This window comes from Heterodontus francisci, chromosome 1, assembly GCF_036365525.1.
Source record: "Heterodontus francisci isolate sHetFra1 chromosome 1, sHetFra1.hap1, whole genome shotgun sequence".
NCBI classification, from domain to species: domain Eukaryota; kingdom Metazoa; phylum Chordata; class Chondrichthyes; order Heterodontiformes; family Heterodontidae; genus Heterodontus; species Heterodontus francisci.
The window spans coordinates 260,699,122-260,843,300 of record NC_090371.1 but is presented as its reverse complement, the minus strand read 5'-3'; the positions used below and the strand labels follow the sequence as shown (position 1 = coordinate 260,843,300).

Genomic DNA, 144,179 nt, shown 5'->3' with positions numbered 1-144,179 from the left:
GCCAACATCCCCAGCATATACACACTACTGAGTCAGCGGCGCTTGAGATGGCTTGGCCATATGAGCCACATGGAAGATGGCAGGATCCCCAAGGACGCATTGTACAGTGAGCTCGTCACTGGTATCAGACCCACCGGCCGTCCATGTCTCCGCTTTAAAGATGTCTGCAAATGCGACATGAAGTTCCGTGACATTGATCACAAGTCGTGGGAGTCAGTTGCCAGTGATCGCCAGAGCTGGCGGGCAACCATAAAGGTGGGGCTAAAGTGTGGCGAGTCAAAGAAACTTAGCAGTTGGCAGGAAAAAAGACAGAAGCGCAAGGGGAGAGCCAACTGTGTAACAGCCCCGACAAACAATTTTATCTGTAGCACCTGTGGAAGAGTCTGCCACTCTGGAGTTGGCCTTTATAACCACTCCAGGCGCTGCTTCACAATCCACTGACCACCTCCAGGCACTTATCCATTGTTTCTTGAGACAAGGAAGCCAAAGAAGAAGAAGATGCTACCATGCCCTGCGACACAAATGGTCAAGGTAAGGTTTCATCTATTATCACCAGCACCACAACCATAACACATTTCAACCCCCATCTAACCATACACTGACATTCACACACCCTAACACTATTGCATCATTCACAGGCACTACTCACACCTCAGACACATCTCACAGCTCTTCAACAATGTGAGGCATCACGCACACAAACACACCTATTCACGTTTTCTCTTCTAGGGAAAGATAGCACATGACAGCGGCAGCAGGATCTGATAATGTGGCGGTTATGGAGGGTGGGTGGTAGGGGGGAGTGGGAGACACTTTGGCTGCAGGAAGGGCAGGAGACCTATTGACTCGAGTTATGGGGCCATTCCAGCTTCCTTACAATGAAGCTACAGCCATAGATGGCCAGCACTGTCTGTTCCATGGGTTAAAACATGGAGGCACATTTGTCCTCCAGTTCTTTGCTGCTGCCTCCTTTTATGTGCCACCTTCTCCTGCAAGAAAGAGGGAAGTGAGTTGGTGAGTGTTTGGGTGTTTGAGTGATGTGGCTGTCATGGTTGAACAGCCTCAAGTGTGTGCAAGTTGTTGAGTTGTGGGTGCAAGGTTTGCAAAAGTGCTACAAGTGAGAGGATGAATTAAAGCTCATGAATTGAATGGTTGATTACTGATTGATTGAGATGTTTGGTAGGTGGGTAATGAGGGTGTATTGAATTGACCAGTGGATGAGGATCTGCCATTTGAAGATGAACTTGGATATCTTGACAACTCCTGACTGATTGCTAAACTTCTTCCTGCATTGTATCCATGTTCTTGGAGCTACAGTCTTGGCATTGACCTCCACCAGCTCTTTAGCATGCACATGGAGGGCCTCCTGCCCCCAATTCCCATGCCACACAGTTACCAGAGTATTTCATCCATGTTTTGCAACAAGACCTCCAGTGCATTGTCAGAAAACCTTGGTGCTCGCGCTCTCACAAATCTAACCATTCCTCAAGCTATCACAGCACAAATTCAATTTACAAAAAACTTTTGCAACTGCTTGCAACCATAATGCACCACCCCTTTAAGAGGTGCAGGCTGCCTTTAAGCAGTGCTAGCCACTCATGATATTAGGTCCCCTGCTGATGCGTGCAGCCAATAATCACAGGTAACTCTGACTGAAGACAACAATCATTTAAAACAACAAGCAGCACCAATTTAACTCGTTATCTGCATCGTAATGAACGGTCACGGGTTAATTCCCATGCCCATTTTTACGGGTTATCTAATAAAATCCCCCCCCATGCATTTTACTACAATAATTATCAAGAATATTAAACTATCACTATAACAGAAAAGGACACAACTAATATAAATTGTTCCTCTACCCTCACTGGCACCACTTAATTGTCAGAAATAATTATACATTAAATGATGGGAATCAATCATTCTATTGTTTTCTCCCCACCAAACCACACATATTGATAAATCAATTGTGGAATGACGAATTGAGGAAAAGATGTAAAAATCAATGTGCTTTATTTATATTGGTACCCCTTTGTGCAGAAGTGGAGAAATCAAGACAACAGGCATAACATATTCTATTTGCTCTGCTAAAATGCTGAATCTCCCATATGTGTCAGCTTGTCAGAAAGGTTACCTTTAAAGATAGCAACTGTTTTCCTAAATATTATTCAAGACACTCTGAAACAAAAGCTCTGTCTTTCTATCAGCTTGGATGTCCCATGAGGTGGTTGATCAGAAGGACAGGGGTAGTGGCCACTCTGACAGGTATTCAGACAAATACTTCAGGCTGTCTCAATAATACAGCAAGCTTCCTTAACATTTCAGGTCAGTTTATCCTTCCTCCCATGGGGTCATTAATATCACTGTCTCCTAAGGCTGCAGGTTAGCTATCACCGCTTTACTGACAAATGTATATGAAAGTCACTAGCCTATTTTACCAATGGGAGAATGAACATGTAGATTTAATCGCCATGCCTTCAGGACAGCATTAACCTATATTTCGTTCACAGTGACATCTTTCATTGTAGCCATCACAGACCTGCAGGTTTCCAGCAATTCAATGAAGGCACATCTGAAAGTAACTTGAGTCAATTTTCTTTTGTTTTTTTTTCAATTTTCTTCTTTTACGTCCCCTTTCTCCTGAAAGTGGTAACTCATGCTAGTGTCAGGTTCCAAGCATATTGGCGGCCTTCTGGTGCCTCTTCATGTGACCATTCTTTACATATAGGTCCACAGTGAATGTTGTCAAGCTATTTGACTGAGAGAGATGAGTGGGTGCATCAGTCCAATTTTGTCCTTGCCTGATGTCACACAAATGCATTCTCATTTAGACTTCATTAGATAGCAAACATGAGTGAGAACCACCTATGATAGTCTCTCCTTGCTCCAAAGGCACGGAGACCAATTGTAACCCCTTAACTTTCTATGATAGCTGTAATCAGCTATTTTAGTACAAATTAGGATAGGAATTTCAGGCCTTCTTGGTTTGTGTTGCATCATATCACACTCTATATAAATGTGATAGAGCACACACTGTAACATGTGATATTGACCCAGATTTCATGGTCAGCACCAAAGCGACGGTGCTCATTGCTGACCTCGAAGAAAGCTGTCCACAAACATCTCTGTGGTGCGGATTTTCCCTTTCCTGATATCAGTTTGAATTTATTGCCAAGTCAAGGGATCTCCAGGTGTCCAGGAACAATGATGACATCAAGCCAAGTAAGCAGCCAAATACATTCATGTATTCTCACAAACAGCCAATTGAAAGTAAAATGCACTGGATTTTTCACTTTTAATTGAAATTAAAGAGACTGAAATAAATGATTAGGACAGACATATGGGATGAAGGTCTGAGCTAAAATATCATAAATAAACATTAAAAAAATTAAAAATGTGAATGTTTTTATCATAATGGAGAAATTTGACATTCCACAAATGTAAAATTATTTTTCAGGGCTGGTGAGGCCGTTCAGTAGTAATTATGTATATAGTACGATGTTAAAAACCCAGATACACCTCATTTAACAAGATATATTTTGTCAAGGGTTTTTACAGCAGGAGTAATAGCATAAAAGGACAAGTTCTTGTCAGTTCAGTGATTGCTACTTGATTGCAAACTGGGGGCTTTTGACAGTGTACCCAACAGAGAAGCATAGAATCACTGTCAGCAACTTCTGGATTCCTGTGTTTAATTGTGCATGTGCAGACTCCAGAGTTGCTGTCAGTTTCAGAGAAGTGATGATGGCAAACACCGGCGGTTTCACCATCATTACTACTGCCAAATCTAGGCCACTATGTTACACTGGCCAAGAAGATTAATCATATTGCCCTTTAAGCTATTAGCCTCTAAGTCAGAAGGTTCTGAGTTCAAGCCTCACTCTGGGACTTAAACCCAAAACTTTGACTGCCACTCCAGTGCAGTACTGAGGGATTGTTCTGCTATTAGAGGTTCTGTCATTCATGTAAAATGTTAATCTGAGGTTCTGCCTGCCCACTCATGTGAATGTAATGAATGCCATGGCCCTATTCAAAGAAAAGCAGGGGAGTTCTCCTGATGTTGTGGCCAACATTTATCCCTCGACCAACACCACTAAAAACGTTTTTTGGTCACTTACCTCATTGTTTTATGGTCCTTGCTATGTGCAAGTTACCTTCTGAATTTCTCTACACTACAACAGTGACTACTCTTCAAAGTGTAATTAATTGGTTTTGAATTGATTTGGGACATTCTGAGGTCATGAATGGTACTATACAAGTGCAGGTTCTTTAACTCCATGATGCATTTACCCACTAAGCCACCAAGGATCCCCCCAATACTCTTGTTCTTTTTCCTCTTTATTCCAGAGTCGAGAGATGCTCCATTTAACATCATCCTGCCAACCATTCAAAATGCAATTCCTGACTGTCCAGTCAGTACTTTATGCTCTCAGCTTAATATTTCTGCTCTGTAGCATTTCTGTGCTTACTTCAACATGTATTGTGTAAAATAGAGTTTCGCCTCTTGTGCTATGCAAGACTGAGTGGGTGGGCAGCATAATGGCAGTTAGTGATTGAGTGACAAGACATTGATCAGAGTGACTGTTCTGGAAATGAGTGATAGTTGGCACCGAGCTATTCAACAAACTGTCACCACAATCCAGTGTCCTTGAATGAAGCAAATGAAGTTCAATACGAAGCGCAAATGAATGGGAGCAGGGGGAGGGGAGGTAACATCGACCTTTGAATAGCTATATTTTGAATGATTACAGGAAAAGTTCAAGCTCAGCTATGATAATTTGTAGCTGGCTGTTTGGTGCATTAACCCAGTTTGTGGAGAAACAACCTGCATTCCCCTCTATAGTTACACTGTCCTTGTCATGTTTCCCTAGCCTTATCCATAAAAATCTTCCTACTGCCAGTATTCTAATCCTGGATACCTTTACACATGTGAGGTAATGTCCATATTCAGGAATAGTGGCATTGTGTTTTGATATTTATGACCTCTGGTTGTCTTTTTAATGGTCAGCCGTGAGACTGTTTCAGTTATGGGGGTGGGTCTGCACGATGTGGCCGATGCCTCATGTTGCATTCCTAGCTCCGGGTGAATCCTTGGTATCACTTGTTCAGATTGAAATGCTGTTCTCCCTTCATCAGCTACAGGAGAAATGCAGTGAACAACAGATGCCCCTCTACATTGCTTTCATTGATCTCACCAAAGCCTTTGACCTCGTCAGCAGACATGGTCTCTTCAGACTCCTAGAAAAGATCGGATGTCCACCAAAGCTACTAAGTATCATCACCTCATCCCATGACAATATGAAAGGCACAATTCAGCATAGTGGCACCTCATCAGACCCCTTTCCTATCCTGAGTGGCGCAGTGGTTAGCACCGCAGCCTCACAGCTCCAGCGACCTGGGTTCAATTCTGGGTACTGCCTGTGTGGAGTTTGCAAGTTCTCCCTGTGTCTGCGTGGGTTTCCTCCGGGTGCTCCGGTTTCCTCCCACATGCCAAAGACTTTCAGGTTGATAGGTTAATTGGCCATTATAAATTGCCACGAGTATAGGTAGGTGGTAGGGGAATATAGGGACAGGTGGGGATGTGGTAGGAATATGGAATTAGTGTAGGATTAGTATAAATGGGTGGTTGATGGTCGGCACAGACTCGGTGGGCCGAAGGGCCTGTTTCAGTGCTGTATCTCTAAACTAAACTAAAACAGGGCTGTGTTCTCACACCCACACTGTTTGGGATTTTCTTCTCCCTGCTGCTCTCACATGCGTTCAAATCTTCAGAAGAAGGAATTTTCCTCCACACAAGATCAGGGGGCAGGTTGTTCAACCTTGCCCGTCTAAGAGCAAAGACCAAAGTACGGAAAGTCCGCATCAGGGAACTCCTCTTTGCTGACGATGCTGCTTTAACATCTCACACGGAAGAGTGTCTGCAGAGTCTCATCGACAGGTTTGCGGCTGCCTGCAACAAATTTGGCCTCACCATCAGCCTCAAGAAAACGAACATCATGGGACATGATGTCAGAAATGCTCCATACATCAATATCGGCCACCACGCTCTGGAAGTGGTTCAAGAGTTCACCTACCTAGGCTCAACTATCACCAGTAACCTGTCTCTCGATGCAGAAATCAACAAGCGCATGGGAAAGGCTTCCACTGCTATGTCCAGACTGGCCAAGAGAGTGTGGGAAAATGGCGCACTGACACGGAACACAAAATCCCAAGTGTATCAAACCTGTGCCATCAGTACCTTGCTCTATGGCAGTGAGGCCTGGACAACGTATGTCAGCCAAGAGTGACGTCTCAATTCATTCCATCTTCGCTGCCTCCGGAGAATCTTTGGCATCAGGTAGCAGGACCGTATCCCCAACACAGAAGTCCTCGAGGCGGCCAACATCCCCAGCTTATACACACTACTGAGTCAGCGGCGCTTGAGATGGCTTGGCCATATGAGCCGCATGGAAGATGGCAGGATCCCCAAAGACACATTGTACAGCGAGCTCGCCACTAGTATCAGACCCACCGGCCGTCCACGTCTCTGTTTTAAAGATGTCTGCAAACACGACATGAAGTCCTGTGACATTGATCACAAGTCGTGTGAGTCAGTTGTCAGCGATCGCCAGAGCTGGCGGGCAGCCATAAAGGCGGGGCTAAAGTGTGGCGAGTCGAAGAGACTTAGCAGTTGGCAGGAAAAAAGACAGAAGCGCAAGGGGAGAGCCAACTGTGTAACAGCCCCGACAAACAATTTTTTCTGCAGCACCTGTGGAAGAGTCTGTCACTCTAATATTGTCCTTTATAGCCACTCCAGGCACTGCTCCACAAACCACTGACCACCTCCAGGCGCTTACCCATTGTCTCTTGAGACAAGGAGGCCAAAGAAGGTGGATCCTTGGTATCACTTGTTCAGATTGGCAAATATCCTAGAACTATCTGTCTAAACATTTGTTGCAGGATGGTTTGGGTTGCCCCAAATTTAAGAAATCAGTTTTCTTGTTTGTAAAGTTGAGAAATGGGCAAAGAGTTTCCTGCTTCTCTGCAATTGGGATAAGTAGATCTGGGTCATCTGGAGATGACGAGGCCTATTGTAGCTTAGGTGACCTCCAAACCTCCATCCAAAAGATCTGGATGCGAAGGAAAGGTACCACCACTTTTCCATCAATGTTCATCTGGCAGGATTAGGTGGTGTGTTAAAAATATTTAGCTGTTTTCTTTCAATCTGTTGCTAAAGAATGCCCTTGAGGATCAGTCTTAATGTATCCCTCTATAATTCACCTAAGGACGGTATCCAAAGTCACAATCCTAGGATTTACATAAGTTTGAAATGTTGTCCGAAGATAGCCTGCAGGTGAGTTCCATCTTGTGGGAAATAATTTGAATGGGGTTGATAGTTTCTGATCTAGAAGTGGCAGAAGCTATCCTATTGTGAAATACATAACTTGTCAATGTCACCTTCCCAACCGTAGGATCTGAGAACTGAACTCATTAGATAAAGTCAGGGATTCTTGTTTCTGTGCTTAGCAGACCACAGCCTGCTATCTATTAAAGTGATTGGCTCGGGAATCATGTGCACAGAAAGGGAAAACCCCTTCCCAGGCCTATAAATTCAGTAACGTGGTGAATTGTGTGATGTGAACACATCCTCATTGAAAGCTGTGCAGCTTACTCATTTCAATGGTTTGTGTGTTCATTGTCTGCAAACCTCATGGAGGAGAGCCCAATATTAGGAGGAGCTCATGCTACTTAAAGGCAGTCAGCACCTCTTAAAGGGGCAGTAGGTGGTGGCTGCAAGAATGACTGTGTAGAACTCCTATGTAACATTCAAATGGCTGAAGCTGGAAGAGCGCAGGTACCAAGGTCCTCTGATGTTGCAATGGAGACCATGGTGCAGAAGTGGACAGGAGGAAGGAATCCTTTATCCTGCACTAGGCAGGAAACCCTTGAGGACGATGAGGACGAAGTGGAAGGAGAGTGCCTATTAGGCCAATGTCTGGAGCATTGTCCCAGGTCATGAATGCAGTGCCGCAAGAAATTTAATGATTTGACTAGAATTATCAACGTAAGAGCATTGTTTAAATGCCTTCTCATCAACAGCTGCACCACTCACATCCATATCCATTGCAGCAATCATAGCAATCAAATGAGTGATTAGTTTCATCAGCATAGCAGTGCAACCCACCATAATGGAGAACTGCATGATGAATGTGACAGCTGCTATAACCGCACAAACTGCCGGCATGGAAGTTCAGACAGTTGCCATCTTGGCTTTGGGGGGTGGGGGCGCTAACGTGTTGAAATGGGTTTCCTGGGCGTTTCTATACTCCAGCTGAGCATTAGAAGTCCTGAGGTGCCTTGGCTCCATGGGAAAGGAACCTGCTGTCCTTTCTCAGGATGACAGCATGCCTGCTCTCACCCCAGCCACTCTGCCAGTGCTCTTGCTGGTGCCCTTTAGCCTGTTCGTCCAGACTGCTGCAGCCCATGTCGAGAAGGTGCATTCTTCAGCTGGACCCTCTGAGCTGCTTGAGGTTGTCCTCCAAGGCCATCTGGAGAGTCCTCAGTAGAATCTGAACTGCCTTCCCAAGCCGTAGCCATTGGGGAAGTACAAGTGTAGACAAAAGAACAGGAAAGACAGGCACAAAGTGAATGCAAAAGGGTGAACAGCCATATTTTCTGTAAAGGTGGGGATTACTTATTTGATAAATTTAGATTTGATGTTAGAATTATGTTTGCACTGAAGTGATGGCATAGGCAATAAGTGTGGAGTGAAGGAAGGCAATATGATGATGGTTGTAAAAAGAGATAATGACTGGTAAATGGGGAATTGAAGGAGTAACTTATTTGGCCTCCTTGATAAGCTGGTCTAAGAATTCGGACAAATAGAGGTTCTCTTGGTTGCTGCCTCTTCTCACAGGATCACAGAATTGTTACAGCCCAGAAAGAGGCCATTCAGCCTGTCGTGTCTGCGCTGGCTCTCCAGAGGAGAAATTTACCTAGTTCTCACCCCTGCCTTCTCCCCGTAGTCCTGCACAATCTTCCTTTTCAGATAACAATCCAATTCCCTCTTGAATGCCTTGATTGAACCTGCCTCCACCACACTCTCAGGCAGTGCATTCCAGATCCTAACTGCTCACTGCATGAAAACTTTTTCCTCTCTCTTGCTCTTCCTCTTTCTCCTCCTGAACTTGTTGGTTTGCATGTGGTGGGAAGAGATGCTCCTTCATGATGATTAAGTGTGGAGCATGTAGCAAAGGACCACAAATCTGGTCACCCACTCAGGGATGTGCTGCAAAGTTCCTCTGAAATAGTTGAGACAGCAGAAGTGTTGTTTGATTATCCCGATCGTTGATGATGTGCCTTGTGGCTACTGTGCAGCTGTGCATGAGTTCCTAACTGGAGTCATGAGCCATGTCCAGAGGGATTAACCCTTGTTGTACATTAGCCAGCCTTTAACTCGGAAGTCTGGTTTGAATAAAGGCAACATAGAGGATTGGTGCAAAATGAAATAGTTGTGACAGCTGTCGGGGGGAGTGGGCATAAGCCTGCATGATGTACTACCTGTGGTTGTAATTTCAGTTGTATGTTGAGGGAGTGGAATCCCTTGCAATTGATAAATATTGCAGGGTGCCGAAATGCAGCAGAGCAATGTGTGTGCAGTGAGTAACACCGTGCACCATGGGAAAGCCTGCCATGAGGGAGAAAACTAGTATGCTGTCATCCTGCTTCTCATTCTCAACAGGAAAATGGATATAACTATTTTTCCTGATGTAAAGCACTTCAGTGACCTTCTTGTTATGTTGGTGAACTATGAACTGTGAAATGTTGTTGATGTCACATGTTACCACCTGAAAGGAGCCTGTGGCATAAGCGTTGAGGATGCCAGTGACCCTGACAACCACAAGCAGTGCTGTCAATGCCCTGGTTTCAGGCTGCAGTTGTGGCTCCAACAACTGACATAATTCAGTAACAACCTCCTTAGTAAAGTGATGGAGCCTCATATATTGCGCATCAGTCAAGTTGAGATAGGAGAATTGCTGCCTGACGTTCCTCTGTGGATATGGCCTCCTGTTGACTGTCCTCCTCCTCCTCCTCCTCTCATTTGGCAGCTTTCCCTGCTCTGTGGCATCTTCCTTGGTGCTCCCATTCATGCTCTATTCACAGAGGCTGCCCAACCAGACTACCCATGATTGCAGCCAGCTAATCAGTGAGGCAAACATAAACAGCAGTGCAAAAGCAACCAAACCTTTCACTCTCTGTAGAGAAAATGAAATCTGGAGAGTAGCAGAACTTTTTTTTTTGGGAACATAACATAAAATGCCTAGACGTCAAACAGTAGGCAAAAGTAGTGAACCAACAACTAACCTGTGAGTGCTGCATGATCCCTTTATAGTGCTGGTGAGGATGCCTTCAGGCTATCAAGCATCCCATTATGCTAAGTGAGGTCAGACATGCTGTTGAACTAACTGATTGTGACATGCGAACCTAATATCTGCACTACCTCCTACATGTAAATGTTGGGTAAGCACAGCAATTCTGGCCAGAAGTGTGTGTTTGCACATTGAGATAACCATTTTGTATCTTAGGTGGGCACATAGCACCTGGATAAAGGGTGCTATCTGGCCCAATTTCTAGGCTCGTCACTCTTAAACTCAATCAGGTCATCATGCAGTTCTGTGACTTCCCAATATTCTGTGTACCATTGTCTGAGTTGGAGTAAATCAAGGCTTCTTGATTTTCTCCCACTCTCCCTCTCCAAATCATGCACAAATCTCTGATGAGGGAAAAAAAAGCCTGCTTCAGTCTCTCCACCTATCTCTGCCAGGTGTTTGAGAGCATACAGATTTCTCTTTCTTCTGTCCATGCCTTCCGTTATTCCCTCCTGCACATATTGGTGATGATATAGATGACTATATGATGTGTTCCATGGGCAAACATATTATTCTTTTCTCATCACACAAACATATATCTTACAGACCGTACATCATTCTGCCTACAGGTCTTATTATGCATTTCTCCATTTCCATGTGCCTTGCATAACTTTATGAAGTACTTGACTTCTGACTGCTGTCACTAAAAAAATAATAAAACAGTTTCAGATCAGGATAGTAAAACATCCCCTAGAAAAATCCATTAAAACATCAGTTCAATAAAAAAAAATCAAATTGAAATCTGTTTGTGAAACTCAGCAAAAAAAAAGCACAAGTACTGCGGCTGCTAGAAACCTGAAAGAAAAACTAAAAAGGTCATTGACATGAAACATTAACTCACTTCCTCTCTCCACAGATGCTGCCAGGCCTGCTGAGTATTTCCAGCATTTTCTGTCTTTAATTTTAAAAAATATCTCTGGCATGAATTATTTTTACAATTACTGTTCTTACTGGCCCACACCCTGCTCTCTCACTGCTTGCATCTTCATGCCTTGCAATGTTCAGAGTGGCAGTTGTGAAATAGTATTACTTAGCTGCATACAAATGGAAAATACTGGAAATACTCAGCAGGTCAAACAGCATCTGTGGAGAGAGGAGCAAGAGTTAATGTTTGAGCTCAATGGCCTTTCATCAGAACAAACGCTTACCAGAGAAAGTAGGATCTAATCATTTTATGCATGTTCAGGACTCTGTCTTTTAAATGTTCCACTTTTCAGATCATTTGCTTCATTGTTTTGTCAGTATTGGGATTAGTTTGACCACATTACTTGTATTATAGGTCAATTTGACTCTGATCCTGACGTAGGTAATGGGGAAAATTCTAGAGTCCATTATCAAAGATTTTATGGCAGAGCACTTAGAGAACAGTGGTAGAATCGGGCAAAGTCAGCATGGATTTACGAAAGGGAAATCATGCTTGACAAATCTACTAGAATTCTTTGAGGATGTAACTAGTAGAGTTGATGAGGGACAGCCAGTGGATGTGGTTTATTTGGACTTTCAGAAGGCTTTCGACAAAATCCCACATAAGAGATTAGCGTGTAAAATTAAAGCGCATGGGATTGGGGATAGTGTATTGCGATGGATAGAAAATTGGTTGGCAGACAGGAAACAAAGAGTAAGGATAAATGGGTCTTTTTCCGAATGGCAGGCAGTGACTAGTGGGGTACCACAGGGATCGGTGCTAGGACCCCAACTATTCACAATATACATTAATGATTTGGATGAGGGAACTAAATGTAATATCTCCAAATTTGCAGATGACACAAAACTGGGTGGGAGGGTGAGTTGTGAGTAGGATGCAGAGAGGCTTCAGGGTGATTTGGACAAGTTGAATGAGTGGGCTAATGCATGGTAGATGCAGTATAATGTGGATAAATGTGAGGTTATCCGCTTTGGTAGCAAAAACAGGAAGGCAGATTATTATCTGAATGGCTATAAACTAAGAGAGGGGAATATGCAGCGAGACCTGGGTGTTCTCATACACCAGTTGCTGAAGGTAAGCATGCAGGTGCAACAGGTGGTAAAAAAAGGCAAATGGTATGTTGGCCTTCACAGCGAGAGGATTTGAATACAGGAGCAGGGATGTTTTGCTGCAATTATACAGGGCCTTGGTGAGGCCACACCTGGAATATTGCAGTTTTGGTCTCCTTATCTGAGGAAGGATGTTCTTGCTCTAGAGGGAGTGTAGCGAAGGTTTAGTAGACTGATTCCTGGGATAGCGGGACTGACGTATGAGGATAGATTGAGTTGGTTAGGATTATATTCGCTGGAGTTCAAAAGAGTGAGGGGGGATCTCATAGAAACCTACAAAATTCTAACAGGACTTGACAGGTAGATGCAGGAAGGATGTTCCCATTGGTGGGGGAGTCCAGAACCAGGGGTCATAGTCTAAGGATACGGGATAAACCTTTCAGGACTGAGTTGAGGAGAAATTTCTTCACCCAGAGAGTGGTGAGCCTGTGGAATTCGCTACCACGGAAAGCAGTTGATGCCAAAACATTGTATGTTTTCAAGAAGGAGTTAGATATACCTCTTGGGTCTAAAGGGATCAAAGGGTATGGGGCGAAAGCAGGAACAGACTTTTGAGTTGGATGATCAGCCATGATCATAATGAATGGCAGAGCAGGCTTGAATGGCCGAATGGCCTACTCCTGCTCCTATTTTCTATGTTTCTATATGCGAGAGACTATTTATGGACTTTGAACCATTGGAGCCGAATGGATACGTTCATGCACAGAATAATAGCCACTGAACTCTAAAATGTAATTCATTGTGTGAAATGTTTTACAATATTTTGGTATAAAAGGCACTATAAAATAAAATGATTATTTTGTATACATGGAGAGGATGGTCATATATAGAGAAAACAAAATACCATGGATACAGGGAAAGGTGTATGCATAAATACAATTCACATATGCTGTACAGAGGATATACTACTGAACAAAATGGGAGGCATGCATATGCATAGACTTATCTATATAGTGGATGCAATATATGACATTGTAGAATATATATGTGATATATATATATATATCTAAACACACATATATATGTATAAAAATACTGCACAAAGATTACACTGTGGGACTCAGCAGGATATAAAATTGATTTCCACTCTTGAGCCAAACTGTAACTCATGAATTATCAAGCTTCACTCACACAAGGAAATCAATTTATATTGTACTACCTCCTTCAGTGTTTCTGAATATGTATGCATATATGGTTGCACAGTATATGATATTTCTTTATCTGTATCAATTCATCTGCAATGTATGGCTACATCTCTTTATTCCATTCAGTATACCTTCAGCATATAGTTTATTAGTCAATAAATCTTGTTCCAATAGTCACTTACTTTTTCTTTCACATATAACAGAGAGGTTAAGTTGGATAGCAGGACTGAGAAATGACTGCTGTCACTGAGCTGGAGGATGGAATGAATTGCAAAGGAAAGGATTACAGTGTAAATTACCATCTCAGAAAAAACTCATGCTGCTGGCTTTCTTTACCATTGTCTCATACAGCCATCTCAAATTACAAACATCGGTTTTCTTTCACGTTTTGCCATTACCAACAGATTTCTACATGTCCTGCTGAAGCTGGCTAGCATAAGTTGAAAATTGTATTAAAAAAAAATCCTTGCCAAAACTGCATGGGTGACATTTCTTACAAAGAAGCAGCTGTTTTAAATTTTATTGCTAGTCTCTCAACTGAATTAAGATACTTAACATTTTTTTAAACTTGCTGATAATGGGTCATGTTGATTCCTTTTCTCACTCAAGTTTTATCCCCGGCAAGAAATTATGCAAGTGTTGCACCATTCACATTTTAAATTATTTATTTTTCTGTTATGGAGCTGATTCAGATTTAGTTAGAATTCATTTTTCCCCTTATGTTTCTAAGATTATTGATGCAACCCTTTTACTGCAGTTATGTGTAAAGTCATGGTTTAGAATTTTAAAAATGTGAAAATTGTAACTTGCATATTAAAACGTCACTCTTATAATTTGACTTTTGTGAAACTATAGACCATGTAATAGATTTTGTGCAGACCAAAGTGCTGACACACTTCAGTAGCCTGCAGCTACCAGTAAAAACAGATTTGTCTCAATGATGTATAATCGGTCACAAATTAAAACAGAATATGCTGGAAATACTCAGCAGGTCAGGCAGCATCTGTGCAGAGAGAAATAGAGTTGACAGGTAGAATTTTCCCAGGCTGTTGGAAATGGGTTCGGAGGGGGAGTGGGGTGATGTTCTGAAAAATGATTTTGGGTTGGGATCCCAATGTGAAACTGTCCTCTTCCAGCTTTCCTAGGGGCGGGTTGCAAGTGCAGAGGGGAACCCTTGCGGATCTGGCAGGAAGCCAACTGAAGTACATAAAGAGACAATTGGAAGCCATTTTACACATTGTTATGACCGAGGCTGGAGGCGTGCACTGTCTTTCTCTAGTTCCACTTCTCCACAGGTCACAACATATATTTAAGCGTTTATCCAGTTACCGATAAGGCCCAAATTATATACTCTATTTCTATTTCAGAATAAAATCCACCAACCAGGTTTCTTTAATAAACAACAAAATTACTAATTTGTTATTAAACAAGACTTATTCAGTTGAGATGCAAAGCATTAACAAACAGATTAAAATATGACAGTTCCCTTTTAAAATTAGACACACTTCTACGACCAGGTGAGAAAGGTGTCCAGGGGTCCTGTTCAGCCTTCACCTGGTCTTAACGTAACAGGGTTTAATTTTTAATACACTGTGTTTTTAGCTCCCCCTTGGTGAATCCTTGTTCACCGCTTTCCAATTATAAAGCAAAGAAACCAGCACACACAGTTCTTAGGTTTAAAAAAGAAAGGTTGAAATTTATTAACCTTAAACTCTAATTCGGTTAATGCCTATGTATACATGATGCGCCCACACTAGCATGCATACGCGATACACACATGCAGATAGAGACAGAATAGAGCAGAAGAAATGAAATGGAAAAGTTTGAGGCAATCTCTGAAGAGGGGTTTTGTTATGGATCTTCCAGCTCACTGTAAAGTCCTTGATTGTAGGTAGATCTTGCTTTTTGTTGGGACCCAGTATTCTTCTTAAGCCTTGTTCGCTGTAGGAGACTTTTCTCTCTCGGGGTTCCTGTGTCTTCAGTGGATTTGGAGGCTTGTGAGAAACAGCAGACAGGAGAGATCTTCTCAGTCCAGGAGCAAACAGTCTGAGTTCAAACTGTTTGTACAATTCAGAAAAACCCGGGTTGTCAAGCAGATTAGTCATGTGACTAACTGGTCTGACCACATCTTGGATTGTATCACCTTAGCAGTCTCTGGAATGCTCCTCTTACACACAATAACTGGTATTCAAGGTCCATTGTGGGTTGAATATATCAGGGAATGGTCCTTTGTCCTTCCAAGCACCATCTGTTAATATGCAAATGTCTTTTCCAGCCACGGCTGATCTGTTTAACAAGTCCTTTCTTCACTCCAGTAACAGTTTAAAATGAATATTCATGACAAAATTAATGTGTGTCAGACTTGGCAGGTGGGGGCCTGCAGAGATCTTTTTACAAAAAATAATACTTTGGCCAAATACTTTTTAATTCTTGAAGGAAAAGGAGAAGATATGGAATGATATCAGTTGTCCCTTTATCCTGGCATCCCAGATATGCATAGAGACTGTCACTGGCATCATTTTGGAGCAGATCTCTTCAGGCGATGTTGAGGATTAGTCTGGCAAGCTTTCCAGGAGAAATGCGGTATCAGGGGTTTCAGCTATCACACACTGGATTCACAGCATTTCTCAGACAGGTGGAGTAAAGATGAGCTGGGTGTTTCTCTCGGCAGGCTACAATTCCAACTGCCTCAAAACAATACTCAAACCGAAACCAACTCTTGACCACCATAAATTTGACATGTCACTAATCTGTAAACAACTCCACATACTCACCAAGGCTTTCACTGTTTACTTAGCTGAAGACATGTAACTTCCAATAAGTGTTGTTTTTAAACAGAAAGTTGAAGTCCCAAAGTCCTTCCGGTGATCTTTAGAAAAAAACAAAGTCCAGCATCTATAGAATCACTTCAGTCCTCCAATGAATCCAACTCCACAATTCTAAAACATGAGTCCTCAAAAAATATAAAAAAATGAAAGCACTTTCATAAGAACATGAATTCCCTCTTTTCCAACAGCGCACAAGTTATAAGCTGTCACTGCAACCTGGCAGGTTGGAGAAGGCAGGTGCACAGTGAGACATCATTGAAGACTGAAACTGACTGGAGAGGAACAGTATAAAGAGTGAAAATGGCAAGCCTGAGGTCATAGAATCATAGAAAGTTTAAGGGACAGAAAGATGCCACTTGGCTCATCATGTTTGTGCCGGCCGACAAACGATCCACCTATTTCTAATCCCACCTTCCAGCATTTGGTCCGTAACCCTGCAGATTACGGCACTTGAGGTATATATCCAGACTCCTTTTGAATGAGTTGAGGGTCTCTTCCTCAACTACCCTTTCAGGCAATGAGTTCCAGACCCCCACCACCCTCTGGGTGAAAAAAACGTTTCCTCATCTCCCCTCTAATTTTTCTACCAATCACTTTAAATCTATGCCCCCTCATCACTGACCTCTCTGCTAAGTTGAATAGACCCTTCACCTCCACTATATCCAGGCCCCTTAAAATGTTGTACATTTCAATCAGATCTCCCCTCAGCCTTCTCTGTTCCAAGGAGAACAACCCCGGGCTATCCAATCTTTCCTCATAGCTGCATTTTTCCAGTCCTGGCAACATCCTCGTCAATCTCCTCTGTACGCTCTCTAGTGCAATTATATCCTTTCTGTAATGAAGTGACCAGAACTGCACACAGTACTCAAGTCGTTGCCGAACCAATGAGTTATGCCGTTCCAGCATAACCTGCCTGCTCTTATATTCTATACCTCGGCTAATAAATGAAAGGATTCCATATGCCTTCTTAACCACCTTATCGAACTATCCTGCTACCTTCAGGGATCTGTGGACATTCACTCCAAGGTCCCTCACTTCCTCTACAATTCTCAGTATTTTCCCATTTATTATGCATTCCCTTTGCCTTATTTGACCTCCCCAAATGCATCACCTCACACTTCTCCAGGTTGAATTCCATTTGCCACTTTTCTGCCCACCTGACCAGACCATCAATATCTTCCTGCAGCCTACATTTATACTCTTCGCTATCTACCACACGGCCAATTTTGTGTCGTCTGCAGACTTCTTGATCATATCCCCTACATTTATGTCCAAATCGTTAATATATACCATCAAAAGCAGGGGACCCAGTATTGAACCCTGCGGAATGCCACTGGAAACAGCCCTCCAGTTGCTAAAACACCCGTCAACAATTACCCTTTGTTTCCCGCAGTTGAGACAATTTTGTATCCACCTTGTTGCATTTCCCTGGATCCCATGGGATTTTATTTTTTTAATCAGTCTGCCATGTGGGACCTTGTCAAAAGCTTTGCTAAAATCCATGTAGACAACATCAACTGCACCACCCTCATCTATCTTCCTTGTTACTTCTTCAAAAAATTTGATTAAGTTGGTCAAACAAGATCTTCCCTTAACAAATCCATGCTGACAATCCTTGATTAACCTGTGCCTTTCTAAGTAACAGTTTATCCTGTCTCTCAGAATAGATTCCAATAATTTTCCCACTATTGAGGTTAGATTGACTGGCCTGTAATTATTCGGTCTACTCTTTGCTCCCTTTTTAAACAGAAGTACAACGTTAACAGTTCTCCAATCCTCTGGCACCACACCTGTATGCAGTGAGAACTGGAAAATGATGGTCAGACCTTCTGCTATTTCCTCTCTTGCTTCTTTTAACAGCTTAGGGTACATTTCATCTGGCCCTGGTGATTTATCAACTTTCAAGGATGCTAATCCTATTAATACTTCCTCTCTCCCTATGTTTATCACATCCAATACTTCACACTCCTCCTCCTTAACTGCAATATCTGCATTGTCCCCCTCTTTTGTGAAGACAGATGCAAAGTATTCATTAAGAACCATACCAGCATCTTCCACCCCTACATATAGGTTACCTTTTTAGTCTTTTATGGACCCTACTCTCTCCTCTGATTCCTAATGTATTGATAAAACATCTTTGGGTTCACCTTGATTTTGCTTGCCAATATTCTTACATGCCTTGTCTTTGCTTTCCTAATTTCCTTTTCGATTTCACCCCTCCACTTTCTATACTCCTCTTGGCTTTCTGTAGTATTGCGTTCTTTGTGTCGGACATAAGCTTTCCTTTTCCACCTTATCTTACCCTGTAGGCTCCTTGACATCTATGGAGCTCTAGATTTGGCCATCATCCTTTTTCTTTGTGGGAACATGTTTACCCTGAACCCCTTGACTCTCCCCTTTGAATGCCTCCCACTGCTCTGACACTGATTTACCTTCAAGTTGCTGTTTCCAATCCACTTTCATTAAATCACTCCTCAGTTTAGTAAAATTGTCCTTGCCCCAATTGAGAACTCTAACTTCTGTCCTATCTATCTAGGTCAGCCACAGTGAAAGCCTTGCACTGACAGGAGCACTTCCTTCAGCCTAAACACGCTGAATTTGCGTAGGGACAGCAACTTGGTGCCAATTACTTCAAGTGCCTTGGACACCTCTGAGAGGCAAGTCAGCTTATTGCCTGTGAGATTTCCCTGTTAAATGGGTCTACATAACCTGCAACTGGATGGACCTCTGAGGAGAATGTGCAGTGTCCTCAGCTCAGCAGCCACAGCAACAGCAGTACCCTTCTCCACAGCCACCTGCAGCTGAATGGAACAAAGAGGATGGACACCTGACTGCACATCGAAGGAGGCGATACCCTCAGCAAAGGGTCTACAGACCCAAGGGTCAGGTTCTCAACTTCTCAGAGCGGCAGTGCCTCCTAAGGCTCTGAAATTGATGGCAGGTAGTTGTAGATCTCTGCACCACCTTGTAAGAAGACCCAACCCCAATTTGATAGGGTTTGTGATGCTCCATTTTGGGCAGCCCTGCCCTCGAAGTGTAGCTTCTCATCTTCACAGAATCACAGAATCATACAGTTCAGAAGAGGCCCTTCGGCCCATCGAGTCTGCACCGATGCATTAAAGACACCTGACCTGTCTACCTAATCCCATTTGCCAGCACTTGGCCCATAGCCTTGAATGTTATGACGTGCCAAGTGCTCATCCAGGTACTTTTTAAAGGATGTGAGGCAACCCGCCTCTACCACCCTCCCAGGCAGCGCATTCCAGACTGTCACCACCCTCCGGGTAAAAAAGTTCTTCCTCAAATCCCCCTTAAACCTCCTGCCCCTCACCTTAAACTTGTGTCCCCTCGTAACTGACCCTTCAACTAAGGGGAACAGCTGCTCCCTATCCACCCTGTCCGTGCCCCTCATAATCTTGTACACCTCGTTCAGGTCACCCCTCAGTCTTCTCTGCTCCAGCGAAAACAACCCAAGCCTATCCAACCTCTCTTCATAGCTTAAATGTTCCATCCCAGGCAACATGCTGGTGAATCGCCTCTGCACCCCTTCCAGTGCAATCACATCCTTCCTATAATGTGATGACCAGAATTGCACACAGTATTCCAGCTGTGGCCTTACCAAAGTTCTATACAACTCCAACATGACCTCCCTGCTTTTGTAATCTATGCCTCGATTGATAAAGGTAAGTGTCCCATATGCCTTTTTCACCACCCTATTAACCTGCCCTTCTGCCTTCAGAGATCTATGGACAAACACACCAAGGTCCCTTTGTTCCTCGGAACTTCCCAGTGTCAGGCCATTCATTGAATACTTCTGTGTCACATTACTCCTTCCAAAGTGTATCACCTCACACTTTTCAGGGTTAAATTCCATCTGCCACTTTTCTGCCCATTTGACCATCCCGTCTATATCTTCCTGTAACCCAAGACACTCAACCTCACTGTTAACCACTCAGCCAATCTTTGTGTCATTCGCGAACTTATTGATCCTACCCCCTACATCATCATCTATGTAGTTTATATAAATGACAAACAATAGGGGACCCAGCACAGATCCCTGTGGTACGCCACTGGACACTGGCTTCCAGTCACTAAAACAGCCGTCTGTCATTACTCTCTGTCTCCTACAGCTAAGCCAATTTTGAATCCACCCTATCAATTTACCCAGTATCCCATGTGCATTTGCTTTCTTGAAAAGTCTCCCATGTGGGACCTTGTCAAAGGCTTTGCTGAAATCCATGTAAACTACATCAACTGCACTACCCTCATCTACACACCTGGTCACATGCTCAAAAAATTCTATCAAATTTGTTAGGCATGACCTCCCTCTGACAAAGCCATGCTGACTATTCCTAATCAAATTTTGCCTCTCTAAGTGGAGATAGATTCTCTCCTTCAGAATTTTCTCCAATAGTTTCTCTACCACTGACGTGAGACTCACTGGTCTGTAGTTCCCTGGCTTATCTCTACAACCTTTCTTAAATAGTGGGACCACATTAACTATTCTCCAGTCCTCTGGCACCTCCCCCGTGGCCAGAGAGGAATTAAAAATTTGGGTCAGAGCCCCTGCAATCTCCACCCTCACCTCCCACAGCATCCTGGGACACAAATCGTCCGGACCTGGAGATTTGTCCACTTTTGAAGATGATGCCGTTTTCTTAAAAACAATTTAAATAAGAAAGCTTATTTTCAGGTTTCCATATTGACTCTGTAGGCATGAATAGTTTTCATTAGCAAGCGAGTGCCAGTGGTGACAAAGCAAGCTGGTACATTGGTTAATGGGGTCAGGGTAGGGGGCGGGCAAACAAGAGGGAGCAGGGGTTAGTCTGTTACAGTAGTAGGAATTATTGGTTCTGTGGCAGCACTGACATATCTAATATTGCCGATGCTCTGCAGTACACCAACTTTGGTATCAGTAATAATATTCCTTTTCTCAAAAGAAAATAATGGAGTGCATGGTCTGGAATGTGGCTTTTGCTCCCTAGAAATGTTATTGCATCAGTTTCATAGATTTTTGTTAGGTAAGGCTGCTAAAAGAAATGAGAACATGGAGTTAAGATACAGATCAGCCATGATCTAATTGAATAGTGTTATAGGTTTGACGAGCTAGATGGCTTACTCCTGTTATTATACATCTAAATTTATGGAACTTCTTTCCTATTCATTTCAGTTGGAAACCGCCTCCAAAATTATACTGTTGAATGTGTTGCTTTTATTGTAATTTTAAAAATGTCTTCTTCCTTTCCTTTATTTGAATCTGTCCATTACATACCCTGTACTCAAACCAAGGAACTTGATCTGCTCCCAGGCTTCTTCAAAGCTGCTAAGAGAGACCATGGGATACCCTTGTCTTTTTCTCTCCCAACTGTGGTGACTTCTTCAACTTCTGTGCTACTCTCCTCAAAGAGACAGGGAATGCAACATGGAAAACAGCAGGTGAAAACATGTATTCTTCTACTCCATAATACAGAAAGTTGGAACTCCAAACACTGCATACCACCTGACTGTGGTATCAGTGACTGCTTTCTGCTTTGTTCTTTGGCATTCACCAATACAGGAATAATGTGAAAATTGTATTGCTTCATTTATCAGATTGTCCTTATTAAACAAAAGCTATTAGTATTGATAGAAATACAGCAGGAATCAACTTATGTCTGAGAGAATAACCTTTGTGTAATGTAGTTAGGCTTCACTGCACTCCATATTTTGTGATTGACATGATTAGTCAGGCATTTGAAACAGGAAAGAATTCACAGTAGAAGTTGAATTGGGATCACATGGATGAAGAAAATGATGTTTCAACAGCATACATTCTGAACTTTTCTAATCAAAAAGTGTTCTGTTCATTGATTGTCCACACTGTTCCCATGCATTAGGATCGACTAAGGACTCTAAGAGGTCCCTAATCAAAGCCTATATACTTAATGACATCATTCATGGCAGCCAGTACCTAACAATCATGTTAGAAATATGACTCAAATGAAATGAATAGAAAATAAAGTCTTGTGCATTGTAGTATGTGGATGGCTTGTTGGAAGCACCATGTCTACAACAAGGCCATAGTTTAGGGTTTCACATTCAGTGGAAGCTGGCATACTAGTCATTTCTCCACTGTTTCAGATAACATTATTGTCAATGCATTGCTGGCACAGTGGTGAAGGAGTGCTAACAGACTGGTAACACAGTGGTAAAAGCAGACTTGTTTTCATCTCACAAACTCAATATCATTTGTATGAGTTTTCATCTGTTCTTTTTGTAGATTCAGCCTGTAGCCACTTGTGATATCAGGGAAATAATGATTTGGTAAACTTTGGATTTGTGTTCTTTCTTCTGAAATTTCACTTTTCAAATTTTTACAACTTCCATCCGGATTCTTCCCTCTTCCCATTGAAAACAATCAGAGTGCGGTTGGCTTTCCAAATGTCATTCTGTACATGGAAAAATATATTTTCAGTGCTTGCCATAATCTAATAATTGGATGTACGGGAGTGGTCACAAAGTGCTAATCAACTCAAGGAATTCAGCTGGTTTTTCAGATGATTTACAATTGAATTCCAAGATAAGATTCCATCTTTGAGATCAGGCCATTTTTTTAGAATGTGCACTGTGTATTATTAAACTTCATTTTTGTTTGCATATAATTGTGAACAATGGTAGCACTTGCCCGACATGTTGATATGTTGATGGCATCCAAACTAAAGGCTTAATCATCATGATGTTATCACTGAACTTTATAAAGAAATAACCAACAGTTAATCAATGGGAATCATAGAGTGAGTAAACATGACAATATTAAAATCTCTGCTGATGATTTTGAAGGGTCACAGGGTAATTTTGGACTTTGGATGATAAAGCAAAGCAGGCAATATTGATCCAGCTGCCCAAATCTGGAGAGATGTATAATGTGCAGCTAAATCAATGTCACACATTTTATACGATCACCCAAAGTCAAAATTATACACCCCCCCCCCCACCAACCCCCTCCAATGTTCATTATAAAGGGATGGATTTTATCAAGCCCACGACGTCGGGCTCCGTGGTGCTCCGGGGAAGCTGCACTGAGGTCCCCCCGCCGTCGGTAATAAGCGGCGCGCCCTTCTCAATGTCGCGATCTGAGGCGGGCCTCTTCCTATAGGATTTTACCTGCCCCCGCGCTACAACCCACAGCGTCAAGGGGCTGGTAAAATTCAGCCCAATGAGTGTAGGGGATGGTGGGAAGGGGTGAACTTTAAACTTTGTGCAGTCTGAGGTGTGGGGGGAAGGTCAGATTTAAAAGGTAAGTGTATTGGGGGAGGGCAAATAGTTAATGTAATTGTTATGGGAGGGTGAGAAAGGGGCTTTAGAATTTTACTTGATAAATTTTGGGGGGGCGGGTTGTTTCTTTAAAAATTTAAATATGTTGGCAGGGCTGGCTGCCCTTTAAAAATGGCACCAGCGCCTGAGCACAAGCAGCTGACACCATTGCTGGCATCAGACAGCCCGCCCCCTCCACATGATTGGGGGGTGCGGCCACCCCGGCTATTTAAATGAGCTGCCGTACGGGAGATCATGGCGGCTCTTCGGCATGTGGCCCACGCGTGCGGGTTGCCATTTTTTGAGCTCGTCGCCGGGAGTGACAGCGGGCTCTTAAAATCCAGCCCAAAGTGTTTCATAAAACTTATTTTTTTTATTTTCTTTAAAAATATAACAAACCAAATCTTGCTTCAGTGGGGCATCATTAGTTAAACTTTTCTTGTACCCTTCATCTTGAAACATTTTTGCACCGTAACTTGCTGGAGGTGCGAGCTGATAACAGCATTGGGAGGGCAACGGGACATCCAGGAACTTAATGAACAGCAGGACCAATCGCGTATCTCCTTAACCGATTAAAATTAAGGATTGAGAAAGATGCAGAGAAATGGCAGTGAAGGAGGGCAAATTAGAAATAAATCAGGTACAGAAAGAGAAATAAAGCGAGGGAAAGAAAGAGGAGAGAAGAAATGAGACAGAAAGGAAAAGTAAGAGAAAAACTTTCATTTTTTTTAAATCTCTCTAACAAGAATTTACAACATGTAGGAATGAAATTGAACAGGTCGAATTGTTCCCTGAGGTTGATTGGCAGTGCATTAACAATTATTATGCTGTTAAAGGGACACTAATGCTCTTAATCACCAGCCCTAACTTTCTACTGCAATTTTACTAGACAACTGATGTGTAAATCCAGCAAGTTCTTAAAAATAATAGGGAGCCTAACGGTGAGATGTCATTTGTGCGAAGCAAATGCTGGAATGGTATAAATCAAGCAGCAACTTCTGGAGATTCATAACTCACAAAGTATTATATCTTTCCCTGAACTTGCTCGCTGATTTTTGCATTGACAACAGCGTGTATCATGAACGCGCCATTATTTTTCCAGCAAAATTCAGCCCATTGGCACAATGAAATTAATAATTTTGATAAATACAGCATTGTGTTACTTGTATGTGAGGTCTTCATCATGGAAAGGATGTATGGCTTTTGTCCCTCCCTAAAAAAGGCTTTCCAAACCTTTGTTTCTATGAGGCTGGTACAACTTTAAGAGCTAACGCTGTTTCTGCACTTCGCACAATTCAATTTTCAAGGGATACTGCCTTATCTTTGGGAGAGCATGTTGCAATTGTTATGAATTTTAAACAAACTGAATACATACTGCATTAAAACAATCTGTCAAATCATAAAACCTCTGAGGAAATTATCTTAAGCACATATGATATGATGGAGAATTCTGGCCAGTTGTATGCCTACAAATGCAGTCCTTAGCTTTCATTAGTTTTCCTTTAATGCCTCAAAAACAGTTAAGGATAATGCAGTCTGGAAACTCAGAAATAAAAATAAATTCCAGCAGCACAAATGTTTGAAATATTGTAATGTCATTGCTTTATTCACTCTAAAAGGATTTGTACCTGCAATCCTATGCCACTGAAAAATCACTGATGAAATTTGTAATAGGTATGCTCTATTTTGTAGTTCCTCTGTGGATCTAAATAGGATTGTAAGTTGATCTGGCCACTTCTGATTGCATCATGCAGAGGTTGGTGGTTTGAAAATGACAGAGTGCGAATTGGTTTTAATAGTCAGGGAATTGATGGTGTGATGATTTATAAAACTCCACAAATCTCCATCACTGTTATTTGAAATTTAGCAACACTGGATAATACCACCAAAATCTCAGAGATCAGATTACATCTCAATTTTCAAAGCAGAAGATAAATTACGAAAGGGGGCTGGGGGGTGGGGAGAAGATAAGGGATGCTCTATCGGAAATTTCTGGAACCATTTTCTTCATGTACAGAAAGATGGAAGGTCGGGAACGGCTTGTTTATGTGTTCATGTTGATGCTGCTCCAGCTCTTCGTCAAAACATTCCCCATTTTGTTTACTCCAGTGATGAGGCTGACATTCAGTTCAGACATGTTATTAAAGCAATTATGTGACATAGGCAGCTTGATTCCTCAGGAAGGTGATGGGAGTTAGTTGCTAATTGGATTGATGGTTACTTTGAAAACCTCAGTATTGACTGAATCCATAAAACTACAGCATTCTTTACGAACATTCTGCATGGGCTGCATTTCAAGGTTGCGGGACACATATATTTCAGTTTATGAATTCTGATGGTTTCAAAAGTCCTGGTACTGGTCAACCAGGAATATCTTGGAAAACTCTCATCTTTAAAAGATAAGAACTTAGTTCTTAGAAAGTGATGACCACCTCCTCCCTCCTGTGACAGTCGCAAAGTGATCCTTATTAAGGAATCTAAATTTGACAAATCCATCAAAGCACTACTAAAACCATCTTTTTGGTTCATTGCCCAATTGAATTTAAGAGGAACAGACGTGACTCTGCAATTTTCCCTTGTTTTCTGCTGCTATCTCACCCAATTTTAGTCAGAATCCAACCCATGGAGACATTCAAGATGTAGTTGGCTGCCATAATTCGGGGGGTGGCGGCTCTAGGTTTTTCTATCTGGTTGGATGAGATAACATAATCCAAATCAGTTTTTTTGTGATGTAGGGTTGTAAATTGGGCACCGAGACCAAAATTTGGGCAGTGAATGAAATCACAGTCATCCAAGTTGTAGCGCTTTGACCCCATTCAAATTTCTAGGGTCAGTCTAATTTTAATATTACAGGTGAACAGCAGGCATAGAAAACACCTCTCATTTGGAGCTTGCCTGTTGCTGAGTCAGGAAATGCATAGATTTAAAAAGATTTAAAGTACTGCAGCAGCTTAAAGGGACAAGCACGTGATTATTAAAATTTTAGAAACAGCAAAATTCTGGGGAAATTGATCAGTTATAGAGCAGACCAAAGCCTGAGAGTCAATGGGGTCACCAAGAATTCTCAATTAGAAGTGGGGAAGATGAGGATCTCTCCACAGCACTGAGCAATGCAAGCCTTAAGAAGATCATTCTTGGGGAAATAAGAGGAAGTAGCCCAATGTGAATTACACAGAACCTACAGGACAGAAACAGGCCCAATTAGTCTATGCTGGTGTTTCTTCTCCATACAAGTCTCTGCTCACCCTACTTCATCTAACCATATCAGCATATCCCTCTATTCCTATCCTGTCCAGGTGCTTATCTAGCTTCCTCTTAAATACATCAACTTCCCCTTGAATGTCCCTGGGCAAGACTGGAAGAAGTTCAACAACATCATCAGGTTAGTCGAGGTAGAAGAAGCCACCTTGACTACCTTGCAGTGCTTTAAGCATGTCCAGAATTCTCAATTACTTCCTACTCACACTGTCTTCAAAGTACTTTCAAACATTACCATGAACACCCACGAGTCAGTGAGGTTCCCTTTACATTCTCTTCTTTCTTCTGAAAATTATGTGCCACTCACATTCTTAAGGGGTAGCAGGGTCATTTGAGACCTCTGGAGTTGTCATCCCTGCTCTTTGAAAGTCACCCCAGACCCAGGTAAGGGTTACGAGCCATGGCCAACAGCAGAACCAGCGAATTTTCAGAGGTGTTGATGGAAGAGCTAGAACCTTGATGGATAATGGCTGCTTACTGGCAGAGGATCCTTCGGGAAGTGGACATGTGTTTCCTTTCAAGCACACATGAAGAAGGCAAAGGGAAAATGCTCATTTCTCATGGAAGTTAAAAAAATGGGAAGCTCTTATGAGCAACTGAAGAGAAAAGCGCAAGATCATGAGACATGGAGAAATGAGAAGAGGATTTGCCCTTGGGCAAATCACCCCTACTGCATTCGTATAAGTAATCAATTCAAAAGAATCGTCCCATCCAAAGTAGCTGAGTGTTGTATCCAGATGCCATCACATTGCCTACTGGCTGCATGCTGACTCGTGTGTATTATTTCATGTCATCTTAACATGTAGTAGGGCTTCTCACAACATTTATTCTAGAACAGTCTTGAGACCCCTAAAATGCCAACACTACAGTATTACTGCAAGTAAACGTAACAATTTGGATTTCTCACTTCTTTTCAACTTCCTACAGGAGATAGGCCATATCAACTGTGGCAATCTTTAGGGGAGGAGGACTCCTTGATGTTAGACATCTAGCCCCAATTGGGAACAAAAGCCAGTATTTTACGAGAAGGCAGTGGCCCTGACCACTGGCTGGAAAGGCGGGGTTGAGCCCATATCTGCTGGCCCTGGAAGCCAAGGCCATATTTCACAGTCCTCAGGCAATTAATTGCCTGATGTTGTGAGTTCCACCCTTCTGAGGCAGGATGCTCCACCTCCAAGAGCTGCCAGCCAATGAGGGGGCCGACAGCTCTTCAGCCCCAGCAGTTCCACCAAGAGTGGTAGCCACTGCTGGGACAACACCCTGCAAGAAAAGGCACCTTGGAAGCTGGCCCTGTAAACAGGTAAGTGGGGTCGGGGCTCACCGGGGCTAATCAGCTAAGACCCAGGGAGAGGGATGAGGGTTGATGGTGAGAGCAGGAGGGGGTCTACCAGCTTGGGCAGCCTGTGCCGCTGGGAGTTCCTCCATGAGGCACAGGGTGCACAATCAGGAAGGACCCCTCCCACCAGCGCGCAAGGAGGCTGCTGGGTTTGACTGGGCAGCCTTCCCAAGTGGCGAAGTGCCCGTCTGCCGCTGGTAAAATACCAGCGGTGGAGGGAAGAGGCCCTTAGGTGGCTATTAATTGGCCACTCAAGGGCCTCACTTGGCCTAAAGGCAGACGGACTACCTGACACTTCCTCCACTGTTAGTAAAATACCATTGGGGGGCAGGTAGGAGATAGGCATGGCACCCACTGCCATCCCACCCGATTTTATGCCCCTCCACCACCTCCGAGCCTGCTACCGGGGGGCATAAAATTTCAGCCAAAGTCTTCAAAATCTTGGGAAAAGAGGTAATAGAAGGTGCTGGAGATAGGAGCTGCTCTTACTTTTCATTTTACTACTCCAGCAAAATATATACTGAACCCCTTTACAATTATGTTTTTTTTATTATGGAAAGCTATGTGTCTCTAGATGTTCCAGAGGAAAGTGAGCCAGGCTCCAGGACACCCAGACATGCCAGCATTTCAAAGCACTCTCTCTCTCCCTCTCAACCACTGGCTCAGATATGTCCACCTTGAGCTATTTAGAGAATGCACTAGAGGGGAATGTACTGGGTGAGACACATAGCATGAGTGAGCAAGGGCAGACAGTAGTGTGGCAGCGAAGGAGGAGAAACTAGTTGTCCCAAGGTGCAGGTTGCACCCTATCTTGACTGCTAAGTGTGAGGGCCAGGACCTCAAAAGACATGTTTTTTTAAAAGAAGGATGCTTTATGAACATCAACTTCTATGCTATCATTGAAGATCATGCTAAAGAATGTGTAGCTCCTGTGAAGGAATCTATCTGTACCATTTTCACAGCTTTGCAAACTTACAGTACTAATGCGTGCATGCACGCGAATACGTCATCGCACAAAGGGACGTTAGTCTCTAGCACGAGTTTTGGAAAGCGACCTGAATTGCTGCTTGTCTTCCCTATTGCGTCCTGCAATTGGCGCCTCAATAGCCACTTCTCTTCTCCGCTCTGTCCTGCCATTCTCTCCCGCGCTCGCCTTGCTTGCTGCTCCATTTCGCCACTCCTGACTGGTTGCTGCTCCATTCTGCCGCTCGCTTCCGGCCTTGCCGCTAGCACCCTGCTCGCTCTTCTTATCCCTCCAACCTGCTGCTTATCCAGGTGGTGTGGCAGGGAGCAAGCGGCAAGAGGGAACAGCGACCAGTTGAGCACAGGAGATAACAGTGGGATGGAGCAGCAAGCAGTCGGGAGCAACAGGTTGGAGAGGCAAGAAGGCGAGTGCAGGAGCAAGCGGGAAACTGAATGCGGCGATTGAGGTTGCGATCGCAGGAGGCAGTGGGGAACAGAGCGGCAATCACGAGAGGGTACTGTTGGGGGGACAGTGTAGGCAATGATTGCAGCCATTGAGGGGTGAAGGGGTTTGGGTTCAATTTTTTATTTGTTAAATTGAGCAGTGCTATCTTTAATACTGGCAGCTACCTGAGAAGTCGCAGACAGTGACGTTTCTGTCAATGAGGCTGCATTTGCGCATGTGCCAGTACTGCATCACTTAGTGGTTGCATTGTTAGCAAACACAGCCTTGTGAAAATTACCTGGGAAGTGATTTGTATAATTCAGTGTAAACAAGTTGAACATTTAAAGAGTGCAATCCTTCCAATTCGTGTAGATTGTAGCATTGTAAGATGGGACATAGGAACAATTAGGAGCAGGACTAGGTCATTTGGTCCTTTGAGCCTGTTCTGTCATTCAATACGATCATGGCTGATCTGGTTGTGGTCTCACCTCCACTTTCTTGTCTGCCCTCCCCATAACACTTGACTTGCTTTCCACTGATTATTAGCTTGTATTGCTTAGCACTGAGTAACTATGTACCCCAATTCACAGGCAAAAAAATGAAACAGTGCTAAACTTGCAGAAATGATGGAAAATTACATTTTTTATGATAACATTTTGATGTCATTTGTATGCATCCATGCACAAATGAGTGGGTGCTTCCTAGAACATTATAATTACATTTTCAAAATTTCCATCTAATTTCCCAATCAGTAGTGCACGCTCTATGCCTGAAAAGCAAATCAGGAAAACTATGCTATGATGTCCTAATTGATAAAGTATTCTATTTGCCCAGTAGTTACCTTGATGTGCATAAAAGTTCAGCATTACACTATCCCTTCATTTAGTATTAATTGAAAATTATGCCCTTCAGAAACCATAACGTGTGCTGAAGACAACCCCTGTTCTCAGAGCTTTGACAATGTCACTTGGGAATTAGCTCTATGGGGGAGTTAGAGTTGTGAACCAGTGATCCACCAACATCATGGCACTGTGCATTGCATCACCTTGCTGACCAGAATTAGATTTTTAACATAGGAATCACAAACCCCAAACTTGACATTAATAATCAGCGATTCTTAAATCTCAATGTTTAAACATGCATCACAAATTGAACAAAACAGGCTAGTAAGACAAATTTAGCCTCAAGCTGTTTATAGGGATGATTTTACAAATGCATCCTCTTGGCAGGAAACCTCGCTTGCTGGCTGAACCTATCAGAGAATGATGGGCGCACTGCCACTACTTTCCATCCATTGATATTTCATAAGCATACACCTCCAGTCATTTTGAGTTCCAACTTCATTCGAGCAGATAGCTATAAGAACATTGCCATTCTAAAAATAGATAAATGTTGTGCCATCTGGAAAGAAGACAATTCTGATGTAAAGGTGATATTATTTAAGGGTTTTTCTTTCTTGAAAGTTTTGAATTTGCAGCTTCCAATCACCAGTAACCAAAAAAAACAGTTATTGCAGATTTAGATTAAACAACCACTATCCTGACTTATGTACAATCCTTCCAAAGATATGGATGCTCAAGAGATTTCATTAGACTGTCTTGTTTTATCGAGGGACATCTGACATACTTACCCTAGCTGCTGCTCAAATAGAATGACATTTCCTTGTCCTCTTTTACTTGACTAGTCAAAGTTGTGATAGGGGAACGCAGTTGCCAGTGCATATTAGATGGTCCCAAGCTATTGCTCGAAAACCTTGTAATGCTTTGAGAAGGAGCTTCCCTTGGTAGAAATGGCTATAAACATGTAAATAAGTGACTCTAATGGAAGGGCTTTGCCATCCTGGGAATCATTTTCTACTTGATGGTGGCTGCTCTGCTTGGGAAAAATTCCCTTGGAACGGTTTTCTTAGTTCAAGGGATGGGTCAGTATGGTGTGGATCAATTGTAATTATCAGGCTAATGCACTTTCCATTAGCATGCACACTTGCACATCCATGATGGTCCAAGCTACATGTGGCATTAGTTGAAAAAACACAACATTGCTTCAGTGGTGCAAATCTCCAGGTACATTTTGTATTTTAAATAACATTGAACTCTCTGCAAAGTTGCAAAGAGCTACAAGGATATGGGCAACAACAGAGTAAATGTGACATTTGTGTATAATTCATGTTCAGCAGCTCACTGTAGAACTATCGAGAGAATGTTTCATTATCAGAACATCAGGATTTCATATTATGCACAATATGTTTTTTAATTTAAACTGTAGTATTGAGCAATGACAGGATTCTAATGACTGCAGCATAATACATTAATCTATTAACGAACTAGAAGTCTTCAGTAAATTACAGGTCTAATTTTCTAACCAGTCATGGCCACATTTTATGAGGTTTTAATAATAAACAGATCAGACTGAAATAAAATCATTTTTATATACAAACTGTATTAATTTAGGGACATGTTGGATGTAATATGTATTTCTTGAGATGCCATGAGTATTTCTCATCAATAATTCCTATAGTTATGGCCAGGTGAGGAGGGGGTCTCAGGCTCCCCTTTTGCCTCTTCTCTGGTTTGACTGCAACAGGGTTTATCTATTTTTAACAAAGTGATTGAACTTACCACCTCAGTGAGCGCTTGCTCCTGTTCCTCTAATGTAATTGCAAAAGAACTAATCAGACAGGTTTTCTTGAGTTTAAACAAGAAAGATGTAAGTTTATTACCCTTAACACTTGAACCAGGCTAAAATTACTAAAAATACGCTACACATTCACACACACATTCACGCAAGAGTCACAGAAACACACAAATAGATTGCAGAAAGAAAACAGATTTGGTAGTTGGATTAAAGTCCGGAATAAATGAAATTTAAATTTGGTATATTAGTTCCATAATCCTCAGTTGAAATTGTAGTCCTAAAGTCCTCACTGGGCCACGTGCACAGTTCTGGGCTTGCTTCTCTCAGGGCTCCTGAAGGCAGAAGAGGAGTTTGATTCTTGTCCCCTGGTTGCTGGCTGTGGCAGTCTGTAGGCTTGAGGGGCTTTCCCAATTGCAGCCGGGTCTTCTCTTGATCTTTACTGAGGAGTGAGGGAGATAGAGAGAGAGGGACCTGCTTCGTTGATAGCTTTTCAGTTAGTCCTGTCTGCTTTCTGTGTGACAAACTCACTGTCTCTCCAGAGCCACACAGGGAGTCACATGACACTATCAAGCCCCTTTGTTCTTTTAATGATGTTTTTCAGGAATCTTCTCTGAGATTCAAGGTGCTACACCTCAAGATGTCCAGTCACATTTGGAGGGGGTTGGCTCTTCCAAAGTCAATGGGTATAGATGACCCTGATGACTGTGCTGATAAGGCCATTCCAGGTAATTTAATCTCTGAGAACACCCCATTGTTCTGGCTAGGTTGAATCAGACTTGTTGTCTCCAGTCTGATCTTTTGGTGTTTCAAATGTAAATTGCAGTGGCCATCTTGACTGCCAGTTTACTCTAAAAATGTTACTTGTAAGAATTTCAAGTAAAAGTCTAATGCAAGGTTCCAACCGATGCAACTAATATTTCCCATTTAGCATATAGGGTTTTCATGACACGATAGAAATAAATCTAAAAATTCTAATTCATTCCATTCTCTATTGTCCAGAATTTCATCCCCATATTGAAGATATTTTCTCCGGCACAAGAATTAGTTTATAGTGCTCCTGAATTTCCCTGGAGGTTCGCCCAATCTCCTGCCATAACAATCATTTCCACATTTCTCCAGGGATTCCACCAAATTGTGGCAGATAAGAACACCCCCTGCGAAAATTCAGGACCTATGTCCTTTCCTGCAAATTTTCTCCACTTCACTCCTTTCACAAAGGCAGTGACGTAATTTTAACTTTGGGCGATGGGGGAAAATGTACTATATCAAATTGGCCACCCATTATGCACCATACCTAATTCTCTTTTCCTGTTGAAGTCAATGAAATGTAGAATCACGCAGAGCGTATAATGGATGATTTATTCAATATCAACCATTTTCCACCATTATCCAAAATTAAAATTATCCCCAGGGACTCCTACTGAGGTATAATTCTACTGGCACCATGTTCCCTTCTGGCATCTCACACAAATCCCCATTGTTTATGTGGAAGGCTTAGGCCAGCAGCGAGTATTGGCTGGCTATTTAAGCATAAGGAGAGTGGGGGAAGGCATCACAACTGAACCCTATCTTGTCTATGCCTGATGTCTATACGAATGTACTTCCAACAGGGATCACTGGATAACAAATCAGAAGCAGCAATACAGACCAGTTTCCCCTTCCTTAAGCAAGGAATGATAAGGATAACTGTAAGCACCCCAATTAAGCTAACGCAACACAGACTAGAAATCAAACCTGGGACTTCCCTAATTAATATAGCTTACCAACTCACTGGATAAATTCATCAAGACATCAGGAGATGTCATTCCATATATCATTTACATAACTTTGCGCTCAAAACAGCATGCTTCTTTCTTTGTGAACTTGACATCTAGTCCATGTAAATGGGATAAGAATCTGACCAGAACTCCTTTCCCATGAGCCAGCAGCAGTTATAGAACAAAAGGTAAATAGCTCTGACAGCTATCGCTGACAGACAGTATTTGCTGTAACTATGGCAACTCCCACATATTGGATTCTCAACCATCACTCTGGCAAAAATAAGGCTTGTTCACTCCACACAATTGAAGTAAGGAAACTCCAAAACACACTGCTATATATTGTATCATATCACGCAACAGTGCCATGCATCATATCAATGTTCCAGCTTTAATAAGACAACATCTTTCAAATTTTAAACTATGACCACATTTATACCTAATTTGCAAATATCTCAACCTGCTGATATGAAAGTCTTTGTAGTCTAATGCGAGATTTATCCATTGATAAGATGACAGCACCAAAAACAACCCTTTCCGGATCTAAAGACCATGAAATTTAAACCAGATAAACTAATAATAAGCATAAGTAGAAACTAAGTTAACTGGTCTTTGTGGTCTACAGTGCTGCAGCTTATGAGCAACATATGATTTGCAAGCTGTTGTTTGAATACCTTATTATAGTAAATTAAATTGTCGATTGTCATTATTACACTACTCCTGGAGGAGATAATTTTGTCTTGATCCTGGCGTTCCTGACTTATACAAGTTGCTTTTTAACTCCTGGAATAAATATCATATTCAATAATGTCATATGCAGTATTCTTTGTGTACTGCACATGTGGGATAGAAACCTGTATTTATTTGACAACCCAAACTAGGTTTCTGCAATACCATTCTTGTTGCTTGGTGAAAAGTGGAGGAATCAAGAGTTTATTGCAAATATTTCCATTCTCAAAACATGCCAAGATGGTGGGCATGAAATGAACAAGTTTACAACATCCATTTACTTCAACTCAACATCAGAAACTAAATGTTTTGATTCTACACATTTTTTTCTATATTTCACAGCCTTTTGTCTTCTATCACAAATCCAGCACTTTTACCTCATTGCTCATTTATCCCAATAGAAATTAATTTCCTTCTTTGTGAATTTGTACCAGACTGATGTTTTCAGTGCCACAGTTGTAAACGTGCTTCTCATTTGTTAGTGAGTAGTAATGTAAATGGAGGATACTTGCAACATTGACTACACTACCAACAAGTGGCTGATAAATGAGGTATAAATGGCTTATATCTCAGGAATCAAGTTGTGATTAGCTAACATAATTGAATTTAACAAAGAAATTACAGATGTCAACAGCTTCTGTGAAGATCTTTCTGACCTTTTGTGTAACTTCAGTGAGAGACTGGTGAAATTCACGAACAAACTGAGGAAGTGCGAGGAGCTCATGGACCTCTTTGTCACTAAGATTGAGGTCATCCAATCAGATGTCTTTGTCACTTCCTTACTCACCCTAGCCCACTGGGCCAAACATCCTCTAAAGTTCCTCTCTATCCTAGCCCTGAATTTGCATTGTTCTCTAGCTTTCTCCTACCTCCCCTCATGCCCTCTCCAAGCTCATGTTATTCCCGAGACCCACCTCCTGCTCCCTTGACCCTATTCTCACTAAACTTCTGACCACTCAATTTCTCTTTCTGGTCCCCATGTTAGCAGATGTTGGGTTCCCTCACTCCAAATTTGCCGTCATCACCCCTCCTCAAAAAAACCTTGACCCCATCATCCTTGAAAAGTACTGCCCCATCTCCAAACTCCCTTTCCTCTCCAAAGTTCTTGAATATATTGTTGCCTCCCAAATCAGTGGTCATCTTTTCTGGAACTCAGCATTTGAATCCGTCCAATCAGGTTTCCGCCCCTGCCACAGTATCAAAATGGCTCTTATCAAAGTCACAAAAGTCATCTTATGTGACTGTGGAAAAGGTAAGCTATCCCTCTTCATCCTTCTTGATCTGTCTGCAGTCTTTGACATGGTTAAGTACACTATCCTCCTCCAACACCTCTCCAGTCACATGGTTCCATTCTTACCTATCTAATTGTAGGCAGAGAATCAATGTTTTCTCTTCACACTTCCACACTGTTCACCAAGGATCTATCCTTGGCTCCTTCCTATTTCTCAGCCGAAAAGCCAGTATTAGTTTTCAAATGTACACTGATGACACCCAGATGTACCTCAACACCACCTCTCTTGACTCCTCCATTGTTCCTAAATTATCCTCCTGCTTATACGACATCCAGTAATGTATGAGCAGAAATCATCCCCAATTAAATATTAGGAAATCCAAAGCCATTGCCTTTACTTCCCACTGCAAACTCCGCTCCCTAGCCACTGAATCCATGGGCAGAGTTTACTCGCCTTAGTCTAAGCTGAAAGAGTGGGACCATCTGTGGATCGGATCCCAGAAAACACTTCAGTGGGCTTTGCCAAGGATCTTTAACTGAACCACGGCATTCGCATGCTGCCTCCAGGTTTCCCATCTAACCAGGGAGGGTGGACAGAGTGACGCGTCCATTCTACTAAAAGAAGGACTTCTAATTAAAGGGACCCCAGCATGGGTTAGAATGGCTGAATAGCAGGTGGATGTTTGAGGCTACAGCAATCACAGGAATGGAGAGGAGACCTGAGAAGGCTGCTCTCTGGGTTTCTCACTCTTACCTCAAGGTCCTGCTGCAGGATCTGAGGTACTGCAGTGAGATGAGCTCTCTCAAAGACTGGAAGATGAGGACCACCTATACAACAAAGCAGGTGTGGTTGGAAGTGGCCAAGGAAGTCAGCAGCAGGAATGTAGTCCCTCCAAGCTAGAGACAACACAGCAAGAGGATCCAGGACCCCAGGAAGGTGGGAAAGGTGAGTAGCATAGCAATTGCAGGTACCAAGCCTCACATTCTGACTTTCCCAGTATTCCCCTGCACAGCACTCCTCAGAACAACACACCTTGCAATTCCACTCATTCCTCTCTTCAGGCATCTCCCCATTTGAGCAGCCAACACTCACACTCACCCTCATCCTATTGCCCTTTTACACCCATACCTCAGTCACCTTCCACAAATGTTGGCCTTCCCTGCTACCCACACAAGCCTTTGCTAATAATAACTCTCTGCTTTCTGTCCTTGCAGAAGAGAGCTCGCAACTTCAGGAAGAGGCAAAGATCTGGGTGATGGCCCTCCCCTTTACGGCCATTGGCAATGTGAGCCTACTTGGCCCATTGTTCCAGGAGGCTGCAAATGTTATCAATGGCCTGCTGCGAAAACCTAATCCACTGGTGCTCACATGTTAAGACAGCTGATCCTCTGCATGTAGACCCTGTGTTGGGGGTCTCTCCTCCTCTGAGCTGGATCTCCATGTCCATCCTCTCTACTCTGTGGAGCAGGATATGGCTGAGGAGAAGGCAGCTGGTGCTGCTGCTATTGGTGGTGGTGTCATTGCTCCTCTTGCTCTTCATCAGAGGTGCAACTTAGAGCTCCATAAACTGCTCCCAGGCCATGGTGAAGGCTTGCAGCAGGGAAGTGCAAATGAAAGTGAGTAATGTGCAAGACAGATGAAGTGACTTCCAAGAAGTTGGCAATCACCTGTTTAGCAGTGAAAGCACTCTCTTGGAAGGAATGCTCTGAGCAGCAGCCTCTAACCTGGCCATGGCTGCAGCTCTTCAATTTCACTGATCAAAAAAAGTTTCACTATAGTAACAACCCCCACTGTGCAATCACGTTGGTAACCTGGTAAGTTCCACACAGCTTCAGAAATAGATCTGCTGCCTGTTAAATGCAGAATCCTTGGTTAAAACAGCAGTTAACTGCTTATTGTAATATTTAAATGTCAGCGACAAAGGGGTTTCCCGCTCACCTTTAAACCCACCCAAGGAAACCCGGAAGAGGGCAGGATAATATTGGGATTCCAACCTAATGTCACTGTTAGGGGATTTAACTTCCCGCATGCATCCAAACCTGCCCCCCCTCTTGCCTGGGAAAATTTCCCTCATCCCTCTCCTTGACAACAGTCTTGAGGCTGAATCAGACGGTTTGTAACCTTGGCGTCATATTTTGACACTAAGATGGACATCCAACCACACATCTGCACCATCACTAAGACCACCTATTTCACCTCCATAACATTACCTCATTACAGAAAGGATGTAATTACACAGAGAAGATTTATGAGGATGTTGCCAGGACTGGAAAAATGCAGCTATGAGGAAAGATTGGGGTTGTTCTCCTTGGAACAGAGAAGGCTGAGGGGAGATTTGATTGAAATGTACAAAATTGTAAAGGGCCTGGATAGAGTGCATGTGAAGGGCCCATTTACCTTAGCAGTGAGGTCAGTGACTAGGGGGCATAGATTTAAAGTGATTGGTAGAAAGATTAGAGGGGAGATGAGGAAAACATTTTTCACCCAGAGGGTAGTGGGGGTCTGGCACTCACTGCCTGAAAGAATAGTGGAGGCAGAAACCCTCAATTCCTTTAAAAGGTGTCTGGATATGCACCTCAATTCTGGAAGGTGGGTTTAGGCTGGGTGGCTCGTTTTTCAACCGGTGCAGACACAATGGGCCAAGTGGCCTCTTTCTGTGCTGTAAACCTTCGATGATTCTATGTTTCCATTACCCAACTCTACCTCAGATCATCTGCTGCTGAAATCCTCATCATACCTTTATTACTGCTAAACTTGACTATTCCAGCACACTCCTTGCTGGCCTCCCACGTTCTGCCCTCTACAAACTAGGTGATTCAAAACTCTGCTGCCCATGTCCTTACTCACAGTAAGTCCCATTCAGCCATCACCCCTGTGCTCACTGATTAAACAACACCTCAATTTGAAAGTTCTCATACTTGTTTTTAAATCCCTCCATGGCCTTGCCCCTTCCTATCTCTGTACTCTCCTTCCACCTTACAAAACCTCTAGATCTCTGCACTCTGCCAATCCTGGTCTCTTGAGCATTCTCAGTTTTAATTGTTCCACCCCGTGCTGGGACCAATGTTCTGGTAAGTCGTATAACTAGGGCAGTAGAAAGGGCTTTAAGCTAAATAGTGGGACGAGGGATCAAGTGAGGGAAGACGTGATAATTTAAAGAGAGAGAAGGCAAGAGAGCAAGATAGCAGTAAGGATAATAATAATCAGAGTGTGACAGGACAGGACAGTGTGTACAAACTCAAGAGTGAGCCAGCAGATAAGACTAGAGGTTGTGAACTAACAGAGTGTTGGGACGGTTCGGGAAAGGTGAGATTTAGAAATCCAAAGAGAAAGGCCAAGGCATTGGAACAGTATAGCATTGTTGATAAAGACAGGTAGAATGGGACAAGAAGGGACAGAGAGTTATACAGAAATTGTACATCAGCAAATAAGGATATTGAAGAGAATAGAAGCAAAAAAATTAAATTAAAGGTTCTATATCTGAATGCACGAAACATCTGCAATAAGATAGATGAACTAGTGGCACAATAGAGGTACGTGATTTAGATCTAATCACCATCACAGAGACATGGTTACATGGTGATCAAAGTTGGGAAATAAATATTCCAGGGTACACCATATTTCAGAAAGACAGAATAGCAAAGGAGGAGGGGTAGCACTGGTGGTAAAGGATGACATAAGGGCATTAGTGAGGAAGGATCTGGCCTCAGAAGTTCATGAAGTAGAATCAGTATGGGTGGAAATAAGGAATGGCCATCAGAAAACTCTGATGGAAGCAGTTTATAGGACCCCTAACAGTAATTATACTGTTGGACAGAACATTAAACAAGAAATTATTGGAGCTTGTAACAAAGGCAATGTAATAATTGTGGGGGACTTTAATCTTCATATAGACTGGAACAATGAAATTGGCAGGAGTGGTCTAGAAGCTGGGTTTGTAGAATGTTTTCGGGACAGTTTCTTGGAGAAATACGTTGTGGAGCCAAATCGGGATAAAGCTATCTTAGATCTAGTATTGTGTAATGAAGCAGGGTTAATAAGCAATATCATAGTAAAAGATCCACTGGGAAACAGTGATCTTAATACCATTGAATTCCATGTTAAGTTTAAAAGTGACATGCTCCAATACAAGAAAGCTTCCAGAATTAGATATCCAAGGGATGAGGGAGAATGAGGAATGAAAGGAAATTAGTATTAGTAAGAAGGTTGTACTGGACAAATTAATGGGCTGAAGATTGATAAGTCCCCAGAACCTGATACTCTACATCCCAGAGTGTTGAAAGAGGTAGCTATGGACTTAATAGATGCATTGGTGATCATCTTCCAAAATTCTATAGATTCTGGAACGGCTTCGCAGATGACACAAAACTAGGTGGGAATGTGTGTTGTGAGGAAGATGCAAAGTGGCTTCAAGGGAATTTGGACAGATTTAGTGAGTGGACAAGAACATGGCAGATGGAATATAATGTGGAAAAATGAGAGGTCATCCATTTTGGTAGGAGGAATAGATGTGCAGAGTATTTCTGGAATTCCTGCAGATTGGAAGATAGCAAATGTCATCCCACTATTTAAGAAGGGAAGGAGAGAGAAAACAGGGAACTACAGACCTGTTAGCCTTACATCAGTAGTAGGGAAAATGCTAGAATCTATTCTCAAGGATGTGATTAATGAACACTTGAATAATAATGAACTGATTGGGCATAGTCAATATGGATTTATGAATGGGCAATCATGTTTGACAAACCTGTTGGAGTTTTTTGAGGATGTTACTAACAGAATTGATAAAGGGGAGTTGGTGGAAGTAGTATACTTGGATTTTCAGAAGGAGGTTGGTTAGCAAAATTAAAGCACATAGGATAGGAGGTAATGTGCTGGCATGGGTTAAGGGTTGGTTAACAGGCAGAAAACAGAGAGTAGGAATAAACAGGTCATTCTTGTGTTGGCAGGCTGTGATGAGTGGGGTACCACAAGGATCAGTGCTTGGGCCCCAGCTGTTCACAATATATATCAATGATTTGAATGTGGAGACTAAATGTAATATTTCCAAGTTCGCAGATGACACAAAACTAGGTGGGAATGTGTGTTGTGAGGAAGATGCAAAGTGGCTTCAAGGGAATTTGGACAGACTTAGTGAGTGGACAAGAACATGGCAGATGGAATATAATGTGGAAAAATGAGAGGTCATCCACTTGGTAGGAGGAATAGATGGTAAGAGATTAGAAAGTGTAGATGTACAAGGGGACCTGGGTGTCCTCTTCAATAAGTCACTGAAAGCTAACATGCAGGTGCAGCAAGCAATTAGGAAGGCTAATGGTGTGTTAGCCTTTATCGCAAGAGGATTTGAGTACAGCAGTAGCAAAGTCTTGCTTGAATTGTATAGAACCTTGGTTATACTGCACCTGGAGTACTGTGTGCAGTTTTGGTCCCCTTACCTTGGGAAGGATATTATTGCCAAAGAGGGGAGTGCAACGAAGTTTCACCAGATTTGTTCCCAGGATGGCGAGACTGTCCTATGAAGGGAGATTGGGGAAACTGGGTCTGTATTCTCTAGAGTTTCGAAGAATGAGAGGTGATCTCATTGAAACCTACAAAATACTTAAAGGGATAGACAGGGTAGATGCAGGTAAGATGTTTCCCCTGGTTGGGAGTCTAGAACCAGGGGACATAATTTCAAAATAAGGGGGAAGCCACTTAGGACCAAGATGAGGAGAAATTTCTTTACTCAGAGGGTTGTGAGTCTTTGGAATTTTCTGCCCCAGAGGGCTGTGGAAGCTCAGTCATTGAGTATGTTTAAAGCAGAGATTGACAGATTTCTAAATACCAATGTCATAAAGGGATATGGGGATAGTGTGAGAAAAAGACATTGAAGTGGATGATCAGCCGTGATCGTATTGAATGATGGAGCAGGCTCGATGGGCTGAATGGCCTATTACTGTTCCTATGTTCCTATCACAAACAAGAATCTTAAAGTTAAATAAAGCCTATTATGCAGTCATGAGGGGAGAACTGGCTGAGGTAAATTGGGTAAATAGACTAAAAGGTATGGCAGTAAATGAGCAGTGGGAAACCTTTAAAGAAACAATTCAAAATGTTAACAAAAATACGTTTCTTTGAGAAACAAAAATTCGGCCAGAAAGACCAATCCGTAGCTCACTCAGCAAGTTAAGGTTAGTATTAGATTCAAAGAAAAGGCTTACAATGCTGCAAAAGAAGAGTAGCAAGTCTGAGGATTGGGAGTGTTTTAGAAACCAGCAAAGGGCCACCAAAAATTTGATAAAAAAGGAAAAAAAAGAATGAGAGTAAACTAGCCAGTAACATATAAACAGATTGTAAGAGATTTTATAAGTATATCAAAAGGAAGAGAGTAGCTAAAGCAAACATTGGTCCCTTGGAAGCAGAAACAAGAGAAATTATAATGGGGAATGAGGAAATGGCAGAGGCATTGAACAAATATTTTGTGTCCATCTTCATAGTAGAAGATGCAAGTTCCATACCAGAAATAGGCAGTAACCTAGAGGCTAAAAAGAGTGAGGAAATTAAGGAAATTCGTATCAGCAGAGAAAAAGTATTGGAGAAACTTAAGGGACTAAAATCTGACAAATCTCCAGGACTTGATAGCCTACATCCTCGGGTTTTAAATGAGATAGCTACAGATATAGTGGAAGCTCTAGCTATGATTTTCCAAAATTCCTTAGAGTCTGGAACGGTCCCATCAGTTTGGAAGTTGGCAATTGTTATAGTGTTTTTCAGGAAAACAGAGAGAGAGAGAAAACAGGGAACTACAGGCCAGTTAGTCTAACATCAGTCATTGGAAAAAAGCTGGAATCTATTATTAAGGAAGCCTTAACAACACACTTAGAAAAGCACAGTATGATTAGAACAAGTCAACATGGTTTTACTAAAGGGAAATCCTGCTGAAAAATATCTTAGAGTCTTTGGATGATGTAACTAATAGGGTAGATAAAGGGGAACCAGCAGATGTAGTATACCTGGATTTCCGAAATGTATTCAATAAAGTGCCGCACAAAAGGTTAATTGGCAAGATAAGGGCTCATGGAGTTGGAGGTAATATATAACATGGATAGATGATTGGTTAACTGACAGGAAGCAATGAGTGGGTATAAACGGGGAATTTTCAAGTTGAGTGCCGCAAGGATCAGTGCTGGGGCCTCAGCTATTTGCAATATATATTAATGACTTAGATGAAGAGACAGAGAGTAATATATCTAAGGTGCTGATGATACAAAGCTAGGTGGAAAGGTAAGCAGTGAGGAGGACACAGAGGTATAGACAGGTTAAGTGTATGGGAAACAAGATGGCAGATGGAGTATAATGTAGGGAAGTGTGAAGTTATGCAGTTTGGTCATAAGAATAGAAAAGCATAATATTTTTAAAAGGTGTGCAACTTGTATGTGTCGATGTTCAAAGAGACTTGGGTGTGCTTGTACAAGAAATGCAGAAAGTTAACATGCAGGTACAACAAGCAATTAGGAAGGCAGATAGCATCTTGGCTTTTATTGCAAGGGAATTGGAGTTCAGGAAGTATTGCTACAATTGCACAGGGTTTTGGTGAGACCACATCTAGAATACTGTGTGCAGTTTTGGTCTCCGCATTTCAGAAAGGATATACTTGCATTGGAGGCAGTGCAGCAAAGGTTCACTAGATTGGTCCCTGGGATGAGGGGGTTGTCCGATGATGAGAGACTAAGTAAATTGGGCCTGTATTCTCTGGAGTTTAGAAGAATGAAAAGTGATCTCATTGAAACATATGAGATTCTAAAGGGGCTGGAGAGATTATTTCTGCTGGTCGGGGAATCTAAAACACAGGGACACAGTCTCAGGATAAGGGGCCAGTCATTTAGGTCTGAGATGAGGAGCATTTACGTCACTCAAAGGGTTGTGAATCTTTGGAATTCTCTACCTCAGAGGATTGTGGATGCTCCAATGTGGGATACAGTTAAGGCTGGGATAGCCAGATTTTTGGTCTCTCAGGGAATCAAGGGATATTGGCAAAGGGGCAGGAAAGTGGAGTTGAATCCTAAGATCAGCCATGATCATTTCGAATGGTGGGGCAGGCTTCATGGGCCATTTGGTCTGCTCCTGCTCCCATTTCTTGTGTTCCTGTGTACCTTCAGCTGCCAAGGCCCTAATCTCCATAACTCTCTCCCGATACCTCTCTGCCTCTTTAACTCTCTTTCCGCCTTTAAGGCATTCCTTAAAACCTACATCTTTGATCAAGCTTTTGGTCATTTGATCTAATATCTCTTTATATGGCTCGATGTCCAATTTTTTATAGCACTCCTGGGAAGCATCTTTGGGCATTTTATTATGTTAAATGTGCTATATTAATACAACTTATTATTATATTTGTTTTGAAACCTCATGGTCCAGATATATAGGGTTGGATCTTATTCCAGCGACGGCCGGAAGACGGGGGAGACCCCACCTCAGCCCTCCAATTGAAAGACCGGCAGCTCTGCAATACCAGCAGCGCCACCAGGAGTAGTGACCATTGCTGATAATGCAGGAGGCCCCACAATACAAAGAGAAGAGGAGACCCTGGAAGAGGTGAGTGGGATCGGGATCGCTGGGGTCTGTCACGTAGGCTCCAACGATGGGGTGGGAGGAGGAGGGTCATTGTAGGTGTGTGGCAATTGCTGCCAGGGGACCCTCCGATGGCCCTGGATTGCCCCCAAAGGAGGTGACACCCTGCCCTCCCTCCAACCCTGCTAGGAGGCCACCAGGTTTTACCTGGCAGCATCTCCACGTGGCGGCGGGCCCCTCTGCCTTCAATTAAATTGAAGTGGAGGCAGGAAGAGACCCTTAAGTGGCCATTAATTTTCTCAGCCTTCACCGCTGCAGACAAGATAGCAGGGGGCATAGGCAACGTTGGAAATGGTGCCTCTTGCCATTTTATTTGCCCTTCCACCTCTGTGTCCGCCTCCAAGGTTGGAACAAAATTCAGCCGATAGAGTCTTTGTGAGATCATACCTGAATCAGTGGGCTGAATTTTACCAGTCCCTCGACACCATGGGTAATGGCAGGGGGGCCCGTAAAATTCTGCGGGGAGAGGCCCGTCTCGATGTCGAGAAGGGCCTGCTTCATATTACCGGCGGCAGGGGGACCTCGATGCTACTCCACACCCACCCCCCACCCGCCGTGCTTGTTGGCGGGGACTTCATCTAAATATGTAAAGTAACGTACATCAGATGCAAGTGAACTTACTTGCTGGCAGCGGCCGTCCCACGCCGATTTTACGGCTGCCGATCTCAACTCGCGTGCCTTCGGAACTGCGTACGGAGTTCTGAGGTGAGACACTGCTTGGGGAGAGGGGAGGAATAAAATTTTAAGGGCGGAAGGGGTGGGGGAGCTGGGAAAACACTTTATATTGGCTGTGGGGATGGTGGGAAGGGGGTGAAGGGCAAATGTCAGAAGGTTGGGGGGTAACATTTGGGTAGGGAATAAAGTAAGTTTTGTTAATATCAGGTAAGGAAAAGACCATTGTGGGGGGTGAGAGAAGGGCCCCCCATCTCCTAAATATTTATTTTTTAAAAATCATGCAACTGTACCTTTAAAAATTTAAATCTTTGCTAAGGGCTTAAAGCCCTTAAAAAATGGCGCTGGAGCCTGCGCAGTGGCGCCGGATGTCGTTGACGGGGACATGGCGGTCGCCCGCTCTCGGTCATTGTGGGCAGCCACTCCACTCCCTCTATTTAAGTCAGCCCCCGCACATAATGTCACGAGCGCTCTGCAGCGGCCATGTTGGAAGGCCGCTGCTCTCTCAGTGGCCGCCACGGAGCACAGCTCGCTGATAAGATTCAGCCCAGTATGTACAGTTTTCATCTCCTTACCTAAGGAAGGATGTACTTGCCTTGGAGGGAGTGCAGTGAAGGTTCACTAGACTGCTTCCTGGAATGAAAGAATTGTGCTATGTAGAGATATTGAGTAGACTAGACTTATATTCTCGAGAATTTAGAAGGATGCAAGGTGATCTAATTTAAACATATAAAATTCTTAAGGGGATGGACAGGATAAATGATGGGAGGATATTTTCCCTGGCTGGGGAATCTGGAACTAGGGGTCACAACCTCAAAATAAGGAGTCAACCATTTAGAACTGAGATGAGGAGAAATTTCTTCACTCAATGGGTTGTGAATCTTTAGAATTCTCCACCCCACAGAGCTGTGGATGCTGAGTTGTTGAGTATATCCAAGACAGAGATCGATAGATTTTTTGGTACTAAGAGAATTAAGGGTTTTGGGGATAGTGCAGGAAAGTGAAGTTGAGGTACATGATCAGTCATAATCTTGCTGAATGTTGGAGCAGTCTTGAAGGGCCAAATGGTCTACTCCTACTCCTATTTCTTATGTTCTTATGTTTAGATGTTTGGAAGTTGAACTAAAGGAAGGAAAGACCATGAATGGACAAATGAGATTCTGGATGTTATACATGACACTGCTGAAAAAGGAATTACTATTCAATTTGTATGAACCATTAGTTGTGCCATGGTTGAATTATTGCACGTACTTCTAAATGCCACATTGTAAGAAGGATATCAGATCCCAGGAAAGAGTATAGCAAAGATTCGCTACAATGATGCCAGAATTGAGACATACATCTATGAAGAAAGGCTTGAGAAACTGGGGCTATTTTCACTACAACAGGGATTAAGGGGGGATCTATTGGAAATTTCCAAAACTACAGAAGGCTTTCAGAGTATTAACATAATAAAGTTTCCACTAGTTGGTGAATTAGTGACAAAGGGCATGGGAGTGACTTGAACTCTATTCACCTGGTGGGGACAGGGGCTAACAGCCCATAAACTATGGTGATTCACTTACCATCCCGTTCCACGCAATCTCTTTCCACCAGTAATTTGGTTATGGGTTCTGAATGGGTGGCAAAAGGTGCAAGGCCTGTTTAGTGGGGAGCCTATTTGTAATATGCTAATTGGATTTGTAATATGCTAATTGGGATTGATTTTCATGTATAGCACTGCAACACAATGTTGAAATATTAATGGACAAGGTACAATGCACACACAATCTGTGCATTTGTACTTGGCATTGAGCAGCCTAACCAATGATCATTCCAGACCATTCCTGAAAAGTAAGAATTTTGGTTTTTGTTAAGTATTTTTGTAGGGCAAGAAGGAACATAAATTAATTTTAAGGGCAAATAAAACATCAAGAAAGTTAAATCTAGATCAATGTGTACTTATGTTCCCATTCTTTGGTGACCCAAAGAGCATGAAGCTGGTCACTTTTACCGATGTTGCAGATGCTAATCTTCCTGAGCTGGTTTCATAATATTTCTGATGGTTGAGAACGGGAAATGTTGGCCTTTAGCTTGGAAAGCTAAGAAAATAAAAAAGGTTGTTCAAAGTGCTTTGTCTGCTGAAACACAGGTTCTTGTGAAGGCAGTGGAAATGGGGTTCTATTTGTCAATTATTTTAGGTAAGATTCTTTGCAATGGGCACACTGAAGATACTACACCCATTGAATGTTATGCAGACAATTGTTCATTGTGGGATAATGTATACCCTACAAAAAGTGTGAGTGAAAAAAGGTTAACGATTGACCCTTCTGGCCTGAAATGAATGCTGGGGAAGAAAGGAAATCACTAAAATTAAATGGGTGAATCCAAGTCATCAACTGTTGAATCAATTTACAAAAAGAAATGCATGTACAAAGAAATTGTTAAGGGTCCTAGAAGAGGGGTGGTTGGCAATGTAATGCTTTGTACAGAATATAGAGGTCTTTGATTTAATTTGTTTCAAAACTTTAGTTGTACATATAAACTCATTTTTATTTAAAGAGAGAAGGGAATCTGCTAATTGTATATTAATTGTATGCAACTGGTGGGCATTAACTGGGGATTCACTTGTGCCCCTATAAATAGTGACTTACCTGGAAGACCGGAGCAGCAGCCTGCAGACGTGGGAGGAACCAGGACCAGAGTGGGAGCTATAAATCGAGAGTAGAGTTCGAGGCCCTCACTTATCTGAAGACCGAGAGGCAATCAGCGGACCTGGAAGGAACCAGGACCAGAGCGGGAGCCATAAATCGAGAGTGGGGCTCGAGGCCCTCACTTACTTGAAGACTGGAGCGGCAGTCGACGGATCTGGGAGGAGCTGGGACCAGAGCAGGAGCTATAAATCAAGAGCAATACCCACTGCTGTCCAGAAATCTTGGTCTGGATTATTGACTTTTTCCAAGAACTCTCTTGGTTCTTTCTCTTGTGGGTATTGCTGTATTTGATTCCCTACTGTTTGCATGACAGTTTTCTGCTTTGTACCTATAAGTGTAGAAATTTTGCTGTGGCACATCTTCCCATAGTGTCCAGCTTTTCCACAATTAAAACACTCAGCTTTACTTGCTGGGCACTGTTCTCATCTGTGGGTCTTGTTGGCTCCACAGCATTGGTAATGTTTTCCTATTTTATGCGCTTTCTCAACTGTATGTTTTTTCGGTTCCTCAAAGTGTTTCCCTGGCTTTGGCTTAACCAATTGGATTGACCTTGGAATCCTTCTCATCCATGGCTTGTCTTCTGCTCGTAGAATGTCCCTATTCTGTTTGCGAACTTCAGCCTGTCTTACAATTTGAATGGTCTTTTCCAGTGTAAGGTCTTCTTATGCTGATGACTATCCTGTCTCTGATTTGTTCTTCCTTTAATTCGCGGTATTCACAGCCTTCTGCCAATCTATGCAAGTCATTAATATAGGAGTCTACAGATTTGTCAATCATCTACGCCCGCTTATTGAATTTGTCTCTTTCCAAGATTTTATTAGTACGGAAATTAAAATATTTATCAAAGGCTTGGAATACCTCTTCTAACTTATCTGTAGCCTCATTGATCCCTTGTCGGACAATTACGTCATCCGCAATTGCTGCTACTGAATACAGGAGGGTATACACTTGTTTCTTCTTTCTTTCTTTTGGGCCTCCTTATCTCGAGAGACAATGGATACGCGCCTGGAGGTGGTCAGTGGTTTGTGAAGCAGCGCCTGGAGTGGCTATAAAGGCCAATTCTGGAGTGACAGGCTCTTCCACAGGTGCTGCAGAGAAATTTGTTTGTTGGGGCTGTTGCACAGTTGGCTCTCCCCTTGCGCCTCTGTCTTTTTTCCTGCCAACTACTAAGTCTCTTCGACTCGCCACAATTTAGCCCCGTCTTTATGGCTGCGTTCCACTTCAGATTTTATATGGAGCTACAAAGCGATTCTAAACCTTAGGAACCGTTTTACCTTTTTCTCCATAATACCCAGTTTTGAACCTGATTGGGTCCCTCTTGATTTTGAAAACTCTCCAGCATTTCCAATTTTGGATCCATATTGCTTTATTTAATAGACTCTTTTTTAGAGTGTTCTGCTTTAAGAAACTCTTTCTTTTCCAGGCTAGCTTGCTTCAATGGAGATGTCAGAGCTGTTCAAGTGTTCCCTGCTGTTTTAATAGGCTTCTTTAGGGTTTTCTCCTTTCTTTGAGAACTTCAGTTTGTTTTTTTCAGGCTTGCTTGCCATAATCGAGTGCCCCTGCTGTATTCAGGGGTTTCCTGCACTTTTCGGCAATTCTCATACTTTTCAGAGGATTCCCACTCTTCGCACTCGCATTCAGCGCAAGTGAAGGATTAGGCTATTCCCCGTTTTTCTTTTCTTTCCGAGCATGATGCCTTAAGAAAATTATTTTAAGCTTTTCAAAGAGTCTTTATCTCACCCGATCGCTAGATTCTATTTGCAGGCAACCATACTTCTGTGGTGCTGCCTATATTTCACTGCTCTGACTCACCACAGCTGAGGAGCTCCACTGAGCCTTTTCTGTAGGTAAGTAGTTTTCTTATTGTTCTGAGCCAGTATTTCTCTGTAAATTTCTCTGTTGTTCCCATGGTGTTTCTTCTATCACCGCTGTTTACCTTTGCTTTACTGCTGTTTTACCATTGCTACCATGTTGCATTCTTAAGTTTGTATTAGTAGTGTTGTAACGCGTGATGGAGAAAGTAATAGATTCCAGTACAGATTAACTAGCAATTCTTTATTATTTACAGTTACAATATACACTCTCCGCATTCTTCATGCTGCTATACCTTTGTGTTCTCAAGCCTATTTCATGTGACTGTTAAATCATCGCTCATATAGTGGGAGGGATCTCTCTAACTGTCTTCAGTATTAACCATTTACATCCTTATATTACATTCACTACCTGCTTTCTGGGGTAAAACATTTGGTGCTTTGTATTATTGTTAAAGTTGCAAAGGTCTAGAGGGATTGGAGTGGCAGGTGCTGAAAATATTTTGCAGACTTGACTTCAGGCCTCTGCACAAACCAATTGTTTCCATAAATGGATGCACCAGTGGGCTTTCCTCTTGGAATACAGCATAACTTCGAAAAGTAATAGAGGAGAGCAGGTCAGGACAAGTTGCTGGCAAAGGGAGGAGAAGGAGGGAAAGAAGGGCATTTATCAGGAGGTGGTATCCACCCAGAGTGTTCAGGGAGCAATTCTCTGACCTGAACATAAACAAGTCATGTACAAAATGGTCTACACTTCAATAAGGACATCATCACTGAAATCTGCCACCTGCTGCAGCACAAACTGCAACTTCAGAATAGGGCAAGGACTGCAATGCCAGTGACTGTGAAGCTGACTGTGGCAATGAGCTTTTATGTGTCCAGATCCTTCCGGGCGGAATTTGGAGTTATTTGCAAAATCTAGCACTTTGCATTTCATTGTGTAATGGAATTCATTGAGGTTTTCTGTTCAATGAGAACAAATTACATTTCATTCTCACTTGCCAGAGAGAGAAGCAGGCGGAATGAACACGCAGCTTAGCTCGGCTTACAGGCTTCCCTATAGTGCAAGGTGCCATAGACTGTATGCACATGTTGCAGGGGCAGCGTGCTAGCTCTGTCTTATACAGGAGCTGAAGGGGATTCCACTCCCTCAGCATCCAGCTGATCTGTGACCATATGCCCTGTATCATTCAGATCAATAACTAGTATCTTGGCAGCAGTCATAATGCCTTCATTCTGCAGCAGTCCACTATGCTGGCTGTATTTTACCCAGCAAGGCAAACCAATGGGTGGCTGCTGAGTGACAAGGACTATTCACTAAGTACATGGATAATGACTCGGTGCACAACCCATGGACATGTGCACAGCATGCACACTAATCACAACCCCAAATCCCCATTCAACAACAGTTTCATACCTTACCTTCCCTCTGTTACTAACCAGAGCGTCCGCTGGATCACAATGAAAAAATAAAAGCCACCACAAAATAAATGTTCCAAACCAAATTTCTTTACAAAATAATATTACATTGCATACAAAGTCAGTTATTACTCTTGCGTAATCCCTTAGTGCCTGTCTTCCATAAGAACATAAGAAATAAGAGCAGGAGTGGACCATATAATCCCTCGTGCCTGCTGTGCCATTCAATATGATCATAGCAGATCTCCTGCCTCAACTTCACTTTCCTGCCCTCTCCCCATATCCCTTGATTCCCTGAGGCCAAACATCTATCTTAGCCTTAAACGATGGAACATCCATAACCCTCAGGGGTAGAGAATTCTAAAGATTCACAACGCTTTGAGTGAAGAAATTTCTCCTCATCTCAGTCCTAAATGATCAACCCCTTATCCTGAGACTGTGCCCCTATGTTCTACATTCCCCAGCCAGGGTAAACAACCTCTCAGTGTCTACCCTGTCAAGCCGTTCAGAATCTTGTATGTTTCAATGAGATTACCTCTCATTCTCTTAAACCCCAGAGATTATAGGCCCATTTAAAAAAAATTATTTTCCATGCATCTGCTGCCCTTGTCCTTCTAGGTGTTAGAGATCATTGTTTGGAAAGTGCTGTTGAAGGAGCCTTGGCAAATTGCTACAATGCATTTTGTAGATGGTATACATTGCTGCCACTGTGCGTCAGTGGTGGAGTGAAAGTTGAAGATGGTGGATGGGGTGCCACTCAAGTGGGATGCTTTGTCCTGGATGGTGTCAAGCTTCTTAAGTGTTGTTGGAGCTGCATTCAACCAGGCAAGTGGTGAGTGTTCCATCACGCTCCTGCCTTGTGCCTTGTAGATGGTGGACAGTTTTTGGGGATTCAGGAGTTAGGTACTCGCCTCAGAACTCCCAGCCTCTGACCTGCACTTGTACCCATAGTATTCATGTGGCTGGTCCAGTTAAGTTTCTGGTCAATGGTAACCCCCAGGATGTTGATGGTTGGGTCTCAGCAACGGTAATGTCATTGAATGACAAGGAGAAATGGTTAGTCACTTTTGTTGGAAATGGTCATTGTCTGGCATTTGTGTGGCATAAATGTTTCTTGCCACTTATCTGCCCAAGCCTGAATATTTTCCAGGTCTTGCTGCATGCAGGCATGGACTGCTTCATTATCTGAGGAGTCATGAATGGTACTGAACACTGCAATCATCAGCGAACATCCTCACCTCCAACCTTACGATGGAGGGAAGGTCATTGATGATTCAGCTGAAGATGGTTGGACCTAGGATGCTACCCTGAGGAATTCCTGCAGTGATGTCCTGGTGCTGAGATGATTGGCCACCAACAATCACCTTCCTTTGTGCTAAGTATGTATGACTGCAGCCAGTGGAGAGTTTTCACCCGATTCTCCTTGACTTCAAGATTATCAGGACTCCTTGATGTCATACTCGATCAAATGAAGCCTTGATGTCGAGGGCAATTACTCTCACCTCACCTCTGGAATTCAGCTCTTAGGTCCTTGTTTAGACCAAGACTGTAATGAGGTCTGTAGCTGCGTGGTCCTGGAAGAGTATCGGAGCTGGTAGCTGCAAATATGAAATTGAGTGCTGGTGCATCTTGAGCACCAAGTTCCCTCACTGCCTGGTCAGGTTGCACCTCTTAGGTATCTGAAAAGAGAAAGGCATAAGTGTAATATTGTGGTATTGAGAGGGCTGCAGCTTGTAAATAAGAAGAGAGTGTGGGATGAAGGGGAGGTGGGATGTGAAAGGAGAATTATTTATGAAGATATAATTTTTGATGATCTCAGCCCTGCCATGACCACAGCAATGGCTGTCCCAATAATGGCCAACATAGTCACCTCATGAGTGTTAGGACATGTAGGCATGCCTTCCCCCTCCAATTAGTTCCTGCTGCCTCTAGTTGTGCACCATCTTGTCCTGCAAGAGAGAGGGAAGTGTGTCAGTGAGTTTCATTCAATCTTTTTTGGTTGATGTGGTTGAATAACTGGTAGTGTGTGAAACCTGTGAGATGTGGATGTGAGGCTTGCAGCAGTGTTAAGTGTGTGAGGGTGAGGTGAAGCAATGAATGTCAAGTGTGTGTCTTGATTGATAGAGATTATTGTTAGGTGGATGATATGGGATTTGGTGAATTGAGCGGTGTCTGAGATTAGTGGTGCAGTTGGTACGATATGGCATTTGAAGATCCATTGACTGACCTTGACCACTTGTGTGAAATCATTGAACTTCTTACAGCACTGCACATAGGTCCTCAGTGCATGACCCCTGGTCATTGACCTCAATGGTGATCTGCTCCCACTGCCTTCTGAGCATGTGTCTGGAGATCTCCTGGCTCCCTAGAGATACAGACATCTGTCCTCCTTCAAGGCCTCCAGTGCAGTGTCTGAAACGTTGGAGCACACTTTCTTCCACGTTGTGCCATTCTTCAATGTTTCCCAGGTCAGTCACTCATTGCATGACTACCAACACCTGCTCCAGTCAGAATGCACCTCCCCTTTAAAAGGTACAGACTAGTTTTAAGTGGTGCTTACCACTCGTGATATTGGTCCCCTACTGATGCGTTCACCCAATCCACAGTGCAGTTAGCACTAGCTGGACGCAACAATCATTGAAATGAGCAGGCAGCACGAGGTTAGCGTGCTGCCTACATTGCAATCAAGAGTGTGGGTTAATCGCACATTGTGATCCCCGTGCCCGTTTTCGGCAGCTATCAAATTTAGCCCCCAAAGTATTGATCCACTCTGCCATGCAATCATTTTGTCTCTTTTGACTAAATACCTGAAATTTGTGATGAAGTAGCAGAATAATTGGCTATTATCATGAACAAAATTTAAAAACTAGAATGCAGTAGAAATATATCTTTTTGCAGGGAAAGGGCAATTGTGACTTGCCACCAAATTTGAAAGCCAAACACAGTAGGCAAAATTTTGACATTGAGCGATGGTGTAAAATGGGTGAATCTGCTTCAGCCTAATCCTGCCAGCTCCATGAGGGGTCCCAGGGAGCCCTTCTCACAGGAGCCCTTGGAGCAGGCTTTCAGCTACCCCTTCAAGAACACCCTGACACACATCCACACGACTTGCATCCGGGCTCGCCAGCTGGCCATGTGTGTGTATTAGTCCCCATCTGTGTAGCAGAGCCTGGTCTCCAATCGTCTCGGCCATCCCTGCCATTGGACAAAGATCTTGCTTCATTCGGACCTTGTAGTGGTCAGTGTGCATCTTCCACCCCCTCAAAATGAACTTCAGGACCTGGAGTATCAGGATTGGACTACTCAGTCACCTAAGGACCCACAACTCTGGAGTGGAAGAAAGTCATCCTCATTCCTGAGGGACTGCCTTAGAAGAAGAAGAGAAGAAAACGGGTGACAGGGAATTGCCAGCCCATTTTACATCTCTCCTGACTTTTATTTCCATTAACTTCACTATCACACGAAGTAAAAATGACCCATTAGATTTATTCTGCACAACAACACTGCAGATAAGCAGAGTTGACCGTTGGTTAAACTGCTACATACCAGGTAGGTACATTACTGTTGACTTAGATTTCTCTAAAGATTAGTCACCTTTAAACTGGATTTGGTTGGATTGATAAGCTTAGCATTTACATTAAACAATAAAAAGTATGATAATTAAAGCAATGCCTTCTAAATAAACAAAATAGCCTGGACAAAAAAGTTTTTACTTTATGGGCTATAACTGAGTCATTAAGATGCAAAATTAATTTTGAACTTGACAGTGAGAAAGTGGAGCATTTGCTTTTGATGTAATCTATGGTTCCAGTAAAAACATGTTTTCAAAGAAGCTTGATGTTCCAAACAGCCTCACTAGAATTTTAAATTTGTGTCGACAGCAACATTAGGGAAATAATTTGTGATGTTTTCTGATAACATGTTGCTAAACTGTAACCTATCTTCATGTGTTTGTTTTTTGGGGCTAATACTGTTTTCGCCTCTCTTTGGGTTCAGAGTTTGGATACCCCATAATTTTTCAATAAATTATAATAGTTGAGAAAATGAAATTCAAGTGAATTTTGATGCTGTGCTGACCTTGGCTGCTTCATGGATTTCATATAATTAGTAAGGATTCTGCTTTTATAGAGGGAATCTCAATTGTCTGATGGCATAGTGCACTATTTAACCAATCTTGGTACTATGGAGTAAAGCACTCACTGTACCCCTGCAATAAATTCAGCCAACAGGGAGGTGTCTCGTGGAAGCTTTCTCTGAGGCAGGGTCACTTTACTGGTACTGAGTTGGGTAATTAATCCCCACTTTAGATTAAATTCAGGAACACAAAGCATTCCAATCCCTGATGAATGCATTTGAACCCTGCAAATCGACGGAGGCATTTACTGGTATTCTCTGACTGAACATGTAAGAAAGCTTTGTCTTTTTTTTTTGGTCTCTTGATGATAAAGCTTGGAGCTGACAAGGAAAATTTATTTTAATATTTAAATTTTCCATCAAATATAAAAAAGGGAGAGTGTGTTGGATTGGGAGAGTTTGATGAAATATCCTTCCCCTTTAACTCGTTGGTTTGGTTTTCTATTTCTCCTGATTAACCTTTTTTTATATTAAAACAAAGGATGCTGAGACTATCACTGGGAGAATTGACTTGGAAGAGCTATTCAGTTTGACAGTGTGAAGAAGCTGAATTAATATTAGTTGCTACAGTCATTAACCCAGGGTGCTTCAGTGATCGCATTTCAATTGTGCGTATATTAATTCAGCTCCCTCACTGTGGGCATAATATCAACTTGAACCAAGTTCCCTTCAAGATATTATCACCACTCACCATTTAAGCCATTTTTTAATTACAGGCACAGGCAGAAAAACAAAAAGACACTGTGGTAATCATAACAGTTTTAATTTTGTTTGAAGGATATTGATGGTGAGGGTATCATTTTGTCGACCCTATTTTAAAATTTATTTTATAGAACGCTTTTTTTAATTTAGGTCACTCCATAAGATATGCATCATTCATTGAAGTTACAGGCAAATAACCTGCTCCCAGAGCTCTGTCAATGGCTAGATGTGAGCAAACTACAATGTCTGATCTTGGCACTGGGCTTGTCAGATTGAAAACTCATGCATGGCAATGACAACATGAACATGCATCCTACTATCTTGATACACTCTGTGGACATCATTTGCAGCATAGCTAGATTACCAATCTAAGTGTCCGATAGAATCTTCTTAAAAAATCCCTGACAAACCATATACTAGTTCCAATCAGTACCCTTGAGTATCCAAGGCAGAATATTCACCAACCCCAGCAATATTTTGTAAATATTTTTACCCTGTTAGATCCTTACTACGAGTAGCAATTGCCAAGTTTTCTCTTTCAGTCCAGAATGTAGAGCTGTGTGAATGCCTTTGCTGGTACTCTGTGATTAGTAAGCAGAAGGTGTGTTTTTGTGAGGAAGGAGTTCACACAACTGAACTTTGCTTCTTCTACTTCCCCACAAAATAGAAATCTTATATGACAAAATCCCCCTTCCAGCCAAGATAGCTAATAAAATCCACCCACTGTGCGACTCAGTTTCAAATCGCATACTCGTTATTAGACTGAGACCAATTATTTCTGCCCATTTTCTGCCTAATCTTACCCCTTACTCTCTTGAAAGAGTTGTCTTATCTTGGGATACAGCTCCAAGGGCAAAGGGTACCCTCCAGTGTCTTGCCAAAATAGCCATTTTCTATGTGTAAGCACTATTAATGATTGCCAGTGGGCTATTTTGTCATGGCAAGTATCAGCACTGAACCTACTCCTCCTCACCCAACATCCACACATGCATATTTTCCAGTGGGGTAATTGAATCATAGAATCATACAGTGAATAGTAATTAGGACCAAAAAAAACTCAGTTCCCTCACTCAGGGGTGACGAGATCAAAATGTCACATCCCAATTGTTGTCTCAGTACACATAGGTCAAATCTACAGTCTGTACAGTTTAGTACCAGAGCAAAGCTTCTTTTAACCATGAAGAATTCAATGAAGTGACTTGTGCTATTTCTGAAGTGGAAATTTAGCATGCATGAACAATGCTGTACAGAGAATCACGTACTGTAAAAGAACAATATAATCGTTCATGTCACTGTGTATGCTCACGTATTACTCTGGATATTGCTGAATATGTTCTCTGACACTATCAGTACTTTCACAAGTTTAAATTGGATTCAGCTTAAACTGACATAATTTCAAACTTTGATTCACTGTCCAACAATGACCTTGCTTGAAATTTTCCCTCACAGATGAAAGTGTGTGTATGAATCTGGACTGGTGTTGGAAATACAACACTGACACTGAGTTTGTCAGATCTTTTGTGCTAAATGGAGTGCTTGGCTGCAGCAAACCCAAAGAATCTTGTGCAAGGAATGTACATATAAATGTCTTTTATCTTTAATTAAATATTTTGCTGTTGACATGTTTCCAATCATTTTGAAATCCAGCTTTCTGACGCTTTACAAAAAAAGGTAAAGAATGTTACAACGTTAATGTCAGTACATAATGCAAACAAGAGTGTAAGAAAGAATTTCACCTCAGCCATCGATATCGCAGGATAGCTGCAACATCCTTTCTCCAAAGCACACTGAAGTGGCTTTCTCTAATAAGTATGTATTGCTGCATGGCCTCTACTCATTGCCCCATCTGTTTTGCCTATGTTGCTTTGACCTGTAGCCGTGCCTTGACTTCCTAGTTAATATTTTCAATTGACTGATCTGCTCTATTGTTGCGTACAGCACTTGCATAATTGTTTCAGAAACAGCTGCAAGGATTCAACTAAAGCAGCCATTGAAGATTTTATTTGAACAATGATAAATCATTGCTGGATTTTTTTTCTGGATAAAAAAATCTGTTTGTTATTTTACAGGAGCAGGGAATACCCCCTTACAGAGATCTAGGACATGGTTCAATCCTGACCAGCTGACCCAAACCATGGTGAAAGAGATTAATCAGGAAGATGAAGCACTGGTCACTGAAAGGTCACTGCACAAATAGAGATGACAATATTAGAGAATAAATGGATGACAGGAGAGAAGAGACAAACACATCCCCAGAATATGGCAAAGGAGAGACCCCACTGTTTGCAAGTTAAATAGCTCTCCATATCAATCGTTCCCATGGATAGATTGAGCTAAAGAGTCAAATTAAATTTGCATGGAACAAGGCAAAGAAAAAAGCTTCCAGGAAGGTCTTTTAGGTTTCAAATATTCCAAGTCAAGGCAATTAAACAGCTTCAAGGACCATAGCTTTTTTAACAATCTTCATAGGATGTAATTTAATATTTATTTATCCTTACGATATTACACTGAGGAGTGTTTATATAGCAAACTCCAGCCAGCACAGCTGTGAAATAATAATACCAAAGGATTGAAATACAGTATCAGAGTATTTAACAACTGGATTGGTCTTTGAATAAGTTGCTAAAATTGTACTCTCAGTTTTAAATAAAATCGTATTTAGTGAAGCATGTAAAATATGGATTAGGTACTAACACAAAACCTAACTAATTTTCTCCACTTGGAAATCATATTTATTGTGGAAGGTGTATTACTTGGCTAATGTAATTGTATGGTATGAATTTTTTCTAAATGTAAATTATCAATAAAATGTTATAGTTTAATAAGTGTTATCCAAATAAATTATGATATCTTATAAAGGAGTTATCAATGGAGGCTGGGGAAGAAATAACCTTCTAACTGGTTAGCGAAACTAATTTTAAAAATTGTGTCATTGGATACATTAAAATTGCAATAGTAATAATTCCTTGGTAGTTCAGCTGGTAAGTACATTGTTCAATATTGAACTGAGCTATAGAGACTGGGAAGTTCCTCAATCTGTTCCCCACTCTATGCCAAGTTTAGGTGGAAATCAGATCAGCTTTCTTAGCATTATGAAGCTACTTCATCAAAAACAACAAACAACCTTTGATTCTGCCAAAGTGGACATTTTTTTTTATTCCAATGAAAAGTCGCTTAACAAAATAAAAAGATGAATCCGACATTTGCAATAATTTTGATTCTGAAGTGTTTAGTTGAATCATTTTTTTGTTGGCGGGAGTTGATTAAATTTGCATATTATTGCTTAGAAAATGCTCATTCATGTCAAGTGCTCCCAATTAATGCAATCATAAATTTGCCATGTTCTGTTAATAGCATGCATTTGTGGTCAGTTTGAATAAGACAGAATAATAGCCTGGTGCTTTCAATTTTGGTAAGTGCATATGCAATTGTCCAATATTACTAATAATTGGCAGAAAAATGACCCAGAATTGATTTATATTTAAATGGTTTGCAGTTGGCTATTTTCCTTACTGTTTTCTCTTTATCTTCCACAGCTTCTTTCATTTAAAAAGTCAGAATTTGAAAAATAATTATGCAAATTATCTGGATGACTGATAAAATCAAAAAATAGTTTGACAACTACAAAATATATCAGTGCATTTCATGGGATCAGTACATGATGCTCACTGTTGAATGCTGAGTTCATGAAAGACTTTTCACTGAAAATGTTGAACTAAGATCAAAAATTATATTTGTTTAAAAACATTAATGTTAGAATAAATATGCAATGGAACTGGACTAAAGTCTTTAATTATTTACTCCAATATAATCATGTTAAAAAATTGTTAGCATTATTGTTAGCATCGTGATTACTTACAGCACATGTAGTTTTTCCTTAAAATCTGTGTGCACTACACCAGTCACTCTTCTGGTAAAAAGAACATCTGATGGCCTATTCTTTTTTGCTTCTGATGTACAGTAAAGCCTGACAAATAGGAACAGTTCAAGAACTTGCATCAGATATCCCTTTTTTGTTTTACAGGTGTCCTTATTTTCAAAATGGTCATTGCATGTACAGTAAACCAAATGATCCAAATATCTCAGGATTGTCCGTATCACTTTTTTTTCACCCGTACCTGGGATTTTGCCTAATTCTTAAGCCCTGCCAGCAGGATGTGATTTTAATTCATTTTTTGTTTGTTAGGTTACCCAGTGTTTACCATTGAGGGATGCTGTGGTCCTGGAATCTGCTACATTGCCAGCCTGCATAGGGTGAGGTGGCTGCTGTAGGGCCTGAGTGCCTGGGAGATCCCAATCAAATTTAGGAGATTAATGTCCCACAAACTGCATTCCCTATCTGGGAAGCCCTTCCTCCATGTGCTGCACCGCTAACGTTTGAAGTGCTCGGGGGAGGTAGAGGGCTGTTAGCAGCTCATCAAAGCTTGATGTATTAGTGGAATGAGATGTGGCACTACCCAGTGCAGCTCTCTGCTTTTGTTGAATGGAGACAATTCTTTACTATCAGAGAAACTGTTCTATCCATGGGATAGAACCATGCGTATTCAACCCCAGAGATAGAATGATTTCTCTGCGCTATGGATGCTGAGTAAATATAGCTCCCCATTCCACAAAAGCCATTTCTCTTCTTCCCGATGCAGCCTCCCACTGACCTCTGTGTCCTGTTTTTTAAGTTGTAAACTGACTTGGTGCATTGAAGGCTGTCCATATTTTGTAATTTGGGAGTATGTGTGGTTCCAAGGTGAAGCTTGTTAATTTTACAATGTAAGTTATTTGGGATTGCAAATAAGTGTCTGTTGTTTGCAAGTGCCTATTTGTACAGGCTTCACGGTATTTGACGATAGGGCGATTCTGCTTGCTTATCGTGTCAGCCAGGATGTAGACCATGATAGCAGCTAAAGGATCACGTAGTTGGGTTTATCCTGTTATTCAGGTTGGCTAGACCTAAATGTGCTGTTGACGACAATGACATGAGATTGTGGCTGTGAAGTAGGAACTCCTTGAAAGATTTATAACAGGTAAGGCTGTGCTATTTCATATTAAAATAAGTGACCCCATTGTATCCAGCAGTGGTTCTCAAACTGGGGTCTGCAGAGACCTTCCAGTGGGGTCTGTGACATAGGGCTGGCCTCATGGGTGGGCAACATGGCCTATTGCCCAGTGTGCCGTGGTCAAGAGTAAGCAAGTAAGTGGTGGCTGGATGTGTACTCTGCTTGCCCTGTGCTCCTGCTTCCCACCACCCCCCAATCCCTTGCTCCTGCTATCCTCAAATTCCTGCTTTCTCCATACTCTGTGCTCCCTATGCTCTGCTCGCACAGTGCTCCTGCTTTACCCCTGCTCTCCCAGTGTTACTCTCTCTGGGCTGTGCCTCCCCAGTGCTCCTGCTCTCCCTCTGTTACCCTAATTTTTTTTTATTTATTCGTTTGTGGGATGTGGACATAGCTGGCTAGGCTTCTGCTGCAGGCTCCTGCTCTCTCTGTGCTGCTGCCAAGGATAGACAGACCCTGCAGTCCAAAGTAGGCACATCCACTTCACTGATACTTGTTAAGGAAATAACTGTTTTTTTTAAAGTGTTATCAAAATACTCTGCATGGAGCACTTTCATATTATATAGTATATAGTATTATAATTTAGATTGGGGGTCCATGATTACTAATCCATTTGAAAAGGTGACATTCAACTAAAAATGTTTCAGAACCACTGGTATAAATTTACATTTACAAAATGTCACAGCTGCATTAGTTATCTGAAAAGAAGCTTGCATTCTTCAAGATCTTATGTTGCCATAGCTCATTGGAAGCACTCTCATCTCTGAGTCCTACACCAGAGATGCGAGCACAAACTCTAGGCTAACCCTTCAGTGCAGTACTGAGGGAGTGCTTGTTGTGCATAAATTGGCTGCCACATTTCTACATTGCGACAGTGACTACACTTCAAAAGTTCTTTATTGGCTGGAAACCTCTTTGGCAGGTCCTGAGATTTTCAAAGATGTTAAATAAGTGTAAGTCTTTCTTTCTGTCAATAATAGACAGAAATGTTGAAGAAAGTTTGGGAAGAATTGTTATAAAACCAACTTACCTATCTCAGCTATTTGAGAAATACTGCTTCAGTACACAAAGATATTTCATAACTTTTTGTTGCATTGGTCAGAGGGGTAACAACTGATCTAAGATCAAGGTTCAAATCCAGCCCAACCTGATTTGGATACAAACATCCCCTCTGTATGCTACCTGTAAGGGTCTAATTTAGAATGGAGTTTGGAATATCTCACCCCAGTACCTCGTGACCTTTGATTCATCACCCAATACTGGTAATCTAGAATAAGATGGTTAATGCAGAAAATCGAAAACTATCATGCTGGTGCAGTATGGAGTATTCTTTTATAGTTGGGAATGAGTCACACTGTTGGGGCAGAGAATGTTGCATGTAGCCACGCTGCACTTAACCTTAAAATGTCTGATACATGAAATGCAAAGTCTTCTATTCTTGCATAATGCTCTATGATGGCCCTAGGAATCTGTCCTGTTTCACAACTTATGAATCTCTATCGTAATTTTTTTTAGTAGGAATTTGTGGTTGTGCTTACTATTTTAGAATTGTTTTCTGTGGAAGATTTCTGTTGCTCTTCTGAAGGACAGATTTATAAACTGTCTGAGTTTGTCTTTGAAGTGCAAGGGAGGCTGCTGCCTTTTGTTTACAACTTTGTCTATAAACAGTCCTTTATCATGTTCGGATTGATTGACCAGATACCTTAGGCCTGTGCTATGTTGATATATGTAAGGTTTCCACTGCAAGACAAGATGCCATCATTAACCCCAAAGACAGAGCCATCAAAGGAAGCATGGTTTTCAAAAAGCTAACCAGATGCACATTGTGTTGTAATCAGCATCTTCTAGTTAAAACAGATGCAGGATGCTACTCGCAATCAACACCATATGGAAGCAATCCCTGCCACTGTCTCTTTATTCTGACTCTTGATCGACAGTTCTGTAGCTAAATGTTGTCTGGGGATAAATACAGCATGCTTGCCCTAATTCTTGAGTTCAGTTCATACAATTCCGCCACATAGCCAAGTTTTGCTGTACTGAGGGCAGTGGTGTACTTGCATAAAAAACATTGCAACTGATCTTTGTAATTCTGGATTCGGAAAATCAGTTTTCAAATAACAATGAGAATCAAGGGCTGTACTGTTAGTCTTTTAATCTGATGATTCATACTTGCATCTGTACAATCTTACCTCTTAATAAACCTTTTTTTAAAATTGAGCTATATATTCTGGCAGTATTTTTTGTTGGTTTGAAGGGATCTGAAGCAAAGAGTGGTTAGCTCATTTTTTTCAGTAAATATGGTAGAAGGACTTGTTTTTGCCCTGTGTCTCAAACGTAGGTCAAGTTTCAGCTGATAGAAAGCATAAGTTTACCTATGGAATCCTACTTTTGCACCGAGCTAAAGGAGAATGTATTAAAAAGGAGTCTAAATTACAATATTCATAAAAGTAGCATGAAATAATGAGCAATTAAGTGAAAATTAGTTAGGATATTTTGCACATCAAATCTTTGAAATCTTAAGATTTATGTCACGTTATCTTCTCATTAAACTGACCATAAGCACAAAGAGTTGATGAAGCATTGGGCTGAATTTTTACGGCTCACCGCCGTCCTCGGCATGAGCTTCAGAAAGTGCGCAGATATTTCGCGCGGTAGCTCATTAACAGGGAGGGGGCAGACGGCCCAGCCCCAATGACATAGAGGGGGCAGGTGCACCATCCCTGGCAATGGCGTCCGGCGCCATTTTTAAAGGGCCTCAAGCCCTTCATTTACATTTAATTTGTTAAGTGGCAGGTTTTTAAATAAATTGCAATAAAATTTTATGCACACTCCCAAACCCCCCTCCCACCCACCCAATGAATAATCCATGTATTATTTGTCCTACCCAACCACCCCCCCCCACAAAAAACTTAAAATTTTCCATCACAACCTTCCCGAACTTTCTTTCCTTTAACCTTCAACCCCTTCGCACCATCCCCTCAACCAATCACATTTGTTTATGCCGCTCCCCCCAGCCCTGAAAAATTCACTCCTCCCCACCAGGGTCACGTCTCGGATCTCCGAATGGTGATCCGAAGGCTCGTGAGTTCCAAACATCGGCCGGAATATCGGCATTGGACAGCCATCAGGACAAGGTATGTGTTTATTCATTGATTTACATTTATTTAAATATTTAAATGAAGGCTCCACTGCTGAGTGGCGGGGGGGGGGGCGCCTCCCCGAGGATTCACTGCTGCCGGTAAAATGGGGTGGGGTCTTCCTGGCCTGTGGTGTGCCTCTCCCGGAAGTATTTTCCAGGCCTCCCAACCACAACCCCACAATGTTGGGGGGCTGGTAAAATTCAGTTCATCATCTCAAGTTCTAGCAAATCTGTCATTAACTGACAATTATTTCCATCGCACAGAATATGGGCATTTCCTTTCTATTAAGGAAATTAAGGGGGTTAACGGTAAAATCTTACAATGATACCAGTATATTATCTATTGAATACTGGAATGTGATAACAGTGGAAGAACCTAACATACTGTTACCCTGCTGTGATGCCAAACTTGGATTAATTCCTCTGCTTTCAGTTATCTGCCAATGGCAAGACAGCACTGTGGGTGATACTGCACAGATCGCCTCTGGCTTTTTGAAATGATCCAATGGCATAAAATCTTAGGGCAGACATCACCTTCATAACCACAGGCAGACTTGTTCATGGAAATGTGCTTTGCTGCAGCTCTTCATGCAGAAATTGGCACAAGTTGTCTACAGCTTGTTTGCTGATGCACTCTCTTCTCATGTAGAGCTGCTCCCTTATATCTTTGTGACATCTGCATGGCCTATGAACTCCTTGGGGCGTTTTTGTTAATATCTTGTCAGATGCATCCTCCTCAAATGCTGCCTCACTCACCTTTCCTAGATCCTTTAATGCTCCTTTTCATCCTCTATTAAAAGCAGGAATACCCTTTGGGAATCCTATGGGCTGGATTTTGTTCTCCTCCCGATGTCAGGCTCTGTGGCGGGGGCGGTGGCTGGAATATTGGAGTGGTGACAGCCCACCATGGAACCTGATGCCAGGATTGCCAGGCCCGATTTTCCCGGCAGCAGGGAAGCTCTGCGGGCGGCCTCCACCCTCTGCAACGGGAGACGACTTTACATATTGTCACAGCCAAGGCGGGATGAGTGCACTGTTAATTCATTCCCACTTCTCCACAGATCACAACATATTTTTTAAATTTTCCCACTTACTGAAACAGTCAATCAAATACATTATTTTTTTCCCTGGAATAGAACACATCAACCAGCTTTCTTTACTGAACAACAAAATTAACAGTTTATTATAAAACAAGTCTCAACTAGTAATAAAGTAAAACATAAACACACAGATTGAATTTTTAAAGTTCCAACATTAAATTTTAAAAAGTCCCCTTTCTACCTTAGCCAAATGTTAAGTCCCTTTTTACCTTAGTCCCTTCATACTTAGACACACATATAGGGCTGAATATTAACGGCCCCTCAACGCCAGTAAAATTTGAGAAGGGCCCATGGCAAATTACCGTTGGCGGAGGACCTCGGTGCAGCCTCCCCCGCCACTCGGCGGCGGCACCTCAATTGCCATATGTAAAATGGTACTTCCTCTACAGGTACTTACCTCTACAGGTTCCGCATGACATACCTACAGATGTCAGAGCGCCAGTGTCAGAGGCGACTGCGGATGTTGAGAGAGGCAGTGACACATCTCTGTGCCCTGCTGAATGATGACCTGCAGCCCAGGGGCTTTGGTGAACATCCTGTGCCTGTGGCCCTCAAAGTGACAGCGGCTCTCAATTTTTACACCTCTGCATCAATTCAGGGGCCCACCGGAGACCTTTGTGGGGTCACACAGTCAGCAGTGCACCACTGCATCAGGGAGGTCACCGATGCCCTGTACCAGAGGGCTGGTGATACGTCCACTTCATGACGGACCCTGAAAGCCAAGCCCAGAGGGCCACCGGATTTGGCTCCGTCACGGGATTCCCACAGGTTCAAGTGGTTATAGATTGCACCTGTGTGGCCATCTAGGCTCCTGCCAGGCAACCAGCTGAATGCGTAAACCGCAAGGGCTTCAACTCAATCAATGTGAGGCTCGTATGTGATCACCGGAAATGATCCATGCACATCTGTGCCTGCTTTCTACGCAGCTGCCATGATACCTTCATCCTGTGCCAGTTGCAGTTGCCGTTGCTGTTCACTGAAATGGCTCAGATGGAGGGGTGGCTACTGGGAGAACAAGGGCTACCCCTTGCAGACATGGTTCCTGACACTGGTGAGACACCCCAGCACTGCTGCAGAAAAGCGATACAATGCCAGCCACGGAGCTAAAGGAGCCACCATTGAGCAGTCGATCGGTATGCTGAAAATGTGATTCCGCTAACTGGATAGATCGGGTGGTGCGCTGCAGTATGAGCCAGAAAAGGTAGCTTGCATTGTTGCAGTGTGCTATGCTCTGCACAACTACACACTCAATAGTGTGTAGGATGAGGAGAGACATGAGCAGAACTCATCCTCGGATGATGAGGATGCTGAAGACTTACTGCAGGAAAAGCACATGGGAGGACAGAGAGCATCCAGGCACCGCATGCAGGGTGAGCAGCGAGCTGGGGACGCACAGCAGAGTCTCATTGATCAAAGGTTCTCCACGCCATAGGAACCACCGTGGGCTCTTCATGCCACACAGCACCCTCGTTCACCTGCTGTGCAGCAGTCCACATCTGCAACATCTTTGCATCCAACATTACTGGCAACAGAACACTGAGCCATTTCCCATATTACTGCATCTATGGAGATGCACATAAGTGATACTGGCATGGCAATGATGTTATTCCATACATTGGCAGTTATGAAAGGCCAATGATGTAATGGGAGGAGCCACAATCGGTATATGCTAGCACACTTCTTTCACACAGTAAATGCAACGGACATGTTAGTGAAGATGACTTTGTTTGTGGCCTTTCTACATTGTTGTGTCACCCATGCAGACCCATTTGTGTCACAATGCTTTTTGGAAATGCTTGCAGATTCTCCTGTGCTGATTTGATTTCCCTTGGGTGTGGATGACTTAGGTGGTTGTACCCTGTGCGCAAGAGGCCGAGAGGGCCCCGGCTGGCTGGGAGAGTGATCGTTCATCCCCTTCCGGCATTGGACCCTTTGACACCGGATGGCCCCATGGCTACTCACCTCCTCTGCCATCTCCAGCCAGACTGCCTTGTTCAAGTGGGAGGGCCTTTTCTTCCCATCGTTGGTGAAAAGGATCTCCCAACTTGCCTGCACAGCCTGGAGGAGAGTGACCAGGGTGGCTTCACTGAACTGTGTACCCCTCTGCCATTCTGGACTTTTGGTGTGGTCCTTTAAATGCAAAGGTGACTCCAGCGTGTAACAGCTCTAACGTCTGGCTGCAAGGTTTGTCTTGCACATATTTGAAAACCAATACAGGACTAGTGAGGAGATCTGTGCTGTTGTCATGGTTTTTCAACTATTATACATCGACAGATGTTCACGAACACTTTGATAATGCAGCAGCTGATCATAGTTATTGGTGTAATATATTTAGTTGGCAATGCAGCTAGAATATGAACAAATGTTCCTGTTTTCTTACAAGGATTGTTTAATTGCAGTTACATGTCTTTTCAGATAACAGTTAGCAGAGAAATTAATACAGATTCCAAATGCATATTAGTCTATTGCTTTTCACAGTCAGATGATTAGAAGCTCATGGTATGTAAATATTCTTCAATAATGGTTTTATTTCTGTTGTGTATTTGCCTTTTTATGGTACATTTAAGTCTCACATCTTGGAACGTGTGAAATTAAGATTATTCACCCAGGGGCGGCACAGTGGCGCAGTGGTTAGCACCGCAGCCTCACAGCTCCAGGGACCCGGGTTCGATTCCGGGTACTGCCTGTGTGGAGTTTGCAAGTTCTCCCTGTGGATGCGTGGGTTTTCTCCGGGTGCTCCGGTTTCCTCCCACAAGCCAAAAGACTTGCAGGTTGATAGGTTAATTGGCCATGATAAATTGTCACTAGTATAGGTAGGTGGTAGGGAAATATAGGGACAGGTGGGGATGTTTGGTAGGAATATGGGATTAGTGTAGGATTAGTATAAATGGGTGGTTGATGTTCGGCACAGACTCGGTGGGCCGAAAGGCCTGTTTCAGTGCTGTATCTCTAATCTAATCTAAAACACTTGAGTGGAAGAAGAGGATCGCAACTTCACAGGACACTGGGACACAGCAGGGTAAGTATGTGGCAGCAAAGTGGAAAGTGCTGGGGTAACTCAGCAGGTCAGGCAGCATCTGTGTAGAGAGAAGCAGAGTTAACTTTCAGGTCTGTGAACTTGTTTGGGAAGGGAACAAATTATTTTTTGAGAATTAATGCCACTTAAGTGACTATTGGGCGGTGGGGGGGAGGGGGGGTGGGGGTGAAGGGCCTCAACATCCTTATTCATTGCCAATAAAAATTCCCGGTGACTGCACCTTTAAAAATTAAAATTACTTTGTAAGGGCTTAAAGCCCTCTAAAAATGGCGCCGGCGCCTGCACAGTGGCGCCAGACGCCAATGCCGGGGACATGGCGGCCGCCCCCTTATGTCATCGGGGACGACCACTCCACCCCCTCTATTTAAACGAGCCCCCACGCATAATATCGTGGGGGCTCAGGAATGGCGCATCCACAAGGGATGCACGCCATTTTTAGAGTGCGCAGCCGCAATCTGCGGCGCACTCATAAAATTCAGCACTATGATTCTAACTCAGAACCTGTTATTATGGGTGGTGAGAAAAATATTCCAGTGGTCTTAGGCTCTCAAAATCTTTATTTTAACAATAATGCTGAATATGAATGCCTGTATTAGTGTGACTCCTGCACATGAATATACAATTTTTAATGTACATATTCAAAAGGAAATTGGATGGGCACTTGAGGGAAATAAACTTACAGGGCTATGGGGTTAGAATGGGGGTAATAGGACTAACTGGATTGCTCTACAGAGCCAGCAGGAACTTGATAGGCAGAATGGGCTTCTGTGTCATCATAACTCTAAGACTCTCTATGAACAGTGTCTAAGTATAACACAAAACAAAGTTCCAAAATATCTCCTATAAGAAAATAGTTCCTCTTGAAAGTTTCTCTAGCCTCCAGGTTCCAAAATAAAGAACTTCTTGATACTGGTAACAGGTCCATCTCTTTTATTTCATTCAACATCACCCTTGGTGCATTGGAGAGTCAGAAAGTTATTGCATTTTGACACTCAAGCACCAGTCATCCTCAATTACATTTATTACAATGAGCTTCAAGCTACATTGCTGAAAAGCCCCAGAACTGTTCAGAAGTGCCAGTGCAACGATTAAGAGGTGGAAATGCTGACAATCCACGATCTTCCTCAAGTTGGCAGGCCCCCAAAAATAAAATTGCCATTCCAGTGCCAATGATACACTGGAAGTGGCATGTGCATTTGGGGTCACTATATTTACAAATATTCTGGTACTAAAGCATTGAATTTTACTTTTGCTGGTCTACATTTATGCATAAAAATAAGATGTATTGGAAATAAACTATCCCCATCTTTGTATTTTTTACAGAAATTAAAAAATATGAACAAATTTTATAATATGCAGAAGTGTTTGGGTAGAGTAATTGCTGATACAAAGTAGGGCTTTTGAAACCAGTTCATCTTTGAGTAGATTTATGAACGATTAACAATTTGCACCAATTAATATGCAACTATGGTTACCACCAATGTAGTTAAGAAGTAATTAAACTAATATTTAATGGATGATGTGGTTGAAAAGTACCCAGTTACTATTTCCCATCACTTTTTGTTTGAGTGCTGAACATGCACGTTCTAATGACTTGTCTGAACTAGGGTTGAATGACTCCATTCCTTTACAAATTATCTTCACACAAATTTTTCTTTGCTGGGAACAGCCATAATAGAAATGGGTTTTATTATATAATAGGATATCATTCCAAATGACTGTCAGACAGTGCCTGAGGTTTATATACAATCTATGATTTCATTAATTTTGCTGCAGCACAAGAAATGTTCTGTAACATATATATGTTGTTGTCTATAACATATATATTGCTGCCTTTAATACCAATGCTAAGAAGTGCAGGGCAAGGCTAGAATACTTAATGAGTACTTTGTATTGGTTTTTACAAAGGAAAAGGATACTGATAAAATATCGTAGAAGCAGAAATGGTAGAGGTAATGGAGGGGATGAAAATTAATAGGTAGGCTGTACTGGAAAGGCTGGCTATGCTTAGACTGGACAAGTTGGCTGGTCTGGATGACTTGCATCCTAGGTAGCTAATGGGAGTTGGAGTGGAGATAGAGGAAGGGCTTGCCATGATCTTCCAATCTTCTCGAGATATGAAGGAGGTGCCAGATGATTGAAGAGTGGCAAATGTGACACCCTTATTCAAGAAAAGGTGGAAGGACAGTCCTAGCAATGACAGGCTGGTCAGTTTAATATCAGTGGTGGGTAAGGTTTTAGAAATAATCAGGGGAAAAAAATCAACAGTCACTTGGAGAGGTTTGAGTTAAGAACCAGCACAGATTTTTAAAAGGCAGACCATGCTTCACAAATCTAATTGTATTTTTTGATGAAGTAACAGAGAAGGTTGATCAAGGGAATGCAATGGATGTTGTCTATACGGATTTTAAGAAAACATTTGACAAAAGGCTGGTTGCCAAAATTGAGGCTCATGGAATAGGAGGGTCAGTGTCAGTTTGGATAAAATATTAACTTAAGGACAGAAAACAGCAAGTCATGGTAAATGGCTGTTTTTCAGAATGAAGGATGGTAGACTGTCATGTTCCCAAGGTTCAGTGCTAGAACCACTGCTTTTTAAAATATATATATAAATGACTTGGATACTGGAATACTGAGTAAAATTTCAAAATTTGCTGATGATACCAAACTTGGAAGTGTAGCAAACAGTGAGGATGATTCAAATCGACTGCAAAGGGACATAGATAGGCTAGCAGAATGGGTAGAGAGGTGGCAGATGGAATTGTTATGGATAGATAGGAAATGATAGGGGTGGTTTCCCTTTTCCCGTCACAACTGACCGCAGACAATGTTTTATTATAATTGTGTTTTAACCCTTGAGCATTTTAATGGTCAATACACAGGAAATGACAGGTTTTTTCAGTTTCAAAGAAAGATGAATCTTTATTCAACAAAACCCCAAAATTCACAACTTCACACACACACACACACACACACACACACACACACACACACACACACACACACACACACACACACACACACACACACACACACACACACACACACACACACACACACACACACACCTGGATTTTATTTTCCCACCACCGTGAAAAAAAAGTATGCCCGCTACACTGCTACAATCTTGAGCGTGGCGGCTCATTTAACTATGCAGGGCAGCCACCAACCCCCTACAATTACCCAATTACATGGTGGGGTGGCCTAGGTGATGCCATGAACGGCGTCAGTTGTCTCTGCACAGGCGCTGACTCCCTTTTGAAAGGACGGCCAGCCCTGCTCAGAGAACGCAGAGCTCCCCCCCACTACACTTGGCCCCTCCTTCCCTCAATACACTGAAATTGCAGAGTTGGCCCCCTTCTCCCCACCCCACCCCACCAACTGCACAAAGTGCAGAGGTTACCCCTTCACCCCACCCCCCACACTAAAAATGCAGAGTTGACCTCATTCCCCCCGACACACGACACTAAAAATGCTCTAATCCCCCTTGCCCACCTCAGTGGCACCAGCTTTCCGTGGACGGGAAAGTGAAGGCGCATGAGTGCCTCCCATCACACTGAAGATCTGGATTCAACAGTAAGATCGCAGGCAATTGGGTTTAAATGTATGCATAAAGTTCATTTCAATATTTAAAGTTGTATCCCATCGCCGAACAATGGGGGGGGGGGGGGGGCGGTGCCGCCACAAAACCTCTTTGCAGGAAGATCGGGCCCTGCAATCCTGGCATCGGACTCCATGGTGGGCCACTGCTGCTGTGATTTTCCGGACTATCCGCCATTAAGCCCGACATCGGGAGCTCAACAAAATTCAGCCCAAGAGAATATAGAGTTTAAGAAATAGCGAGCATTCAGGTCTGGTGTTTTTAAAAAGAGTTATTTATGAAACCTTGTTTGTTTTCCCAGGAGGAAAATTTAAACAATACAGCCCTGTTCTTCCTGTTCTCCTGGTTCACTGGAGTCAAGCTTTGGAGAGTTTCAGGTGGACGGATGCTTGGCTACGGACTTCTTTGGTTAAATCTCAGTTACAGTCCAATGACAAAGGTCCTGTTTCAATATCTTAGATGGGGCATTTTCAAAGGTCACCTTTTTATCTCCACCATTAGGTAGTTTTTAAAGAGGGTATTTGGTAGGGTTATCTTTTTGGCTGGAATACGTTACTCTCAGACTCCTGGCTGCTGGCTTTCTGTACTGAATAGTCTCTGTTTTAAAAAAAAAACCTTATCAGGCTTTGTTTCTGTCAAGTGACCAAAGTTGCTCTCCCCTGATGTTTTCATACAATGGGCTGGATTTTACCAGTCCCTTGGCGTTGTGGATGGTGGCGCGGAGGCCCGTAAAATACTCGCGGGAGAGGCCCGCCATGACCCATGACGCCGAGAAGGCCCCACCATACATTACCGGCGGCGGCGAGACCTCGCTGAGAACCCCCCACCCCCACCACCAAGCGGTGGGGCCTCCATCTCAATATTATAATGAGCTGAACATATATTGAAATGAACTTACCTGGTCACAGCAATCATCCTATGCCAAGTTTACAGCCGCCGGTCACAACTCGCGTGCCTTCAGAACTCCGTACGGAGTTCCGAGGCGAGACACTGGTGGAGAGGGGGTAGGAGTCAAATTATCTGGGTGGGGGGGGGGAGCGGGAAAAACAATCCTGTGGGGATGGTGGAAAGGGGTTTAGGGTAAAAGGGAATAAAGTTCAGGGATAAAGGTCATGAGTGAGAACTAATTTTTTGGGGCAGGATAGGGTATAAAATTCAATGTTCATTCATTGGGGGTATGGGAGAGGGAATTGCAGGTGTGCACAGATTATTACTACATTCCTGAAACAAAGAGGTACCTTTAAACATGTAAATTTCTTCTAAGGGTTTGAAGCCCTTTAACAATGCCGCCGTGCCCGCGCGGTGGCGCCGAACACCGTTGCCTGGAATGCGGCAGCCGCCCCCTCTACATTATTGGGGGCGGCCGTTCTGCCCCCTGCATTTAAATGAGCCCCGCACATAATATCACGGGGACTCTGCGGCAGCGCTTCTGTGTCGGAAGGCTGCCGACTGCAAAGCGCGCCGCCGCAGAGCACAGCACACTGATAAAATCAGCCCAATATCTCTGAATCTGTGGCCATTGTTAGACAATGTGTTTAAATGTTGCTCATCTTGATAAAGTAGTGTTTGGTCACATCTATTGTCCTGAGTTTGGGTCTGGAGACTCTGGGCTGAATTTGCGGCAAGCTCAAAAAATGGCAGCCCGCCCACGAGGGCCACACGCCATCTTAAGCATGGTGGCTCACTTGAATAGCCACGGCAGGACACCCCACCCCCCGCCCCAACAGTCTCAGGAAGGGTGCGGCCTGTCCGTCCCCGGAAATGGTCTCAGCTGCCTGTGCACAGGCACTGGAGCCATTTTTAAAGGTCATCCAAATTTTCAAAGAAAGATCCCCCCAAAATTAAATAAATAAATTTCTAACACCCCTGTCCCAGCCCCCCAATAACAATTACAATAACTATTTGCCCTCCCCCCTCCAAAGCACTTACCTTTTTCATCTGACCTTCCTCCCATAAGCTGCACAAAGTTTAAGGTTCAACCCTTCCCACCATCCCCTACACCCATTATGTGTATTTGACCCCATCTCCCCTCTCCCACACTGACAAACCTACCTCCTCCCGCCTCCCCACCAGTGTGAAGCCGCGTTTCCCCGGACGGGAGTGCCAGCAGCTGCACCGAAGATCGTGGCAGGTCCTCAAGATTGGAGGTAAGTGTATTTAAATTTCTTAATTTTATTGATTTGCATATTTAAATTGTTGTCCTGTCGCCCAGCGGCTGGGGGTGGGGGGCTGCCATGGAGTCTCGCCACCACCTGGAGGATCGGGCCGTGCCCTGCCGGTGTCAAGGTCCATGGCAGACCTCATCTGGAGCTATCTTCAGGCTGCCCCACCATAGATCACAACATCGAGGGCTTGTTAAAATCCAGCCCTCTATGCCTGCAAAGATCATTGCTAGTCCAACTGGTTTAAAAAAGGTGGCCATTATAATTGAATGGGACCATTAGCATTTCTAGTGCTTTCTTCAAGACTGGTCCAGATATGATGATGGGTTCAGTCTCCAACAGTCACTATATATATTCACAGTACAGGAGTGGTCACCTGACCTCTTACTCCATTTTGTCTTGCAGCAAAAGTGTGCCAATTTTTGGGAGGTTAATTCATCAGTTCATAGTTCATAATTGGTCCTTGCATCAGCTTGGCAGAATTTAATACAGAGAAGTGTGAGGTGATGAATTTTGGCAGAAGGGATAGGGAGAGACAATATAGATATAATGGCACTGTTCTAAAGACAGTGCAGGAACACAGGTATCTTGTGGGGGTCCATGTGCACAGATCCTTGAAGGTGTTAGGACATATTGAGAGAGTAGTTAGCAAAGCATATGGGATATTAGGCTTCATAAATTGAGGTATTGAGTACAAGCAGGGAAGTTATTCTGAACATTTATAAATCTCTGGTTAAGCCACAATTAGAGTATTGTGTCCAGTTCTGGTCACCACATTTTAGGAAGGATGTGAGGGTCCTTGAGAGGGTGCAGAGGAGATTTACCAGAATGGTTCCAGGAATGAGGGATTTTAGCTATAAGGTTAGGTTAGAGAAGCTAGGGTTGTTCTCCTTGGAGCAAAGGACGTTGAGGGGATATTTGATAGAGGTCTACAAGGTTATGGCAAGTTTAGATACGGTAGACAAAGAAAAGCTGTTCCCATTAGTTGATGGTACAAGGACCGGGAGACACAGATTTAAGGTTTTGGGCAAGGAATGCAGCAGGGATGTGAGCAAGAACTTTTTTACACAAGTGGTAATAACCTGGAACTCGATGCCCATGAGGGTGGTGGAAGCAGAGACAAAAAATGATTTCAAAAGGAAATGGGATGGGCACTTGAGGGAAATAAACTTGCAGGGCTACAGGGATAGAGCAGGGGAATGGGACTGACTGGATTGCTGTAGAGAGAGCTGGCATGAACTCAATGGGCTGAGTGGCCTCCTACTTTGACGTAATGACTCTATGAATCTAAGAAAGATGGAACCAGGTGAGTGCAGTCTCACCCAGCTGGACGACGATGGAGAGGCCTTGGAAGAGGATGGTGTGGCCAAACATGCCAAAGGCTGCAGACAGATTAAGATGGACCAGGAGGGATAGTTTACATTTGTCACAGTCATATAGGAGGTAATTTTTGACTTTGATAAAATCTGTTTTGGTAGCGTGGCAGGGTCGGAAATCTGATTGGAGGGATTCAAACATGGTCACGAATTTACACATTTAAATTCAGCAAATCAAAAAACATTAATTCCCCTTTTACTCAAAAACCACCTGCCATTGTTAACAGGAAAAAGCTTACTCAAATATCCATTATACAGATAAAGTATCACGGTGTCAGCATCTTATAATCCCTTTGGGGCGTGTACTTGGCACAAAACTTGGTAACGCCCTAGCCTACAACTTAAACATGTTGTATGCTGATGAAACTGTTGACATGTATTAGTGACCCAAAGGCATCAAAGCCTCTTGTCTTGGAATCATTTGGCTTTATAACATTCCATTATATTGATGTTTGGTTTTGTTTTGAACTATAAGTGGGCTCATGTTTCTACAGCTGAGGGAGACTGCTGTAACCAGGAAGTCCTGTCTTTGGTCTTTTTGTGTTTGTTAATGTACTGTGGGAGTTGACATCTGATTACAGATTTCCAGGATTGGTATGTAATGAGGTAAAAGTATGCATCCAAAATTTTACTGCAACAGTTTTAGAAATTAAAAAGAGTTGCATGATACTTTTGAGTTACTGTGAGTTTTAAACGGGCACAGCAATAGCATTTTTGAATTGTACAACTATACAGATAAAGGTGCCATATAGTCGAATCTACTTAATTGAATTTCCTTAGTTCAAATTATTGGGTAATTCAATTTTAGCTCTAAATTCCCACTTTGTTGCATTATTTATAATGCTTATTTCAAATAGCTATATAATTACATTTTTAGCATTAATTCCTACTTTTCTGCATTATGTACAATGCTTAATTCACATTATATAATTCATTTTATTTTTCTGTGGAGAAAAGCTACTTTGAATTATCATATTGTAATTATGTAAAATCAGAAAGATAGTTTAGAATTTTCAATTTGCATGCATACCCGATTCAGTAAAGATGCAACTCTCTATGATAGTTTGCAACTGTGATTATGCATTGAGGAGTGTTACTGATGCCACCAAGTTTAGTTGCAGAATATTATAGAGTTAGCAAAAGCACCTCAATCATCTGACAAGCAGCAAAACAATATAGTTATTCTGAGCCCATTTTCCAGGACTGTGAAAGTACAGAGTTATAACTAATTGGCTTTGTTAAAAAAAAAAGTGAGAATGAGTGTTAAGAATAAAGGAATGAAGCTAAGTTAAGGGATATGCACTTTAGTCACATGTATTGTCATTCTGACACTCAGGCAGGCATACTTGCTGGTACTGGTGAAGTGATTAACATAGCATATTAGTTTTGTTTAGCAGTATGGGCAAGCAGCCCATTTGTCAACTCAAAACTGCAACCATGATAAAGACATGGATGTAATCACATAAAATGAAATGTAGGTAACCATGACTTGATACTGAATCAAATCATTTGGCACAGCGGATCCATTATTAATGCTATTTATATGAGGCTAACAATTTAGGATGCTGTCTGTTGTGTAATTATTGGCATAAATGTAGCCACAGTCACTGATAAATAGCTGAATTTTTCCTCCTCAAAACTAAAGTTTCATATTTTAACCATTTATATCTATGGGCCAACACTAATCATCATCTACTGTTTATCTGTCTTAAACAACTTCATTAATTTAACATGAACAGTCGAATGCTCTGTGAGTATACTCTGAATATCCACAATCACCAAGTATCCAAAGCAAGCACAAGAAAGACAATTAAGGCCCCTGCTAGCAAAACCTTCTGTTGAGGCAGAGCATTAATGTTTTGCAAACCCTTTTGAAGGGGTGGATATGAAACAGGGAGGGGCAGAGCTTCCACGCATTGTTTTGCTGTGCTGCTGATTCCACCCCAATTTTCAGGAACAAAATCAGTAGCGCATTAGTGATGGGTAGAATATGCTTTGAAAGTGTGCAGCTGAGTCCCAAATTGGGCTAAAGGAAATTAGACAGTGATTTTTAAAAATTCCCTTCATAAAATGGTCCTCTTCAAATGAATTGGTTTGACTGTTTCTTATGTGAGTATATTGATAGCCTGAAACTGAACAACTGCTACTTCTCTTCAAATGCCTCTGACCACGTAGTATGTGTATGAAGTTCCACCCCGTACATAATAGTTGTTGTGTTCTTTCTTTTCATACTCATATCAACTATCCTGGGGTTTTTCGACCTGGAGGTCTATCCATTTCTCACTGATGAAAGAGATCTGACCTGATGACTCTACAGAAGACAGATAATCAGGCCTTCATCGTCTTGTTTTGTTCCTACACCACATCAGTGTATTTGCAATCCTCAGAGTGCTAGTGAATTCATTGGATATAGTAAAGATGCATATGTTGAAATTGTAAATTGTTATCTTTGGAATCTAAGCAACTATAAGTTGGTCAAAATGTAAAACAAAATAAGGAAACTACAAGCTCCTCGAGAACCGCGTTAGGGAACTGGAGCTGGAGCTGGATGAACTTCGGATCATTCGGGAGGCGCAGGGGGTTATTGAGAGGAGTCATGGGGAGGTAGTCACACCTCAGGTAAAAGAAGTAGGTAGATGGGTTACCGTCAGGGGAAGGAGAGGGAACCAGCAGGCAATGCAGGGATCCCCTGTGGCCGTTTCCCTCAACAACAGGTATACCGTTTTGGATACTGTTGCGGGGGACGACTTACCAGGGGTAAGCAATGGGGTACAGGTATCTGGCACAGAGTCTGTCCCTGTTGCTCAGAAGGGAAGGGGGAAGAGGAGCAGAGCATTAGTCATTGGGGACTCCATAGTTAGGGGAACAGATAGGAGGTTCTGTGGGAACGAGAGAGACTCACGGTTGGTATGTTGCCTCCCAGGTGCCAGGGTTCGTGATGTCTCGGATCGTGTTTTTGGGATCCTTAAGGGGGAGGGGGAGCAGCCCCAAGTCGTGGTCCACATAGGCATCAACGACATACGTAGGAAGAGAGATGGGGATTTAAGACAGAAATTCAGGGAGCTAGGGTGGAAGCTTAGAGCGAGAACAAACAGAGTTGTTATCTCTGGGTTGTTGCCCGTGCCACGTGCTAGCGAAGCGAGGAATAGGGAGAGAGAGGAGTTGAACACGTGGCTGCAGGGATGGTGCAGGAGGGAGGGTTTTGGTTTCCTGGATAATTGGGGCTCTTTCTGGGGTAGGTGGGACCTCTACAAACAGGATGGTCTTCACCTGAACCAGAGGGGTACCAATATCCTGGGGGGGAGATTTGCTAGTGCTCTTTGGGGGGGTTTAAACTAATTCAGCAGGGGAATGGGAACCTAAAATGTAGTGCCAGTGTACAGGATGTTGAGAGTAGTGAGGTCAGGGATAAGGTTACAAGGACGCAAGAGGGCACTGGCAAGCAAGAACCTGGTTTAAAGTGTGTCTACTTCAACGCCAGGAGCATCCGGAATAAGGTGGGTGAGCTTGCAGCATGGGTTGGTACCTGGGATCTCGATGTAGTAGCCATTTCGGAGACATGGGTAGAGCAGGGGCAGGAATGGATGTTGAAGGTTCCGGGATTTAGATGTTTCAGTAAGAACAGAGAAGATGGTAAAAGAGGGGGGGGTGTGGCATTGTTAATCAAGGAAAGTATTACAGCGACAGAAAGGACGTTTGAGGACTCGTCTACTGAGGTAGTATGGGCCGAGGTTAGAAACAGGAGAGGTGAGGTCACCCTGTTGGGAGTCTTTTATAGACCTCCAAATAGTTCGAAGAGATGTAGAGGAAAGGATAGCGAAGATGATTCTCGACAGGGGCGAGAGTAACAGGGTAGTTATTATGGGGGACTTTAACTTTCCAAATATCGACTGGACATACTATAGTTCGAGTACTTTAGATGGGTCAGTTTTTGTCCAGTGTGTGCAGGAGGGTTTTCTGACACAGTATGTGGACAGGCCAACCAGGGGCGATGCCACATTGGATTTGGTACTGGGTAATGAACCTGGCCAGGTGTTAGATTTAGATGTAGGTGAGCACTTTGGTGATAGTGATCACAATTCGGTTAGGTTTACCTTCGCGATGGGCAGGGACAGGTATATACCGCAGGGCAAAAATTATAGCTGGGGGAAAGGAAATTATGATGCAATTAGGCAAGATTTAGGATGCGTAGGATGGGGAAGGAAACTGCAGGGGATGGGAACAATCAAAATGTGGAGCTTATTCAAGGAGCAGCTACTGCGTGTCCTTGATAAGTATGTACCTGTCAGGCAGGGAGGAAGTTGTCGAGCGACGGAGCCGTGGTTTACTAAAGAAGTTGAAGCGCTTGTCAAGAGGAAGAAGAAGGCTTATGTTAGGATGAGACGTGAAGGCTCAGTTAGGGCGCTTGAGAGTTACAAGCTAGCCAGGAAGGATCTAAAGGGAGAGCTAAGAAGAGCAAGGAGAGGACACGAAAAGTCATTGGCGGATAGGATCAGGGAAAATCCTAAGGCTTTCTATAGTTATATCAGGAATAAAAGAATGACTAGAGTTAGATTAGGGCCAATCAAGGATAGTAGTGGGAACTTGTGTGTGGAATCAGAGGAGGTAGGGGAAGTGTTAAATGAATATTTTGCGTCAGTATTTACAGTAGAGAAAGAAAATGTTGTCGAGGAGAATACTGAGATTCAGGCTACTAGGCTAGATGGGATTGAGGTTCACAAGGAGGAGGTGTTATCAATTTTGGAAAGTGTGAAAATAGATAAGTCCCCTGGGCCAGATGGGGTTTATCCTAGGATTCTCTGGGAAGCTAGGGAGGAGATTGCAGAGCCTTTGTCCTTAATCTTTATGTCGTCATTGTCGACAGGAATAGTGCCGGAAGACTGGAGGATAGCAAATGTTGTCCCCTTGTTCAAGAAGAGGAGTAGAGACAGCCCTGGTAATTATAGACCTGTGAGCCTTACTTCGGTTGTGGGTAAAATGTTGGAAAAGGTTATAAGAGACAGGATTTATAATCATCTTGAAAAGAATAAGTTCATTAGCGATAGTCAGCACAGTTTTGTGACGGGTAGGTCGTGCCTCACAAACCTTATTGAGTTTTTCGAGAAGGTGACCAAACAGGTGGATGAGGGTAAAGCAGTGGATGTGGTGTATATGGATTTCAGTAAGGCGTTTGATAAGGTTCCCCATGGTAGGCTATTGCAGAAAATACGGAAGTATGGGGTTGAAGGTGATTTAGAGCTTTGGATCAGAAATTGGCTAGCTGAAAGAAGACAGAGGGTGGTGGTTGATGGCAAATGTTCATCCTGGAGTTTAGTTACTAGTGGTGTACCGCAAGGATCTGTTTTGGGGCCACTGCTGTTTGTCATTTTTATAAATGACCTGGAAGAGGGTGTAGAAGGGTGGGTTAGTAAATTTGCAGATGACACTAAGGTCGGTGGAGTTGTGGATAGTGCCGAAGGATGTTGTAGGGTACAGAAGGACATAGATAGGCTGCAGAGCTGGGCTGAGAGATGGCAAATGGAGTTTAATGCAGAAAAGTGCGAGGTGATTCACTTTGAAAGGAGTAACATGAATGCAGAGTACTGGGCTAATGGGAAGATTCTTGATAGTGTAGATGAACAGAGAGATCTTGGTGTCCAGGTGCATAAATCCCTGAAGGTTGCTACCCAGGTTAATAGGGCTGTTAAGAAGGCGGTGTGTTAGCTTTTATTAGTAGGGGGATCGAGTTTCGGAGCCACGAGGTCATGCTGCAGCTATACAAAACTCTGTTGAGACCGCACCTGGAGTATTGCGTGCAGTTCTGGTCACCGCATTATAGGAAGGATGTGGAAGCTTTGGAAAGGGTGCAGAGGAGATTTACTAGGATGTTGCCTGGTATGGAGGGAAGGTCTTACGAGGAAAGGCTGAGGGACTTGAGGTTGTTTTCGTTGGAGAGAAGGAGGAGGAGAGGTGACTTAATAGAGACATATAAGATAATCAGAGGGTTAGATAGGGTGGATATTGAGAGTCTTTTTCCTCGGATGGTGATGGCAAACACGAGGGGACATAGCTTTAAGTTGAGGGGTGATAGATATAGGACAGATGTGAGAGGTAGTTTCTTTACTCAGAGAGTAGTAGGGGCGTGGAACGCCCTGCCTGCAACAGTAGTAGATTCGCCAACTTTAAGGGCATTTAAGTGGTCATTGGATAGACATATGGATGAAAATGGAATAGTGTAGGTCAGATGGTTTCACAGGTCGGCGCAACATCGAGGGCCGAAGGGCCTGTACTGCGCTGTAATGTTCTAATTCTAATTCTAAATTCCATTACCTCAATGTATGCCTGCTATCGGTAAGTGACTGCTTTATACAGGTGATTTTAAGAACAGGTTCAACTGTACAGTATAAGCAAAATATGGAACATTAGCATCATCCTTGCTGTCCTTTTTTGTGCTCCAATTCCGTTGCAACTGTCAGTTGACCTTTTCAGGTCACTGAATCTGTTTTAATGCTCACATACATCCTGATTACTCTGGACACTTTCCACTTGTTTTACAGTTTTTGCCTATGTGTTTTGATGCCCTCATAATAATGCTGCTTTCATCAGTGTATCCATGAGTTCCCCCTTGTATAGTAGTTCGAAACATCTATAATGGGAATATTATAGCTATTTGGCATAGAACACTTCTGTTTGAAACTCCGTCTTCCTAATTGCATCAGCTGTAAAAACAGCAGCCTATTTAGAAATGGCCAAGTGGGGAATTAATGTTGAACTAACATTGTTGAATATAACTGACCTAATATATTGCTGGGGTACATTGTCATGCTGGAATCTAAATAATACCATGTCACATCAGAGAGGGAAATATACACTTTTACCATAAAGTTCCTCCCATACACAGGCACAGGAGTAGAACTTCAGCCCTTCAAGCCTGTTCCACCATTCAATGAAATCATGGCTGATCTGTATCTTAACTTCACTGACCTCCCTTGGCTCCATATTCTTTTTATACCCTGTCTAGTAAAATCTAATCAATATTAGATTTTAAATTGTTAATTGAACTAACATCTACTGCTTTTTGGGGGAGAGAATTCCCCAGTTCTGCAATTTCCCTCTTGAATGGCTTGGCTCTGACTTTAAAGTTCTGTGCCCTTACCTTAAACTACCCCACCAGCAAAAAAGGTTTATCTATCTACAATATCAATTACATTAAAAATTCAAAAATCTCAATCAAATCACTCTTTAACCTTCTACATTCCAGCGAATGCAAGCTGATTTTATGATATTTCTCCTCATAATCTAGCACTTGGAGCCCTGGTAACAATCTGGTGAATCTGTGCCGCAATGAGGCCTGATGGCCATACTCCACTAAAAGTGGCATAACATTTATATAACATCTTTAATATAGTAAAACAACTCAAGGCAATTGACAGCAGCATTACCGAACAAAATTTGACATCGAGCCACATAAGGAGATATTTGGATAAGTGACCAAAAGTTTGGTCAAAGAGGTAGGTTTTAAGGAGCATCTTAAAGGAGTAGAGAAAGATAGAGAGGTGGAGAAGTTTATTAAGGGAATTCTGGAGTTTGGGGCCGAAGCAGCTGAATGTACAGCTGGAGGGATGAAAATCAGAGATGCGCAAGAGGCCAGAATTGGAAAAGCACAGAGATCCCAGTGGGTGATAGGACTGGAGGAAATTACAGAGATAGGGAGGGGCGAGGCCATGCAAGGACGTTCAATATTTAATTGCAGAAAACTTCTGTTCATTCAATACTGGATGTCAGACAAGCAGAGTGGCAAATTAGGTCAAGAGAGGTGGTGGTGAGACAAAGCTGGGTGTCGTCAGTGCACATGTGGAACCTTATGGATAATGTTGCTGAGGGGGTGCAAATAGATGAGAAATAGGAGGAATGGACACAGAAAAATCTCCAACTCACATGCAACCACAGCTTGTTCTTCAGAAGTCTGATCTTTACTAATGATAAAGTGATTGATAACCTGCATGGAGTAATGTTTCTACACGTTAGTGCCAACTGCGGATTGTTACCTTTGTCAGTTAAAGCATCACTTACTTTAATTACTATTCAATATCCTTCCTTTTTTAACACCACTGATGACTTTATCTGAAAACGTGCAATACGTGACATGACCTTTGCTTATCTTATTTCATGGATCTTCACTTCACATGATCGCAATTCAAGTCTGGTGTTGAATGAGCAACATTAACCTTTCACTGTAATGTACCCAGTTAATGTGAATCAATCAACTGGTATTAATAACATTTATTCCCCAGCTTGTCTGTTCTGTTCCCTGCTGATTTAAAACTTGTTTACCTCATACCCTGGGAAGTTGGCTGTGTAGCATTTTTTTACCTTTGGCCTTCATTTCAATTCATGTTTCATTATAAAGCAGCCAGTCATTAACAAAGAATAGACCTTTCAAAAGCAAGTAATGGTTGTATGTTAGTTGAAGATTGTTCCTTACCATGTGCCAAGTCATTCTTCTTTTTAAATTGATTCCATAGCATCCCTGGCAATATTTTTGTTGTGGTGTAAGTAACTAAGTCCAGCCATTCTAAAGTGAAAAAAAGTTGTCATCATTTTATTGAGGGTGTCACACACAAGAAGTGCAATGATACAAATTATGCATTAAATCTGAAGAGTTATAAAAAATGGACTTTGTCTTTTAAAAATGAACCTTTATTTTAAAAATTGAACAATGGTCAAAAATGGCCACTGCAGAGAAAAGGGTTTGGCCTTTTTAGATTTAAACCATCTGACAGGAACAAAGGAAAAATCTTCAAAGCTGAGGTGTCAATTTCACCCATTTTAAAACATTCCATAATTAAATGTCTTCTTCCGAACAAAGAAGTCTGAAGTAGCCACATCCTGGCCTATTTTGCGATCACCATAGGGAAGAGACCAGAGCGTCTCCTACCAGGAGGCAAGAAGTAACACAGCTTTACCTGAAAAAAAGACAGCCTAGAGAAAGAGGCTCCAGGGAGAGAGAGAGAAAGAGAGAAGAGAAGCAAAATCTAGCAGCTTGTTTTCCAGCAAGCAAGAAGGCACATGCCCTGCTGTAGAATCCTACATCTACACTAGACAGCAGTGAACTAGAGGTGACCCACCGTCTTCAACTGAACTTTCAATGAAGAGAGAAATGTACAATCATCTCAGGCCTGCACCCAACGAGAACTTGATTTTCAAGAGAATTTAACAGGTTTATCATGACCTCCCCCCCACCCCACAGTAAAAATCGCTTTCCCCTTTTTCCCTGTCTATTTGTCTCTTCTTGTGTGTGTTTGTGTGCAAGCGAATGCATGAGTGGATGTGGTTGTGACAATTTTGGGATAAGGCGTATTGATCAATAGGCAAGTGATTTTCTGTTTTTAAACCTGCAAGAAAACCTGCCGTTGTCTGTTTATTTGAAAAATAAAATACCAAGAGGTTAAACTCTAATAACAAAACACACTTGCTGCGGTCAGGTGGGGAGTTGAACAGTGGTAACCACCCACATCGCACCACATGGCCCTAACAAATTGGGGCTAATTGGAGCCAGGATCTGAACTGACAGACAAATGAGAGATTTGGAAAACATGAGGAAAATTGACGTTTAAAATTGTGGAAAAATAAACAAACAGGTTTTCTTGTATTGTTCTGTTTTTTCTCTCTGCAGTACTAGAAACAAAAGAGATGGCTACATTTAATGCTAAGGAGTTTGTTCAGCAGGGGGAGATATCCCATGGTAAGTTAAACAAATTACGTATTGAAGATTTAAAAAGCTTAGCTATAGAGGTGGGAATCACTTTCAAACAAAAAGCAAGAAGCCTGGTCTGGTGAAAAGTCTAACTAACCATTTTAAATTTATCCCAAACCATAGAATCTGAGTCTGAAAAAATAATTCTAGCTAGATATCCAGTTGCAGATGAAAAGGGAAGAGAGTTTCAGTTACAAAAGGAAAACGAGGAAAAAGAGTTTCAGTTACAAAAGGAAAAGAGGAAAGAGAATTTCAGTTGAAAAGAGAAGTACAATTGCAGAGTGTTGAGCTACAGAGAGCGCAGAGCAGAGGGGCGGCACAGTGGCGCAGTGGTTAGCACCGCAGCCTCACAGCTCCAGTGACCCGGGTTCAATTCTGGGTACTGCCTTTGTGGAGTTTGCAAGTTCTCCCTGTGTCTGCGTGGGTTTCCTCCAGGTGCTCCGGTTTCCTCCCACAGCCAAAAGACTTGCAGGTTGATAGGTGAATTGGCCATTATAAATTGCCACTAGTATAGGTAGGTGGTAGGGGAATATAGGGACAGGTGAGGATGTGGTAGAAATATGGGATTAGTGTAAGATTAGTATAAATGGGTGGTTAATGGTCGGCACAGACTCGGTGGGCCGAAGGGCCTGTTTCAGTGCTGTATCTCTAAATCTAAATAAATCTAAATCTAAATTGCGACCAGCCACTCAAATCATATCCCCAATTTCAGAACAAAACTTTGATGTGCTGAGATACTCAAAACTAGTGCCAAAATTTAATGAGGAGGAGATTGAGTCATATTTTATCTCATTTGAGAAAATAGCAACTAGGTTAAAATGGCCAAAAGAACTTTGGACTCTTTTCTTACAAGGCGAATTCATGGGTAGGGCTCATGAAGCATTTTCCCTGTTATCAGAAAAAAGGTTTTGCTGATTATGAACAAACATAGCTGCAATTCTAAATGCATATGAACTGGTATTGGAAGCATATAGACAGAAATTCTGACACACCCGGAACAGAACCACACAGACTTACATTGAATTTGAAAGAATTAAATATATGGCTTTTGATCACTGGATACGCTCTCTCAAACTAGAACCCTCATATGAAAATGTAAGAGAAGCGATGTTGCTGGAAGAATTTAAAAATAGCGTCTGAAGTAGGATAAGTACACACACTGAAGAACAAAGAGTCACAATATTAAGAGAAGCAACTAAAATGGCTGATGATTATAAATACGCAAATCCCTAACTCAGAATAAATTTGGATCTAGTATTTCTTACAAGCAAGAGAGAGATAGCAGGGATGCAGAGGAAGCATAAATGGGCTCAGGTGAAAAGGTGAGTAGGGAAGGAAAACCCAACCAATCTCCAACTTTTAAACGAAGGAACCCAGGTGATAAACCAATATGGGGTCCACCCGACATGTTTCCAGTGTGGCAAATCTAGGCATGTCTAAGCCAATTGTTGGTATGCCAAAAAACCAGCAGGAGGTGCTGCAGCCAAACCCATCTCTGTGGCTTTGAAAGTGGTAAGCCTGTGTTCTTATATAACTCAAGAGCAGAGCACATACCAGAACTTTTTACACAAAGGAAAAATGATTCTTTTTGTGTCCCAAGCACCAGACAAGGAGATAACCATCCTCGGGGATACTGGTTGTTTTAAACCCTACTGGCAGCCAAACTGATAGAAGTGCCACCAGAAAGCAGAACAAATACCATGGTATTAGTAAAAGGGTTCACTGGCAAATGCTTGAAGGTTCCCTTAGTAAAACTTTACCTACCAGGATAGTGACAGTTGGAATCATTCCAAGCTTACCAATGCAGGGGATAGACCTATTGGGGGGGCAATGACTTGGCAGGAAGCACAGTATTGTGCCCAGAGGGTCCAGAACAGTACACAGAAACTGGAGAAACTTAGGGGAGCAAACAACATTCTGTACAGCTGCAGAGGGCTGGGGAAGACCCAACAATCCCACAGGGGCTGATAGAGCCAGAAGAATTTAGAAGGGCCCAGATAGAGGCAAAAAAAAAAGAAGCTAAGATAAAATCTGAAAAGGTTGAAGGAAAAGCACCAGAGATTTGGTTAGCTGAAACCTTATTTTAAGATTTAAATAAGGATGAGGAAACTTCCCGAACAGGGAAGCCAAGAGTGAGGGAGATGCCTCACCCAGTTGAAGTGCCACAGGGAGTGCAGTGGAAGCTGGACAACCACCTGTGAGTGGTAGTGTCCCAGAGGACATGGGGCAGATTAGGGAAAAACCTATCTCTGAAGTAAAAGGAAAAGAGAAGGTAACATATCCTAAAGTGAACCACACTGGTGAAAATCACAAGAAAACTAAAAGTGAGGTCAGTGTGGATCTACCCACTGAAGAATCAAACAATCAGGCTCCAAATCCAAAACTATTTAGAGTCAGAACTCCACAAGAACAAGGTGCAGGAAGAAATCTCAGATGCCTCACAAGGGCTAAAAAAAACAAAGTATCACCCACTATCACCCAAGAAATAAGAACTATCAATGTGTCAGAACCTGAATGGTTAATGCCATGTATTGTGGAAGCAGTACTTAAGTGGTTAAAGCTTGTACAGACAGGGAACCTTGCAGCCAGCAGTAAAAGAAATTTACATATTCAGCAACAATCACAGGCTGTATTTTAAAGCTTCTCTGCCACCAGGAATGATGGCGGGTGGGGGCAGTGAGGATCGATGCGGAGGTGGCCCGCCACTGACCCCGACGGCAGCAGGCCCTGTACCAATCTTGGCGGCAGTGGCGATGCCTTGTGGCAGCTGCCCTGCCGCTCGACGACGGGACCCGTGTTAAAATAGATTAATGCCTACTTACTATGCAAGCCGCAGCGATTCAGCCAACACATTGCAATCTTTATTCTGGTGGCCAGCAATGCCGTGCCTTCGAATCCCCATTTGGGGAAACAAGGCGCGACACCTGTGGGGAGGGGAAAGGAGGTGATTTTCTCTGTGAGTGAGGGGGGAGCAGGGTTACAACACTGTGGATTGATCTGGGGGGGGGGGGAGTTGATGGGAAGGGGTAAAGAACCTTTGTGGGGGCAAGGTCAAATTTTCAAGGTAGGTATTCCGGGGGGATGGGGAAGGGCAGGAATGTTGTGATATGCCATTGCAGAGGCAGGGGGAGAGTGCATTGAAAGGTTATTTTATTCATTTTTACAGAACTTGACATTAACTGGCCCTTTAAATTTTAAATGTACATTGAGGGTTGTAAGCCCTTTAAAAATAGCAGATGCCGTTGCTGGAGAAGGCTTGCCCACCAACTCCCCGCCATCACGGGAGGGTGGGTGCCGCGGCCATGCAAATGAGCGACGGCTCAACAACATGGTGTCCTTGCGTACGGGCCACATTCTTTTACGCCCGCTGCCTATTTCAGGGGCGGAGTCTTAAAATGCAATCCCGTTCTTAAAGTAGCACAAACTGGGGTGAGAGAAACTACAACCCCATTTGGCAACACATAACCAAAAGAAATGCACTTTTAATGGTACCTCATCCAAAGGAAGGATGATGACAAAACTTAAACTTGGACCTGAAATGGCAGCATCAAGCAACGTCAGCTGTAGCAGTTGTAAGATGGAGGAGTGAATGAAATGAATGTGTACAATGGTGTGCCCCTAAACCTCCTTACTGTTTCTTACCTTTCTTCTAAACCCAAAAAAGCAAACAACATAAAAATGAAATCTAAGGAATTTCATTTTTTCCCTTTTTTGGGGAGATGTCATGCACACAAGAAGTGCTATGATACAAATTATGGAGGGAGTGCAATGAAGATTCACCAAACTAATTTCTGGGATGGAGCGATTGTCCTATGAGGAAAGACTAAATAGACGGGGCCTTCATTCTCTGGAGTTTAGAAGAATGAGAGGTGATCTCATTCAAACATACAAAATTCTTTCAGGGCTCAACAGGGTAAATGTAGGATGTTTCCCTTGGCATGGGGAGTCCAGAACCAGGGGACACAATCTCAGAATAACGGGCAGCCCATTTAGGACTGAGATGAGGAGGAATTTCTTCACTCAGAGGGCAGTAATTCTTTGGAATTCTCGACCCCAGAGGGCTGTGGAGGTTCAGTCATTGAGTATGTTCAAGACTGAAATCAACAGATTTCTATATATTAAAAACATCAAGGGATACAGGGATAGTGCAGGAAAATGGTGTAGAAGTAGAAGATTAGCCATGATCTCATTGAATGGCAGAGCAGGCTTGAAGGGTTGATTGGCCTGCTCCTGCTCCTTTTTCTTATGTTCTTATGTTAAATATGAAGAGTTATAAAACAACTGACTTTGTCTTTTTAAAAATGAACCCTTATTTTAAAAAGTGAACAGTGGTCCAAAATGGCTGCCAAAGAAAAAAGGATTGGCCTTTGTGGATTCGAACCATCTGACAGGGACAAAGGAAAAATCTTCAAAGCTAAGAGGTGTCAAACACACCCATCCTAAAAATTTCCAGAATTGAATGTGTTCTTCTGAAACAAAGAAGCTTTGAAGTAGCCACATCTGGGCTATTGTGCGATCACCATAGGGAAGGCCATGGCATAGTGGTATTTGTCCCTGGACTAGTAATACAGAGGCCCTGGCTAATGCTCTGCGGACATGTCTTCGAATCCAACCATGGCAGACGGTGAAATTTGAATTCAATTAGTAAAAGAAAAATCTGGAATTAGAAGCTCATGTAATGTTGATCATAAAACCATTGTCAACTGTTGTAAAAACCCATCTGGTTCACTAATGTCCTTTTGGGAAGGAAATCTGTCATCCTTACATGGTCTGACCTACATGTGACTCCAGACACACACAATGTGGTTGACTCTTAAATGCCCTCTGAAATGGCCTAGCAAGCCACTCAGTTCAAGGGCAATTAGGGATAGGCATTAATGCTGGCCTAGCCAGCGATATCCACATCCCATGAACGAATAAAAAAAAAAGACCAGAGCATCTCCTACCAGGAAACCTTGTGAAAAGACAGCCTAGAGAGAGAGACTCCAGAGAGAAAGAGAGAAGAGAAGCAACATCCAGCAGCTTGTTTTCCAGCAATCCTACATCTATAGTAGAGAGCAGTGAACTAAAAATGATTTACCATCTTCAACTGAACATTCAATCCAAAGAAAAATCTACCATCATCTGATGCCTGCACCCAACGACAACTTGATTTCCAAGAGAATTCAACAGGTTTATCATGACCTCCCCCCAAGTAAAAATTACTTTCCCTTCTTCTCTTCTCTCTCTGTCTTGTTTGTGTGTGTGCGAGCAAATGTGTGAGTGTATGCAGTTGTGACAATTTCGGGATAAGGCGTATTTGATCAATAAGCAAGTAATTTTCTGTTTTTAAACCTACAAGAAAGCCTGTTGTTGTCTGTTTATTTGAAAAATAAAACACCAAGGCGTTAAAACCTAATAAGAAAGCACTTGCTGCGGTCAGGCGGGGAGTTGAACACTGGGAACCACCCACATCGCAGCATGTGGCCATAACTAGGGATTGTGAATTGCCTTTTCTTACTACAATCTAGAAAAACTAATTGCAATGTCAATGGATGAACACTCTAGGTCATACGACACTCTATGTGTTTTTTGCATGCATTAACCTAATGCCCATAAATAGACCAATGCCGCCATTAAAATACTTGATACAGAACACAGAATTTTAGTTTTTTTTTTAGTTTTAGAGATACAGCACTGAAACAAGCCCTTCGGCCCATCGAGTCTGTGCCGACCATCAACCACCCATTTATACTAATCCTACACTAATCCCATATTCCTACCACATCCCCACCTATATATTTCCCTACCACCTACCTATACTAGGGGCAATTTATAATGGCCAATTAACCTATCAACCTGCAAGTCTTTGGCATGTGGGAGGAAACCGGAGCACCCGGAGGAAACCCACGCAGACACAGGGAGAACTTGCAAACTCCGCACAGGCAGTACCCAGAATTGAACCCGGGTCCCTGGAGCTGTGAGGCTGCGGTGCTAACCACTGCGCCACTGTGCCGCCCCAATTGACACATGATTATATTCAGTGTTCATCCATTGATCACATTAACATTGATTTCTAGACTAGTAAGTTGTTGAGTCAATATATGAACTTCTTTCCACGTGGCTATCAGGAGAAAGGGTAGCAAGTCATTTAAAATCTCAGGGGATGGTTGTCCGTACCCTTTTGCAAGTCACCTCAAACCCAGGTAAGGGTCCCATGCTCGGGGTTACGAGCCATGGCCAATGACAGAAGCAGCGACTTTTTGGTGGTGATGGCACGAGAGCTCGAACTTTGAGGCACAACAACTTCTTACCGGCGAGGATTCTTCGGGAAGGGGACTTGTGTTTCCTTTAAAGGACGCATGAGGAAGGCAATGGGAAACCACCTCATGTACTTTTTCTCTGGTCATATTGATGATTTCTCATGGAAGTAAAAAATTGGGAATTACTTACGAGCAACTGAAGAGAAAGTGCAGGACCATGAGGCATGGAGAACTGAGCAGAGGACCTGGCCTTGGGCAGATCACCCCTGTTACTGTCAGGAGAATGTGAGACAGTGGAATTGCTTCTAGATTGTTTTAGAAAAGAGCTGTCACAAACACAACAGGCCAAACGGCCTTGCACTTTAAAACTTCTAAGATTTTAATAACAACATAGGAACAGAAATAAGAGCAGAAGTTGGCCATTTGGCCCCTCAAGCCTGCTCTGCCATTCAAGATGATAATGGCTGATCTGATTGTGGCCTTAACTCCACTTTCCTGCCTTTTTTATTCACTTGGGGGATGTGGGACTCGCTGGCTAGGCCAGCATTTATTGCCTATCCCTAATTGCCCTTGAGAAGGTGGTGGTGAGCTGCCTCCTTGAACGCTGCAGTCCTTGCAGTGTAGGTACACCAGTACTGCTGTTAGGAAGGGAGTTCCAGGATTTTGACCCAGCAACAATGAAGGAATGGCGATATAGTTCCAAGTCAGGATGGAGTGTGGCTTGGAGGGGAACTTGCAGGTGGTGGTGTTCCCGTTCTGTTTCTAGGTGTTTCTAGGTGGTCGAGGTCACGGGTTTTGGAGGTGCTGTCTGAGGAGCCTTGGTGAGTTGCTGCGGTGCATCTTGTAGATGGTACACACTGCTGCCACTGTGCATCGGTGGTGGAGGGAGTGAATGTTGAAGGTGGTGAATGGGGTGCCAATCAAACGGGCTGCTTTATTCTGGATGGTGTCAAGCTTCTTGAGTGTTCTTAGAGCTGCACCCCTCCAGGCAAGTGGAGAGTATTCCATCACACTCCTGACTTGCTCCCCACCCCCCCCATTAACTCCCTTGTAGGTCAAAAATCTGTCCAGCTCAGGCATGAATATGTGCAATGAACCAGCCTCCACAGCTCCCTGGGATAGAGAATTCCAAAGATTAACGACCCTCAGAAAGAAATTCCTCCTTATCTCCATCATAAATGGGAGACCCCTTATTTTGAATCTATGCCCCCTTGTTCTGCATTCCCCATGAGGGAAAATATCTCTCAGCATCTACTTCATCAAGCTCACTTAGAATCATATATGTTTCAATAAGATCACCTGTCATTCTTCTAAGCTCCAATGAGTATAGTACCATATACAAGATGCACTGCAGCAACTCGCCAAGCCGCCTTCAACATCACATTCCAAACCCCAGCCTCTAACACCTAGAAGGACAAGGGCAGCAGACACATGGGAACACCACCACATGCAAGTTCCCCTCCAAGTCACACATCATCCTGACTTGGGCTTGTATCACCATTGCTTCACTGTCGCTGGGTCAAAAACTTGGAACTCCTTTTCTGACAGTACTGTGGGTGTACCTACACCAGATGGACTGCAGCAGTTCAAAGCGTCAGCTCACCACCACCTTCTCAAGGGCAATTCAGGATGGGCAACAAATACTGGTCTTGCCAGCGGTGCTCACTTCCCATGAAAGAATTTTTTAAAAACTGCTTACCTTTCCTCATAAGACAACCCCTCCATCTCAGGAATCAACCTAATGAACTTTCTCTGAACTGTCTCCAATGCAAGTATATCCCTCCTTAAATAAGGAGACTAAAAACTGTATGCAGTATTCTAGGTTTCGTCTCACCAACGCCCTGCACACTTGTAGCAAGACTCCCCTACTTTTATACTCCACCCCCCTTGCAATAAAGGCCAACATTCCATTTGCCGTCCTAGTTATTTTTGCATTATCTCTTTCTAGACTAATACAAATGAAGCTGAAGGGCAAGCATAAATGTTTAGAATGCAGAGCTTTAATGGAGACTTGCTGTTGCTTCAGCTTACATGTGCCAAGAGAACTGAATCATGTGATATTGCATCACTTCATGTGATGACATACATTTTAGCATAAACATATATTTAAATTATCTTTAACATATTAACAAATACACCAGCACAACATTCCCTTCCCTTAATTAACAGAACCCATATTTAATAACATTAGCATGTACATGATAAGTAACCCTTATGAGATATAAGAAATTTGACAACTACAACACTACTTACATAAACATTCAACTGTAACAAGAACAATTGTAACACTCTTCTGCAAAGTGTTGTCTATGTTTGGAACTGTACTGGTTGTTGGCTGACTCGACCAGACATTGTGACAATGACATGTGGGTCTATTCTCAAACTGTCCGTCCTCTCTTGAACATTGTTTTTGGGAGGATTACCCTCAGTTGCTTGTTGTTTCTTAATTTTCAAAGCGTACGCAGGTACGCCTAGGTGAAGCTGTTTGGTCACCTTGTGCATGGCTAGCAGAGGATACCCTGAGGTGAGATCGATTCCTTTGCAGTACCGCACCATCTGGTGTTGTTACCTCATATGAACGTGGTTCTTTGCACACCTTGGACACTTCTACGGGATCCATGTCTGTTCTTGTGGGTGAAGGACCCTCACCTTCTGGCCAGTGTATTGTGGTGGTACTTCTACACCTGCATGCATGTCATGTGCGTCTTTCATCTTCTTTTGTTTCTGACATAACCAGTCGATGATCAAGGATGACTTGGTGAGATGATAACTTGGTAGTGTGACTCTCACCAGTCGATGAAACATAATCTCAGCAGGTGATGGCAATCCGAAGTCTAAGGCATTGTGCAAAGATGCAATAACACAACTTGGATATCTGACCCAGTTTCTGAACACTTTTTGATCAGCAATTTGACTGTCCTGACCATACACTCAGCCATCCCCTTCAAACAAGGATATCAGGGTAATGATATGATATGGTTGATGAACCATCATTCACACATATCCTGGAACATGTATTGTGGACCGCTGTCGGATACCATTTCTACAGGGGCAGCAAAGAGACTAAAGATGGAACTAATAGTGTTGGCCACTGCTGTACTCATTGTGTCTCGAAGCTTCTGCACAACAGCAAATTTGGAGTGATATTTAATCATTAGCAGATAGTCTTCTCTGCCTACAAAGCACAGACCTGTTGCTATCTTTATCCATGGTGATTATAGTTTGCCGTGCAGTTGGAGGGGCTTTTTTTGTTGACTAGATTGGTGTTCCTGACATGCATCACAAGATCTCATCATTTGGTCAATGTCCTTGCTGATGCCGGGGCAGAACACTGACTCGCGAGCACGTTATCACGTTCTTTCCATTCACGTGTCAGACTGAAGTGTCGCTGGTATGAGTACTTGGCGTCCTTTGAATAGTATTCCATTGAATATACTGATTTTGTCTCAATATGGCCAATACTTAGATCCATAGGGATCTCCTGAATGGTCTTGTGCCAACCCTCTGCAATGATTTGCCACAGAGTTCAGAGTTTGGGGGTCTTGATAAGTCTCCCTCTGGAGTTTATTTCTCTTGTTTTGACTGAAGCAAGTGAGAGCTACATATAGACATCCTCCAAGATTGCACAGACATTGTCCACCTTGAAGTCAAATGACATTTCACGTGCCGTCCCAGGGTTGGGTAGTCTATTTAGCATGTCCGATAGGATTATTTGACTACCAGGTTTGTATCTGACATCACTGTTGTAACCCTGAATCTTAATGATTTACCTCTGGAGTCGAGGCAGTACACTTGTGAGCAGCTTTCTCCAGATCACCTCCAGTGGCTTATTAGATTAGAGATACAGCACTGAAACAGGCCCTTCGGCCCACCGAGTCTGTGCCGACCATCAACCACCCATTTATACTAATCCTATATTCCTACCAAACATCCCCACCTGTCCCTATATTTCTCTACCACCTACCGATACTAGTGACAATTTATAATGGCCAATTTACCTATCAACCTGCAAGTCTTTTGGCTTGTGGGAGGAAACCGGAGCACCCGGAGAAAACCCACGCAGACACAGGGAGAACTTGCAAACTCCACACAGGCAGTACCCGGAATCGAACCCGGGTCCCTGGAGCTGTGAGGCTGCGGTGCTAACCACTGCGCCACTGTGCCGCCCTTATGATCTGTCTTGAATGTAAACTCTTTTTCAAATAAGCTTGTGTGGAACCTGGTGATCCCAAAGACAAGAAAAAGAGTTTCTCATTCGATTTTGGAGTAATTTGCTTGTGCTGGCAACAGACTTTTTGAACCAAATTCGACAGGCATCCCGTCTTGAAGAAGAAATGCACCTTTCTGCAATGCATCCTTTTCTAATGTTGTTGCCTTCTGAAGGTCATAGTACTGAAGACATGGCTGACAGTGCTTGTTTAAATGCACTGAATCCATGTTGGTAATGGCCCTGCAGTAGGAATGACATGTCTTTTGTTATGCCAATGTGCTTTGTTGAATAATTTTCTTCAATCCACTTACTGGAGATCTGAATTTATATATTATTTTAAAGTCAACCTTTCAGCTTAAGGTGATCACCTAGTTTGCTACACTGTATCCTACATTGAAAAGGACTGTGAGGAGAGAGATGAAATGTCTGCTAAGTCCCCAGCAAGAACCAAGACATAGGATGTTTAAAGAAACTACCTGTTCTCACAGCAAGCAGAGAAATACTGCTAACTGCTGAGTCTGAATCACTGAGTGACTGTCATGTGACAAGCCCCTCTCCATCCGTGGTTTTTAAGCTGGTATTGTCTCTGCAACAGAGGAGAAGCAACTGGACTCTGACATGAGCAGACACTAAGTGGGGGTCCATCTCTCTCTCTCCCCCCCACCCCCCACTCCAGCTTAAAAGCTTTCAAATCCTGCCTGTTGACAGACCACCTCTGCATACTCCAGCTACAATTCGAAACCCTATCATAAGGCATCATCTGCATCGCTATCTCCAAGAGACTCATCAAACCAGTCATCTACCTGTTCAAACTAAACGCCTCAGGACCACGGAATTCAGCTCAAAGCCAGCCAAATCACCAAACGCCACAGACTGTGTACCTTTTTTTATGGACTCTAACTCAACCTATCGACCTTTCCCTACTTTGTAACCTATTTGTGTGTCTGGAAACCTCCACTGTTTGCATGAGAGTGAAAGTTGGCATGTTTTTCTATTATTTAATGAGTTCAGTTTAGGTACAATAAAATTAACCTCTTTCTTTTATAACTCAAGAAAACCTGTCCAATTGGTTCTAGTCATTATCATAGCAAGTAAGAAATCAAACACCTACTGAATTGGCCAGTGCATCCACTTTAAGAAAGAATTAAACTTGTTATGGTCAAACAAGGAAAGGGAAAAGAGGGAAGCCCTTCAACCCCTCTTCACTTAACCGTACACTTTCTTCAACAATTCCCTTAGTGGAGAAGCCTTCTCTGAGAAGCTCAGTATGCATGCAGCAAGGATGTTGAATGGACTTAGACACCTTTGGAGGTCATCCTTGTCATGTGGTGTCAGCATTGACCAGATGTCTTCGATCTTCCCAAGATCCAGGCAGATACCTGAACTTCAATAAATGGCATTGAAGAAATTTATGGGATCAGCCTTAATGGAGCACTTTTCCTGTTGAAAAGCAAACCTTCTCATCTGGTGGTCTCCATTAATAAATGTAGGTTTCGGTCATGTTTTTCTTCTGTGCATCCTACTATGGCAATGTCATCTGCAATGCACACACAGCCTGGGTTTCGTTCTGTTATTTGGTCCATATGCTGTTGAAATATATCCTGGCTGACGGACAGCTCAAATGGTAAATGAAGGAAACAGTACCTGTTAAAAGGAGTTCTGAACATTGTTAGCTCTTGCGACTCTCTTGACAAGTGTACGGACCAATATCCATTTTGTGTCTAATTTGGAAAAGTGTTCCGCTCCAGCAATCATTGGGTGTAACTATTCTAGCATTGGTATCTTTAAGGCTTTGATTCGCCTCCTTGGATCTAAACATAGTCGTATTGAACCATCTTTCTTGATTGCAGTAGTGATGGAACTACACCAGTCCGTGTGAAGTTGCACTCGTTGAATGATGACTTGCTTTTCCATTCCATCCAATTTCATCTTCTATGTTTCTCAAATATGCATGCTGCATTTTCACAGTGGGTCAACTGATGGCATTGCACCTTCTTTACGGTGTAGGACTGTGTCCCTGTGGAAATACCCAATCGTATCAAACCAGGCGGCTACAACTTCTGGAGGTCTTGTACCAATCCAATGGGTGTGCACCTGTTTTGACTGTTGTGGACCTCTGACTGGGTCAGCTCACTGATAGTGGCCATGTTAAGTTCATTGTATGCTGGCAACCTGCTACTGCTGGTCCTGATATATCCACTGTGCAGAATATCTGAGTAGACCACGTTGACTCTTTGTACCTGCAGGTCGAGGGAACCTAGGCACTTTATTGTTGAGACATTGTATGCTATAAGCTTCACACTTGTGTGTTGGACCACAGACTTCCACGCCTCGTGGTAAATGCCCTTGAGGATGCGGAACGGTAGAGTGTTTGCACTTGGACCAGTGCCAATCTTTACGCTGTCGATGCCATCTGCCTTATTGGGGCAGACAATCTGGAGTGTTGCAAAAGCTTCTGTTTTGTTGACGGAATGGCCCTATTCCACTAAGGTGACCATATAAAATAGCTGTTCACCTGTAGTGTCTTCACCTCGATCCACCTCATCCATTTTGGTCAGGCATTCCTGCATTTTGTGGAATGGTCTGTGCTCTTGGTGATGCTTGGACGTATTTCTCGCCTACCTTCGTCTCTGGGTGGCGTACTTCTGCGGCTTGAGCGTTGCGCGCTCTGACTTCTCGCCACGTTCCTGCTGCTGGGCCTTCTGCAAAGTTTGGCCCAGTGCCCTCTAAGCCTGAATGCTTTGCATGTGTCTGTGTATGCCGGGCATCTAGATGGTTGGTGGGAGAGTCCATGATTACTGCACACCTTGTTCTGCCTGGGTGCCTTGGATATTGTACTAACAGATGTTTTGGACCCTAAGGCTTGCAAACACAGTCTCCCTGCAATAATTGCCTTGTATTTGCATCCGTACCTCCCACACGGTGTCCCTTCGGCTTTTCCAGGAAGGCTTGCTGGAATGCCTCAATGGGAATGGAGGCGATCACAAACTCCACAATTTGTTCGGAGATTTCAGCATCAGAGAAGTCATACTTTCTTGGTTTCTCTCTTCATCAGTTAACAAAGTCGTCCAAACTCTCGTCAGCTTTTTGTCCATACTGCATGAAGTGGTGTACTCTGAAATTAACTTTGATCTTAAGCTGATTTTCTAATGTTGCCCATAGCTTTGATGGATCCTTCTGGGCAGTATCAGATAAAGCAGAGATATTGAGCCTGAGCAGGCTTTTGTTTCCTATGGCGATCACCTGTTTCTCCACAATCTTGTGGCCTCGGAAAAATAGTTCAAAACTCTACTTAAACAATTTGAATTCACCTGGAACATCAGGTACTAGCCAGACCTTCTCTGGAAATCTGGCTGCCATTGCCTAAGCCTTCTATTCTTTTCTCCCCCAAAGGCACAAAGCTTGCTTTAAAAGTTGTAGCAAGCTGCGATGTCTGCGGAGCTGAGCAGGACCCAAGGCTGAGTTGCGTTTCTGTAGCCCAGGCTTGTGGGCTTGTAGGAGAGTCCCTGGTGTCGGGGTCAGCTAATGACATGCAAGTGCAGCAACAGCAGGTGGGACAAGATCGAAGGCAAAACACGATGCTGCACTGATCTCTGCTGCTCTAAATACCACTAATTTTCTCTTGCCGGCTTGGGGCAAAACCAGGAGTGCACCCAAATCGCCTTCAATCTCTACTCACACCATTGCTCTCCCATTGTGAGCACTGTGATCCAGTGGCAGCACTTCAGGTAGGGTTTCTGACTTGAACTGTCATTTTCAGCTGCTGATTAATACTGTTGACTCACTACCACTGCCACCATATTATATTATCTCTTTCTAGACTGATACAAATAAAGCTGAAAGGCAGGCATAAAGGTTTAGAATGTAGAGCTTAATGGAGACTTGCTGTTGCTTCAACTTACACATGCTAACTAACTGTGTAAGAGAACTGAATCATGTGATATTGCATCACTTCCTGTGATGACATATACATTAGCAATAACATATATTTAAATGATTATATTTAACCTATTGACAAATACACTAGCACAATAGTTACTTGTTGTACTTGCATGCTAACTTTTTGTGATTCATATACGAGGACACCCAGATCCCTCTGTACCACAGCCTTCTGCACTCTCCATTTAAATAATGTTCCGCTTTTCTATTCTTTCCACCAAAGTGGACAACCTCACATTTTCCCACATTGTACTCCATCAGTCAAATTTTTGTCCTTCAATTAACCGATTTATATCCCTTTGCTGACTCTTTATGTCCTCTTCACAACTTGCTTTCCTACTTACTGTATTGTTCGCAAATTCTGCCCCTTCATCCAAGTCAATAATACAGATTGTAAATAGTTGAGGCCCCTAGCACAGATCCCTGTGGCACTCCACTAGTTACAGTTTGCCAATCTGAAAGTGACCTATTTATCCCAACTGTTTCCTGTTAGTTAGCCAATCCTCTATCCATGCGAATAAATTACCCCATCACCATGAGCTCTTATCTTGTTAAGTAATCTTTTATGTGGCACCTTATTGAATGTCTTTTGGAAATTCAAATATACTACATCTACTGGTTCCCCTTTATCCACCCTGCTTGTTACATCTTCAAAGAATTCTAATAAATTTGTCAAACATGATTTTCCTTTCACAAAACCATGTTGACTCTGCTTGATTGTATTATGATTTTCTAACTGTCCTCCTAATACTTCCTTAATGATGGATTTTACCATTTTCCCAATGACAGATTTTAGACTAATTTGCCTATAGTTTTCTGCTTTCTGTTTCCCTCCTTTCTTGAATAGGGGTATTACACACTGGCTTTCATTCCTGTAACTTTTTAGTTTAGAAGCTATCTACTGTTCATTAATGGCCTCTTTACTGTGAATTCATTTGTAGAAGTCTAGTTAATGTTCATTAAAATGGCAAAATAATATATTAATGTACTTATCAATTGATGGTGAATATCTGCCATCTGCATATAGTTACTACCAAAATGACTCCAGTGATCCCACAAAGGATCATTCTTCTACCTAAGAAATGACATATGTTGATTTCTTTTTAAATGTGATATACATGACTTTCCTGTAGTTAGATGTGGGGATCAGTACGATGTTTGACAGTAACGCAATTCCCACTTAGTGGGAGCTGTAATATTGGGTAGCTATCATAGAACTTGTGTGCAATTCCTCAGTGTCACATATAGAAAACAACAGCTGGTACTTAGGGAAGGCAAGAGACAACCCAAAATAAATTCATTATATCTTTAGTAGCACTAAATCCCTAATTTCTGACCATGCAGAAGCCACAGAAGCTTGTTTTCTTTCCTAAGGCTGACATAAGAACATAAAAAAATTAACAGGCAGGTAAAGAGCAATTGGTCCATCAAGCCTGCCCCACACTACAGCGTTTGAAGCACCATGACTAAACTCTTCATCCCTCCTCCTCCTCCACCCCCATCCTCTCACAACCAAACAATCTCCTGAGAAAGGCAAAAGAGGAAAAAAACAGGGTCAATAAGATAAAAATACTCTGGACTATTCTTCTCCAATCCCCTCAGGCAATCAAAACCAATCCGGGAGATCATAAGTGTTATCTATAACGACACTTACTTTCAGTACAATGTGATCTCTGTTCTAGTGAAGAACAGATCCAGCATGCTATTGTATGATGAAAGGGATAATAGTGTAGAAAGACCACCAGCTGATGTTTGCATTTTTGAATACTGCCAATGCAAACTTTGGCAATCAAAACATTTCTGCCTGTAAAAGTAGCCATCAATCCACTATTGCCTGGGTGAGAGTCAACATGTCTTTTCAGCACGGACAACTGCAGGACTTCTATGCAAGAAGGCAACAGCAGCAGTATTATTACCTGGAGTTCTGTATTTTTATTTAAAATAATATTAATGGCAAATAAAATAAAATTTGATTATGTTTCAGAAAACTGCTTTTAATCATACACTTATTTTGTAATTCCTTACTTTGTAAAATAAAGAATGAAAAAATTGCGTTTATATAATGCCTTTCACAAACAAAGTGTTTTATGGCTAATTAACTACTTTTGAAGTGTAGTCACTGTTGTAAAGAAGGAAATGCGGCAACCAATTTGTATACAACAAGGGCCTACAAACAGCAATATGATGAAAACTAGATAACTTGCTTTAGCGATGTTGTTTGAAGGATAAAGATTGGCCTGGACACCAGGGAGAACACCCCTGCTCTTCTTTGAAACAGTGCCATGGGATCTTTTACATCCGGCCAGGAGGGCAGGTGAGATCTTGGTTTAACGTCTCATCCCTTAATACTGCACTGAAGTGTCAGTCTGGATTATGTGCTCATGTCGCTGCTAAGTATACCCTCTGATAAGTATTCTTGGTATCTCCTCAGATGATCACTAGTGAAGTACTTTTTAAAAAATCAAAAGAAGTAAATTTTTAGTTTTTCAGTATGTCATTTTTAATGTAGGTTTAATGTGGTAGAGAACAAGCAATTTGCCATTTTCATATCGTGTTTATATGCAACCCAACCTACTTGTGCTAAATTATAATCCCTTTGCCTTCAGATTTTAATCCAGAAAGGCTCTCACATGTGTAAAGTATATATGTGCTGGCACATGATCTTCCCAATTATAATGACTACTTGGAAATTTTCTGTGTCATTTAACATCAAATGTGCTACAGTTAAGATGTTATTTCTACTTGATTATTTTTAATTGACAAAGTATTTATAAGACATAAAAAAGTAAAAACAAGAATGCTACAAGGAATATATTTACATAGCTCCTTGCTTTATATCGCTTGGAAAGATAAGCAAGTTATAAAAATAATATTCTAAACAAGATCTGAACCTTTCAAACTGGGATTGATAAAAAAGACTCACATTGTTGTAGCTCGTTCCATGACCACAGGACATCCCAAAGTGCTTTACACCCAATGAAATACTTTTCGAAGTGCAGTCACTGTTGTAATGTGGGAAATGCAGCAGCCAACTTGTACGCAGCAAGCTCCAACAAACAGCAAAGTGATAATGACCAGATAATTTATTTTTGTGGTGTTGAATGAGGGATAAATATTGGCCAGGATACCGGGGATAATTCGCCTGCTCTTCTTCAAAACAGTGCTGTGGGATCTTTTATGTCCACATGAGAAGGCAGAGTGAGCCTCAGTCTAATGTCTCATTCATTAGATTGCACATTAAACAATGCAACACTTCCTCAGTATTCTACTAGAGTGCTAGTTTTGTTTTTTTGCACTCAATCGGAGTGGGACGAGAACCAACAACTTGCTGACTCAGAGCTGATAGTGCTACCAACTGAACTACAGCTGACTTTTATAAAATGCATGTATATACACACATATAGTTACCAAACCAGGTTTGCAGTGTGCAAAACTGAGATACATCTTGACCTTATGAATTGTTATACAAGTACTGCTGCTCAAGGCAGTCTTGACTTTGATAGCACAGGTTAAAGGAAATGAGGCAATGCTGCTGACTCCAGAGGCAAAGTTCTCGCCCCCCCCGCCACCTCCAACCCTACGAGAGCAAAAAATAGAAACCTTGCTGCCAGTGGGTCAGGCCTATGTCTTTTTGGGTTATGGGTGCTTTGGGGGATGATCTATGTCTTCCTCCCAAAATGAGAGTGAAGCCAATGCAGCAGCTGCACTGGTCACCCAATGTCAACGTCGAGAGGCCCATACGATTTTTGGTTTGGCCCTTATTTAAGTTCCACCGGCAAGCTAAGGTGCCAAACAGGCACCCTACCGCAAATCACCATTTGTGGAAGGGTGGGAAATCGGCCAGCTCCCAGTCTGAGCGATTTGGCCGCTCATCACCTATGAGCTTATGTACCCAAGCATTGCAATCAACAACAGCATCTTATATTTATATAGCGCCTTTAACATAATAAAACGTCCCTAGGTGCTTTACAGGAGCATTATAAAACAAAGTATGACACTGAGCCACAAAAGGAGATATTAGGTGACATGACCAAAAGTTTGGTCAAAGAGGAAGATTTTATGGAGTGTCTTAAAGGAGGAAAGCAAGGTGGAGAAAGGGTATTCCAGAGCTTGGGGCCTAGGCAACTGAATGCGTGGCCACCAACGGTGCAGCATTTAAAATCAGGGATGTACAAAAGGCTAGAATTAGAGGAGTGCAGGTATCTCGGAGGATTGTGGGGCTGGAGGAAATTACAGAGATAGGGAGGGGTGAGGCCATGGAGGGATCAGAAAACAAGGATGAGAATTTTAAAATCAAGGCGTTGCTTGACTGGGAGCCAGTGTAGGTCAACAAGCACAGGGGTGAAAGGGTAACAGGATTTGGTGTGAGTTAAGACACGGGCAGCAGAGTTTTGGACATGAGTAGTGTATGACTCTAATTTTCATGTTTAGGCAGCCTTTCACCTGTTGCAGACCGATGTGCTGCTTGCCTATTTACAGGATTGCCTTGAATGTCGATGGGACAGCAAAGGAGTCCTGCCAATTTTCACTTTTTCGGGCAAGTGTAGTTGTTCCAATCAATGATCTGTGTTTGAAACAGAACCTGCTGCATCTTTTAAGGGAAAATGATTAAATATTTGAAGGAGAGGAGGATAGAAGCTATGAGGAGAGAGAGCAGGGCAGTAGGATTAGTTTTGAATTGTATTAACAGCTGGTACAGAACAATAAGCTGAATGGCTTTTTTATATGCTGAAAATGTCTACGTAGCTATAGCTTAAATGGTTCTTGCTTGCTTCTTACTTGCGTGCCAAACAGCGTAAGCAGCATACGATAGATAGAGCTAAGCGATCCCATAACCAATGGATCAGAGCTAAGCTCTGCAGTCCTGCCACATCCAGCCGTGAACGGGGTGGACAATTAAAGAACTAGCTGGAGGAGGTGGCTCTACAAATATCCCCATCCTCAATGATGGGGGAGCCCGGTACATCAGTGCAAAAGATAAGGCTGAAGCATTTGCAACAATCTTCAGCCAGAAGTGCCGAGTGGATGATTCATCTCGGCCCCCTCTGAAGACCCCAGCATCACAGATGTCAGACTTCACCCAATCCGATTCACTCTGCGTGATACCAAGAAACGACTGAAGGCACTAGATACTGCAAAGGCTAGGGGCCCTGACAATATTCCGGCAATAGTACTGAAGACCTGTGCTCCAGAACTTGCCACACTCCTAGCCAAGCTGTTCCAGTACAGCTACAACACTGGCATCTACCCAGGAATGTGGAAAATTGCCCAGGTATGCCCTGTACACAAAAAGTAGGACAAGTCCAACCCGGCCAATTACCATCAGCCTACTCTCAATCATCAGTAAAGTGATGGAAGGTGTCATCGTCAATGCTATCAAGTGGCACTTGCTTAGCAATAACCTGCTCAGTGACGCTCAGTTTGGGTTCCGCCAGAGCCACTCAGCTCCTCACCTCATTACAGCCTTGGTTCAAACATGAACACAGGAGGTGAGGTGAGAGTGACTGCTCTTGACATCAAGGCAGCAGTTGACCGAGTATGGCATCAAAGAGCCCCAGCAAAACTGAAGTCAATGGGAATCAGGGGAAAACTCTCCGCTGGTTGGAATCATACCTAGCGCAAAGGAAGATGGCTGTGGTTGTTGGAAGTCAATCATCTCAGCTCCAGAACATCACTGCAGGAGTTCCTCAGGGTAGTGTCCTAGGCCCAACCACCTTCAGCTGCTTCATCAATGACCTTTCTTCAATCATAAGGTCAGAAGTGGGGATATTTGCTGATGTTTGCACAATGTTCAGTACCATTCGCGACTCCTCAGATACTGAAGCAGTCCGTGTAGAAATGCAGCAAGACCTGAATAATATCCAGGCTTGGGCTGATAAATGGCAAGTTACATTTAGCTCACACAAGTGCCAGGCATTGACCATCTCCAACAAGAGAGAATCTGACCATCTCCCCTTGACATTCAATGGCATTATGATCGCTGAATCCCCCACTATCAACATCTTAGAGGTTACCATTGACCAGAAACTGAACTGGAGTATCCATATAAATACCGTGGCAACAAAAGCAGGTCAGAGGCTAGGAATCCTGCAGCAAGTAACTCACCTCCTGACTTCCCAAAGCCTGTCCTCCATCTACAAGGCACAAATCAGGAGTGTGATGGAATACTCTCCATTTTCCTGGATGGGTGCAGCTCCAGCAACACTCAAGAAGCTCGACACCATCCAGGACAAAGCAGCCCGCTTGATTGGCACACCATTCATAAACATTCACTCCCTCCACCACCGACACACAGTGGCAGTAGGGTGCACTTTCTACAAGATGCACTGCAGCAACGCACCAAGGCTCCTTGGACTGCACCTTCCAAACCCATGACCTCTACCAACTAGAAGGACAAGGGCAGCAAATGCATGGGAACACCACCACTTACAAGTTCTCCGCCAAGTCACACACCATCTTGACTTGGAACTATATCGCCGTTCCTTCACTGTCGCTAGGTCAAAGTCCTAGAACTCCCTTCCTAACAGCACTGTGGGTGTACCTACCTCACATGGGCTGCAGCGGTTCAAGAAGGCAGCTCACCACCACCTTCTCAAGGGCGATTAGGGATGGGCAATAAATGCTGGCCTAGCCAGCTATGCCCACATCCCATGAATGAATAAAAAATAAATAAATAAAATCATCAACTTCCTTATACTACTGAAACCACAATCTTTATATTCTCTAGGGCAGAGTTGGAGGAATTTAGATTTGTCGAAGGGTTGGAGATGGTTACAGAGATGCCAGGGACCAGGGGGTTGTGGGTGGAGGGGTGGAGGAACAGGTGGTGGTGGTGCAAGGCTATGATAGGATTTGAACACAAGGCTGAGCGTTTGAAATTTGAGGTGTTGAGGGACTAACAGTCAATGTAGGTAAATAAGCACAGGGGTAATGGGTAAGTGGGGCTTGCTATGGCATAAGATACAGGCAGCAGAGTTTTGAATGAGCTGAATTTTACTCTGAGTGAAGGATAGGAGGCCAAAAATGAGAGACTGGAATAGTCACATTTGGAAAAGACAAAGGCAAGGATAAGGGTTTCAGTAATGGACACGTTGAGGCAGTGGAGGCGATAGGCGATATTAGGGAGTTAGAAGTAGGCTGTCTTTGTGATGGAGAAGACATGGAATCAGAAGCTCAGCTGATTGGCTGGCAATTCCATTAGGTGGGACTTCCTGCCTCAAGCGGGTGGAAGTCCCGCCTCTGAGCAATTAAAAGCCGGGGAACTGCAAGATGCGGGTCGGATCCTCAGGCCAGGCGGAAGTAGGTTCGTCATTGACTTTTCAGTCAGTGGATGGCTTCCGTCCGCCGAGGGAATAATCCCGACCAGTGTATCACTGCGAGTCTAAGAATGTGCTATTTAGATGGATTACATTGGGCAGAAGACTGAAAGAATCTACTTTGTCTACTAAAAATTTTAATCTGAATAGTTCTAATCAGCACCTTTACTTTGTGTTGAATAACAATGAGCCGAGTGACCAAAACCACTCTCAATGATCCTTGTTATCAGTTTGAAGAATTACCATATTAAAAGCCACCATGAACTTCCTGTTTAGCATTTAGAACATGTCCAGATATTTTGCAGGAGAGATTTCCAGCAGCCTTCTTATATAATAGAATCATAGAATGGTTACAGCACAAAGAGAGGCCATTCAGCCAATCATGTCTTGTGCCAGCCCTCTGCAAGAGAAATTCAACTAGTTCCACTCCACTGCCCTTTCTTCATATTCTGCAAATTTCTGCAATTTTCTCTTTTCAGGTGCTTACCCAATTCCCTTTGGAAATCCATGATTGAATCTTCCTCCACCATACTCTCAAGCAGTGCATTCCAGATCCTAACCATTTGCTGTGTAAAAAAGTTCTTCCTCATGTCACTATTGGTTATGTCAGTGTCCTCTGGCTCTCGACCCCTCTGCCAATGGGAACCTTTTCTCTCTATCTACTTTGTCTAGACCCCTCATGATTTTGAACACCTTTATGAAATCATCTCTCAACCTTCTCTTCTCTGAGGAGAACAACCCCAGCTTCTCCAATCTATCCATGTAACAGAAGTTACGTACAAACATACAAATTAGGAGCAGAAGTAGGCCATTCGGCCCCTCGAGCCTGCTCTGCCATTCAACAAGATCATGGCTGATCTGTTTGTGTTTCAAATTCCAGGCTCCCATCTACCCCTGATAACCCTTGATTCCCTTGCCGAACAAGAATCTTTCTACCTTCCCCTTAAAAATATTCAATGACCCTGCCTCCACCATCTTCTGAGGCAGAGAGTTCCAAAGTCGCACAACCATCTAAGAGAAAAAATTTCTCCTCATCTCTGTCCTAAAAGGGTGACCCCTAATTTTAAAACAGTGCCCCCTAGTTCTGGACTCACCCACAAGAGGAAACATCCTCTCCACATCCACCTTGTCTAGACAATACAGGATCTTATAAACTTCAATCAAGTCTCCTCTCACTCTTCTAAATACCAGTGAAAACAAGCCCAGTCTGTCTAACCTTTCCTCATAAGACAACCTGCTCATTCCAGGTATCAATCTAGTAAACCTCCTCTGAACCGCCTCCAACACATTTACATCCTTTCCTAAATAAGGAGACTAAAACTGCACACAGTATTCGAGATGTGGTCTCACCAATGCCCTGTATAACTGAAACATAACATCCTTACATTTATTTTCAATCCCTCTCATAATAAAGGATAGCATTCCATTAGTTTTTTTTTACTTGCTGTACCTGTATACTAACTTGTTGTGACTCCTGCACTAGAACACCTAGATCCCTCTGCACCACGGAATTCTGCAGTCATTCTCCGTTTAAGTAATACTCTGCTTTTTTATTCTTCCTGCCAAAGTGAACACCTTCACATTTTCCCACATTATACTCCATCTGCCAGATTTTTGCCCACTCACTCAACCTATCTATATCGGTCTGCAACCTCCTTAAGTCCTCTTCATAACATACTTTCCTACCTATCTTTGTGGCATCTGCAAATTTAACTACCATGCCATTGCTCCTCTCATCTAAGTCATTGATATAAATTGTAAAAATTTGAAGCCCCAGCACAGACCTCTGTGGGACTTCACTCGTCACATCCTGCCAATCAGAAAGGGACCCATTTAAGCATACTGTCTGTTTTCTGCCAGCCAACTAATCTTTTATCCATGTTAATATGTTATCCCCTACACCATGAGCTCCTACTGAAGTTCCTCATCCCCGGAACCATTCTCATAAATCTTTTCTACACCCTCTCTAAAAGCCTTCACATCCTTCCAAAAGTGTTGTGGCACCATATGCCAGTCGAGGCCGAACCAACGTTTTAAAAATGGTCATCATACCTTCCTTGTTTTTGTACTCTGTGCCTCTATTTATAAACCCAGGATCCCGTTTGCCTTTTTTTAACAACTTTCTCAACATGTCCTGCTACCTTTAATGATTTGTGCATATATATCCCCAGGTCTCTCTGTTCCTACACCCCCTTTAGAATTGCACCCTTTATTTTATATTGTCTCTCCTTGTTCTTCGTAACAAAATGTATCACTTCACACTTCTCTGCATTAAATGTAATCTACCATATGTCCACCAATTCACCAGCCTATCTATGTCCTCTTTAAATCTATCACTATCCTCCTGACAGTTCATAATACTTCCAAGTTTTGTTATCATCTGCAAACTTTGAAACTGTGCTCTGTACACCCAAGATTATTTTGTTTTTTTATTATTTCTATGCATGGACTTAATGTTGCTATATTAGCAATTTAGTACCGAATTTATTCTGGGTTCAGCATAAATCCAGTACCAAATGCCAAACAATATCAGTTCATCTGGAATCAATACCACTGTTCTGTTTCTGCAATCCCTCCAAAAGCAGCTCACTTTCATATTGTATTGACTGTATTATAGCTGCTGATTTTTTTTAAATTTATTTGTGGGATGTGGATGTCACTGGCTAGGTTAGCATTTATTACCAACCCCGAATTGCCCTTGAACTGAGTGGCTTGCTAGGCTATTGCAGAGGGCATTTGAGAGTCAACCTCATTGCTGTGAGTCTGGAGTCACATGTAGGCCAGACCAAGTAAGGATGGCTGATTTCCTTTCCTAAAGGACATTAATGAACTAGATAGGTTTTTACAACAATCGACAATGGTTTCATGGTCACCATCAGACTAGCTTTTAATTGCAGATTTTATTTATTGATTGAATTCAAATTTCACCATCTGCCATGGCAGAATTTGAACCCATAATCCCCAGAGCATTAGCCAGGGCTTCTGGATTACTAGCGCAGTGACATTACCACTATGCCGCCACCTCCCGATTAGTATTCCAACACAATGTAAAGGAAACAAATAAACCTCATGCTGAGAGTAATCCTCCCCATCCTAGAATAGTTAGATTTCTGTTAACAATGAGATTGGTGTGGGCACAATTGGTGAAGGCAAGCCACTCACAAATTAGCACTTTGGTATCAACTGATATCCGTAATACCGGTGCATGTGCATGGCACTGGTGCCTCAGCTTGTGCAGTGGCATTGCAAGTTTCAGATCAAATGCAGAACATGCCATGTGCAACACAGCATGTGTGAATGAAGTGGCTAAGTGCTGCTTCACTCACCTAGAGTTGGAACTGTTGTAAAAGAGCAATAGCATAGGGTTCTGGCCTTTTCACTTGAAGCAAAGCAGCAGCCTCAAAATAACTTTGAATTAACAAAAAGAAAGCACTCCTCCACTATCTAATTTAAGCACCAATTCAATTTTGTCATTTCATTTTCCAGTGAAAACACATTTCCAAGTGGATGTTTATAAAAGCAGGTATTGATTGCATTGGTAAAATCATTAACAGCCTTTTGTTACCGGATGCTAATGTCACATTGCTCACTGATACAGTACTCCTCACATGCAGGAAGAGCTTGATATTGTGTGTTTATTTTGTAGCTGTAGCGTAGCTAGGGCATTATTGATAAAGTCTCGGATTCTGAATAAGGTCTACTAAGAACTCTTATTATTTACACATCTCTATTTACATTCTCCACAAGCCTCTCTAGCTAGCATCCTTCGTGCTGCTACTCTCTCCTTCCAAAGCCCATTACCATGTGATTGTTACATCATCACTACAGTGGGAGGGGTTGCTGTCACTGTCTCCAGCATTAACCCTTTCAGGTCCTTATACGACATCTCCCCCAAGTCTTTATCCATACATTTTCTTTAACATATATGCCTTCTTGACTTTATCCACTACCTTTCTTTCCCCAAATCTCTGACTTCACAGATTTAGTCTGTTAGGAGGTTTCACGATTCTCCCTGATCTTGTTCTAGTCTGATTGGGATGATCAGTAATCTTCCTTGTAAGTTTGGATCACTGACGTGCTTGATTTTTTACTAAGGATTGTAGTATTCATTTTGTACTGGGTTTCTTCATCATCATCTGGATCTTCCAAATAACTGATTGACTGTAGATGCTGGGGAATAGGGATAATGTTTACTATTTCTACATATGTTCCCTTCTGTTGTGTGTGCCGCATATGATCTCTGGTAGTTTTGATCTCTGTGGATTACTGTACCTTCCCTTTCTATGTCACATATCCATACACGTTGGCCTTCATTCAGTTTCGGTGGATCTCTGGCATGAAATCTTTTGTTGTAATTCTGAGTTTCTTGCCTTCTATAAGAGTTTTCCAGGTCTCTTAGTCTCAAGTAGTCCTGGACATCCAATCCTGGAAAAATGTTTTAGGCAATATAGGAAGTTGCGTTCTTATCTTCAGTAACTCAGCAGGTGTTTGTCCATGAGACAATGGTGTAGATCAATAAATCAGAAGTGAGGTTGAAAGGTCTCCAATTTTCTTCAACAAGGACTTTATGGTTCTTATACCTCTTTCTGCTTCACCATTCGACTGTGGATAACATGGTGAACTTGTGAGATGTTGGAATCCCATTCTTGTCACAAACTGTGTGAAATATTCATTTGAAAACTATGGTCTGTTGCCTGACAGTACTTCATAAGAAACACCATGTGTCACAAAGATGTCTTTTAGAACTCTTATAACTGTTTCTATTGTTGTTGAATATAACCTTCTAACTTCTATCCATCTTGAGAAATAATCAATAATGATTATGCAGGACTTTCCGTTGAACATGAAAGATCCATACCTAGACTTTCCCATGGTCTGGTCAGAAATTGAGTAGTTATCAGAGGTTCACGCTGTTCTGGTCTTTGTATTACACAGATCTGGCAGTTCTGGATCACATTTTTGATGTCTTTGGATATTCCTGGGAATGACACTGATGATTGTGCCCTTGCTCTGCAATTCATTATTTCCATATGGCCTTGATACAGATGTACCAAGATATCTGATCTAAGTGAACTGGGAAGGATTAATCTGTCATTTTCAACTAGCAACTCATTAATGATTGTGAAGTATTTTCTATTTTCATTGTCTTCCCACTAGGATGTTCTTGTGGCCACCCTTGTGTGCAATACTGCCTTGTCCAAATCCATTTTTCATTGTTTTTTTGGGCATGACGAATTTCTTGCATATTCTGTATACTTGCCGGCCATTGTTGTACAGCATAGCACAAACGTGACACTATTTCGTCCACAAAATTCACATCTTGTTGTGTCAGATGGACTACCGTCGCTCTTGATAGCGCATCACCGGACACTTGCATCTTTCCAGGTACATATATGGTCTCGCACGTATATCTCACCAATCTTGCTTTGGATTCTTGGAGGCATTTTAGCGATCTCCTTTTCATCCAACAAAGATACCAAAGGTTTATGGTCTGTCTTGATGACGACTCTCAATCCAACAATGTAATTAGAAAACTTCTCACATGCCAAAGTGACAGCAAGTGCTTCTTTTTCAATTACTGCATACCTTGTCTCTGAATCGGACAAAGCTCTAGATGTGTAGTATATTGGTCTCCGAGAACCATCAGGTTGCTCCTGGAAAAGGACTACCCCTAACCCTGTGGAGGAGGCACCTGCAGCCATCATTGTTGGTAGTGTAGGGTTATCATGTGCCAAGATGTCTGATGATATGAGCATTTCTTTAATCTTCTGGAATTCGTGCTCTTGATGTGAACTCCAACACCATGCTTGATCTTTTTTGACAAGTTTCTTAGCAGTTCTCTTACTTGCACTAAATGAGGTAGAAATTTGGCTAACTGATTCACCATTTCAAGGAACCTTTGGAGCTGCAAAACAAAAGTAGGAGTGGGGAATTTGGGAATAGTTTGTGGCTTCTGTGGGTCTGCCACTATACCTTTATTTCTTACGAAAGTAAGAAGTGTCCCAAGAAATGAATTAATGTCTTGGAGAATTCGCACTTCGCGTTCAGTCTTAACCCTGCTACTTGGAGCCGTTGTAAAACTGCTCAAACCCTTTGCTCAAATTTCCTTACCGTCTGCCCATGTACCAGGATGTCATCCATGTGACAAATAATTCCCTTGAGTCTTTCTAAGATGTTAGACCTAGACCTTTGGAAGATCTCTGGTGTGGAAGTTATCCCAAACAGTAACCAATTGAAACAAATCTTTCTGAATGGGGTCATAAATGTGGTTAGTAATCTTGAGGTCTCATCTAAGGGAATCCGCCAAAACTCACTACTGACGGCAAGTTTGGTAAACATTTTCTTCAAGTGTGATTCTATATTCTGTCTTGAGTCTTCCTAGACCTGAGAAAAGTTTTCGATAGTCTGCTTGAAAGCGACTGTTTACCTGTGGCTGTTTGACTTCATCAATCTTCTTGATCAGATGCAGGTCTAAGCATCCTTTTCTGCTTGGGAGGGAAAATGCGTGGTTTTGCAGACATATAGGATTTCCATAATTTGTCTCGCTCTATATTGGAGAGTTGCTTGAAGCTTACCCTTCACGTTCAGTTGGGTCCCGCCTGGACCATGCAAATGTGTGTCTGCCGGTTGTAAACAATATCTCACAAACCATGGCTTTTGGTCTGACAGAACTGTGACATTAGCACCTGTGTCCAATTTGAAATTTGTTAGATGTCCATTTGCATAAATGTCTGCCATCCAAAGTCCTTGATCTGGGACATTAATTTCTCCTAGGAAATCTCCTGGTTCCTTTTCTGCTGGAAGTTGATGCACTTCATTCACTGCTCTTTGTGTGAAGGTCTTTTGAGGTCTTTCTCTGACACATTTTTCCATTATGGCCTGTCTTTTTACAGTTGAAACATTCCACTTTACTAGTCAGACACTGCTCCTGTCTGTGGGTCTTCCTGGCTCCAAGTGCTGACACGGTTTGTCTTGTCATGCACCTTCTCACCTGTGTGTCCTCTTCTCTATAGATTACCTCTTCAACTTTGGCTTCAAGAACTGTACAGTCATTGGCTTTCTTCTAATCCAATGTTTTTCTTCAGCCCGCAGAATGGCTCTGTTTTGTCTTTGGACTTCTGCCTGTTGTACGATCAGGATTATCTTTTTTTGACTGTAAAAGATCTGATAAAGACTCATCAACTAATCCGACAACTATTCGGTCCCTTATCAATTCCAACCTTCAATTCGTCATAGTCACATACCTTAGCCAATCTGTAGAGATCATTTATAAAAGAATCTATGGATTAGCCTATCTTCTGGACTCGCTTGTTAAATTTTGCTCATTTAGTTTAGTTTAGTTTAGTTTAGAGATACAGCACAGAAACAGGCCCTTTGGCCCACCGAGTCTGTGCCGACCATCAACCACCCATTTATACTAATCCTACACTAATTCCATATTCCTACCACATCCCCACCTGTCCCTATACTTCCCTACCACCTACCTATTCTAGGGGCAATTGCTAATGGCCAATTTACCTATCAACCTGCAAGTCTTTGGCATGTGGGAGGAAACCGGAGCACCCGGAGGAAACCCACGCAAACACAGGGAGAACTTACAAACTCCACATAGGCAGTACCCAGGATTGAACCCGGGTCGCTGGAGCTGTGAGGCTGCGGTGCTAACCACTGCGCCACTGTGCCGCCCATATTCCAGAATTCCAGAATTCATTCCAGAATTTTGTCGGTGCTTAAATTGAAATATTTGTCGAAGACTTGAAGCACATCCTCAAATTTACCAGAAGCTTTGTTTATTTCTTGTCTCACAATCACGTCATCCACGAGTGCACCCATAGAGTATAAAAGGGTACTTACTTGTTCTGCTTTTGATTTAGAATGCAGCTGGGAAGCTAACCTAAATTGTAGAAATCTTTTTCTCCATAAGGACCAATTTTGTACCTGATTGGGTCTTTCCTGATTGTGGAAGCTTTCAGGAATTCTAAATTCACAGTGACTCCTGACCGTATAATGACATCCTCACCCTTCATTCCCCCGAACAGTACCCAATCTCTCCCGCCATCCCTGCTTCAATCGCTGCTTTCAATTTCTCGCTGTTTTCCCTCAGCCACTTGCTCCCGCCCTCTCCGCTTCCCCCCTTCAGCCACTTGCTCCTGCGCTTGCCACTGCTCCCCACCCCTCATTCGATCGCTCACGCTGTGCCGCCTGAAAAAACTATAGGAAACAAGCTGCCGAAGCGGCAAGGCAGCGAGCGAGTGGCCGAGGGGTGACGGAGCGATGCGGGAGCGAGTGGCCAAGAAGGGGGAAGTGGCGAGGCCTGGAGCAAGCGGTCAGTCATGGGAGGGCAGGGGGGGCAGAGGGAGGGTAGGAGCGGGGAGTGAGCAGCCTAAGTGGCAAGGCAGGGAGCGAGCGGCCAAGAAGGGGAAGTGGCGAGGGCGTGAGCGAGTGACTGAGGGAAGGCAGTGGTGAGGCGGGCAGCAAGCAGCGAGGAGACAGGCACGTGAGGGAGCAGCAAAGAGAAGCACGATGGCAGGAGGGAGTGGGGTACTTGGAAGCGGCGATCGTAGCAATTGAGGGGATTTGTGCTTAATTTGTTTTTTGTAATAAATTGAGCAGCACTATCTTTATTACTGGCAGTTGTCTGAGATGTTGCAGACAGTGACGGTTCAGTGGATGAAGCTGCACTTTCATGTACCGGTACCACACCACCTAGTGGTTGCGTTGTCAGCAAACACAGCCTTCTAAATTTTCCTAGGCTTTGTTAGGCTTTTTAGGGTGTTCCACTTTCTTTTTAAATCATTTGGACTTTAATGGAGGTGTTCACACTCTTTCGGGGGATTTCTTGTGCTTTCCGGGAGTTCATGCACTTTCTTTCTACAGTCTGGTTGAGTAATGGCTGCTGACTCGGCCCAACTCCCAAGCAGCCTTTTTGATAGAGATCGACCAGTCTCCCTGCTTTTCCAACCCAGTGCACCATTATCCAACAATGTCCCCTTTTAAAATTCTCTCACCTGATCCTGGACTGTCACCTAGCACTGTGAATTGGAACCTGATCGCTGGAACTGGATGTTTTGTTGCAGACGACCATGATTCTGTGGTGCAGTCTGAATGCCTGCATGGCTGACTTACCAACAGTCCACGTCTCCTTCAACTACGGAGCAGCTCTGGAGCTCTTTGCAGTCCCCCGACGAGATCTGTTGTTCCCTTGGCGCTACTTGAGGCAGCCTCAATGAGGTGGAAGTCCCGCCACAAACAAATTAAGGGCCTGGGAACTGCAAAATGTTGTCTGGATCCCCAGGCAAGGTGGAGGAGGGATTGCCACTTACTTTTTGGCTGGCGGATGGCTCCCGTATGCCGCGGGTAAAATTCCGACCACTGTTTTCAACATTAGCCCTTTCAATTCCTTATACCACACTTTACATTGACACCAAGTGGGAGAGGGAGAGAAAAAGGGAGAAAGGGGATGTATTAAGATGGGGCAAGAGTCAAAGGCATGGTTGAAGAGAAAGGTTTTGAGGGGACAAAAATAGAAAATGCTGCAAATTCTCAGCAGGTCAGGCAACATCTGTGGAGAGAAAAACAGTTAACATTTCAGGTCATGACCTTTCATTAGAACCTGGATGAGGTGAAGGATGAAATGAAACTGTGGATCAGGACAGCTTTGAGATAGAGTGAGTCAGTGCTGCTTAAGAGTGAGGTCGAGAGTTTGCCTGTGGTGGTGCATAGCATTGAGACTGGATCTCAGGATGTGGCAGAAACAACAGTTCTAGGAGATATCGGTAAGCATGGGTGGATCCAAAACATGAAGGGTGGAATTTCAATTGGAATCCACTTGAAATAAGTTGGAGCTGGAGACAGTTGCTGAGGAAAGAGATGTGATGGTGAAAGCGAATTTTGATTGTTACCTGATCAAACACAAGAAGGGAGATAGAAAGAAATCAAGGCGAACAAAGTAGAAGAGACAAATAGAAATCCCATCGGAGAGGAGAGTAGAACTTCTTCAAGGTGGGCATTCCTGGAAGATTAATGGCAGTGAATTAAAAAACTAATATAAAAGCATAACACTGCAGATGCTGGAAATCTGAAACAAAAACAGAAAATGCTGGAAAAACGCAGCCAGTCAGGCAGCATCTATGGAGAGAAAAACAGTTAACATTTCAAGTCATGACTTTACATCAGGTTTTGAGGGTGTTTAGTCAGCAGGGAGAGAGGCAGCAAAGCAAAGGAACTAAGCAGAAAAAGAATCTGTATTTGTACATGACCTTAGGATGTCCAAAGTGCTTTACAGCCAATGAAATACTGTTGAAGTGTAGTCACTGTTATAATGTAGGGAATGCAACAAACAATTTGCATACAGCAAGGTACTTCAAATAGCAATAGGATAATGACCAAATAACCTGTCATTTAATAATGGCAGTTGGGGGTAATTTGTTGACCAGGACACTGGAGAGAACTCCCTGTTCTTTTTTTGAACAGTGCCATGGGATCTTTTACATCCACCTGAATGGGTAGCTGGGCTTTGGTTTAACGGCTTATCTGAAAGCTTTTTTACCAGTGCATGCTCTCATAGTACTGCCCCGAAGAAGCAGCCTAGATCTTGTGCTCAGGTTTCTGGAGTGGGACTTGAACCCACAACCTGTTAACTGAAAGGTGAGAGTGCTACCGTGGAAACAAGGCAGGTATAGCCAACAGTAATGGAGCAGAGGAAGCAAGGCACATGGAGAAGTTTAGTGTTAGAAAAACAGAGGGTGTTTGCTGAGATTTAAGGCTGGCAGAGAGCACTGATGTGCGCATTATTTCACATGCACTTAAATGCCTCTTATAAGTAATCACTGGTAAAAGAAAAACGCTCTTATATGTAATCTCCAAATTACATGTAATTTCTCCTCTGCTCATAAAAACATAAAATGCCAGAATTAAACATCCAAAAAGAGAAAGGAAGTTAACAAAGTGTGTGGAAACCCTTTGTTAAGGTTCCATTGAATGGTCCTCATCTGAGACATTTAACTATTTCTTTACTTTGCAGGTGCTGGCTTGCCTGCTATGTATTTCCAGCATTTTTATGTTTATTTCAAATTTACAGCATTTGTTTATTTTTTAACCCCTCAGTTCAAAGTTGACAGATATAATTTTGAATGCATTTAGCCAGCAGCCAAAAGCAGCGTGACATTATCAGCCGATGATAAAAAGGCCACCCATTATCTCTCAAAAGCAGTAAATGGCTGCTCAGTAAATGGATAATATTTGCTTTGAAACTTGCCTTCGCTGTGCAGATGAATGATTAAAATAAATTAGTGCCTGAAACTAGCTGCAGGAGAAGTGCTTGTGTAAAATAGCCAGTAGTTTTTGAGTAACGACTAGGAATGAAGCTGCTTACTCCCAAACAAATCACAGGTATTAAGATCTCTCTAGAAAGAATTTGTTCCAGTAAATAATTCCATTTACAGGCCTTGCCCATGAAATTCTATATAATTGTCATTTTAGCCGTGAAACTGTGAAGCAGACCTGCTGGTGTGACTTGAGAGAAAAAAATCAATTTTAATGTGATCAGTCCATTAAAAAATGCATATTTGTTAATTGTATAGAAGCAAACTGATGACCTTTGCACTGTTTGTATCTTTTAACTTGATGCTGTTTTAAACTGTTTGGGAATGTAATTTTTACAGATTTTTATGAATAAAGTATATTTTGGAAATTAACAAAAACGCAAGTACTCAAAAGAAGCTTGTAAATAGGTTCGTTTATATTAAGTAAATTGGTCTTTATAAAAACTAATAATACATGCCTCATCTAGAGGTAAATACTTAACCTTAATATTTCTTTTTAAACAGAAGACATTTAAAGGCTAGAAATTCCCATTAAGTGGAAGACATTGACAGTGCTTGTATATGCTTCTTAACCATACCAAATTTGGATTCATTTTTAGATTCCAATGCTGATTATCTCGACTACGCTCTATTGCCTTATGCAACCCAGACCATGGTGCTGTTCCAGAATGTTTTCAACCCAAAATGTCCCACAGGTACAATAACATCATTTGACACAGTACAGATGGCGATGTGGCCTGTAAAGCAATTAATGGGCCTTAAATGGTATAACATACAGTGGCGGAAAGGGGAAAAAAAGACAAGCTGAGAAGCAATCATTTTTTGTTTCTTCTCGTTGTCATGCCACCTTGATACTACTCGTCTTCAGCAAGCAGAACAGGAACTGTTCAGACTGTAAATCCCTCTGCTTCCAACATCAATGCTCCCTCAAAAATCAGCCAGTGGAAGGCACAACATGACAGAAGAAACACCTGCAAGTCAACTGTTACCCTTCGTTCTCCCAAACTGTATGATGGGGGAGATCGTCCATCTCAAGTTGCTGCACAAGGCAGCCTGTCTGTGGGTATTGAATGCTCACCGGATCTAGGTGATTGATGATGCACACCGTGGTTGAAAAGTCTCACAATCTGATTGTACAAAAATATAGCTGCTTAGGTAAGGTACAGTGGCTGCTGCTGTCAGTGCCTGTGGAACCATTCACCAGCAAAAGTGTGAGGAAACCGAAGGAAAAAAATAAAAATTCACCCAGAGTGGGGGTAGTAAAAATTCAATTCCAACCAGAGGCCACACACCCTGTTTCCTCCATAGGCTGCTTAAGCTCCCGAATGTTTCCAACAATTTGTTTTTTTTTTAGGTAAAGATAAACTGCTGCCTGAAGCTGGAATTTAATGATCTGGCCACTAATTGGTTCTCCAGTACCATACTACAGGAGCTATCAGTCATCATTTGGCATAAACAGGCACCCAAAGATGGGAGATTACATCTCTTGTGTCACAAAAACTCAAAACCATGCTGAAAAATCTTCCTCAGAGTTATTAAATTTCAAAGCAGGGTTTCGGTTGAATATCCAAAAAAGACATTGTATAATTGACAGTCTGATATGTATCGTTTTCGAGCATAACTCCAAAGAGATTACATTCAAATCGTTAACTGCCCATATTAGTAACAGTTTACATGACCTACAACTGCTCTGGCGCCTCTGATTACTCCACCGGCGCTTTTATCTGTTACAGTGCCTCATATTTGGATGTGCTGCAGGATTAAAGTAACAGAAAAGGGAATCGTGATAAAGTGTGTACTGTGGACATGGTGAACACGGGCACGAATTAACAGTATCACTCAAATTGGAGAAATCCTGAGCACTTTTCTTTCCAAGTTGTAGTTCAGGAACGCCTTTCACCCACAGCTGCCTGATTGTGGCGCCGTACATGTCTGAGCTATTTGAAATAAGTTCATAAATCACACAGCAGCGTCTAAATCATGGGGAAATGAGAGCTTCAACACGATGAACGGAACCCAGTTCTGGATTAATATTAGCAATCGATTCGGCGTGCCTGGGAAATGATAAAGCTGTCTGTCCCAGCAGACGTCCTATATATTCTCCTTACACCACTCTCCCAAAGCAGAGGCTGACTGTAGTTAAAGTTTAAGGGCATTGCAGTAATCTGTTGGCTGTATTGATTTTTTTTTTACAAACCCATTCGTTTGTGATGACATTCAGAGCGCATCGTTACTATTGGGAAAAGTAATCCGACCCCCAAGAAGTAAGTCAGGTCATTGAAACTCCTCCCTTTGCATTTCCCCCTCTTGTCACCCTGATGTGATTCGGTGTCAGTCTGCGTGCAAACATTCTGACTTCTGGTAAGGGAAACGTGTAAAACGAGACGGCCTCTTTCCCCGAAATAAGTGAGCTGATACTCACATGGGGGCTGGAGAATCCACATGCAAAGAACACAATCGTGGTTTGATGTCAGTTCATGCCACTTCATATCGACATAGATATTGTTATGATTTAAATCATGGGTTTATTTCCGTTTAATTAGATTCTACGTTTAATTATGCTGGCTCCTCTAATTCTGGACTCTTGAGCACCCCCGATTTAATGGGTCCACCATTGGTAGCCATGGCTTCAGCTGCAGAGTCCCTCAGCTCCGGAATTCCCTCCTGAACCTTTCCACCTCTTTTAATAAAAACAGAACGGGCTGGATTTTAAGGAGCGCTCGGCATCGGAATCCGTGGGGTGGGGAAGGGGGGTCCTGAAGATGGCCCCGGATGAGGCCGCCACAGACCTCAACACTGGCAGGGCCCTGGCCGATATTACCAGTGGCAGCAAGGCCTCGCTTGGCGATGGGACCATAATTTGAATATTTAAAACAATTAAAATAATTAAATAAACGTACGTCGCCTCCCGATGTCCCGCTGTGATCTACGGCCTGGCGGCTGGCTCTCCTGTGCCTTCGGATCCCCATCCAGGGAAACGAGGCACAACACTGGTGGGGAGGAGAGAGGAGGTAGGTTTATCAGTGCCGGGTGGGGGACGGGGTCAAATTAACATCATGGGTGTAAAGGATGGTGGGAAGGGTTGTAGTTTAAGGTTTGTACAGTTGGGGGGAGAAGGTCAGATGGCAAAAGTAAGTGTTTTTGGGAGGGAACGACAAATAATTTTAGTTGTTATTGGGGCGACTGGGAGAGGGGCAAAAGAGATGTATTTATTTAATTTAATTAAATATTTCTTTGAATATTTAAATATACCAGTAGGGCGAACAGCCCTTTAAAAATGGCATCAGTGCCTGCACTCAGGCAGCTGATGCCATTGTCAGGGACGGACAGCCTGCCCACTCCACATGATCGGAGGCGGGCGGGCCTGCCCCGGCTATTTAAATGAGCCACCACACTTGGCATCACGGAGGCTCTTTGATGTGCGGCCCACAGAGGCGGCCTGCCTTTCCTTTCGCCCACCGCCTGTCATTCACTTATCCAATACACACATGAATGTTGACAGTGCCAATTTTTTCGTTGGGTGAGGGGACCCTGTCCACCGGCCGAAAAGTCGGTAGCGAGCCTGCCTCCACCAAGCCTGGGGAACCAGACCGGATTTTACGCTCTCCAGACCCTTAATTGATCTTGGGTGGGACTTCCACCTCCTTGAGGCAGGAAGTCCCGCCTAATGGAGCTGCCAGCCAATCTGAAGGCCGGCAGCTCTTAGTCCCAGCAGCCCCACCGGGAATGGTGGCCAATGCTGGGACTGCACCCGGCTTCAGGAGGAAGAGGAAGGACGACTTGGGAAAAGAGGGAAGCTTTTACGGCTTCGCCGGGACAATCGGTCAGGCTCCGGTGAGGCAAGGGGGTCAGTTAGGAGGGCGGGGGGAGTGTTGTGCATTAAGGGCGGGTTGGGGTTTCAGGGGCGGCCGTCTGTGGGGCACAGGGTGCCCAGTCAGGAGGGCATCCCCCAACCCGCAAGACGCCTGCCTGCTTTCATCAGATAGGCTTTTTGAGTCCTCAGCCGCCCACCAACCAAGCATAAAATACCTGTAGCGGCAGGTGGAGGCCCTTAAGTGCCAGTTAATTGGCTACTTAAGGGCCTTGATTGGCCTGGGACGGGCGGGCTATTTGTCGCCGCTGCCGCCACGCGTAAATTTGCAGAGCGGGCGGGAGGGGGTTGGGAAGGGCCCCCCCCCCCCAGCCTCCCACTCCATTTTACACCCCCACCCCCCACCTCCATGCCGTTCATTTGGGGGGTGTAAAATTCCGGCCAGTGTTTCTATATCAACCACTAAACATGGATGTAAATTCCACAGCTTCTCAACATTCTGCATAAACATGTTCGTCTTGCTCCATCTTCAAAATACCTTCCATTTAATCTTGTATCCAATGTTCTTCATCAATAGACCTGCCAACTACTGGAAACAACCTGCTTCCATCTACTTTGTTAAATCCTTTCATTATTTTAAACATTCCTGTCATATTGTCTGGTAATTTGCACTGTTCTACAAAAAAGCCCAAATTTTCAAAGTGTTTCTCTGTAATTTCTTCATAGCAGATGGGATCTTAGTGACTTCAAGCTGTACCCTCTCGAAGGACTCAATATCTTTCCTATTGTGTGGACCCCAAGACTGCAAATAGGACTCCCAGTGACATCTTAAAGTATTATGTAGGCTTATCATTACCTCTTGTGATAAAACCTAGAAATGAGTTAGTCTTTATTATGGCCTGATCACCCTGAGATGCTGCCTTTCTGCCTTTAATGCCCTGTGAGCCCATACCCCTAAATTGTTCACCCCTTTTACAACCATGAGCCTATTTATTTTTTTAAATTAATTACACCTACTGATATTGAACTGTATCTGCTACTCATTAGCCTATTCCCTCAACCTATCACTAACCGTATTCAACTTCTTTTGATCTTCTGAAGGATATTTCCTATTTTGGCATCATTTGCAAATTTCAATGCCACTCCCTCTAAGTCTATGTCCAAATCATTGAACAGAAGTGGTTCCAGAACTGAACTCTGTGGGACCCTACTACCCACTTCCAACCACTCTGAAAAACTTCCCTTAACTCCTCTTTGTTTTCCACTTTCGATACACTTTTTAATCAGTTTTCTATCCTCCACCTAATTCCATACCCTTTAATCTTCTCCGATAAACTGTGTGGTACTGAAGTTCATGTATACCACAATCACCGCATTTCCTCATCTAACATGTCTGTTACCTCATCAGAAGAATTCTATGAGGTTTGTTAAGCACAATTGTCTCTTTTGAAATCAATGCTAGTTACTTTTAACTTTTCTTTCTTTATCTAGATATGTGGTAATTTTAGCATTAATTAAAGACTGTAACGTTGTTCCTACCACAGATGTTAGTCTAACTGGCCTGTAATTACCAGATCAGCTGTGTCTCCATTTTTTACAAATGATACTATGGGCTGGATTTTAGATTGGCGACGAGCTCAAAAAATGGCAGCCCGCACATGTGAGCCGCACGCCACATAGCCGCCACAATCTCCCAAGCGGCGGCTCATTTAAATGGCCTGGGCGGCCCCTGCCCAATCATGTGGAGGGGGCAGGCTGTCTCTCACCAGCACTGGCATCAGCTGCCTGTGCACAGGCGCTGGCGCAATTTTTAAAGGGCAGCCAGCTCTGCCGGCACATTTAAATTTTTAAAGAAGTAACCCCCAAAATTAAATAAATTTATAACACCCCTTTCCCACCACCACCCCCCCCCCAATAATAAGTACAGTAACTATTTGCCCCAAAACATTTACCTTTTACATCTGACCTTTCACCCCCAAACTGTACAAAGTTTAAAGGTCAACCCTTCCCACCATCCCCTACACCCATTACACCCATTACGTTTATTTGATCCCTTTCCTCCCAACACCCCCCACACTGCAAGTCTTACCTCCTCCCGTCCCACCCCACCCCACCCCACCCACCAGTGTGGTGCTGCATTTCCTCGGACAGGGATTTGAAGGCACGGGATTGATGGCCACTGTGCCAAAGATCACAGTGAGCCCTCAAGATCGCAGGTAAGTCTATTTAAATGTATTCATGTTACTGATTTGAATATTTTAATTGAGGTTCTGTTGCCCAGCATTGGTGAGGCTGTCATGGATCCTTGCTGCCGCTGGGAGGAACGGGCCACAGCGTTGAGGTCTGAGGCGGGCCTTATCCAGAGCCATCTTCAGGTCCCCACCCACCACAGAATCCAACGCCTGGGGGAGAACAAAATCTAGCCCTACAATTGGCCACTCTCCTGTCCTCTGCCATAGATCCACACACAATAGAGTTCTTAAATATCATTTCTAGGACTTCAACAATACCCTCCCTCATCTCCCTCAGGAGCCTAGGATGTATCCTGTCAGGACCCAGCACTTTGTCTTCCATTAGCCAAATGAAATTATCTAAAATTTTCATTTTATCTATCATAATATGTCATCTCACTCAATCCCTTTAAGATTCACCTGCACTCGGATATCTTGCTTTTTAGTAAAGATTGCTGCCAAGTACTTATTATTTACAATTATTTTTGATCATCTGCAAACTGACATACTGCTCCTTTCAGGGGACCCAGCTCACATTTATCCATTCTCTTCATACTTGCAAAATATTTCACTGTTCCTTTTAATATTTTTAAAAATCTTTTCTTCATACTCACTCTTAGTTTTCTTCAGCTCATCTGCTACTGAAATCTTCATCCACACCTTTGTTATCTCTAGACTCAACTATTCTAATGCTCTCCTAGCCGGCCTCCCACCTTACACCCTTCATAAACGTCAATTCATCCAAAGCTCTGTTGCCCGTATCCGAACTCACACCAAGGCCTGTTCAACCATCGCACCTGTGCTCACTGACCTGTATTGGCTCCCAGGCTGGAACATCTCAATTTAAAAAACTCTCATCCTTGTTTTCAAATCCCTCCATGGCCTCGTCCCTCCCTAACTTTGCAACCTCCTCCACTTCTACAGTCCTCTAATGAGAGCTCTGCACTACCACAACTGGCTTCCTGTGCATCTTCAATTTTCTTTGCTCTGCCATCGTTGGCCATGGCTTCAGCAGCCCAGGCCCTAAGCTCTGGAATTCTCTCCCTAAATGACCTGCCTCTCTACCTCTTTCTCCTCTTTTAAGATGATCCTTGGAACCTATCTCTTTGACCAAGCTTTTGGTCACCTGTCCTAATATCTCCTAAAGCTGCTCAGTGTCATTTTTTTTGATAATCATCCCTGTGAAGTGCTTTGGGATGTTTTACTATGTTAAAAGAATTATATAATTGTAGGTTGTTGCTGTTGACCTCATTTTCTCATTCTCCTTTAGATTTTTTCATTGTTATTCTTATAGTTACCTTCTTCAATTTTAACTGGCTTCTAATCACTTTATCTATTTTATTTAGTATGCAATGTAAGTTTACTAATGTTCCACCACTTGTATTGAAGGAAAAAGATTAAAGTGCACAAAAGTACATTTTTGCAGTGGTGAACTTGGAACTGTTTGAAGGGTTTCAGCATTGAAGGCACATAGATGTTTACTGGGGGCCTGGGAGCATGGCAATAACCAGAGAAGAGAAATTACAACTGTGATCTGGAGCGCAGAGTTTGCCTCCCTGAAACAGAATCCGAAGGGACAACTTCAAGGTGAGTTTGCATTTAAAATTAATATTTATATGTGAATTATTTTCATTGCATTTACTTACCTATAGTGGCAATGACAAGGAACCATGTGTTATCATCTGTCTTAACAAACTTGCCCCAAGTTTGTCACTCAACAAAAAATCTAATGTCTGTAAATCCTATTTGACAGCTTCTCGCCAGATCTCACTTTGCATCATCCTGTAGTGCACTCAAAGCATCAATCCTATTTACAGTCATACCCGAAGTGTGTTGTACTCCGTTTCAATATCAGACAGTGAGTGCTTTATTTCTAAGACCATTCCATACCAAGGCACAGATTTGGAATGACTGTGTGAAGCTTTAATCTATTATTCAATCCAATAAAGCACTAGGAAACCATAATCTGTTGTTGTTATAAATATTTTACTGTTATTTTCATGACTTTGGCACCAGTGTTAACAAATGTCATCACATACGTGTGAAAATAACACTCAGACTTAAACTTGTTGTGTGGACTGTAACTGTTAAAGGCAGCATAGGACTAAAACACATTTTTATATAATGCTGGTGCCACTAGGTTCCCCAAGCATAAGTCTTACACAGCAACTGCAGCCAAATATAAAACTGTTGGGACTTGATGAGACTGGCAGGATGAAAAATTTACTAAAGGACCATTTCTTGAGGAATCTAGTGGCACTAGCACAAGTCTCATGCAATATCAAAGTCATAAAAAAATGACATTTCTGTATGAATATATAAGAATGAAAGGCAACTAACAGAAAAGACCAGGGTATTTTTATTGTAGGTTCATGTTCAAAAATAGTCCAATAACATTCTATAATTTCAGCCTGTAAGATAGACTTTAATCATGAAACTAAACACATAACAAGTAGAAGTTTACACGAGGTTTATTTCACATTGATAAAGGTCTCAAGATTGTCTTGCACCTGCTATATATTACTCATAAATTATGAGTCTTTCACTTCATGACAGAGATTTAATAATAACATGCCACTACTACTGTCATATCCTCTACATCGCATAGACTGTAATTAAACTATCTCTTGATAACCTGCAGTAATGGGACTATAATCTTGTAATCATGCACCAAGGACATGGAGCATGCTGACAGTCAGTGTCCAAGACCAAACATAAAAATCCATACTTAAGATTGGATAAGTATATGTTATAAGTATACCATAGCAGGAATCAGGAAATGATTATTAGACTGTAATTCAATCGCAACCTTCAGAAAACAGTTAAAAAGAACTTGCACTTGTATGGCACCTTGCATGACATGCCTAAGCACTTCACAACCAATGAAAAACTTTTTAAGTGTAGTCACTGTTGTAATGTAGTGAAGCACAATAATCAACTTACACACACAGTGCTACAAATGGCAATGTGTTCGATGACCAGAGAATCTGTTTTACTGATAATGGTTGAGGGCTAAAGGTTGGCCAGAAAATATACACTGCTCTTCTTTGAATTGTTCCAATGCACCTTTTACATTCACCTGCACAAGCAGGCAGTGCAACACAGAAATGTCAACTTAAATTGAAACTTGAACAACTTGCATTGAGATAGCCCCTTTAACATAGTAAAATGTCTCAAGGTGCTTCATAGGAGTATTACCAAACAAAATTTGATACAAAGCCACATAAGGACAAATGACCAAAGATTTGGTTGAAGAGGTAGATTTTAAAGCGTCTTAAAGTAGCAGAGCAAGGTAGCAAGGCAAAGATGTTAATTGTGCATCAATTGTTTAATTATATGCAAGTGGAGGGTGTTAACTGGAGCATTACTTGAGCACTTACAAGGAGACTCTTACTGAGACTGGGTGGGGGGTGGGGGGGGCGGTTGAGCTAGGAGCGACACATTTGTAATCCTTTTACTGTGTATAATAAATGTGAAACTGAGTCAAGATAAGCTCCAGCATTATCCTTTTACAACAAGTTTTCTGGAATTTAACATGGTAGCAAAGGATGGTTGCCTAAAGCTGGAGGTTGAAAACTAGGATTTCTTTTACAGAAAACTAAAATCTCACTGGTTATTGTGGAATATATGGCAGAAAGCAAGTGTAAGTTGTCAGGATATGATTACCCTCCGATGTTCTCTGAGTCTGAACCATATGGCCAGTGGAAGAATGAAGAATGTGGACACGGGTTATGTCCCTACCAAAGAGGAAACAGGTATGGCCTTGGCGTTGTCGCTTCCAACCAAAAGTAAAATCGTAATTAAAATGTTTTGTGAACTGGATGCTCGTCAGTTGGATATTGATGAAGGGTTGGATCTTCTGTTAGAATTCTTGGATGAAATTTACAAGAAAGATGACCTATTGAATGTGTATGAGGCATGGTCAGATTTCAGAGGAATATATCATGGACTTTAACAGACTGTATATAAGATTGAGGAAATTCAATTTGGAGATCCCTGGTTCAGTGCTAACATTTAAATTGCTATTTGTGCTGGGGTATCGAATATGGTCAGGCTCTTGGTTCTAACTGGGGTTCAGTTTTTGGAAAAAGTCTCCCTGTTAGATCAGATGTCTGCTGCCTTAAAGAAATTCCTGGAGAAACAGTCATTTCCTGCAGCCCTGGTAGAACAAACAGGGCATTCTGCAGTGACACAAGGAATGGAGGACTCAGTGTTTACTGGATTTCAAAATGTTCTGGATAATGGACACACGCCTAAGTACAATGGAAGAGTTAAAGACAGGAGGAATTAAGATGAAAGCATCTTTAACAGGTCTGACTATTATAGTAGAGGACAGAATTGGAACAGCAATCATAGGAGAATGAATCCCAAGATTGCCCAAGGAACAGTTAATAGATACTTCAGGCGTGACTCAAAGTATCATTATGTAATGAACTGCCCAAAGCGGAGGAGGAGAGTCCTGAAAATAACATATGATACAGAGAATTCTGAGGCAGAAGAGAAAGATACTGATGGATCTGAAAGAATTGTACTAGTGTTACAACCAGGTGAGAAAGGGGTCTAGGGGTCCCTCTCAGCCTTCACCTAGTCTTACCATAACAGGGTTTTATTTTTAAACACACTGTTTTTAGCTCCCCCTTGGTGAATCCTTGTTCACCACTTTCCAATTATAAGGCAAATAACCCAGCACAAACAGGCTTTCTTAGGTTTCGATAAGAAAAGTTGAAATTTATTAAACTTGAACTTAAACTCTAATTCGGTTGATGCCGACGGATACACGACGTGCCCACCCTGGCATGCATGTGTGATATACAATGCAAATAGAGACAGAAAAAAGCAGAAGAAAAATAAAGTGGAAATGTTTGAGGCAATATCTGAAGAGTTTTTGTTACAGTTCTTCGAGCTCACTGTAGAGTCCTTGATTTTAGGTAGATCTTACTTTTCATTGGGGCCCAGTATTCTTCTTAAGCCTTGTGCACTGTCGGAGATTTTTCTCTCTTGGGGTTCATGTGTCTTCAGTGGATTCAGAGGCTTGTGAGAAAGAGATAGGAGCAGACAGGAGAGATCTTCTAAGTGCAGGAGCAAATATTTTCTCAGTTCAAACTCTCTGTAGCTAGTTCAAAAGACCCTGGAACAACCAGTTAGTCATGTGACCAGCTGGTCTAACCAGTTCTGGATTGTATCATCTTAGCAGTCTCTGGAATGTTCCTTTTACACACAATACCTGGTGATCAAGGTCCATTGTGGGTTGAATATGTCCTTCCAGGCACAGTCTGTTAATAAGGAAGTGTCTTTTTCAGACACGACTGATCTGTTTAACAAGTCATTTCCTCGCTCCAGTAACAGTTTAAAATCAATGTTCATGACAAAATTAACGTGCCTCATTCTTGGCAGGTGGGGGCCTGGCATGACACCTCCACACCCAGCAGAATGAAATGCGATTTGAGAAAAGCGCATTTCATTAAAAGGGTCAAGAGAAAATGTAAGATACAGAAAAAAAATGCATTTCTCTCATTCCTTCACAAATTCTAAAACTTTTTAAAATTCCCTGCTTTTTGGCATCCCAATAAACATGTGGTTCTTTGGGGAAGTTTTTCTTCAGTTTGCCCAATTCCATGGTTGCCTAGAGTCTTTGAGATAGTTAGGTTTAATTAGCCCTAAGTTGGATTTTTTTTTTCAGGAGAGTCAGTAGTGGGTGGGTCTATCCTGAACTCTCAGTGCTTTGCTGAGTCATGCAAAGGCTTTTGACTTCAGGGGATGGGTGGTTTGTTTTTTTTCTGACTGTGAGGGAGGATTCTTTGCTAATCACCCCTTTGCCCTCTGGGACAATGCTGCCTGCAGGTATTTGTGCAGATTCTGCTGCACTCCCATGTGGCACTTCGACTAGGTGGGGCATCACCCTCACAGTTTCTCTGCCCCTTAGAGGTCTTTCTTTCTCTCTGCAGTTCCTGTAAATGCTGGTAGCAGCTCTGCTACGGTGTTTCTAGTGTCTGCATTTACATGGGGTATAACTTTTCAAATTATTTGGAGTTGACTGAATGGACAGTAGGGGTTTTTATCCGGGATTCCTCCCAGACTTCCTTTAACCTGCCCTCTTGGTCGCTTTTTCCTCTTCCCTTTCTAAACTTTTGCCAGCTTTGGGCCTGCCTGTCCCTTTTTGTTCTCAGTGGGGGTCCCTTACAGTTCAGCAGTCCTCTAGACTTAGGGGTGCAGGTTTCACTGTAGGTTGGGGTTTCCCCTGAACCTGGCACATGTGGCAACTCCTGCAGTACTCCACCACATCTTGTACAGTTTTGGCCAGTCAAACTGTTGTCTTATGCGGGCTTTGGTCTTTCGTATGCTGGCATGTACAGCCACTGTAGTCTCGTGGACCCTTCTTAATATTTCTCTTCGGTACCTCTGCGGCACCACTAATTGGTGAACTACTGTGCACTCCTTGCTCTCAGGGCTATGAGAAGAATTCCATTTCCTCATTGGTACCTCATTCTTTAAATAGTAACAATCAGGGACTCCCTCTGCTTCACTTTTAGACTGGGCAGCCTGTGCTAACTCTCACAATATTGGGTCAGCTCTTTGAGCCTCAGCTAAGGAAAATCCATTTAATTCATTCCCTGGGTCTCCTAACTTTCCAAAGTGTCCTGGTGCTGTATTTTTTTTCTGGGTATACATGGTTTGCCTTTAAGGCTTGCAAAGGATCAGTATTGCTTTAAGAACCAGCAAGCTCAGGAGTTATAGGAAGATACATTTTCGTTGCCTTAGAAACAGCCATTTGGAGACTGCGATTCAAAGGGTTCATTCTCCTTACCATAGATACAGCCACTGGGAGTGAGTATTAAGCAATGCATTTGTTACAATTCAAGTTTGAACTGGCTTTTTAGTTGAAGACAGTTTGTTCTAACAGAACACAGACACAGAGGACACACAGACAGATAGCTGTGGTGTTTAGCACCTGAAAAAAGAGCTCTCAGCCATTTAAACTGAAGGAATAGGATTTTTGTCTGTTTAATTACTATCTCTCAAAATTCTAAAAAAGTCAAGCCAAAACAGAGATCTCTGGTAATTTAAACTGAAGGAAGGGAAGTTAGACTGCAACAATCTTTTATCCCTCAAAAACTCTAAAGTCAGATTAAATCTATTGAAAGTGTTCACAAGTTGTTAATTGTTGAAATCCATCGCAGAAGAAGGAAAACATCACCTACTGCTAGAGTTAGACTTTGGACTGTTCTACTGTGGAAGAACCTTTTTTTCTGCATCAGGCGGCTGTGAGGACTTCAAGCAACATCTGTGAGGACTTCAAGCATCATTGGACTGTAAATTTGCAAGGACTCTTAATTTTTTCTATTTTAAATGTTGTTTATATCTTCATAGTGTTTAAGAATTTAGTTCTTCTAATTAAAGAGTTAATTTATTGATTTGAAGACACCTGGTTTGGTTAGCCTCATTTGGGATTTAATAGATGGTAAAATTTGGCTGGGTCTTTCTTTAATTTGGAAAGTTTTAAATGATATGTTAGGTGATCTGTGGAGCAATGGGATTAAATTATCAGTGCGTTTCTCCCACCACAATCAGAATCGTATATTTTGATTGGGGTCTTTGACTGGAGCGGTCGGTCTAAACACATTTATTGGGGGCTCGTCCAGGATTTAAATAACATATTAATTGGGCGGCTTGCTCAAGATTTGAATCACATATTAATTGGGTTTCTGGATTTGAATCACATCTTAATTGGGGGCTTGTTGGTGGCTCACGTCTGGGATCAGAATCAAACTAATCTGGTGGGCTGACATTTGGAATCATAGTAATTACTCGTCTCTGGGATAACATATTTAAATTGGGGTCTTGCGTTTGGTATCAGATGAATTGTTCTCAAGTCTGGGATCTTATCAATTGGAAATTTGATTGTTGGGATCTAACTCTGACACCAATTACAAAGAAATTAAAAGAACCAGTCCCTTGTTTAATAAGATACAATCTATACCATTGTTACGACATTACTGGTTGTAGCAGAGTTTTTGGGAAAGCAGAGTTTTTGCCTGAGTGACTTGATAACTTGAACTAAGAACAAATTAAAAGAATTGGCAGCAAAATTGGGGTTGGATTTGAAATCAAGTGCCAAAAACGCAGAGATAATTGATATAATAGCCGAACATCTGGATTTGGTAGAATAAGATGATGATGATAATACAGATGAAGGGCAATACGAGGAACAAGAAGGTAGTAGGTCCGAGAGTGATGCAGTGGTATTGGCTAGGATTCAGTTAGAAATAATAAAACTTGAACTTCAGAGAGAAAGAGTGAAAGAGAGGAGAGGGAATTTAAGTTAAAAGAGATGGAACTAAGACAAAGGGGTAGTCTTAAATCCAGGGAAAAGTCGTGTCATGAAGAATCTGAATTTAGATCAGGATCCAGCGAGAAGTTGTTTAAATTTATACAGGCCCTTCCTAAGTTTGAGGAAAGGGACGTAGAGGCATTTTTCATATCTTTTGAAAAAATAGCCAAACAGATGAAATGGCCGAAAGAAAGCTGGACATTGCTCATGCAGGGCAGGCTGGTAGGCAGAGCTTATGAAGCTTATGCCATGCTTTCTGAAGAGGCTTCTGCATATTATGAGATGGCAAAAAAGGCTATTCTCTCTGTGTATGAGTTAGTCTCTGAAGCTTACCATCAGAAGTTAAGGAACTTACGGAGATTGACTGGGCAGACATATTCAGAATTTGAAAGGGTGAAGCAAATAAATTTTGATCTTTGGATACGGGCATTAAAGATAGAAACCACATATGAGAACCTTTGAGAATTGATTCTCTTAGAAGAGTTTAAAAACTCCATTCCTTCAGTAGTGAGAACTCATATAGATAACCTGAAGGTTTTGAAAGCTAGGCAAGCAGCAGAGATTGCTGCTGATTTTGAGCTTGTGACTAAGCCAACCTATATTGTCTGTCACCCCCATAAACCCAAGAAGGATAGAAAGTGGGAGAGTGAAAGGAAAGCAAGTAGCCTGGGACTAGAAGGGACAGCTCGGAATGCCCCAGGATCACCTCCTCAGATCAGAAAGGAAGATGCTGAGGGTAGAAGTGAGGTTCACAAGCCAAAGTGTTATCATTGCAACAAAACGGGTCATCTTCGTTCAGAGTGCTGGAAATTGCAAGGTAAACCCATAGGACTTGTTGGGGTACGCAAAGTTAATGCAGAGGAAAGGACTCTGACTGAGAGTATAGCAGACCAGGCTATAGCTTTAACGACAGCTGTGAATGTGAAACCAGATACTAAAACTAAGAGGAGTGTAGAGGTTAAGAATAAAATACCTGAGAGTTGTAATGATTTTTTTGTCAAAGGGGAGAGTAACTCCGTATCCTGTAAGTGAGGCAGGAAAACCTATCATTATACTTCGGGATACAGGAGCAACGCAAACAGTCTTGCTGGGGAAAGATATGAGGTTTCCACCAGAGAGCACCTTGAATGCTAAAGTTTTAGTTAATGGAATTGGCGGGGTGTGTATACCCATACCTTTGTAAAAAGTATGCCAAGAGTGTGACTTAATATCGGGGATAGTAACTGTAGGTGTTGTCCACAGTTTACCAGTAAAGGGAATTGATCTACTCCTCGGAAATGATTTGGCAGGATCAAAAATATCAGTTTCTCCTATAGTTACAGAGCAACCAAGTAAAATTAAGGAAACGGAGCAATTACAGGAACAAGTTCTGGGAATATTTCCTGCGTGTGTAGTTACCCAAGCAATGGCTAAACAGGTTCTTCTGTAACTATAGGAGAAACTGATATTTTTGATCCTGCCAAATCATTTCCTAGGAGAAGATCAATTCCCTTTACTGGTAAACTGTGGACAACACCTACAGTTACTATCCCAGATATTAAGTCACTCTCTAGGCATACTTTTTACAAAGGTACGGGTAAAAGGGGCACCACAAATAGATAATCAGGCATCTGAAACCTTATTTGGGGATTTAGATAATCCAAATGAGGTGTTTAACAGATCGTCTATCATTGCAGCACAGCAAGCTGATCCAGAGATCTACCAAATAGCACAGACGGCTCTGTCAGAAAAGCTGAGGTGAAAGGAGTTCTGGAAGGCTTTTATATGACAAACGGGGTTTTGAGGAGGAAATGGAGACCGCCTCATAGACCTGCCAACGAAGACTGGACAGTTGTTGAACAGATAGTGGTACCACCTAAATATTGGCAAGGAGTATTAAGGTTAGCACACGACACTCCTTTTGCAGGACATAGGGGAATTTGGAAGACCAAATCATAAATAAGCCAACATTATTACTGGTCAGATCTAAGAAAGGATGTGAGACAATTTTGTAGGGCGTGCCACACCTGTCAAATGGTGGGGAAACCACAACCTACCATAAAACCCGGGGATGAGGTATTAGTTTTTTTACGGTCACAGGGCAAACCAGTGAAAGCACAGTTCAGTGGCCCACATAGAGTGATCAAAAGAATGGGTAAGGTAGATTACTTGATTGACAACCCTGATCGCTGGATGAAGAATCGGTTGCGTCACATTAATTTGCTCAAACCATATTACTGCAGGGAGGAGGATAAGCCAGTACAAGTATTCAGGTAATCAGGATTGTGGAGAAGGAAAGGGATAGTGAGGATGAGGCAGAAGTAGGCCTAGGAAATTCTCAGATTGAACCTCCAACTATCCCAGTAGCGAATACAGAATGGCTAGGAAAATTAAACAATAGGCTTTAACACTTAGAGGCGTATATTTTGATTGGGGGCTTTGGAGCGATCGGTCATAACAAAAGAAAGTCTGAGACAGACTGACCTGGTCATCCGCCTGCAGTGCCAATTCAGCCTCCTCTGGGGGAGCTGGTTCGATCATGGCTTTATCCACTACATTCAGGGAAACTGCAGGGGTCCGTCTCCTGCTACTGCCCTGTCTCTCTGACCTCCTGTGGTCTTTCTTTCACTACTGGGTAGGGCTACCACCTTCACCCATGCCAGATCATTACCTAGGAGCAGGCCAACCCTGTCCACAGGCAAACTAGGGACAATCCCTACGGTCACCAGTCCCGAAACTAGGTCACACTCCGGGTGCACCCGTTGTACAGGCATACACTGTCCTCCAATATCATTCACTACCATTCTGGCGTCCACATCTCCAGTAAAAGGGATCTAGTGGCCCCTGTGACCCTGAGAATTACTATGGGCTTGCTTGCCCCACTCGAGGGGTATGGGGTTACTTTCCCTTCAAACCCAAAACCCTGATAGCCTTCAGGAATCCTATTAACTTTTCCGGCACTTACAGCCGTAAGCTTCCTGGGTCTCACTCTTACTGCAGTTAAAGCCACAGCTTGTTCTGTTGTGCTTTCCATCAGACTCCCTTTTTCACTGAGTGGGTGTGCCCTGATTAACCCTACAGGTTTTCCCTTTAGTTGCCGGCTGTCAGCTTTTAAATGCCCTGCTTTATTACAATGGAAGCACACAGGTCTCCGGGTCTCACTCTTGCTCACAGCACTTTCCTTTTTGAAGAGGAGGGCCCCCTGTGTCTCCTGCTTTTCTTTAACTCCCAGGACTGCTCGGGCTCCTATCACCTTCCCGCCCTTTGTCCTTTTCGGATTTGTGGGAATGATTAGGACAAGTTCTCCCCTGGGATGCCGACTTATAAATTAAAGCAAACTCATTGGCCAGAAAGGCCACTTGCCGGGCTCTCTGAACCCGCTGCTCCTCTACATGTGTCTTTATGGACAGTGGGAGAGAGTGTTTAAATTCCTCTAACAGAATTACGTCCCTGAGATTCTCATAGCTGAGCTGTACTTTAGGAGCCCTCAGCCACTGGTCAAAAGCCAGCTGCTTACTTCTTTCAAACTCCAGATAAGTTTGATTAGCTTGCTTCTTGAGGGTTCTAAATTTTTGGTGATAGGCTTCAGGTACTAATTCATATGCCCCGAGGATAGCATTTTTGTCAGTTCATAATTTGATGAACTCTCATCTGGCAAACAGGGAATAAACCTCATGGGCTTTTCTGATTAGCTTGCTTTGTAGTAAAAGAGTCCAGGTGTCAGCTGGCCATTTTAGTTTCCTTGCCAGCTTCTCAAAGGACACAAAAAATGCTTCCACATCTTTCTCATTGAACTTGGGATTAGTTGAGCTAATTTTAACAATTTTGTACCCAGCCCTGAATTTCGCTCCTCCATATTGGCCATGCTTTCACTGAGGTTACTCTGTCGCCACCTAGTTAACTCAAGCCGTTTCAGCTCTCTTTCTTTGCATTTTTTCTGGACGGTTCTTTCTCTCTCTCTCCTGCCTTTCATTTTCTTTGCGTTCCTTCTGGAAGGCTCTTTCTTTCTCCCTCTCCTGTCTCTCTGTTTCTCGTTCCTCTAATTCAGCTTTCCTCTGTTCCAATTATAGCTTTGCTAGCAATACCCTGTCAGGATCTAGTTCTAATCCTGTTTCTGCTTCTCAGATTCAAGGGAAAAATGGTTGGCCAATAGTTGTGGAGTTCAGACTTCCTAGCCTTGCCACATACAGTGATCCCACACTGCTCAGCCATTTTTCTCAACTCCTCTATAGACAGTACTTTTAACTTATCCCAAGTTACTTCACCCTGGCTTGCGGAGCTACTAGCTTCATTCGCAGACATGTTAGTATTCAAGCACACATAACCACAAGAAAACCTGTATTGAAATCTTGTTACTTTTGACCGGGGGCCTAGCATGACACTAGTCACAAGGAGTTTTAGTTGTAGATTCATTCAACTGTGCTGTATTAGGTAGTGCTTGCACATCAACAGTATGTGGAACAGATTTGTTCCAATGTTATCTGGATTCACTCAGTAGTTAGGATTGGCACGGGTTAAGGAGTATAAAAGTACTACCAGCTTTAGGTTTGGTGATGACAACAGATTAAAATCACTGAAGAGAGTAGTAATTCCCTGTAAAATAGCTGGAGTAAGCCACTTTATCAGTACTGATGCAATCTCTGGTGAGACACCTTTACTGTTGAGTAAAGCTTCAATGAAAAAGGCATTAATGAAACTTGATATGGAGCATGATAAGGCAATTGTTTTTGGAAAGTCAGAAAATTTGCTGTTTATCCAGACATTATTGTATCCCCTTAACAAAACCTGATGTTTCTAGTCAGCATATTAAAGAAGTATTAATGGCACCAGGTGATAAGATTAGGTGAGATAAATAGCAAATTGTCTTAAAGTTACACAGACAATTTGCTCACCCTTCTTGTCAAAGATTAAAAACCCTGCTGTAGGTGTAATTGATGAAGAGTATACAAGGATAATAGAAAAGATTAGTGAAAAGTGTGAAATTTGTAAAAGGTATCGGAGGATGCCATCACATCCTATTGTAAGCCTTCCATTGGCACATGACTTTAATGAGGTAGGTGCCATGGATTTAAAGGTATGGGATAAAAACAAGAATATTTTCATTCCACATTTGAGAGACCTAGCAGCTAGATTTAGTCTTTCTACAATAATAAATAGCAAGGACAAAAGGGTGATTATAGATAAAATCATGGAGAAATGGGTAAGGGCTGGACGTGGGGTGCCAGCTAAGTTTCTGACTGATAATGGAGGGGAATTTGCCAATGGCGAGTTTAGAGACATGTGAAAACATGAACATGATGGTTATGAATACTGCAGCTGACAGTCCTTCAGCACTGGGCTCTGTGAAAGGAATCACAGAGTGATTGATGAAATGCTGCAGAAAATTTTAGCTGACCAACCAAACTGCAAGTTGACAACTGCCCTGGCATGGGCAGTTCATGCAATGTATTAGCTTCAGATGGTTGGGCAATATAGTCCCTATCAATTGGTCTATGGGTGGAAATCCAAATTGCCTTCTGTACTGTGCGACAGTCCTCCTGCTCTAGAAGGTACTACATTAATTCAATTTTTTTCTGCCCATTTGAATACTTTACATGCAGGGAGACAGGTTTTCATCAAGGCTGAAGTCTGAGAATATTTAGAGAGCTCTGAGGCATCGTATAATGCTATCTGAGGTGGAATTTAATTCAGGAGATTTGGTGTATCATAAAAGAGAGCATCATAGGGAATGGAAGGGCCCTGGTAAGGTAATCGGTCATGATGGTAAGACAGTAGTTATCAAGCATGGAAATCAAACTGTTGAGGTTCATTCCTCATGATTTATCGGGGTTAGTTATGAAATCTCAGAATCTGTGTAGTTGATACAGGGAAACGAGGCACCTTGTATCTCAGATGATCATGTGTTTTGTGATAAAGGTCCTGAGGAACAGAATGAGGTAGATCAAGGATTGGATAGTAATGTGAGCAATCATGGCGCTCAAGAAAGAGCTATCGCATCCAAAGGACAATTACCACGGGTAGGTACTCGGGTAACATATATTCCAGAGGGGTCTAATAAATGGAGGGATGCAACAATTGTGGGATGTGCAGGAAAATCTACTGGCAAGTTTAAATATTGGTTGAATATTCAAGATGGAGGCCAAGAAGCAAGGTCCGTGGACTGGCACAATGGAGTGAAAGAGTGAAGAGTAAGAAAGCACAGTGCAAGTTCTATTAGTGGGTCTGGAAGTGACTCTTGCATCAGGAAACAATCCCATACTGGAGAAAGAACAGTCTCAAAATAGAACTAGAAGCAGAAGTCCTCATGACCATGATGTTTTAGTGGATGCCAATAAACTTGAGGATAAACTAATAAGAGAAGTAAAACATAAGGCCACATATTCATGGGAGTGTAGATCCATTGACATAAAAGCCGCATTTCTGCAGGGTGAGGCTTTTCAGAGAGAAGTGTTTCTGAAACCACCTAAACAGTCAGCAGATGCAGAAGGAAAATTACAGAGACTGAACAAATGTGTCTATGGCCTTAATGGTGTTTTCAGGGTGTGGTATTTCTAAATGAGATCTGTTTTGTTTAAAATTGGTTGTGTTCAACGAAAAGCAGATCCTGGCATGTTTTATTGATATTGTAAAGGGAAGCTTTCAGGCATCTTTATGATGCACGTTGATAATTTCTTATGGAGTGATACTGTGGATTTTGAGAAATATGTTATTTAGATTATGGCAGATTTTAAGATTGGGAGACAGACTTGTGGGGCTTTTAAATATATTGGTTTAGATATTAAGCAGACTAAGTCTGGAAAAATTTTAAGTTAGCATTCTTATTTAGAGAGTGCTGCTCCCATCCTGGTTAATTGTGCTAGGTCATCGCAGAAAGATGATGATGGGATGATGATGGGGCCCTCGATGCCGTGGGTCACAGCAGGGGGGTCCGTAAAAATCTGCGGGGAGAGGCCCGCCTCGACCCCCGACATCGAGAAGGGTCTGCCACATATTATTGGCACCGGGGGGTCCTTGGTACAGACCCACCCCCCCACTCCCACACCTCCCGGCCACTTCATTGAAATACTTTCATTAACCTAAATTATATGTAAATGCACTTAGCTGCTGGCGACGGCTATTCCACACGGTTTTTACAGCCGCCGATCGTACCTCACATGCCGTACAGAGTTCCGAGGTGAGAACCTGGTGGGGAGGGGGAAGGAATAACATTTTCAGGGCGGAAGGGGTGGGGGGGGCAGGGAGAACACTTTTTATTGGATGTGGGGATAGTGGGAAGGGGTTGAAGGGCAAATGTTAGAAGGTTGGGGGGGAAAGTTCGGGTAGAGGTGAGATTTGTTCATATCGGGCAATGAAAAGACCATTGGGCGTGGGCTGGTGGAGGGGGGAATGGGGAAGGGCCTCCATCACCTAAGTTTTTATTGAATAAAAAGAAATTATAATGCACCTTTAAAAATTTGCTAAGGGCTTGAAGCCCTTTAAAAATGGCGCCCGCACCTGTGCAGTGGTGCCAGGAGCTGCTGCCAGGGAAGCGACTCCTGCCCTCTACGTCATCGGGGGCGGCCAGTCTGCCCCCCTATTTAAATCAGCCCTGCGTGTAATATTGCAGGCTCTGTGTGGCTGCACATCCATGTCAGGAGGCCATCGCTTTCACAGCGCGCCGCTGCGGAGCGCTAATAAAATTCAGCCCGATATATCTAAAGCAGAGACTGAGTAATTGTGAAGCTTAATTGGTTAATTAAATTGCTTGTGCATTCATACTAGATCTGATGCTGGTTTTGATGTGCTGGCGCTAAGTATGAGCCTGCTAATATACTCTGTTGCTTTTCTCAAGACGACCACTTTTGAGGCCTTGTCGTTCTTGGAAAGTTCCGGCACCTTATCTCAAAGAGCTGACAGACAATACTTCAACTCATTCCTCCTCTGCCTCCTCCGGACATTGTGTGCCTTTCGCCTCTCCCCATCCTCTGCGTCTGAAGGCCTGGGGTTCAAGGTCGAGGACGTTGGGGGAGGAATACTTGGCCTCATGGAGGTACCTGTCAATTCTGGCTCGTGGTGATGCTGGTGGTTCTCTAGAGAGCAGAAGCGAAGGAACGGCACAGTTGTGCTGTTGCTGGATTTCCAGACTGTACCATTTGACGCTGGCCAGAGTCTGTGAGCGGGTTCCAGTCTTTGGAGATTTCCCCTTGGGACTGCTCCCCACTGTCAGCCTTTGCTTCTCAGTGGTTACAACGTCAATCTCTTTTGAATCAATGGAGCGCGAAGAGATGCTGCCCGTTGACGAAGAACTTTCAGCATCTGATTTTGGATCTTCATCCTCTTGGTGTGGTGTCTCTGAGCAGGGGCTGATTCTCTCCAAACCAGACCACGGAGATCCTGGAGGAACTGTGACTCAATATGGCTACCCTTGGTCTCTTCTGCTGTAATTGGTACATTGGTGATCTCATGATGTTGCGGTCCTTACATACTGGGAGTCCTGCCACTGCTAGTCCGCTCATGTCGATCAGGTAGAATATTTGTGGTTTCCATGCCGACTTGCCATAGCTGCATTGCATTGTTAGTGTGCCACTGCAATGGATGGGTGATCTGCTGTATGCAGATAACTTGGCAGTTGTCGGGTGGATCATTGATTTCTAATGACTGTGGTGCATATCCTTCAGGATTCAGACTGGTAGGATATTTACACTAGCACCGGTGTCAATCTTAACCCTGAGTGTATGTTTTCCAGCTTTCTTTGGGCACATGATGTTAATAGTGGTGAAAGCTTCTAGTTGTTTGACTTCATCAACATGATGTGTCAGGTTCACAATGTGGAACACTTGGTCTTCTTCTGGCTGAGAATTGCTTCACTCTGCGCCTTGTCTCAGGTCTGTTTCACTGTGGACCTGGTCTATCAGCTTGCGTTTGCGTAGGTGGCTGGAGCTCTCCTTGTTGCTGTTTCTTTGTTTCTGTGTCTGTCATCTGTTTGCTTGTGTCCTAAACTTTCTAAGCACTTCAAAGCTTGTTTTAAAGCGGTATCATTCGACCAATGGCACAATGACTCACCACTTGCAGCCTGTCGTTCTGTGCTCTGTCTTCTACGGCTTGAAGTAAGTTCTATTTATTTTACTGTTTGAGCCAGTTTTTTCTTTTAACTTTCTCTCTAGTGACTGTAGAAATGGTCAATTCCAAAGCTATTTTGCCTGTGATCTTCAACTTAGACTTTTTTCTTCTCACCACAGCTGCCACAATATAATGACTTCTTTATGTTGTCTGATGCAGCATAAATGAGATGTGTGGAGTCCAGTTATGCTGAAGATCTCAAACAGGTTTATTACAGCTAAACTATTATATACAGTACAAAGCTAACTATTTACAGAACCTTCCTCTAGGTGTTGTAGTTGCAGAGTGACTCAGGCTTGTAGTCATATGACTGCGTCCTGGTACATAGCTCATTAGCGTACTAAGATCTTAAAGGGACATCACACTTCAAGACAATCATACAACAATCCAATTGTTTCACAAAAAGACATGCTAGTACAAAGAAATTGTGCTGGAGCAGGGGCATCTCACAATGTAACACTTTGCAATATGGAATTTATTTTGGAATGTTGTTTGAGCATATTAATCTAAGTTTTATTATAAAAGGAAGGGAATCTGAGAATTGTCTATCGTTGGTTAATTATATGCAGGTGGAGGGTGTTAACTGGGGCCTTACTTGAGTACTTATAAGGAGACACTTACTGAGTCTGGTGGAGGGTTTGAGTGAGGAGCTACATGTTTGTAATCCTTCTACTCCGCACAATAAATGTGAAACTGAGTAAAGATAGGCTCCAGCATTATCCTTCCGCAACAAGTTTTCTGTAATTTAACCAAAGAGGTTTAGGCAAGGAATTCCAGAGCTTAGGGCCTCGTTGTGTGAAGTATGGTCACCAATGCTGGAGCAATTAAAATTGTAGATGTAGAAGAGGTCAGAATTGGAGGAGCACAGAGATCTCAGAGGACTGAAGGACTAGAGGAGGTTACAGAGATAGGGAGGGGGTGAGGCCATGGGGGAATCTGAAAACAAGGATGAGAAATTTAAAATTGTGGCATTGTTGCACCAGGAGCCAATGTAGGTCAGTATGCACAGGAGTGATGGATGACCGGGACTTGGCACGAGTTAGGATACGGGCAGCAGCATTTTGGATAACCTTCCAATTCTATGGGCTGAATTTTGCTGGCACCTTGGTGGTGAGAACAGAGGCGGGAGGGCCAGTAAAATAGCAAGGAGCCACATCAGAATGGTTCCCTGATGCCATCCCGCCGCCAGGGAAGTTTCCCAGCTGCGGGCTGCAATGCTGATCAGCTACCTGCTCCATGGAGGCGGGCAGCCGATTTCGCTTAATTAAAGCCCTATTAAGAGCCATGTTACACCTTCATGGGGGCAGCCGCCCTGCGGCAGCTCAAGGGTCCATCGGAGCCAGAGGCTGCAGGCCCATAGAGGGGGCCGTAGGCAGGAAAAGCAACCCCCGTTTCCCCAATGATCCCCCTGGAGAGGTTTCTCCTCTGATTGGTGTGCCCTACTGCACTTGGCCCCCTAAATTATAATTTGTACCTGTATGAAAGTGCTTCCATTTTGAGGTGCCTCAAGATCTCCAGTGGAATAGGTGGATGATGTTGTGGCTTCAGAGCTGCCAGCCCTCTGATTTACCTGACAGTTATCAAATGCCCATGTGCTATACTTAACTGAATGGCGAGGCTGCCTGTGGTAAAATTGCCAAACCAGTCCTGCTACCGGCAAGTGCGGGCTCGGGTCCCACTTTCTGGCCTGGCGTCAGGGTCCCGAAGCCCACAGTAAAATTCAGCCCTATTGGTGCTACCAGTGAGCCAAGGAGGACATGACTAGCCAGTGATGGAAGTGTCATTGACAGTGCTATCAAGCAGCACTTGCTTAGCAATAACCTGCTAGTGACGCTCAGTTTGTGTTCTGCCAGGACCACTCAGCTCCTCACCTCATTACAGCCTTGGTTCAAACATGAACAAAAAAGCAGAACTCAAGAGATGAGGTGAGAGTGACTGCCCTTGATATCAAGGCAGCATTTGACCTAGTCTGGCATCAAGGAGCCCTAGCAAAACTTGAGTCAATGGAAATCGGGGGAAAACTCTCTGCTGGTTGGAATCATACCTAACGCAAAGGTCGTGGTTGTGGTTGTTGGAGGTCAATCATCTGCGCTCCAGGACATCACTGCAGAAGTTCGTCAGGGTAGTGTCCCAGGCCCAACCACCTTCAGCTGCTTCATCAATGACCTTCCTTCAATCATGAGGTCAGAAGTGGGGATGTTCGCTGATGATTGCACAATGTTCAGCACCATTCGCGACTCCTCAGATACCATGTAGAAATACAGCAAGACCTGGACAATATTCAGGCTTGGGCTGATAAGTGGCAAATTACATTTGCACCACACAAGTGCTAGGTAATGATCATCTCCAACAAAAGAGAATTTAACGATCTCCCCTTGATATTCAACGGCATTACAATCACT

The 144,179-nt window shown here is 42.8% G+C and overlaps 1 long non-coding RNA gene across 2 annotated transcripts; it reads right to left on the bottom strand.

Moving 5' to 3' along the window:
• Positions 1–51,248: 51,248 nt before the first annotated feature.
• On the bottom strand, positions 51,249–121,337 carry LOC137376006 (uncharacterized). Of its 2 annotated transcripts, none has more exons than XR_010976112.1 (3): positions 121,229–121,337; positions 84,026–84,115; positions 51,249–52,941 (listed from the first exon to the last, which is right to left on the bottom strand). It is a non-coding gene; the product is annotated as an uncharacterized lncRNA (long non-coding RNA). The 2 variants fall into 2 exon arrangements; XR_010976118.1 differs by lacking the exon at positions 51,249–52,941 and adding an exon at positions 83,479–83,539.
• Between the last annotated feature and the right edge of the window lie 22,842 nt (positions 121,338–144,179).